The following is a 144179-nucleotide window of genomic DNA, read 5'->3' as shown; positions in this document are numbered from 1 at the left end:
AGAATAGGTCCAGGCAGAGCTGGGTGGGGACAGGAGAATAGGTCCAGGCAGAGCCGGTGGATGGGGAAGAATAGTTCCGGGCAGAGTCGGGGTGGGGGTGGGAGAATAGGTCCGGGCAGAGCCGGGGTGGATGGGGAAGAATAGGTCCGGGCACAGGCAGTGGATGGGGAAGAATAGGTCCGGGCAGAGCCGGCAGGTGGGGAAGAATAAGTCCAGGCAGAGCCGGCGGGTGTGGGAAAGAATAGGTCCAGGCTGAGCAGCTGGGGGAAGAATAGGTCCAGGCAGAGCTGGCGGGGGGAGAATAGGTCCAGGCAGAGCTGGCGGGGGGAGAATAGGTCCAGGCAGAGCTGGCGGGGGGAGAATAGGTCCAGGCAGAGCTGGCGGGGGGGAGAATAGGTCCAGGCAGAGCTGGCGGGGGGAGAATAGGTCCAGGCAGAGCTGGCAGGGGGAGAATAGGTCCAGGCAGAGCTGGCAGGGGGAGAATAGGTCCAGGCAGAGCTGGCAGGGGGAGAATAGGTCCAGGCAGAGCTGGCAGGGGGAGAATAGGTCCAGGCAGAGCTGGCAGGGGGAAGAATAGGTCCAGGCAGAGCTGGCAGGGGGAGAATAGGTCCAGGCAGAGCTGGCAGGGGGAAGAATAGGTCCAGGCAGAGCTGGCAGGGGGAGAATAGGTCCAGGCAGAGCTGGCAGGGGGAGAATAGGTCCAGGCGGGGGGGGGTGGGGGAGAGTAGGGCCAAGCAGAGTGAGGGGGTGGGGAGAATAGGTCCAGGCAGAGCAGGGGTGGGGGGGGGGAGGGGGAGAATAGGTCCAGGCAGAGCAGGGGTGGGGGGGGAGGGGGAGAATAGGTCCAGGCAGAGCAGGGTTGGGGGGGGGGGGGGGGAATAGGTCCAGGCAGAGCAGGGTTGGGGGGGGGGGAGGAGGGGGAGAATAGGTCCAGGCAGAGCAGGGTTGGGGGGGGGAGGGGGAGAATAGGTCCAGGCAGAGCAGGGTTGGGGGGGGGAGGGGGAGAATAGGTCCAGGCAGAGCAGGGTTGGGGGGGGGAGGGGGAGAATAGGTCCAGGCAGAGCGGGGGCAGGGGGTGGGGGGGAGAAAATAGGTCCAGGCAGAGCGGGGGCGGGGGGGAGAGAATAAGTCCAGGCAGAGCGGGGGCGGGGGGAGAGAGAGAATAGGTCCAGGCAGAGCAGGGGCGGGGGGAGAGAATAGGTCCAGGCAGAGTGGGGGCGGGGGGGAGAGACTAGGTCCAGGCAGAGTGGGGGCGGGGGGAGAGACTAGGTCCAGGCAGAGCCAGCAGGTGGGGAGAGACTAGGTCCAGGCAGAGCCAGCAGTTGGGGAGAGAATAGGTCCAGGCAGAGCCAGCAGGTGGGGAGAGAATAGGTCCAGGCAGAGCCAGCAGGTGGGGAGAGAATAGGTCCAGGCAGAGCCAGCAGGTGGGGAGAGAATAGGTCCAGGCAGAGCCAGCAGGTGGGGAGAGAATAGGTCCAGGCAGAGCCAGCAGGTGGGGAGAGAATAGGTCCAGGCAGAGCCAGCAGGTGGGGAGAGAATAGGTCCAGGAAGAGCCAGCAGGTGGGGAGAGAATAGGTCCTGGCAGAATGGGGGCAGGGGAGGGGGAGAATAGGTCCAGGCAGAGCCACGTGGGGGGAGAATAGGTCTAGGTGGGGAAGAATAGGTCCAGGCAGAGCCGGCGGGGGTGAGGGGAGAATAGGTCCAGTCAGAGCTGTCAGTGTGAGGAGAATAGGTCCAGTCAGAGCTGTCAGTGTGAGGAGAATAAGTCCAGGAAGAGCGGGGTGGGGCGGCGTGTGTGTGGGAGAATAGGTCCAGGCAGAGCTGCGGGGGGTGTTTGTGGGGGAGAATAGTTTCAGGCAGAGCGGGGTGTGTATGTGCGGCAAACAGGGGGAGGGAGAGGGAGAGAGTGTGTATGTGAGAGAATAGGCCCAGGCAGAGCGGGTGTGTGTGTGGGGGGGGGGGGGGGCACGGAATAGGTCCACGCAGAGTGGGGTGGAGGTGGGAGCAGGACCCGACGGAGAAGGCGGGGGAGCAGGACCCGACGGAGAAGGCGGGGGAGCAGGACCCGACGGAGAAGGCGGGGGAGCAGGACCCGACGGAGAAGGCGGGGGAGCAGGACCCGACAGAGAAGGGGATCTGTGTGTGGGGTTGGTTCAGGACCAGACAGAAAATGAGTAGCTGGGAAGGATGAGGGTGGTTCTGGAGCGGGTGAGAATTATTTGGGGACAGGGCAAATCCAGCGTTTTTGCTGTCACTCTGATAGTAATGAAAATATTGATTATGCAGAGTAAATTATTAAACCCTGGGAATTGCCTCCTTAGGGAAGGAGGAGGTTGGGGTCCCTGGGGACTCAGCGTAGGAATTAAGTCTAGAACAGATGGCCAAGGAAATAGGCATGGGAGTCAGTGTGAGAGGGGAATCATTGTTGCTGAGCAGATGACAGACGAAGTTAAATTACTTCTCACCGGCTATGATATCGTTGAGGTGGTCCTATTGCTGAGATTTTCCCCAACAGCACTGTATGGAGGGATTAGTCTGATGGTGCTCCTGCAAGTTGAGAAGGAAATGGGTAGAGATGCAGATGATGCAGTTTCTCCAACATAGAGAATTTCCTCCAACACTCCACAAACCAACCTGGTTTTCAATAGGCAGAGAGAATAGCCACAGATAGCCTGGATTCTCCACTCTTCCCTACCCCTGGATCCCCACACTCCCCACACTGGGAAAGGCCTGGGCTTAAAGGACAACAAGTCTCCAGTGCAAAGGCAGACTAAACAAGGGAGTGGTAAGATTAGCAGTACCTCGTACCAAACCCTTCAATGCTTCCTAAAGATGCAGGTTGGAGGCTACAGAGCTCCACAGGAGAACAGGATGGGTGGAGACAGACAGACACACAACTTTATTTTCCCTTCCAACTCACCCATGCACTTAGTCCCACCCAAACAATGATGCATTCACCCACAGAAATTAGGTACATATACTCAGCTTTCACTTGTGTCAGCTGGGACCCTTCAGTAAACTGATGCTGGACCTAGAATATTGAAAAGGAACTGTTACAAGATGGAAGATATGCCTAACAGTCTCAGGGAAGGAGACACCATAATGCGGAGACAAGTGAGGACAAGTGTGCTGTGGTGGTGAGTCAGGGCTACAGGGAACACACTTAATTCCACTGCACTGTACTCTCCCCAAGCACTTAGGTTAGTGCTTCGCATGTAGTAAACATTCCAGTACCATCAACTGATTGCAAGAGTGCAGTGTCTATTAAAACTAACAGCCACAGCAAGAAGCTGAAGAACGGTGAGGCAGCAGGAGTGGCCAGTAAGCCTTCTGATGTGGAGTGCTAGGCCCTTCAACCCTCTACCCACCCCTGACCCCCAATGCAGGCATTAATGAGGTCAGGATAGGTGAGGGATGATATCCCCCATAAACAGCCGTGGGGAAAATTGGGAAAATTTCCTGGCCTAGAACAACTCACTGCTAACAAACCAGAAAGCACTTAGCCAGCTACACTATTAAACACTAGACTCTCCCCCCACTTCCCATTCCCCCACCCCCAATATTCTCCCAACTCCCTCAGAGGTATTCACTGTCATGCACAGAGGAGTTCCAACTCTCGAAGGACTGAGGATGTGGCAGGGTGACCCTGTGGACAGGGCTGTGGGTTCCGGTAGGATTGATTGACCCCATCTAGAGAATTAAGGACACTGGGTCTTCTCAGTTCCACCATTACCTTCCTTTAGAGATGGAAGCTCATCTCATACTTCCTCACCATGGAAATCAGCTCATCTGGGTCCTCACTGAAGGGGGACACTTGGACCACATCCATCCACAATCCACACATCCTCCCCCTTGAAACTCCCACCCCCTACCCACACAGTGGACATATCAGCAGTCTTCCAAATCTTTACAAGCCCTACTGAAATTGTCTCTTCTCCAACAAGCCTTCCCTGACTAAAGCTCTCATCTCTCCACCCCCTAGACACACAAACACACTTTATTTTCCCTTCCAGCTCTCCTATGCACTTACCCACTAAGCCCTGAAGCATTAACCCCTCATTCATTAAGTACATATCCTTTTACTCAAATCCTTCCCTTACCTGTATTGTATCATCTGAAAACAACTCCCACCCCCATTCAACAGACACTGAACTTATACGATTGAAAGGGAACTCTTAGAATCACAGACAAGTGGGGACAGGTGTGTTGAGGAGGGTGAGAGTGGCAGGCAACAGGTGTGCTAGTTCTGTTGCATTGTACTCCCCCAGTTAGTACAGTGCTCTGCATATACTAAGCACTCACATACCATCGATGGATTGCAGGTGCCAAGTGTCCTTTAGAACTTCCCCAGCCACAGTGAGAAGTTGGAGAACAAAGAAAAAGCAAGTTTTAGTGGACAGGAAGCCTTCTGAGAGGGAGCCTTAGGCCTTTCAACCCACTACCCGACCTCCACCCCCAAGTGAGGGAATGAGAAAGATCAACATCCATGAGGATGAAACCCCTACATGATAGTTCTGCAGGGAGGGCCTTGGGGAAGTTTTCCAGCCTAGAAGAGCTCACATCTAGCAAGCCAGAAAACACCTGGTCAGCATCACTGTTAACACTAGGCTCTCCCCCCACGCCCCCATTCCCCCACACCCTCCTAACTCCCTCAGAGGCAGTCACTGTCAAGCACAAAGGGGTTCCACCTCTAGAGGAGCTGAGGTTTTGCAGGGTAACCCTGTGGACAGGACTGGAAGGAATGACCCATGTGCAGAATTCAGGGTCCTGGGTCTTCTCAGTCCCACAGTCAAGTCAGAAAGAACCAGTTCCCTACACAAAGCCTTAGACCCAGAGAGTGTATCAAGGCACAATACTGAGATGGACATGCCCCTCTACAAACCTTGTAGTCCTCCTGCAGTAACTCCTAATCATCCACACATGCCCTAATCACCTTTCCTTAGAAATGGAAGCTCAGCTCCCCATTCTTCCATCAGCTGTTCTGGGTTCTTACTGAAGGGGCAACAGTCCTCATGGCCGGGAAAGGTGCTGTGAAGGTTTTGGGAAGGGAAATCCATTGGTCCATCTCTTCCGATCATCAGGACTCCTTAGACATTCACCTCCAGAAGGCCTTAACCTGGGATTAGGAAGAGCCTGAAAACTCCAGATTTCTCCTTACACCTCATAGGGACCACCACCATCCACCCATCCCACACATCCTTTCCTCTGGACTTCCACCCACCACCGACCCAGTGGATCTACCAGCCATCTCCCACAGCTTTAAAAGCCCTACTGAAATTGTTTCTTCCAACAAGCTTGCCCTGACTAAAGCTCTCATCCTCCCTGGCCCCTGATGCCCCCACCCCTTCCAACACATGCTTTTTCTTGTCCAGCTCTCTCATGCACTTAATCCCACCCCCTGAGCACTGAAGCCTTCACCACACATCATGTACATATCTTTTTACTCATCTCCTTCCCTTACCTGTGTTTGAGCATCTGGTACTCCCCAACAAACAGATGCTGGACCTGTAAGATTGAAAAGTAACTCAGAATTGCAGTCAAGTAGGGACAACTGTTCTGAGGTGATGGGTCAGGGTGGCAGGCAACAGGTGTGCTAGTTCCGTTGCTTTTTTTCCCCCCTCCCAAACACTTAATACAGTGCTCTGCATATACTAAACACTCACATACCATTGATGTATTGCAGGGGCCAAGTGTCCTCTAACTTCCACAGCCACAGTGAGAGGCTGGAGAACAAAGAGGCAGTTTGAGTGGCAGGAAGCCTTTTGAGAGGGAGCCTTAAACCCTTCACCCCAGTATCGACCCCTGACCCTGAACCCAGGTATTAATGAGGTCAACATCCCTGTGGATGATACTCCCACAGTCCTGCAGGGAGGACCCTGGGGGAAATTTCCCGGGCTACATAGCCTCACATCTAGCAAGCCAGAGAACACAGTCAACTTCAATCCTAACACTAAGCTCTTCCCCCCTTCCCTCCCACCCCAACTCTCTCAGAGGCAGTCACTGTCAAGCAGAGGGTTTCCACCTCTAAAGGAGCTGAGGATTTGCAGGGTGACCCTGTGGACAGGACTGTGGGCTCAGGGAGAAATGACACTTCTATAGAATTAAAGGACCCTGGGTCTTCTCAGCCCCAGTCAAGTCAGACAGAACCCGTTCCCTATGTGGAGCCTTAGCCCCAGTTGGTAGAACCAGTCCTGGTACTGAGAATAATGCATCCCTTTGCACACCTTGTCCTGCTCCTGCAGTAGCCCCTAGTCATGCCCCCATCACCTTCCCTTAGGGATGGAAGCTCAGCTCTTGATTCCTCACCTCCATGGGGATCAGCTGCTTTTGGTCCTCCTCATGACCGGAAAAGGTGGTGAGAAGGTGCTGGGAAGGGAAATTCACTGGTCCATCTCTTCCTGTCATCAGGACTCCGACATCCACCTTCTAATGGTACTCACCTGGGATTAGGAAAAGCCTGAAAGCTCCAGCCTGCTCCTTATGCCTCTCTTGGACCACATCCACCCTCAACCTATCCCACACATCCTCCCACCACCCACCTACCCAGTTGATCTGCCAGCCTTCTCCCACATCTTTAAAAGCCCTACTGAATTTGTTTCTTCTCTAACAAGCCTTCCCTGACTTAAGCTTTCATCACTCCCCCCACCCCGGCCCCCAACACCCCCACCTCTCTAAACACACACTTTAATTTCCTTTCCAACACTCCCATGCACTTACTCCCACTCACTAAGCCCTGAATCATTCACACACACACCCCCCATTAATTAAGTACATATCTTTTTACTCTCACCCACTAAGCCCTGGATCATTAATCCCCCCATTAAGTACATATCTTTTTACTCAGATTCTTCCCTTACCTGTATTGTATCATCTGGGTCCCCCTCATTATATTGATGCTGGACCTATAAGATAGGAAGAGAACTCTGTTAGAAATGTAGACAAATGGGGACAGGTGGGTGAGTGAGGGTGGCAGGCAACAGGTGTACTACATCTGTTGCAGTCTACTCCCCCAAGCACTTAGTACAGTGCTCTGCCTATACTAAGCCCTCATGAATAACTGATGGATTGCAGGAGCCAAATGTCTTTTAGAACTTCCGTAGCAAAAAGCTAGAAAACAAAGAGGCAGTTTGAGTGGCCAGGAAGCCTCGTGAGAGTATTAGGCCTTTCACCCCAGTACCCAACCCTGACCCCGAACCTGGCATTAATGAGGTCAACATCCGTGAGGATGATACCTCCACAGAAAAACCCTACTGGAGGGTCTTGGGGAAGTTTCCTGGCCCAGAAGAGCTCACATCTAGGAAGCCACAGAACACTTTAGTCAGATTCACTCTTCATACTAGGTTCTTCCCCTTTCCCCCAACACTCCCCCGCCCCCCCCCGGCACCATCTCCCTCAGAGGCAGTCACTGTCAAGCACAGAGGGGTTCCACTTCTAAAGGAACTGAGGATTTGCAGGGTGACCCTGTGGACAGGACTGTGGGCTTGGAGAAATGACCCATCTATAGAATTAAGGGTCCTGGGTCTTCTCAATCCCACAGTCAAGTCAGACAGAACCAGTTCCCTGTGCAGAGCCTTAGCCCCAGTTGGTAGAACCAGCCACAGTACTGAGAGTGAGAGACCCCTCTACACACCTTGTCCTCCTCCTGCAGTAACCCCTAGTCATCTACACATGACCCCATCACCTTCCTTTAGGGATGGAAGCTGAGCTCCTGATTCTTCCTCTCCATGGGGATCAGCTGATCTGGGTCCTCACTGAAGGGGCAACAGTCCTCATGGCCAGGAAGGGTGGTGAGAAGCTTCTGTGAGGAGAAATGAGTTGGTCCTTCTCTTCTGCTCATCGGGACTTCTTCGACATCCAGCTCCAGACAGCACTCACCTGGGATTAGGAAAAGCCTGAAAGCTCCAGCCTGCTCCTTATGCCTCTCTTGGACCACATCCACCCTCAACCTATCCCACACATCCTCCCACCACCCACCTACCCAGTTGATCTGCCAGCCTTCTCCCGCATCTTTGAAAGCCCTACTGAATTTGTTTCTTCTCTAACAAGCCTTCCCTGACTAGCTTTCATCACTCCCCCCACCCCGGCCCCCAACACCCCCACCTCTCTAAACACACACTTTAATTTCCTTTCCAACTCACCAATGCACTTATTCCCACTCACTAAGCCCTGAATCATTCACACCCCCCCCATTAATTAAGTACATATCTTTTTACTCTCACCCACTAAGCCCTGGATCATTAATCCCCCCATTAAGTACATATCTTTTTACTCAGATTCTTCCCTTACCTGTATTGTATCATCTGGGTCCCCCTCATTATATTGATGCTGGACCTATAAGATAGGAAGAGAACTCTGTTAGAAATGTAGACAAATGGGGACAGGTGGGTGAGTGAGGGTGGCAGGCAACAGGTGTACTACATCTGTTGCAGTCTACTCCCCCAAGCACTTAGTACAGTGCTCTGCCTATACTAAGCCCTCATGAATAACTGATGGATTGCAGGAGCCAAATGTCTTTTAGAACTTCCGTAGCAAAAAGCTAGAAAACAAAGAGGCAGTTTGAGTGGCCAGGAACCCTCGCGAGAGTGTTAGGCCTTTCACCCCAGTACCCAACCCTGACCCCGAACCTGGCATTAATGAGGTCAACGTCCATGAGGATGATACCTCCACAGAAAAACCCTACATGGAGGGTCTTGGGGAAGTTTCCTGGCCCAGAAGAGCTCACATCTAGGAAGCCACAGAACACTTTAGTCAGATTCACTCTTCATACTAGGTTCTTCCCCTCTCCCCCAACACCCCCGCCCCCCCCCCCCACCCCGGCACCATCTCCCTCAGAGGCAGTCACTGTCAAGCACAGAGGGGTTCCACTTCTAAAGGAACTGAGGATTTGCAGGGTGACCCTGTGGACAGGACTGTGGGCTTGGAGAAATGACCCATCTATAGAATTAAGGGTCCTGGGTCTTCTCAATCCCACAGTCAAGTCAGAACCAGTTCCCTGTGCAGAGCCTTAGCCCCAGTTGGTAGAACCAGCCACAGTACTGAGAGTGAGAGACCCCTCTACACACCTTGTCCTCCTCCTGCAGTAATCCCTAGTTATCTACACATGACCCCATCACCTTCCCTTAGGGATGGAAGCTGAGCTCCTGATTCTTCCTCTCCATGGGGATCAGCTGATCTGGGTCCTCACTGAAGGGGCAACAGTCCTCATGGCCAGGAAAGGTGGTGAGAAGCTTCTGTGAGGAGAAATGAGTTGGTCCTTCTCTTCTGCTCATCGGGACTTCTTCGACATCCAGCTCCAGACAGCACTCACCTGGGATTAGGAAAAGCCTGAAAACTCCAGCCTGCTCCTTATGCCTCTCTTGGAGCATATCCACCCTCAACCCATCCCAAACATCCTCCCAGCAGGCACTCTCACACCCCACCTACCCAGTCGACTTACCAGGGGTCTTCCACCTCTTTAAAAGGCCTACTGAAATTGTTTTTTTCTCCAACAGGCCTTCCCCAAAGTTCTCTTCTCCCCACCCACTCCCCAGACACACACTTTATTTTCCCTTCCACCTCACCCATACAATTAACCCCACCCTCTAAGCAATGAAGCACTCACCCTACATCAATTAAGTACCCAGAATCTTCCCTTACCTGTATTTTATCATCTGGATCCAATCCCCCTCGTTGCACCAATGCTGGATTTATAAGATTAAAAGGGAACTATGTCAGCATGCACAAGACAGACCTATTTGAATGCTTAAGGGAAAGCAACACCATAATGAGGGTAGAGAAGTAGGGACAGGTGTGTTAAGGCCTTGAGGCAAGTCTGCAAGAAACAGGTCTGTTTAATCTGTTCTAGTAGATTCTCCCAAGTAGTTAGTACAGTACTCCTCCTGATGGAAAATCTCAAATGCTGTTGATTGATTGCAATAACACAGTGTCCCTTAGAACTTCCACAGCCAAAGAGAGAGAGAAGTGGGAGAACAAAGAGGCAGTTTGAGTGGCCAGAAAGCCTTGTAAGTTGGAGTAGTAGGCTCTTTAGCCCACTACCCACCCCTGCACCCCAGTGCAGGAATCAATGAGGTCAGGGTAAAGATACCCCCTCAGCACAGCTCTATAGGCAGGATCTTGGGGAAATTAAGTGGCCTAAAAGAACTCCCAACTACCAAGCCAGTAAGCAGATTCAAAGCTTCCCACTAATCAAAATCTCCTTCCAAAAACTCCCTTATTCTTCCAAGCTCACCAAACCCAGCCATTACAGTGATTCAAAAAATAGCCACCCTTGAAGTGAGTGGGGCCCTGTAGGCTTATATAGGGCAAGGACAGTGTGGGGGCGGGGGTGTGCATGCGTCACTCACTAATTCCCCTGATTGGAAGCAGCTGGGGTAGAGATCAGGTGTCCCTGAGGGAAGGCCCAGCTGCATCATTGGATGAGGGTATGACTGCAAAAAGATACAGGAGGATAGGTAGGCCTTTCTAGACTGAGACCTTCTTTTCCTCTGCTCCTCCTCCCCTCCCCATCACCCCTACTATCTCTGCTCTACTCATTTTCCGGCCCCACAGCTCTTGTGTATATTTGTATATATTTATTATTCTATTTATTTTACTAATGATGTTTATATATTATCTATAATTCTATTTACCTATTCTTATGCTAGTGATGTCTGTCTACTTGCTTTGTTGTCTGTCTCCCTCTTCTAGACTGTGAGCCCATTATTGGGTAGGGTCTGTCTGTCTATGTTGCTCAATTGTACTTTCCAAGCACTTAGTACAGTGCTCTGTACACATTCAGCACTCAATAAATACAATTGAATGAATGAATGAATTAAAAGGGAGGTAGATGTGTACACACTCACACACACTATTACGACCAAAAATAGCTACCAATCTGACTGGCTTCCCCAAGTTTCCTGAAGATAGTCCCACGTCAGAGGATTTCCAAGGAGTCTGGCCCCCCACAGCATGCCATCCAGGTTCAAGTCTTAGGTGCTTTGGCCTTGGCTCCAATAAAGTGTCTCAGTGCGGGTCTCAGACATTTGTTTTCTTTGTTCCGTGGCCCCAGGTTGACCAGTTCTTTCCCCCTTTTATCAGTTGTGGGTTTTCTTGCCGGGGGGAGGGGGGTAGTTGTGGCGGAAGTTCCCATTTGCTGTTCTGACTCCCTGCTGTCTGCAGCTTTACAGTAAGGGCTTGACAAATACAATCATCATTATTATTATCATTATTATCTTGTATCTACCTCAGCGCTTAATACAGTAGTATAAAGTGCTTAACAAATACCACAATTATTATTACTAGATAGAGCATGGGCCTGGGAGTCAGCAGGAACTGGGTTCTAATCCCAGCTCCAGTACTTGTCTGCTGTGTGACTTTGGGTAAGTCACTTAGCTTCTCTGTGCCACAGTCACCTCATGTAAAATGGGTATTAAGACTGTGAGCCTCATGTGGTACAGGGACTGTGTATATCCCAATTTGCTTGTGTCTACCCCAGTGCTTAGTACAGTACCTGGCACACTGTACTGAGAAGCAGCGTGGCTTAGTGGAAAGAGCATGGCCTTGGGAGTCAGAGGTCATGGGTTCTAATCCTGCCTCTGCCACTCGTCAGATGTGTGACTTCGGGCAAGTCACTTCTCTGTGCCTCAGTTACCTCATCTATAAAATGGGGAGGAAGACTGTGAGCCCCATGTGGGATAACCTGATTACCTTGCATCTACCCCAGTGTTTAGAACAGTGTTTGGCACAGAGTAAGAACTTAACAGATACCATTGTTATTGTTATTATTATTATATTAGGCACTTACAAATATCACTAACAACATTATTATTACCCACAGTGCCTCCCACTCTGGTGCCCCCTGTAGCTCTGTGCTTTCAAAGCAGGTATGTTTGAACCCCAGCCTTTCCCGATCCCATTTTTGGTCTTGCCATGCTTGACCAGTCACCCCTGTTATTTCCCCGGGGCGAGGTTTCTGCTGGTTCCACAATATTCTGTAAGTACCTTGTCCCTCCTGACCACTGTTAAACACCTCTTTAACATTTTGTCAGCAGTAGGGGAACAAGCAAAATGTAAATATAGATTCTTTCCTTCCAGGAAGAAGGGATTCCTTCTTCAATTAATTGCTCCCACATGTGCACAGACATGGAACCCAGTCTTATGAGATGCTGATTGTGGAATTTAAAGTTCTTACCATGCACCAAGCACTGAATGCAGCAACTGGAAACTAGACCTAGCTAAGAACCCTAGCTCAGGCCCGGAGAAGTGAAGTGACTTGCCCAAGGTCACAGAACTGACATGTGGTAGAGGTAGGATTAGAAACCAGGACCTTCTGACTCCCAGGCCCGGCTCTGTCCACTAGGGCCAGGCTGCTTCTATTATTACTATCATCTTTGTTAAGTGCTTACTGTGTGTCAAGCACTGTTCTAAGCACGGGGGAGATACAAGGTAGTCAGGTTGTCCCATGTGGGGCTCATAGTCTTAATCCCCATTTTACAGATGAGGTAACTGAGGCACAGAGAAGTGAAGTGACTTGCCCAAAGTCACACAGCTAAGTGGCGGAGCCAGAATTTGAACCCATGACCTCTGACTCCAAAGCCCATGCTTTTTCCACTGAGCCACGCTGCTTCTCCTACCCCTCCCTCCGCTCCTCAGAATGCCAGGTGCTGGCTATACAGATGGTCACACGTCACCCTAAGTGACTTGCCACCCTCTGGTGGCATGGCTACCCCTGCTGGGATCAATCATTAATCGATGCTATTTATTGGGCACTTACTGTGCGCAGGGCCCTCTAGTAAGTGCTTGCGAGAGGACCACAGAACACTAGAACATGGGCCTGGGAGTTAGCAGGACCTGGACTCTAATTCTGGCTCTGCAACTTACCTGCAGTGTGATTTCCCTTCTCTGGGCCTCAGTTTCCTCATCTGTAAAATGGGGATTCAACACATGGACTGGTGTCCAACCTGATGACCTTATTTATATCTACCCCAGCATAATAGAATAATGCCTGATACAATGCTAATAAATACCATTTATAAACTAATATCATAAAAAAGAGAGAGACATGATGATGATGATATTCGTTAAGAGCTTACTACATGCCAGGCACAGAACTAACCATTGGGATGGATACAAGCCAACCAAATTGGACACAGTCCCTGTTCCATGTGGAGTTCACAGTCTTACTCCCCATTTTACGGATGAGGTAACTGAGGCATAGAAAATTTAAATGACATTTCTGAGGTCAAATACAATTGATTGAATGAATGATTGAATGAATGTGGGGCTCACAGTCTTAATCCCCATTTTACAGATGATGCAAGTGAGGTATAGAGACTTGTCCAGGGTCATACAGAAGACTGGTAGTAGAGCTGGGATAAGAACCCATGACCTTCTGGCTCCTAGGCCTGTGCTCTATCCACTATGTCATGCTGCTTCCCCAGCATGCTGGAGCTCTAATCCCAGTCACTGGCCTGCTCTGTGTGACCTTGGAAAAGTCTTCTCTTTGCCTTAGTTTATTCATCAGTAAAATGGTGATTAAAATACCGTTTCTTCTTCCCTATTGATTAATGAATGTGATTTTAATTATTGCGCTTGTTAAGCATTTACTATGTGCCAAGCACTATACTAAGCACTGGGGTAGATACAAGTTAATCAGGTTGGACACAGTCCCTGTCTCATGTGGAGTTCACAGTATTAATCCCCATTTTACTGATGAGGTAACTGAAGCATAGAAAATTTAAATGACTTTCCGTAGGTCACACAGCAGACAAGTGGCAAAGTCAGTCAGTCCATTATTTTTATTTATTGAGCACTTACTGTGCTTGGTAGAGTACCATATAACAGACACATTCCCTGCTTATAATAGTCTAGAGGGAGATTACCAAGCACCTAGAAAAACGCTTTGCATTCAGTAAGTGCTCAAAAATACGATTGAATGAATTTGAACCCAAGTCCCTTTGATTCCTAGGCCCTTGTTCTATTCACTAGGCAACTCTGCTTCTCTAATTCTGATTCAGTTTGTTTTTCAGAATGTACTATTTCCCATCTTCCTTTGAGGTATGGATTGGGAATTTCAATTCCCCAGAGGTCAGGGTTCATGGAAGTTAAAGTATTTTATTGTTATAAGGAGTTACTGAACTCGATTGATTACCCAGCTTGGAGTAGTTGGATCTGTGTGATTTGCTAACATTTCACTGCTCTAATTAGTCTCTTGCAACATTAGGGGTGTTGTGTGCATGTGTTGGTATACCCAATTTCTTTAGAAATCTAATTTGTGTAGAGTGCCCTACTGCTGTAGGGGTTGCCCACTGCTGAGGTAGGAAAGTGCTCAAAGTGACAATTATGTTAAAAAGCCAATTATTTGTTCTCTGCTAATATTGATCTGACTCCTGAAAAGACCAGTAGCAGTTAGAAAATGTTTACTATATGCAAAGCACTGGGAAAAAATACACTGGAGGAAATCATACACAATCCTTGGCTTTCAAGGGACTCATAATCTTCATCAGACAACTTCTTATAGTCCTAAATAAAATCAATTTCTCTAAAATGCTCCTATCATATTTGTTACAAATCCACAAAGTTGGAGTGAATCTGGCTTTCTCGTTCTCATTCAAACGAAAGTTAAAAGAGGCACGTTTGGAAGACTTGGAAAGCATTCTTACAAACAGCTGTATACACAACATTCTAAATTCACAACATGTTCCAACTATTTTGTGTGGTATCTGTATACTGATAGTGGTATGCATCTTTCATTTAATAATGATTAATTCATTACTTAATATTTTAAGTTTTTAGCATTTTGGCATCTGTGTGTTTGGGTCTTGCTCATTCAGAGTCAAAGCTGTAAATAGAAAAGAAATTGTCAGGTATTCCTGCCTTCTAGTGAAAATTATGCTTTCCCTGAAGTCAACTACATGGAGTGCTCTGAACATTTAACAGAGAATTAAAATTGACACATTAAGTGTGCTGCTAAGTGACTGCAATTAGTAGCTGCTGAAAGGATTGAGAATGAAGAATGTCTTTTGCAGAAACCCACTTTAACTCCATTTTACAATAGACCTTATAGATGTGCTAACATCTTAAAGACCGAACTGTAAAACCCAAAGGCAAAATTGGAAAGCCAATTCAGTATTACACCTCTCACACATTACATCCGGTGTCACACATTTTACACTCAGACACTTTCAGTGTTCCCAAATTAAATTCTGCTGCTTTATAGAGCTGCTTAAAACATGAACATTCTCAACTAGGAATACACCACTTGTATCAACAGTTATAGAACTTCCATAGCTGAAACCCGTACAATTTTAAGATGTCAAATCAATATTGAGTAAAAGCATGTGTTCAGCTGTAAAGACTTTCTCAAAAGGTAATAAGTACATTTCCATGGCTCCCAGATTATGCTTTAACAGTACTAGATCTCTTGCTTCCGTTCTCCCCTACCAAAGAAAATAAACCTGTGCTTTTCCAAGAAAATAATAATAATAATGGCATTTATTAAGAGCTTAGTATGTGCAAAGCACTGTTCTAAGCGCTGGGGAGGTTACAAAGTGATCTGGTTGTCCCACGGGGGGCTCACAGTCTTAATCCCCATTTTACAGATGAGGTAACTGAGGCATAGAGAAGTTAAGTGACTTGCCCAAAGTCACAGCGCTGACAATTGGTGGAGCCGGGATTTGAACCCATGACCTCTGACTCCAAAGCCCGTGCTCTTTCTACTGAGCCACGCTGCTCCTCTAAAAGAAATATGGATTTGCAAAGAAATAAGACATAAAAGACTGAGGGTTCACAACAAATGGAAATGAAAATGAGACTTAAATCCTAGCACCTCCATTCATGCATTCAATCATATTTATTGAGCGCTTACTGTGGGCAGAGCACCGTACTAAGCACTTGGGAAGTACAAGTTGGCAACATATAGAGACGGTCTCTACCCAACAGCGGGCTCACAGTCTAGAAGACTGCCTCCAGTAAGGCAGTGGTTGATCAAACCCTTTATGCTGTATTCACTAAAGTGGGACTGCTCACTCGGAGATTCAGTAGTGCTGAGAAGGAGGTATCTAACAGTTTCTATACTCTTTATGGGCTCTCTGTGTAACTAACTCATTACAGAGTTTTTTCTCCAACTTCATTCATTCATATTTATTGAGTGCTTACTGTGTGCAGAGCATTGTGCTAAGAGTTTGGAAAGTACAATTCAATAGAGATAATCCCTGCCCACAAATGGCTCACAGTCTAGAGAGAGGAAGACAGACCTCAATACAAGTAAACAAGTATCAATATAAATAGAATTATAGATATATACACATCAAAACAAGTAAACAGGGATCAAGGAAAGAGCTCAAGCTTTGGAGTCAGAGGTCATGGGTTCAAAGCCCGGCTCCACCAATTGTCAGGTGTGTGACTTTGGGCAAGTCACTTGGGCCTCAGTTACCTCATCTGTATAATGGGGATTAAGACTGTGAGCCCCCCGTGGGACAACCTGATCATTTTGTAACTTCCCCAGCTCTTAGAACAGTGCTTTGCACATAGTAGGTGCTTAATAAATGTCATTATTATTATTATTATAAATAGAATTATAAATATATATGTATATATCTATATATCTATATGTGTTGTGGGGCATGGGGGTTGCGGGGGAAATGGCCAAGGGAGTGAGTAGAGGTGATGAGGAAGGGAGGGGGAACTGAGGAAAAGGGGGGCTAGTTTGGGAAGGGCTCTTGGAGGAAGTGAGCCTTCAGTAAGGCTTTGAAGGGAGGAAGGAAGAGTGAGTGATTGATTGATTGGCAGATTTGAGGAGGGAGAGGGAGTTTCAGGCCAGAGGTAGGATGTGGGCCAGGGGTTGACAGTGGGACAGGCAAGATCGAGGCACAGTGAGAAGGTTAGCACCAGAGGAGCAGAGTTTGCAGGCTGGGATGGAGAAGGAGAGAAATGCTGGGGAACTTGTCATTTGACTTCACCTCCTTGACCGGATGCCAAGTGGCTCACCAAAAGCCATCCTTTTGGCTGCTCCTCTATGTTCTTGCTTAGCCCCTTTTCCTAGTAAAGTCCAAGTTTTCATTCTCCACAGTGGTTTTCTACTCCCACAAAAAAGAAGATCAGAAATCCTGAGACCTCACAGAGCTCCAAATGATTTATGTAAAAATCAGGAAAATTACATGATCAGAAGTGGTTCTGGAGAATGTGAATGCATGCATGTAAACAGGGTGCTATTACCTGTGCAGTTTTTCTAAAGCCAACTTTCCCTGAATGGGACTATTTAGGAAAATGGTCCAGGGAGATTAATTTACTGCTACCAGAAACATTTTCTATTTAGGCTGTTTTTAAAAAAAATGAAAACTTTTCCATTACAACAGTTCTCCCCACATGCCAATTAGCAGCACTAGGAATGAACTCTGGCAGGCTGCAATTTGAATTGGTTGGAGGCAATCACTTTTAAAACAGGTGAAATGAAAAGAGAAACCCCAAATCCTCCTTATTTCCCCTTCTTCCTCTTCTTGGACTTAGGCCTTGTGGCTTTGATTTTAATATTTGAAAATAGAGGCAGTTTGGCAGGCACACGTGCACACGTTCACCTGAAGCCGAGTTTCATTCATTCATCCTATCATATTTATTAAGCTCTTACTGTGTGCAGAGCATTGTACTAAGTACTTGGAAAAGTACAATATGACAATAAATAGTGACATACCCTGCCCACAATGAGCTCACAGTCTAGAGGTGGGAAGACAGAAATCAATACAAATAAATAAAATTACAGATAGATACAAAAGTGCTGTGGAGCTGGCGGGTGGGGGAAAACAAAGCAAGCAAGTCAGGGTGACCCAGAAGGGAGTGGGAGATGAGGAAAAACGGGGCTTAGTTTGGTAAGGCCTCGGAGGAGATGTGCCTTCAGTAAGGCTTTGAAGTGGGGAGGAGTGATTGTTTTGGTGGATTTGAGGATTCACCTGGTCCATGTGTGACTGGATCCCACCCTGCTCCTTGCCTGCACTAGAGTGCTCAATAATTGATCCAAATCTCCAGAGTGATCCCAGGGCATACATAACCTCCTGGAAGCCCTCTCATCTGGGGCCAAGCCCAGAACCCGAACAGGTCACTGGAAGAGGCATCCTTAAGCTTCTTTGCTTTGGAGTCCTTCACTGGGCATTTGCATTATGTGCCCTCCAATCAGTAGATTAAAATGGATGTTGGCTTGTATCTCATTACCAAACAAGAAAAGGAAATTGAGGAAGTTAACATGCAATTAGCTCATCAGGCAATGGGTGGGCACAAACCTTGTGCCATAAACTGATGAAATTTCTGACAGAAAAGTCAAGTTAATGTGGACAAATCATTTTTCTTCATTTTTTTAATTCTTTTGCATAGCAAGGATGTGGAAAAACAAGTAAGACAGAGTCAATTTTTATAGATTATATAGTGGTCAGTGTACAAGAATGTGAATGAAAGTAAAAATAGAAGAGAGATCCAAGTTTGTCTTGATACTACTTAGAATAGTGTAGCCATAAGTGCTTCAGAATTTAGGTTATGATATAAATTGCTTCAAACCACTAAACTATATAAGGGCAGCAGCTTTATGTATGGATAATAATAATAATAATGATAATAATGGCATTTGTTAAGCACTTACTATGTGCCAAGTGCTATTCTAAGCACTGGGGGGATACAAAGTAATCAGGTTGTCCCACATGGGGCTCACAGTCTTAATCCCCATTTTCCAGATGAGGGAACTGAAGCACAGAGAAGTTAAGTGACTTGCCCAAAGTCACACAGCTGACAAGTGGCAGAGCTGGGATTAGAACCCATGACCTCTAACTCCCAAGCCCATGCTCTTTCCTCTGAGCCACGCTACTTCTCCAAACCCTGAAACACTGAGAATGAGGTGGAGAAAAATATCTGGATAACACAAAGGGTGAAACTGCGTGAAGGTTAATTATTTGGCTCTTAAGAGTTAGCAAGGGGAAAAATTCCAGCCACAAATGCCTATCCTCTGTCCCTCCTGTTTGAAGATGACTTTACTATTAGTGAACCAGTCCATGGGTCAGGGAAAACAGAGGCAGACCTAGCAAAGATGGGACAACTTTGGGAAAGGGTAGGATGGGTTATACCCTTCCAGCCACCCTTTCATGCCTCTTCAGGCAAAGCAAAATATTAATACCTCACAAGCATGGTTTCTTCTCCCAGCAACCCACAGAACAGCCAACCAATCAAGCATAAGCAATGTGGCCTTGTGGATAGAATACGGGCCTGGGAGTCAGAAGGATCTGGGTTCGAATTCTGGCTTCATCACGTGTCTGCTGTGTGATCTTGGGCAAGTCATTTAATTTTCTCTATGCCTCAGTTGCCTCATCTGTAAAATGGGGATGAAGAAACTTTCCAAGCGCTTGGTGCTCTGCACACAATAAGTGCTTAATAAATATGACTGACTGAATGAATGAATGAACCTCATGTGGGACAGGGACTGTGTCCAACCTGATTTGCTGGTACTCACACCAGTACTTAGAACACATACCAAGAGCTTAACAAACACCATTATTATTATTAATGGTACTTACTGATCACTTACTGTGTAGTAGAGCACTATACTAAGCACTTGGGACGGTACAATACAATAAGACAATATCTGTGTCCACAAGGAACTTACCATCTATAAGGGGAGATAGACATTAAAATAAACTGCAGATAGGGGAAAAGGCAGAATACAAATCAATCAATCAAAAGTTATATACTAAGTACTGAGGGGTGGGATGAATTTCAAGGAGCTTAAGGGGTACAGACATAAGGACATAGGAGACCCAGAGAGAGGGCAAATAGGGTGGGGAAATGAGGGGTTGGACAGGGAAGGCATCTTGGAGGAGATGTCATTTTAGTAGAAATTTGAAGATGGGGGTTGAATGGTGGTCTCTTGGATATGAAAGAGGAAGGAACTCTAGGCCACAGGGAGGATCAATTGTATTTATTGAAAGCTTACTGTGTGCAGAGCACTGTACTAAGCTGTTGGGAGACTACAATGTAACAGAATTGGTAGACATGTTCCCTGCCCACAACAAACATACAGTCTAGAGGGATGTAAGCAAGGGGTCAGTGGTGAGATAGATGAGATTGAGGTACAGTGAGTGACAACCAGAGAGAAGGAAAAATGAGAAAAGAAAAGAAACTGGAGAAAAGGAAAAATGTGAAGGGGAGAAAGGAGAGCACAGGAAAGTGGTTGGGTAGAAGGCCAGGGAGAAGGGAAAAGGGGCAAGGAACAATACAGAAATCAATCAGTAGTATGTATTGAGCACCTACCATGTGCAGAGCACTGTACTAAGCACTTGGAAGAGAACAGTGTAATGGAGTTAGTAGACACGTTCCCTGCCCACAGTGAGCTTGCACTCTAGAGGGCAAGTTTACAGAAAGCATCCCCTTCATCCTCTCCTGCCGTGATTTCTACCTCTTTCACATGGTGGTCCCCATACTAGGATGGGCCGGTTCCCTGGGACTCCAGCACCCCCACTTCTGCCTGGGCTTCCAGGCTGGCTATGACCCCTGTGGCTGTCCATCCTGGCCCAGCCTCAGAACCAAGAGCCCAGAGCGGGCAGCCCCTGCAGCCCCTGGCCCTTATTTGCAGCTGCTGCTGTGCTTCCCATCTCCTTCTTTTTCTGCTGCTTCTCAGAATTCTCCTCCTTTATGTAGGAAGGGACTTTTTAAACTGATGAAGCACAGATCTCCTATCTTTCATGACCCCTCCCTCCCATGGGGTACATATATATTCTTGCTTTTAGGTCCTGTGGGACTAAAGTTTTCAGTAGAACCTGCAGAGGGAGGTGTAGTAGGCCATGTGATTTGGGGGGTGTCTCAAGTCAGGATGAATGGTTACCTTGGAGCAGATGGCTACTGTGGAGGGCTCTACCACGGGTGACCGACAGTGCCTTCCACTTTGTACAAGTACAAAAATTTCTGTTGCTTTTTACTGTTAGATTCGGCAGCATCTAGTGAAGCAGTGTGGCTCAGTGTTAAGAGGCCAGGCTTTGGGGTCAGAGATCATGGGTTCAAATCCCGGCTCCGCCAATTGTCAGCTGTGTGACTTTGGGCAAGTCACTTAACTTCTCTGTGCCTCAGTTACCTTATCTGTAAAATGGGGATGAAGACTGTGAGCCCCCCATGGGACAACCTGATCACCTTGTAACCTCCCCAGAACTTAGAACAGTGCTTTGCACATAGTAAGCATTTAATAAATGCCATTATTAAATTAATTATATCTGGTGCTATTTTCGATTTTCCCTCTGAGAATCATGATCTTTCCATCTTGAGGTATTTATGCTATGAGAGAATTGGGATTGTGCTGGTGTGTAATAAAGCAAGGTGGCTCAATAGTCTTGTGTTACTTGATCCAATAAACACCGCTAAGAGTGGAAAGGCTTTTATTAAAAAAAATATAATATCCAACGGCTGCCCACCTTTACTGGTAGGAGAAAAACTAGTGGATGAAAAATATCACTATAATAGGATTTCATTGAAATCATTTCATTGAAAAGAGGGGGTTTTAATCCCAGCTCCACCTCTTGTCTGTTGTGTGATCTTGGGCAACTCACTTAACTTCTCTGAGCCTCAGTTAGCTCATCTGTAAAATGGGAATTAAGATTGTGAGCCCCACGTGGGCTCACACCTGATCATCTTGTATCCCCCAGAGCTTAGAATAGTGCTTTGCACATAGTAAGCGCTTAACAAATGCCATTATTATTATTATTATTATTATTTCATTTTCATTCATTTGATGTATAAAGTACTAGAATATTAGCTAGGATATGAGATGGCACCAATAGTCTGTGGTTATAATTTGCCAAAGTCTTCACAAGGAGCCTAGCACTCTTTAAAATTGATAGTAGCTTGTGTACCATAAGGAGCAGAAGAAACTGGAACCAACAATAATCGTGAACCTTAAATAAAGAAGGCCCTCTGGTGACAGATTTCAAAGCATGATTATGTCAAATTTATGCTATATGAACCTCCTTACTGGGCTCTGGGAGTGGACGTAGTTACCGAGAGCTCTATGCTTGTAGGGATGTGTAAAGGTAAACATTTCCCAGTTTCATCCTAAATCATTCATGTCATTATCAATTAATATTTACAAAATGAACCATTTTAAGCTATGAGTAGATTATTCCATGGACATCCTTGGAACAAAATGATTTTTGGGACATGGAGCAGTGTCCTGCAGAATAATAACCATAGAAATTAATATTTACTGCTCATTTTGCATTCTAGCCAAGGTAAGACTAAGGTCAGATGGCTTTCCTTACAGGGCCAAGGAAAGATGGCACCTTCACCCTAATGATAAGAATAATAATGAGGTATTTGTTAAGTGATCACTCTATGCCAAGCACTGTACTAAGTGCTGGGTTGGATACAAGATAATCAGGTTGGACCCAGTCCCTGTCCTGCATGGGGCTCACAGTTTAAGTAGGAGGGAGGGTGGATACTGAAACCCCATTTTGCAGGAGAAGGAAACTGAGGCATAGAGAAGTGAAGTCACTTGCTCATGGTCACCCAGCAGGCAAGTAGTAGATTAGAGCTGAGCTAAAACCCAGGTCCTCTTGACTCCCAGGCCTGTACCTTTTATTTTAACAGTAAGACTCCCCAGTTGATTTTATCTGGTGCATTTGCCAGTTTGAAGGGAAGTTTAGGAAGTGGCAGAGTACTTGGGTGGACTGCAAAATTCTTTCATCATCCTCATGTATTAGTGTTATCCTTCCTCCACAGGCAACCCATGTACCCAAATGGCTCAGAGAAATTAAAATTGGGATGGTGGATGGGGAAAGCTAAGGAGTGGTGAGAGGCACTGGACAATGGGGTATAGATAGCTGAAGCTGTAGTCTAATATAGAAAGGAGGAAAGGAAGGGGTGACAGGGAGAATCAATCAATCATGTTCACTGAGTGCTTACTGTGTCCAGAGCACTGGACTAAGCAATTGGGGGAATACAATATAACAGAGTCAGTAAGCACTTTCCCTGCCCACAGTGTTTACTCTAAGGGCTGAAATAGGTGAGTGGTGTAGAGAGGGAACCAAAGGTGCCAACTGTGTGGGTTTCCGGCTGAGGGGGTAAAGTCCTTGTTTTCTCCATGATGACTCTCTAGCACTGGAGTACACCCCTTAGGAAAACTCTCCTCTCCCCTCCCTTTCTGCCTTCCCTTCTCCTTGTAGGGTTACAGAAGACAGAGAGGGGACTCCATTTAGATCTCTGGAAACAGAAATTGGGGAACCAGGCTCACTCCTCTCTACCTGGAAGAAGATTCAAAACCGTGACTCCAGTGTGACTCCAGACTCCAGAAAACACTGGTCACCTCTTTGTCCCAGCCCCTCTCTCATCCACTAACCCAGTCCTTCATTCCACAGTGGAGAAGGAAGTGAGGAAGGGAAAAATTTGGCAGGTAATGTGGTGAGCCTGGGTATACTTGGATTTCTGATAGGGCTTGAGGTAACCCTTTCCCCGACCCAACCAAAGAGCCCACGCTCTTAGGGGCAATTCACACTTAAAATGAATTTCCTCTCCCTCCCCCACTTCATGTCTCTCATTTTCCCAAACTTCCTTTCACAAAGCCCATACTCCTCTTCCCCAATATGTGGGGCATCCAGTTTTCTCCTGCTGCATTTTCCAAATGACCAGCTGGTCCAAACATATTGTATCTTGCCCTTCTGTTTTCCCCCTTCTCTGGTGGACTGCAGCCAAGGTGGGCATCCTCTGCTGATGTCCTGTAGCTGGGTCTTCCAGGTTCTCATATAAACCTGTATATCTGATGCACAGATATGTATATATCTGTAATTTATTTATTTATGTACAGTAATGTCTGTCTCCCCTTCTAGACTGTGAGCTCACTGTGGGCATGGAATGTGTCTGTTGTACTCCCCCAAGCTCTTAGTACGGTGCTTTACACAGAGTAAGCATTCAATAAATACGATTGAATTAATTCTCCATCCATAATAATAATAATAATAATAATAATAATAATAATAATAATAATAATAATAAAACTATGGTATTTGTTAAGCACCGGGGTACATACAAGTTAATCAGGTTGGACACAGTTCCTGTCTCACATGGGATTCACACTTGTAATCCTCATTTTACCGATGAGGTAACTGAAGTCCAGAGAAGTTAAGTGACTTGCCCAAGGTCACAACTCAGACATTTGGCGGAGCCAGGATGAGAACCCAGTACCTTCCGACTCCCAAACCTGTCCTCTATCCACTAAGCCACGCCTTAAGGCACCTTCCCTCTGCTCTGCTTACCTGTCAGCTTCAAAAGCCCCTCTCTTCAGACCTTGTTCATCAAATCAGGATGAAAGTCTGCCTCGATGGTGTGTCAGTTTTTGCTGGTTATTAGGCGGGTTTAGAAGGCAGGCCCTGTTATATTTTACTTCATTTCCTGTTTTGGTGTGGGTGCACTGTAATCCGAGTGCACCATTAACATATCTTTTCAAACTGGTTCTCTCAATGGGTGAAATCCTCTTGATTTTATCCTTTTGTCTGGGCTTCTTTTTTCTTCAGTTTTATTTTCTTTTGATGCTAGCAGAAGGTCATGGGTGCTGTTCTCACTAGGGTATTGTAAGGATGCCAGTAGAAGAGCCTTTGTAAGAAAAATGGTTATCAATCTCTAGAGTATTTAACACATGAGAAATTATTAATAACAAGATAATTTCATTTCTTTTGTGGAACGTATTTTTGTGGGGCTTGTTCTTGGAATCCCTTTCATTTCCTTAATTCTTTCATTCTTTCAATAGTATTTATTAAGAGCTTACTATGTGCAGAGCACTGTATTGAGCGCTTGGGAGAGCATAGTATAACAATAAACAGACACATTCCCTGCCCACAACAAGCTTTACAGTCTTAGAGGAATATGCTAATAATTGCTGGGGAAGTATCACTGATCATGAATTAGAATAAGGAGAAAGAGGAGGATTTAAGCTTTAAGGATAGAGCCTTTGGCTTTAAATTAGTGCTCCTGTAAGCACTTCAGTGTGCCCAGAAGGCTAACTAAAAACTGATGCAGTTGCTAGGTTTATGGAACTGACTTAGCAGTTAGTCATTTCAGTTGGCTGGTAGTGTTTCCTGGCAAACATTTTGTCACTGATGTGGAACACTCATCACTCTCTGTAATCCCAATGCATTCACTTCAAACTCCACTTTTTTATGTGAAATCAGATGCATATTTTATTTGTGTGACCTTTATCGGCCTCTATTCATTTCCTTTCCCTTTTTAAACCTCATATATTTGTATATAATGGTAAAAGACTCTGAAAGAGGTCTAGATTTGGTTTGGGATCTGTGAGATTTTATTCTAATAATGCGGTGAGTGTCTACTATAGACATTTAGTTGGGGCAGAGCTTTAGTGTTTAGCAATGAAAGTTGGTGACTTTCTATGACGATTTTGGGTATGGCCACCTTAGACCTCCCCACACCTTCTTTCTGATCATGGTTTGAAAATACATTGTGGGTTATACACTGGGGGTATGTTTTCAAGGGACATCATGGCCTATATATTTGGTTTGAGTGTAAATGTAGGAGTTCACAAATTAATACATTTGAGTTAGTCATGTAGCCTGCAAATTACCTTGCTCCAGATTACCTGAAACAAACCCTTTTACCTTCTCAGACCATAACCCCTCCAATCCCTTCACCCATCCTTAATAATATTAATAGTAATAATAATAATACTGATATTTGTTAACTGCTCACTATATGCTAGGCACTGTACTAAGCACTGGGGTGGATACAAACAAATTAGGTCGGACACAGTCCCTGTCCCAAATGGGGCCCAGTCTCAATCCCCATTTCACAGATGAGGCCCAGATATAAGTGAAGTAACTTGCCCAGGGTCACACAGCAGACAAGAGGCAGAGCCGGGATTAGAACACAGGTCCTTCTGACTAAGGGGCCTGTGCTCTATCCACTAGGCCATGCTACTTCCTTTCATCCATCTTAGCCATCCCTGAAAAGCGAGCTCTCCTGTCTCCTTTCAGAATTTAACCTTTCCATCTGCACCTCCAGCCTATCCCTTCATTCCTTATTAAAACACTTGCACCCACCCTTTTTCCCCTCCCTCACTGCTATCTTTAATCACTCCCTCTGCAATGGCTCCTTCCCCGCCACTTTCACACGTATCATGTATTTCCTATCCTAAAACCCCCCTCCCTTAAGCCCACCACACCTTCAAGTTATTGCCACGTCTCCCTCCTACCATTCCTGTCCAAATCCATGAGTGAGTTGTTTGCCGGCTTCCTTTTCTCCAACTCCCTTCTAGAACCCCTGCAACCTGGCTTCTGTCCCCTCCACTCCATTGAAACCGCTCTTTCCAGAGTCACCGGTGACCTTCTTGTCAAATCCAAAGGGCCTCTACTCCATCGTTATCCTCCTTGACCTTTCAGCTGCTTCTGACACTATCCAGGACCTTTCTCCTGGAAACACTATCAAACCTTGGCATCATTGACACTTCTTCTCCTAGTTCTCCTCCTATCTCTTGTCATTCCTTTTTGGTCTCTGCACATTTTGCTCTTTTAATACCAATCTATTCACTTTCTCTTGGTCTCTCCTCCCCTTTGGCTGACCTGATATTCATGCCCTTCTTCTGCCCCCTACCTATCCTTCAGACTAGCACTCTCTTCATCTTCAAAGCTCTAATGAAATCGCATCTACTCCAGTAATCCCTCCCTGATTAAGTTCTCATCCCCACACCCTATTTTCCCTCCCCACTGCCTTATGAATACACTTAATCCTACCCCCTTTGCACTTGGGTACTTACCTCATCCACCAGCATATCCTTATACTTACCTGCTTCCTTTACTTGTAATTTAATGTCTCCCTGGATAAGGTGCAAGCTACTGAAAGGATCATGTCTATCAACTGTATTGCACCCTTCCAAGGGCTTAGTACAGAGCACACAGAAAGCACTAAATAAATACCATTGATTGATTGACTGAAACCAGTCAGTGAATTCTTTTAACCCATTCTGGGTCCATTACAAATTCCATTTTTATTTCAGTGTGCACCCAAAATAAACAATTATATATTAAACTTAATTTTATTCTGAATTAATGTAGCCATCCTTTGTTCTAGTAGCAGTAGTAGTAGCAGCAGCATGTATTGAGCTTCAAATTGTTTTAGTGCACCATACTAGATTTGTGGAAAGTACAGAATAATGAAGCGAAATGTTCTCTGTCCACAAAGAGATCACAGTCAAGCTGGGGAGACAAGCATAAATATTTAGTCATGACTGCTAAGGAGGATGTTAATATTCATAATGTCTGGAGTTGGCTAAAAGGATGATATGGCTCAAGTGCTGTAATATTAAGTGGGAAAACTGTTGGACAAGGTGGTATTTGCATGTCAGAATGTTCTCAAAAGAACATCTATTTTAAGACATAAGAAAACAGCATTTTCATAATGTCTTTTTAATAAGATAGTTTCTAAGGAGAATTTACAGCTAGTCCTTCTTTTCACAGTGTACTCAAACTGGCCTAAATCAGTTTGCTGGAACATGTGTAGACATGTTTGCTTTTTGCTCACTGTGGACAGGGAATATTTCTGTTAATTGTTATATTGTACTCTCCCAAGCATTTAAGTGAGAGTAAATGCTCAATAAATATGATCAAATGAATAAATCAATGAATGAATTTGTTATTCTCTGATTGTTTCTGCTCAGTGCAGATTTTAGTATGAAACTGTTTTCTCTGGAGAAAAGTCAGTTCAATCCTAGAGTTTCCTTGCCAGAAGAAAAATTGTCATGATGGCAACACTCAAGGAAACAGACTTGGGGTAAAAGAATTCATAGGTTTATTAATATTTACTTTGTGGTGCTGGCTTTTCATTAACTCCAAATCAAATGTGACTATTAAAGAGTTCATTTTATTTATACAACAGAGCAGTGTTCTAAGGGACCAAACCAAATGGCTTATAATTTTAAGAAAGATCGCACTACAGTAACTACAGCAAAAGCCTGAGATCTCACCACTTCCTTAATACTTCCGTTCTTGTAGCTTTTAACTAGTAATGCTCACTACACTTCCCTCTGGCCACAATTTGGCACAGAATGGAGTTGTGTGAGCAAGCTGGCTGAGGGCAAGAGTCAGGATTTGACAGCATTCCAAACCATGGTCCATGTGCATATAAATAATTCTAGGCCCAATTTTTACCTCAAAATCAGCTCACCGACTTTATAATCTGCTTCCTGAGGAGGGAGCACATGATCAAAATTATGAGTCAAAGAATGAATTGGTTTAATTCATTTAAGACTGGCTGTAATCCGGGGGGCTTGAAAGATGAGATCCTAAGGTACAAGGGGTAAGAGTTCAGTTCAGTGACTTGGGTTTCCTCATATCCTCATTCACTTGAAATTGGCAGTCAGCATTTAGGTTCTTGAGTAGAGTGGATTTGAAATGGAAACTATATGTTTCCTCAGGAATATTCAATTGCAAAGTATTAATCAACAGCATCAAAACACCATTCTTTACTTTTTCTTTTCTCCATTCTGAAGTTTGATGGCTATAAAGAACTGGAGAAGAAGGTGAACCTTGAATATTTTGAAGCTAGATTCAGTATTCATTATTAGTCATTTCTGTCCCCCCAGAACAGACTTTGTGACCTCAGGCAAGTCATTTAACCTCTCTGTGCCTCAGTGGCCTTGTTTGTAAAATGGAGATTAAGACTGTGAGCTCCATGTGGGACAGGTACTGTGTCCAACCTGATTATCTTGTATCTGCCCTGGTGCTTAGAACAGTTACGGGGACATGGTAAGGGCTTAATAAATATCATTAAAAAAAAGTTTTGCATTCTCTTCTCCAACTTCTATTTGACTTGAATATGTTTTTTCCCTTAATTTGCTATAAAGTGGTCTTGTTCATAATTCTTGTGTAAATCAAAGCAACCATTTCTCCTTGAGATGGATTACATTGACCTGAGCAGGTGGTAGGACAGAAAGTAATTTAAATTCTTACTACTGGATACCTAAATCAATAACGTATTAGCCTCTCATTAGCTTTTGAAAATCTCCTTCAGTCTTTCTGGTGCTATTTTACCCAGGGTTCAGCTTCGACTTTTAAACTTAATTGTTCTAGGGCAATACTTCAAAGGTAAGCACTAATCCATCAGAATACTATCAGCAAGGAGGATGCATTTTAGGAAACTAAATGACATTTCTCTGGTAAGACAAAAAGTATATTTCATAGAATTAACTTTATGGTGTATACCTCATTTGGTAGGATCATAGAAACAGCTGAAGTGGGGAATCAATGAAATTTTAAGAGGAGAAAAATCATGGGTGGTGATTCGTTTTTAGGTAACCATTCTTTCCCAGTTTCTTTGAAACTGCTTTAGGAAACCACATATGCCTGATACTTGGTTACTAAAGAGGCCCTTCTGCCCTTTTCCTGGGACAGATAATATATTCTGTTGGCTTCTGGGTAGGAGACTTTGCTGAGCGGCAACTTGCAGATGGCAGCGTTGTTGGTCGTCAGTAACAGGAAGGTGAGTGTAGAGAGGCAGAAGGGCCAGGTACAGGCGGGCAATCCAAACTAGAAAAGAAAAGTTTCTTTCAGGTTAAAGAAATACAAATAATCAGTTAATAAAGCCAAGACCTGGGGAAAGGATGTTTTAATGATGTTGGATAGATTTGCTGGCTGTTCCTTGGGTGACCAGTCCATGGAATAAATCCAGCTTCTAACAGATCAGTACCCTTATCGGTGATTTATTTTAATGTCTGTCTCTACCTCTAGATCGTCAGCTCCTTGTTGGCCTGGCTTGTGTCTACCGACTCTGTTGTACTGCACTCTCCCAAGCGCTTAATACAGAGCTCTGCACACAGGGAGCACTCAATTGTGACTTCAGTGCTTGTGGCTGCAATTCTAGAAATGTACATGTGGAATATTCCCTCTATAATGTTAAAGATTATACTCATTTAAAAAAAAAACCCAACTTACCACAGACATCATATTGGTAAGAGCAGCTCCTAGATAAGCTGAAAAGAATGCTGAGAAAAGAAGAAAAAATAAGTTACGTGTTTGTTCTATGTCACTGCTCTAATGATGCCTCTAACTTACTACTTCCATATTTTCTTCTGTTTAATCTTTCAACACAAGAATGATTTTACTGAATTCAGAGCTTGAGACCATCAGGAAGCAATACTGACACAATAATGTCTTTTCCATTTCATTGAGACACTAAAAGAGCTACTGAGAAGCGACTAGTGGAGAGAGCACAGGACTGGGAGTCAGGGGACCTGGGTTGTAATCCCAGCTCCACCACTTGCCTGCTGCGAGAACTAGGGCAAATCACATAACTTCTCTGTGCTTCAGCTTCCTCATCTGCAAAATGGGGGTTAAATCCTATTCTCTTCTACTTAGGCAGTGAGCCACCTAAGGTACAGGAACTGTGTCCAACCTAATTAACTTGCATCTTTCCCAGCACTTAGTACAGTGGTTCATTCATAGAGAAGCAGTGTGGCTCAGTGGAAAGAGCCCAGGCTTTGGAGTCAGAGGTCATGTGTTCAAATCCTGGCTCCGCCAATTGTCAGCTGTGTGACTCTGGGCAAGTTACAACTTGTCTGTGCCTCAGTTACCTCACCTGTAAAATGGGGATTAAGGCTGTGAGCCCCCCGTAGGACAACCTGATCACTTTGTAACCTCCCCAGTGCTTAGAACAGTGCGTTGCACACAGTAAGCGCTTAATAAATGCCATCATTATTATTATAATTATTATTCAATCGTATGAATGAATGAATTACTGCGTGACACTTGCACTCAATCACACAGGTTTAACTTTTTAAAAATAAATGAAGGAAGAGTCTATGTACCACATAGATATCTCCTCAGATATGTAAGCTAGGCACCTCTTCATTTATGTCATGGTGATTCTTTGTGAAGTGTGCATTCTTAATATCTACTTTAAGGCATCAAAAAGTGGGGCTTTAAAGAATTTCAAGCTGGTGTTGTGGAATGGCTCCAAAAGAAAATGGGGTAATTAAGAATTATGGGTTGAAAGGTTAGGTCTTTTATCCTAATGCAGGCCTCCTGGAGGTGATCTAACCCAAGATTCCTTTGAAATCAATTCATTCATTCAGTCAGTCAGTCAGTCATATTTATTGAGCACTTACTGTGTGCAGAGCACTGTACTAAGTTCTTGGGAAATACAAATTGGCAACATATAGAGATGGTCCCTACCCAACAATGGGCTCAAAGTCTAGAAGGGGGGGACAGACAACAAAACAAAACAAGTAGACAGGTGTAAATACCAGTAGAATAAATAGAATTATAGCTATATACACATGATTAATAAAATAAATAGAGTAATAAATAAGTACAAATATACACAAGTGCTGTGGGGAAGGGAAGAGGGTAGGGCAGAGGAAGGGAGTGGAGGTGATAGGGAGGGAAGAAGGAGCAGAGGGAAAGGGAGGGCTCAGTCTGGGAAGGCCTCCTGGAGGAGGTGAGCTCTCAGTAGGGCTTTGAAGGGAGGAAGAGAGCTAGGTTTGGCGGATGTGTGGAGTAAGGGCATTCCAGGCCAGGGGTAAGACGTGGGCCAGGGGTCGACAGCAGGACAGGTGAGAACGAGGCATAGTGAGGAGGTTAGTGACAGAGGAGTGGAGTGTGTGGGCTGGGCTGTAGAAGGAGAGGAGGGAGATGAGATAGGATGTGGCGAGGTGATGGAGAGCATCTTGGAGGGAGGGAAGTAGGAATTGTTAAGTTGTAATGGGATCAGTTCTACATTTAGAATTGGCTAAAGAAAACGAAATGTATGAGCTCGCTCCAGCTAATGTTTGCTGTCCTGATTCTGAAAATGCTTTTTTGGCCTTCATGAACTCTTCCAGAATGGCAGATGTAGATGCCCTCCATTGTTTAGCAGCACCCAGAATTGTGTTAAAGGAATTATATAGAAAATATGAAAGAATAGATATAAAAAATCATAATTAAGGCATGTACAGAGGAACGTCAAGAAAAGTACATGCAAAAGTGCAGTCATAAGTTCTAATCCCAGCTCTGCCCACTTGTCTGCTGTGTGATTTTGAGCAAGTCGCTTCATTTCTCCGTGTCTCATTTACTTCATCTGTAAAATAGGGATTAAGATAGGGAGCCCCATGTCGGACATGGACTGTGTCCAACCTGATTAGCCTGTATCTACCCCAGTGCGTAGTACAATGCCTGGCATATAGTAAATGCTTATTAAATACCATAAAAAATTCCCAACAAAAATATCCCAGCCATTGTGGAATATTTAGAGCCTGAAACAATGGATGCTATATGTTTAAGAAACCACTGAAATGTAGATATGTAAATAGACTGGATGGTCAAGAGCAAGAAAGAGTGATAGATACTTTCTGTATTTTCAGTTCTGAGGTACATACCACAGGCAATTGCCAGAAGATGTGTTTGCCAGGTGATGACATAGAACATTCCTCCTATTGCTACACAAGCCAGAGCACTGTTGAAGCCCCACAAGCCAAAGTAGATTGTGTCAAACGGCGTGGCCAAGGTAAGTCCTGCAAAGGAGGTCAGAGATTTAGTATGAAGCATGTCTTTTATCTCTCTGCTGAGTTTCTTTTAATTTTTTCTGGGGCTAGCCACATGTTTTAGACCAGATTCTCCCTTCTTGCAATGTTAGTTCAATCAATGGTGTTTATTTATTATGTACCGTGTGCACAGTGCTGTACTAAACAACTGGGAGAGTACAGTACAGCAGAATTGGTAGAAAATTTCCCTGCCCACAACAAGTTTACAGTCTAGAGGGGAGACAGATATTAATCTGTATACATTATGCATATGTACATAAGTGCTGTGGGACTGAGGGTGGAGTGAATATCAAGTGCTTGAAAGATACAGATCCAAGTACATAGGCAATAGTTTACTCAAAATAAGGCATATGCAGAGGTCATACTTTGAAACACAACTCATCTGGGGATTGAAAGATAGATCGACAATAAGCTTGGAGATAGTTCAGGGTACCTGCTAACATCCCCACAGTGGAGCCAATGGCAGCATGCAAGCATATGAGCGGGGAGGATATAAACAAAGCCAACAGGAAAATGCCTCCGGTCCAGGCGTTATCACAGCCATAAACCTGACCGACTCCAGCGGGGATGGATCTCAGCAACTGTAATTACCAGAAAAGTTAAAGTTTATTATAGAAGGAAAAGAGGAATAAATAACATGTTTGCTCTGTGGCAAGTCTTCTCTTGCTACTGCAATCTGCAATGAAAGTTCTCTCCAGGTTAATTGCAAAAAAGGAAGGAAAAGCATATTTGCATATCTTGTTTCATTCATTTATTCAATTGTATTTATTGAGTGCTGCTGTGTGCAGAACACTTTACAAAGCACTTGGGAGAGTACAGAGTTGATAGACAGATGCTTACAAAATATTTACAGCCTTTGTTCCCATGTTACCAACATTCAAGAGCGATACATCTTTAGGTCCTTTTATTTATAGTCACAAAAATATGATGAAAATATATTTTCTTCCAGTGACAGAATGTTCTGAAGACAATTACACCTAGAATGTTGAAAAATCTAAAAAAAAAGCACGCTTAGATTATTTAAGGTTTTCTTAGGCTAGGAAATGAAAACATAGAAAGTGAAAAATTTCTCTGTAGTTCAAAGATCACAGTCTGGGGAGGGATACCATTAGTGGGCAGAGAAGTGGTGAAGCCTGAGAAGCAGTGACGCCTAGTGGAAAAAGCATGGGCCTGGGAGTCAGAAGGACAAGGGTTCTATTCCCGGCTTCTCCACTTGTCTGCTGTGGGACCTTAAGCAAGTCACTTAACTTCTCTTTGTCTCAGTTTCCTCATCTGTAAAATGAGGATTAAATCCCACCCTCTCCAACCTAGACTGTGAGTCCCATGCAGGACAAGGACTACGTCCAAACTGATAACCTTGTATCTACTTCAGTGCTTAAAGCAGTGCTTGGCACATAGTAAGTGCTTAACAAACACTGTAATTACTAGTAGTTATTATATGGCTAGAGAAACTAGCCTGGGTTGAAGAGCATGTTTCTGATATCTTTTGTCATGGATATTTTCAAAAAATCTGAATCAATCAAAAGTATTTATAGAGTTCTTACTCTGTGCAGACTCTTAGACTCTTAGGAGAATCCAGTAGAATTAGTAACATGACCCCTGCCCTCAAGGAGATTACAAGGAACTTAACAAGGGAGAAAGATATTGAAATATATTACAAGTAGGAAGAAGCAATAGAATTCACAGAGATGGAGGTGGGGGGGAGGGGTGTGTGTGTATGTGTGTGTGTGTGTACATAAGGACTTCAAAACTCAAAATGCTGAAGGAGCTGTAGGAAGAAAAATAAGTTTGGGAGAAGATAAATTAATCAGGAAAGGCCTCCTGGAGATGTGATTTCAGAAGGGCCTTGATGATGGGGAGAGCAGTGGTCTGCTGGATATGAAGTGGGAGGGAGTGAGCAAGAGGTTGGTGGTGGGAGAGATGAGAATGAATGAAGCATGGTGAGTAGGTTGGCTTGAGAGGAGAGGAGCTTGCAAGTTGGAGTTTAGTGGAAGAGGAGTGAGGACAAAAAGTGGGGAAGAGATCTCATTCCGTGCCTTGAAGCTGAAGTTTAGGAGTTTCATCTTGATGTAGAGAGGAACAGAGAGCCATTGGAGGATTTTGAGGATGGGGGAGATGTGTGCAAAAGGATGTTTTAGAAAAACAGAGAGAAGCAGTGTAACCTAGTGGATATAGCATGGGCCTGTATGGCAGAAGGACCTGGGTTTTAATCCTGTCTCTGCCACTTATCTGTTGTGTGTCCTTGGACAAGTCACTTGACTTTTCTGTGCTTCAGTTACCTCATCTGTAAAATGGTGGGACATGAACTATATCTACCCTAAGTAACTTGTATCTACTGCAGTGCTTGGCACATAATGAACACCAAATACCATTAAACAAAACAAAAACAAACAAAACAAAAATGATCCAAACAGTAGAGTGAAGTATGAACTGGAGAGTGGACAGACTAGAGGCAGGGTGGTCTGAGAGAAGGCAGTTTGGATGGAAAGAAATGGGTGGATTATGGAAATGTGAAGAAAAGGACTGACTTGTTTTGGTGACAGGCTGAATATGAGGGTTAAAAGACAGAGAGGAGTCCTGGTTAATGCCAAGAGTTACAGGTTTGAGAAATGAGGAGTTGTCATCAGGGATGAGAAACTGATTTGGAAGAAAGGATTTAGGAGGGAAGATTAAGCGTTCAGTTTTGGGCATGTTGAGCTTGGGGTGCCAGTGGGACATCTATGTAGAGAAGTTCCAGAGTAAAGGAAGAGATGTGAGATTGCAGAAGAAGAGAGAAGTAAGTGCTACTGAGGTAGATTTGGGAATCATCCATATGGCAGTAGTAGTTGAAGCACGAGAGTAGATGACCTCCCCAAGGGAGTTAATGTACACTGGGAAGAGAAGGGGATTCAGAATTGAGCTTTGAAGGACACCCTCAGGCAGAGGAAGAGTCAGCGAAAGAGTCAAAAGTCATGGATAGTGAGGTAGGAGAAAAACCAGGAGATAACTGTGTCAGAGGAAGTATCAATCAATCAGTAAATTATATTTATTGATAAGAAGCGCTGTACAATATAGCAAAGTAGATAGATATGTTCCCTTCCCACTAAGATCTTACAGTCCTATCTCTCTTCCTCTCAATCAGAAGTTATTAATTATGAATGTATTGCAATTGCCCAGCATGGCCTAGTGGATAGAGCATAGGCCTGGGAGTCAGAAGGACCTGGGTTCTAATCCAGACTCTGCCACTTGTCTGCCCTGTGACTTTGAACAAGGCACTTAACTTCTCTATGCCTCAGTTACCTCATCTGTAAAATAGGGATTAAGACTTTGAGCAGCATGTGGGACAGGAACTGCGTTCAACCTTATTATCTTGTATCTACCCCAGTACTTAAAAAAGTGCCTGACACAAAGTAAGCATTGAACAGATACTATAATTATTATTATTATTATTAAGTAGTAGTGCAAACTTGTGAAATATCCTCAAGTTTCTCATACCTTCAGTGCCACTTACCAGGGGCACCTGGATTTCGGACCAGGTGATGTTGGGCATTGCCGATATTGGCTGCACCAGGGTGGTGGGGAAGAAAAGATTGTAGTGTCCTGTGGCCGCCAGATACAAGGACATGGCGATATTGAAAGGCAATGTGAAGACAGGAAGGTCCCATTTGCTGAAGATGGAGCCTAAAGCGCTCGAAAGAATTGGGCTGAAAGGGAAAGATAAATGGGATCCTTTAGGGGAATTAGGAAGCATTCCTCTGACAGTGTTAGCTTGTTTGGATACAGAAAAAACAGTTATGTGCATATGTGCAGTGTTAGAACATGTGAATGTTATAATGCAAATTTTCCTTAACTGACTTGTACAACAATGCAATCCCTAGCACTTAGTACAGTGCTCAGCACACAGTAAGCGCTCAATAAATATCAATGATGCATAACAGTGTATAACAATGATGTGTATCAATGTCATTGATTGAACTTGGCATATGAGCAAGGCATCTTGGGGAAACCTTTTGGAATAATAGCATGGGGATATGGCCAAGTGGCATTTATTCAAATCAGTCAATTAAGCACTTGCTGTATGCAGAGCACTGCACTCCTGTACTCCTTGGGAGAGTACAATACAATGGAGTTGCTAGACATGTTCGCTGCCCCCAGTGAGCTCACAGGCTAGAGGGGGAAAAAGTGATTAAAATAAATGATAATTTGTAGATAGGTAAATGCCATTTCTCATTCATCATTCAAATATGAAAGGGTTGGAAAATTGGTATGAAGTTAGAAAGTTAAACTACTAAAATAGACTAGCAAGGGAAGTTGGGAATTTTATAGCCTTTGGTGAGCCTTATTTGGGGCAAGGATTGTATGTCTGATTGTACAAAATCTACCCCCTGCATTTAGTACAGGCTTTGACACATAGTAAGCCCTTAGAAAATACCACTACTGACTGCTTATGAAATGTTCTTCCATAATCCTAGCTACAGTCTAACACAACTTCAGGAAACCATGGGGTCCTTCATAGGTTTGCACATTAGGGTTCATGTGGACAGAGGCCCTTCTATTATTATTATCACCATCGTCATCATCATCCTCATCATTATCATTGGAATTTGTCGAGTGATTGCTATATGCAGAGTGCTTGGGAGAATACAATACAACAGAGTTGATATGCAAGTTCCCTAAGCACAAGAAGCTTTCAGTCTAAGGGAGGATTCAATCAGAGGTGTGATCCAATCAATTCCAATCAAAGGACACCAAAAAGTTTCAGTCTTGTTTCTTAGGGTTTGGGTTTCCTCATTGTTCCAGAAGGGCAAATATCCTTGAAACATCAATGTCCTCCTATAATTATCCTAAGTGTACAGCCATGAAGGTTACTTAAGGTGTGGGTAGCAAAGGTAGAATTTGAACAATCTCAGAATCTTGATTCTTAGTTAAGTTGCTGGACCTGGAGCCTCTCAATGCTCAGTGAATGCTTACTGTGTTCAGAGCACTATACAAGTTCTTGGACGTGACTCACTCTACTGGGATGTTACATTTCTACTTGGATGTCCTCCTGCCACCTAAAACTCAACATGTCCAAGACAAAGCTCCTTATCTTCCCTCCCAAACCCTGTCCTCTCCCAAACTTTCCTGTCACTGTGGTCAGCACAACCATCCTTCCCATCTCACAAGCCCACAACTTGGTGTCATCTTTGACTCCGCTCTCTCATTCAACCCACATATCCAGTCTGTCACCAAATCCTGCCGGTCTCACCTTCGCAACATCGCCGAGATCCGCCCTTTCCTCGCCATCCAAACTACTACCATGTAAGTACAATCACTCATCCTGTCCCGAATGGCTTACTGCATCAACCTCATTTCTGACCTCCCAACCTCCTACCGTTCCCCACTTCAGTCTATACTTCACTCTACTGCCCTAATTATCTTTCTATAGGAACTCTTTGGACATGTCACCCCCCTCCTCAAAAATCTCCAGTGGTTGTCTATCAACCTCCGTACCAAACAAAAACTCCTCACTATTGGCTTCAAAGTTCTCCATCCTCATCGCCCTTCTTTCCCTTCTACATCCCAACCTGCAAACTCTGTTTCTCTGTTGCTAAACTTCTCACTGTGCTTTGATCTCACCTGTCCAATCATCGACCCCTGGCCCATGTCCTACCTCTGGCCCAGAGTGCCCTCCATCCTTAAATCCACCAAACAAGCACTCTTCACCACTTCAAAGGTCTACTGAAGGTTCATCTCCTCCAAGAGGCCTTCCCAGACTAAGCCCCCTTTTTCCTCAGCTCCCCCTCCCTTCTGTGTCAAATTCACTCACTCCCTTTGCTCTTCCCCCTCTCTCCCCACCCCACAGTACTTAAGCATATATGTATATATCTATAATTCTATTTATTTATATTGATGCCTGTTTACTTTCATTCATTCATTCATTCATTCAATCATATTTATTCATTCAATTGCATTTATTGAGCGCTTACTGTGTGCAGAACACTGTACTAAGTGCTTGGGAAGTACAATTCAGCAACAGATAGAGACAGTCCCTACCCAACAACAGGCTCACAGTCTAGAAGCAGGAGACAGGAGCAGGAGACAGACAACAAAACAAAACAAATAGACAAGTGTCAATAGCATCAAAATGGATAAATAGAATTATAGATATATACACATCATTAATAGAATAAATAGAGCAATAAATATGTACAAATACATGCAAATGCTGTGGGGAGGGGAAGGGGTTAGGGCAGAGAGAGGGAGTGGGGGCAATGGGGAGGGGAGGAGGAGCAGAGGAAAAGGGGGGGCTCAGTCTGGGAAGGACTCCTGGAGGAGGTGAGCTCTCAGCAGGGCTTTGAAGAGAGGAAGAGAGCTAGTTTGGCAGATGTGAGGAGGGAGGGGATTCCAGGCCAGAGCTCTCCTCTCTCCTCTCAAGTTCTACTCCGGCCACCTGTGCTTCTGACCCCATTCCCTCTCATCTCATGAAATCTCTCGCTCCATCCCTTCTCCCCTCCTTAACTTCCATCTTCAACTGCTCACTCTCCACTGGTTCCTTCCGCTCTGCCTTCAAACATGCCCATGTCTCTCCCATCCTAAAAAAACCCTCTCTTGACCCCACCTCACCTTCTAGTTATCGCCCCATCTCCCTCCTACCATTCCTTTCCAAACTCCTTGAATGAGTTGTCTACACGCGCTGCCTTGAATTCCTCAACACCAACTCTCTCCTCGACCCCCTCCAGTCTGGCTTCTGTCCCCTACATTCCACGGAAACTGCCCTCTCAAAGGTCACCAATGACCTCCTGCTTGCCAAATCCAACGGCTCATATTCTATCCTAATTCTCCTCGACCTCTCAGCTGCCTTCGACACTGTGGACCACCCCCTTCTCCTCAACATGTTATCCAACCTTGGCTTCACAGACTCCGTCCTCTCCTGGTTCTCCTCTTATCTCTCCGGTTGTTCTTTCTCAGTCTCTTTCACAGGCTCCTCCTCCCCCTCCCATCCCCTTACTGTGGGGGTTCCCCAAGGTTCAGTTCTTGGTCCCCTTCTGTTCTCGATCTACACTCACTCCCTTAGTGACCTTATTCGCTCCCACAGCTTCAACTATCATCTCTACGCTGATGACACCCAAATCTACATCTCTGCCCCTGCTCTCTCCGTCTCCCTCCAGGCTCACATCTCCTCCTGCCTTCAGGACATCTCCATCTGGATGTCTGCCCGCCACCTAAAACTCAACATGTCCAAGACTGAACTCCTTGTCTTCCCTCCCAAACCTTCCCCTCTCCCTGACTTTCCCATCACTGTTGATGGCACTACCATCCTTCCCGTCGCACAAGCCTGCAACCTTGGTGTCATCCTCGACTCCGCTCTCTCGTTCACCCCTCACATCCAAGCCGTCACCAAAACCTGCCGGTCTCAGCTCCGCAACATTGCCAAGATCCGCCCTTTCCTCTCAATCCAAACCGCTACCCTGCTCGTTCAAGCTCTCATCCTATCCCGTCTGGACTACTGTATCAGCCTCCTCTCCTATCTCCCATTCTCGTGTCTCTCCCCACTTCAATCCATACTTCACGCTGCTGCCTGGATTGTGTTTGTCCAGAAATGCTCTGGGCATGTTACTCCCCTCCTCAAAAATCTCCAGTGGCTACCAATCAATCTGCGCATCAGGCAGAAACTCCTCACCCTGGGCTTCAAGGCTCTCCATCACCTCGCCCCCTCCTACCTCACCTCCCTTCTCTCCTTCTACAGCCCAGGCCACACCCTCCGCTCCTCTGCCGCTAATCTCCTCACTGTGCCTCGTGCTCGCCTGTCCCGCCATCGACCCCCGGCCCACATCATCTCCCTGACTTAGAATGCCTTCCCTCCCCACATCCGCCAAGCTAGCTCTCTTCCTCCCTTCAAGGCCCTACTGAGAGCTCACCTTCTCCAGGAGGCCTTCCCAGACGGAGCCTCCTGCTTCCTCTCCCCCTCTTCCCCTCTCCATCCCCCCCCTCGCCTCCTTCCCTTCCCCACAGCACCTGTATATATGTATATATGATTGTACATTTTTATTACTGTATTTATTTATTTATTTTACCTGTACATATCTATTCTATTTATTTTATTTTGTTAATATGCTTGGTTTTGTTCTCTGTCTCCCCCTTCTACACTGTGAGCCCACTGTTAGGTAGGGACCGTCTCTGTATGTTACCAACTTGTACTTCCCAAGCACTTAGTACAGTGCTCTGCACACAGTAAGCACTCAATAAATACGATTAATTGATTGATTGATTGATTGATTGACATGGGCCAGTGGTCGACACGGGACAGGCGAAAACGAGGCACAGTGAGGAGGTGAGCGGCAGAGGAGCAGAGTGTGCAGGCTGGGCTGTAGAAGGAGAGAAGGGAGGTGAGGTAGGAGGGGGCAAGGGGATGGAGAGCTTTGTAGCCAATAGTGAGGATTTTTTGCTTCATGTGAAGTTGTATAGGAAACCACTGGAGATTTTTGAGGAGGGGAGTGACATGCCCAGAGTGTTTCTGTAGAAAGATAATCTGGGCAGCAGAGTGAAGTGTAGACTGAAACAGGGAGAGACCAGGAGGATGGGAGATCAGAAAGGAGGATGATGCAGTAATCCAGTCAAGATAGGATGAAAGACTGTACCAACAAGGTAGCGGTTTGGATGGCGAGGAAAGGGCAGATCTTGGCAATGTTGTGAAGGTGAGACCGGCAGGTTTTGGTGACGGATTAGATGTGTGGGGTAAATGAGAGAGCGGAGTGAAGGATGACACCAAGGTTGTGGGCTTGTGAGATGGGAAGGATGGTAGTACCGTCCACAGTGATGGGAAAGTCAGGGGGAGGACAGGGTTTGGGAGGGAAGATAAGGAGCTCTGTCTTAGATATGTTGAGTTTTAGGTGGCAGGCGGACATCCAGTTGGAGATGTCCTGAGGCAGGAGGAGATATGAGCCTGGAGGGAGGGAGAGAGAACAGGGGAGGAGATGTAGATTGCTTATAGATTACTTGCTTTGTTGTATATATACCTATAATTTTATATATTTATAATGATGCCTTTTTACTTGGTTTGACATCTGTCTTCCCCCTTCTAGACTGTAAGCCCAGTGTGGGTAGGGATTGTCTCTATTGCTGAATTGTACTTTCCAAGAGTTTAGTACAGTGCTCTGCACACAGTAAGTGCTCAATAAATACAACTGAATGAATGAATAAAACAGAGTAAGTAGATAGTACTTAAATCATGGGTTTTAATCCCAGCTCTGCCACTTATCAGCTGTGTGACTTTGGGCAAGTCACTTAACTTTTCTGTGCCTCAGTTACTTCATCTGGAAAATTGGAATTAAAACTGTGAGCCCCGTGTTGGTAAACCCGATTACTTTGTATCTACCCTAGTGCTTAGAATAGTGCTTGGCACATAGTAAGCACTTAACAAACACCATCATTATTATTATTATTATTATTATTACATGATCCCAGCCTTCAGTGAGTTTACAATCTAGTAGGGGAGATTGTCATTAAAATAAATTATAGGGTCGGGTAGGAACGGAGTATGAAGATCTGAATATTGGTGCTGTTGTGATGCATGCCATAAATTCTTAGGATACAGTTAGCCTAATGGGCCTGGGAGTCAGTGGACTTGGGTTCTAATCCTGGCTATGCCATTTGCCTCCTGTGTCTCCTTGGACTGTTCTGTGCCTCATTTTCTTCCACTGTAAAATGGGGTTTAAATACTTGTTCTCTTTCCACCTTAGATTCTGAGTTCCATGTGGGGCAGGGACTGCGTCTTACCCAATTATCTTTTATCTACTCCAGTACAGAGAAGCAGCATGGCCTAGTGGAAAGAGCAGAGGATCTGGATTCTAATCCCAGCTCTGCTACTTACATGTTGGTGACCTTGGGCATATCATCTAACTTCTCTGTGTCTCAGTTCCCTCATCTGCAAAATGGGGATTCAATACCCATTCTCCCTTCTATTTAGACCTTGAGTCCCTGATTATCTTGTATCTATCCCAGGGCTTAGTATAGTGCCTGGCCTTTAGTAAGCACTTAAATACCATTATTATTATTATTATTTCTTGGCACTTAGCAATAGCTTAAATACCATTATTAGTATTATATTATTATTATTATTAGTAGTAGTAGTAGTAGTAGTAGGATTATTATTATCACTATATGGTTAGATAATGATGCTGTCCAGAGGGAAATAGGGTGGGAGATGAGTCACTAATCAGGGAAGGTTTACTGGAGGTGTGATTTTTAGTACGGCTTTGAGGAAGGGGAGAGTGGTGGTCTATCAGATGAAAAGGAGAGGGTAGTCTAGGCAGTAGGGAGGGGATGAGCAAGGGGTTAATAGTCGAACTCTCTCTCCTCGACCCCCTCCAGTCTGGCTTCTGTCCCCTACATTCCACAGAAACTGCCCTCTCAAAGGTCACCAATGACCTCCTGCTTGCCAAATCCAACAGCTCATACTCCGTCCTAATCCTCCTCGACCTTTCAGCAGCCTTCGACACTGTGGACCACCCCCTTCTCCTCAACATGCTATCTGACCTTGGCTTCACAGACTCCGTCCTCTTCTGGTTCTCCTCTTATCTCTCCGGTCATTCATTCTCAGTCTCTTTTGCAGGCTCCTCCTCCCCCTCCCATCCCCTTACTGTGGGAGTTCCCCAAGTTTCAGTGCTTGGTCCCCTTCTGTTCTCGATCTACACGCACTCCCTTGGTGACCTCATTCGCTCCCACGGCTTCAACTATCACCTCTACGCCGATGACACCCAGATCTACATCTCTGCCCCTGTTCTCTCCCCCTCCCTCCAGGCTCACATCTCCTCCTGTCTTCAGGACATCTCCATCTGGATGTCTGCCCGCCACCTAAAGCTCAACATGTCCAAGACTGAACTCCTTGTCTTCCCTCCCAAACCCTCCCCCTCCCTGACTTTCCCATCTCTGTTGACGGCACTACCATCCCTCCCGTCTCACAAGCCCGCAATCTTGGTGTCATCCTCGACTCCACTCCCTCATTCACCCCTCACATCCAAGCCGTCACCAAAACCTGCCGGTCTCAGCTCCGCAACATTGCCAAGAACCGCCCTTTCCTCTCCATCCAAACCGCTACCCTGCTCATTCAAGCTCTCATCCTATCCCGTCTGGACTACTGCATCAGCCTTCTCTCTGATATTCCATCCTCGTGTCTCTCCCCACTTCAATCCATACTTCATGCTGCTGCCCAGATTGTCTTTGTCCAGAAACACTCTGGGCATGTTACTCCCCTCCTCAAAAATCTCCGGTGGCTACCAATCAATCTGCGCATCAGGCAGAAACTCCTCACCCTGGGCTTCAAGGCTCTCCATCACCTCACCCCCTCCTACCTCACCTCCCTTCTCTCCTTCTACAGCCCACCCCACACCCTCCGCTCCTCTGCCGCTAATCTCCTCACCGTACCTCCTTCTCACCTGTCCCGCCATCGACCCCCAGCCCACATCATCCCCCGGGCCTGGAATGCCCTCCCTCTGCCCATCCGCCAAGCTAGCTCTCTTCCTCCCTTCAAGGCCCTACTGAGAGCTCATCTCCTCCAGGAGGCCTTCCCAGACTGAGCCCCTTCCTTCCTCTCCCCCTTGTCCCCCTCACTATCCCCCCATCTTACCTCCTTCCCTTCCCCACAGCACCTGTATATATGTATATATGTTTGTACATATTTATTACTCTATTTATTTATGTATTTATTTTACCTGTACATATCTATTCTATTTATTTTCTTTCGTTAGTATGTTTGGTTTTGTTCTCTGTCTCCCCCTTTTAGACTGTGAGCCCACTGTTGGGTAGGGACTGTCTCTATATGTTGCCAACTTGTACTTCCCAAGCGCTTAGTACAGTGCTCTGCACACAGTAAGTGCTCAATAAATATGATTGATTGATTGATTGATTGATAATGAGAATGAGGCACTGTGATTGGGTTGGTATAAGAAGATCAAAATGTGTTGGACTGGAGTGGGAGAGAGCTGAGTGCCTTGAGGTTGATTTTCTATTTGATCCAGAGATAGATGGGTCACTGTTGGAGGTTTGTGAAGTGTGGGAAGATGTGCACAGATTGACGCTGCTCTTTTCACAGTAGCTGGCTGGGTGAACAGGGCCTTGTGGGCTGGTGGCATAACTTCTCTTTCCACACCATTATTCTCCCCCACCCCCGCCCGGCTCCCTGATTTTACTAGTTCCCACTTTGAGAGAGAGGACACCATGGGATTATGGACGGGCTCGTGGAGCTGTGACTGGTAATGTGCTCTTAAGCATACACGTTGTCTCCTTGGAGTCATCACCATATCTCTCAGCTGAGTGGCATGCTGGAAGGGGGGTTTGTGGGGAGACACAGGAGGCCATGATGGTGGATAGGTGTCATGCATGCCCTTCTTTTTTGGACCCATGCACAGGGTCCACCCTCCCAGCGAAGGGTCTGAGGGTATAGTGCCCTGTATGGGGAGGGTGCCCGTGATAATAACGGTAACAACAGTGATATTTGTTCAGTACTGTACTAGCACTGGGGTACACTGTGGCCTTGTGAAAAGAACCCGGGCCTGGGAGGATGTAGGTTCTAATCCCAGCTCTACCACATGTCTGCTGTGTGACCTGGGGCAAATCACTTCACTTCTCTGGTCTCAGATACCACATCTGTAAAATGGGGATTAAGACTGTGAGCCCCATGCGGGCCAGGCACTGTGTCCAACCTGATTACCTTATATCTACACCAGCGTTTAGAACAGTGCTTGGCATGTAGTAAATGCTTAACAAATACCACAATTAGATAATCAGATTGGACACAGTCTCTGTTCCACATGGGGCTCAGAGTCAAAGAAGGAGGGAGAACAGGGGGTGAAATACAGAGAGCTGCTCTTTATGCAATAAGCAGAAACTCCTAAGCTTTTGGCTATTTTTTTAATGCTAGTGCTTGCTAGGTGTCAAGCATTGTTCTAAGTCCTGGGGCAGATTCATGTTAACCAGGTCAGACACAGTCCTTGTCCCACATGGGGCTCATAGTCTAAGGAGGGAGAACGGATATTTCACCCCCAATTTACCGATGAGGAAACTAAGGCAAGAGATGGTAAGTGATTTGCCCAAGGACACCTAGCAGACAAGTGGCAGAGCTGGGAATAGAGCCCAAGTTCTTTGACTCCCAGGCCTGAGCTCTTTCCACTAGGCCGTCCTACTCGACACCTTCAGCATAGCATGGTCACAAGGCTCAACCTCCTTAATTCTAAATCTAGGCAAAATCATATGAGACTCCATTCAAAAGGATCCAGGACTCTCACTACATAATACAGGCAGTCCCAGGAAGAGACCCAAGTCTGATCCCAGCAAGAAGCAGTGTGGCCTAGTGGATAGAGATGACAGAAGGGCAGGGGTTCTAATCCTGGCTCCTCCACTTGTCAGCTGTGTGACCTCAGGCAAGTCACTTCACTTCACTGTGCTTCAGTTACCTCATGTGTACAATGTGTACAATGGAGATGAAGACTGTGAGCCCCATGTGGGACAGGGACTTTGCCCAACCTGATTTGCTTGTATGCAACCCAGCCCTTAGTACAGTGCCTGACACATAGTAAGCACCAAATACCACAGTTATTATTATTATTATCCCATAGAATTCTAGGATAATTGTTTTAACCAAACAGGAATCTTGAGTTATTTGTGGGAATGCTGTAATGGTGGTGGTTTGTGTGGACCTGGGTGAAGGGAAGGATCAGCTCAAATGTAGCAATAATGAAAAGTGATGAGCCAGGATGCTCCTCATCCTTCCTCTTCCCCTTCTTCTCTGGCTACAGTACGACATAGGGGGCTTTTATGAAGGCACGTCAGGACACCTAACACTGCCTGAGAAGGGGAAAGGGTAGAGGAAGAGTCTCCCTCTCTACCTATAAGGCTGCAGGGCTACTCTGTGTCTGGGCTCTGACCCTTGTATCTCTGGGCCAGCTCAGCTGCCACAAAGACTCAGGCAGGACACAAAAGCTGGACAATTGTGCCACTCAGCAATTCTGCAGCTTCTCCTAAGGCAAGGCTCTCCTCACTTTGAAGGAACATAGCCTTACCTGGGTTACAGTATCTGCCTGGCTCCCAATAGTTCAGACATGCTTCAGTCTTTCCAAGGATGGAACTGATTCCCCCATCCAAGTCTCACCGCTGAATCACCCCACCTCACCTGGGAAAGCCAGAACCAAGCCCAGCTCCAACAGCTCTTCTGCACTAACTTGCAATGGGCAAGTTCAAGGGTGTTGGTGGATTTGTGGGAAGTGCAAGGATGCAGGGTTGGAAAAGCTGTCTGACCTTAGTTTAAAAATGGGAATCTGGGATCCCTGGGGGAGGAGGAGTGGAGAGAAAAGGTTTTCCAGAAATGGACATTCACTTGTATTTCGTAACCAACTGGGAGCTAGAACCAGTAATGGAACCAGTGATGAGAGGCTTTGAATGGAAATAATAAAACAGTACACAGAACTCAGACGGTAGACTTACCATGACATGGACATAATCGTGACGGGCAGCAGAAGCCACCAGTAATAATCCCCTTTCTCGGAGAATACAGCCATCAGCAATCCGACCAGGTTCCCATTGTAGCCATGGAGTCCTGATGCGATGCCTCTTCTGCAAGGAAAAAGATAGCAGCATGGGAGAAGCTGCATGGTGTAGTGGATAGAGCATGGTCCTGGAAGTCAGAAGGTTGTGAGTTCTAATCCTGGCTCCATCACTTGTCTGTTGTGTGACCTTGGGCAAGTCACTTCACTTCTCTGTGCCTCAGTTGCTTTATCCATAAAATGGGCATTGAGACTGTGAGCCCCACATGGGACAGGGACTATGTCCATTCCAATTAGTTTGTATACCTCTCCCCCCACAGCACTTAGTGCAGTGCCCATCTTGTAGTAAGCACTCAACAAATACCACAATTATAGCAATTTTCATCATGGTTAGATTCCGGGGTCAGACAGAACTAGTAGAGATGCAATCCCTCATTTTGAAGGGGATTTACAATCTAATGGGGAAGACAAGCTAGTATTAGTTTTTTAAAAAGTTTTTTATGGTATTTGTTAAGTGCTTACTATGTGTTAAACACTATTCTAAGTGCTGAGCTTGGTACAAGTTAATTAAGTTGGACGCAGCCCCTGTCACAACGTTCACAGTGTAAGTAGGAGGGAGAATGGGTATTCCCCATTTTACATTTGAGGAAACTGAGGCACAGAGTAGTGAAGTGACTTATCCAAGGTCACACAGCAAGCAATTGGCTGAGCAATTGGCAGAGCAGGGATTAGAACCCAGGTCCTCTGACTCCCAGACCCATGCTCTTTCCACTAGGCCATGCTGCTTCTCTGATACAACAAAGTTGAGAGTGTGACAGATATAAACTGTAAACAAATCGGCTGAGATGGCTCAGAGGATGACATGACAGGAAAGACAGGGGAATGAATTATACAGTGAATTATTAGTCCCTCCAGACTGTAAGCTCGATATGGGCAGGGAACTTGCCTACCAACTCTGTTATATTATACTCTCCCAAGCACTTAGTACAGTGTTCTGCCTACAATAAGTGCTCAGTAAATACGATTGATTGATTTAATTGCACCAAGGGTAACTCTCAAATCAGACTCAATAATAATCATCATTGGTATTTACTGAGCACTTACTGTGTGTAGCGTACCTCCAGTGGTTGCCAATCCACCTCAGTATCAAACAGAAGCCCTCACTATTGGCTTTAAAGCACGCAATCACGTTGCCCCCTCCTAGCTCACCTCAGTACTCGCCTAATACAACCCAGTCCACACACTTCACTCCTCTAACCTTCTTACTGTATCTCAACCTTATCTATCGAGTCCACGTCATGCTCTGACCTGGATCACCCTCCCTCCTCATATCTGACAGACAATTATTCTCCCCGCTTTGAAGTCTTATTGAAGGCACATCTCCAAGAGGCCTTCCCTGACTAAGCCCTCTTTTCCTTTTCTTGAACTCCCTTCTGCGTCACCCTGACTTGCTCCTTTTATTCTTCCCCCCTCCCAACCCCAGAGCACTTATGTACATATCTGTAATTTATTTATTTATATTAATGTTTGTCTCCCCCTCTAGACTGTCAACTTGTGATGGGCAGGGAATGTGTCTGTTATATTGTTATATTGCACTCTCCCACATGCTCAGTACAGTTCTCTGTACACAGTAAGTGCTAGATAAGTATGATTAACTGACATGTACTAAGCACTTGGGAGAATATACACTACAAACAGAGCTGGTAGACAAGTTCCCTCTGCAAAAAAACAATAATTGTATTTGTTAAGTTCTTATTATGTTCAAAGCACTGTACTAAGTCATACTCATTACTAGAAGGGCTTTGAAGGCGGTACAGGATTTGCATTTGTGAAGCTGAGGCTTACAAAATAAGAATGACTGACTTGAAATGAACCATTTTCTAAGGACCAGTTTAGTCATAGTGTTATAAATGGGCCCTTAATAGCACGGACCACCTTTATTCTCAAGTCACCTATGTTTCCATTCTCAAATGTAGGCTGAATCTTCAGGTGAAACAGCAAACTTAGAAAAGGAAGCACCTTCTGCTTCATATCTAGGCAACTGCCAGCTTTTAAGTTGACGGGAATTTTCCTATCCATCAATCCACGTCTCATTTGTTGAGTCTCTAGACTGTAAGCTCACTGGGAGTAGGAAACACTTCTACCGACTCTGTTGTATTGTACTCTCCCAAGCACTTAGTTCAGTGCTCTACCCACAGTAGCACTCAATAAATACCATTGATTAATTGATTTATTTGCTGTTGTACTGTATGGAAACCCTAGAGCAGCTGTGAATAACAGGTTGGTTACTTCTTACAGAGAAAGGGAGCTTTCCCATTAAATCAGAATATAAGTTAAAATGGGTAATGTTTTTTTTGCTTCTTGTGTTATTTCCAAGTGCTCAGTATGGTGCATTGCACCCAGTGGATGCTCAGTTAATATTACTATTACTACTACAACTGCTACTACTACAATTGCTACTACTATTACTGCTATTGGTACTGCTACTATTTTTACTGCTATTAGTACTACTATTATTACTGCTACTATTACTTCTACTGCTATTAGTACTACTACTATAACTGCTACAACTGCTACTACTATTACTGCTATTAGTACTACTATTATTACTGCTACTACTGCTTTTACTACTATTACTGCTGCCACTGTTGTTCCTGTTATTATTACTATTACTACTGCTGTTACTACTAGTAAAACTACTATTGCTGCTACTTCCATTAGTATTACTACTACTATTACTGTTACTTATAGCGCGACTACTAAGTTCTGACCCATGGACCTACCTGTCTTGGCTCAGCATCAGGGCTGTTAAAGTGGAGACGGCAGTTCCCAGGCAGCCTGACATTGCCCACCAGGGATTCTGGATCAAGAGCCCAAGGATCATGATAAAGCCACTGAGAGGATTGTTGACAAACATGACCTGAGAGGTACCCCGTAGGACCCAATCAAGGAACTGGATCATTGCGGACTTGTCTGAAACAGAAAATAAGAGAAGATGGCCCTTGAAATTCTAAAACCCAGCCTTCCCCTGTCTCTGCCCCTTCCCCCTTCAAACCTTGGTCCCCCCTGCAATTTTGTGTAGGAGTCTGGCTGACAACAACCAGGGTCCATTTTAAGTGAACAGTTCCATGGGCCTAAGGCCCTGTTGGAAAATTATTAAAAGCAGCACTGAAAGGAAAATGTGATTTATCCATCCATCAATTCTATTTAATTGCCCACTACTTTCTAAATAAGGAAGAGGTTCCAGAGCAGATTTTTATTATTATTATTTGTTATTCTGCAAAGACCAGGATGTCTGATTCCCTCCAAGTGTATGGCTGAGTTACCAGGAACTCCTCCCCTTTGCTTTGCATGCCAGGTATAAAACATGGTCTTTGCAACTTTATAATTCCCCCCAACTCTCTTTTGTGTATGGAATTTGTTAAGTGCTTACTATGTTCCAAACACTATCCTCAACACTGGGATAGATACAAGTTAATCAGGTTTGACACAGTCCCTGTCCCACATGGCACTCCCATCTAAGGGAGACAGAGAGCAGGCTTGAATCTCCATTTTACCATTGAGAAAACTGAGACCCAGAGAACCATAGTGACTTGCCTGAGGTCACACAGCAGGCAACTTTCAGAGCCACAAGTAGAGCCCAGGTCCCCTGACTCCCAGGCTCATGTACTTTCTACTAGGCCTCTTAGCAATCCATCAGGCAATTAATCAGTGGTATTTATTGAGTGCTTACTGTGTGTAGAGCACTGTACTATGCCTTTGGGAGATTACAATCAAAGTTGGTAGACACATTCACTGCCCACAACTAGCTGCAGATGATGGATAGACTAAATGCACACCCCTTTGCCCTAGGAAAGCAGAGTACACTGACAAGATTCCTGCCCTCTAGATGCTTGCAGTTTAGAAGGCCAGCTTTCTTGCAGTGCTGCTGCAGCAGCAGCTCTGTAGATTCTGGACACCCAAAGAAGAGTTTATCCTCAGGGAGGAGGAAGGGAGAAGAAGAAGGAGCCACTACCCATCAGAGGTTGGGTGGATGGGAAGACTTCGCAGCATGGTCTAGTGATTAGAGCATGGGCCTGGAAATCAGAAGGACCTGGGTTCTAATCCCAGCTTCCACTTGTGTGCTGTGTGACCTTGGGGAAGTTGTTTCACTTCTCTGTGCCTCAATTACCTTATCTGCATAATGGGTATTAAAACTGTGAGCCCCGTGTGGGACAGGGACTGTGTCCAACCTGATTTGCTTGTATCCACCTCAGCACTTAGTACAGTGCTTAGTACTGTATAGTAAGTACTTAACAAATACTATCATTATTATTATTATTATGTAAGCAGGGGCCTGTGCTTGGCTTATCTGCTGAATCAGAGTCACATGGAAGCACTTCAAGGAACTTTCCTGATCCTGGTGGCAAAATCATGGCATGGGAGGCAGCATGACATGGTGGAAAACGGACAGGATGGGGAGTCAAGACACCTGGGTTCTAACCCCGGTTCCATTCCTTGTCTGCTGTGGGACCTTGGGCAAGTCACTTCCCTTCTCTGTGACTCAGAATTACTCATCTCTAAAATGAGGGTTCAATACTTGTTCTCTCTCCTACTTAAGGAAGACAGGGACCATGTCAAATCTGATTTACTTGTGTATACCCCAATGTTTTGAACAGCACTTAGATAGTAGAGGTTTTGAAAATACCATACACAAAAAAGAGTTTGGGGGAGTTGTAAAATTGTGAAGACAAATACTATTAAAACAAAACAAAAAACATGTTCTATACCTGGCTTGAAGAGCATAGGGAAGGAGTGCCTGGTAACTCAAAGGTACACTGGGAGGGAATAAAAATCCTGGTCTTTGTGCATCTCCTCCAAAATCTACAGAAGGGGAAACAGCTGAATCTTTTGAGCTCATCAGTGAAAGTGATTTGGTTTGGAAAATGAATAGGATGTGATTTAATAATAATAATAATTATGGTATTTGTTAAGTGCTTACTATGTGCCAAGGACTGTTCTGAGCACTGGGACAGATTCAAAGTAAACAGGTTGTCCCATGTGGGGCTCACAGTCTTAATTCCCATTTTTTATTTGAGGTAATTGAGGCACAGAGAAGTTAAGTGGCTTGCCCAAGGTCACACAGCAGACAAGTGGCAGAGCTGGGATTAGAACCCACATCCTCTGACTCCCAAGCCCATGCTCTTTCCACTAAACCACACTGCTTCTCATGGGGGTTAAAACTCCAAGAATGCAAACAACCCAAACATGACTACAGAAAAGACTTCATTATTTAGCATCAGGGACTTAAAGCCACGAGGGTTTCTCAGAATCTCAAACCCATATCTGTTTTTCAGTTATGGAGAAAGAATTGATTGATTGATTAAAAAAAATCCTCTGGACTGTAAACTTGTTGGGGTCAGGGAACCCTGTTGTATTCTCCAGAGTGCTTAATAATAATAATAACAATAACGATAATATTAATGGTATTTGTTGAGCACTTACTATGTTTCAAGCACTGTACTAAGCACTAAAGCAGATATAAGTTTATCAGGTCCCACATGGGGCTCAGGGCTCTGCAGAAAATAAGTGCTCAATAAATACCACTGATGATGAAGAATCACCTGGTATAGATTTTTGTGGTAGGGTGGGGAAGTAAATCTGAAGATTAGGTCAGTGATGCATACAGAGTAGAGGGTTTCTGATGATGTGAAGAATTGCAGCAAGGCTAGTGGATACAGCACGGGCCGGGGAATCAGAAGGACCTGGGTTCTAATCCCCTGGTCTCACACTTGTCTTCTGGGTAACCTTGGGCAAGTGACTTCACTTCTCTGTGTCTGAGTTACCTCATTTGTAAAATGGGGATTAAGACTGTGAGCCTCATATGGGGCATGAACTGTGTCCAACCTACTAGCTCAGGTCTAGCCCAGCACTTAGTACAGCACCTGGAACATTATTATTACCCTTCTAGATTGTGAGCTCATTGTGGGTAGGGAACGTGTCTATCAACTCTAGTATATGGCACTTTCCCAAGCATTTGTATAGTATTTTGCACATAGTAAGAGCTCAAAAAGTAAAACTGATGGATTGATTGACATAAAGGTCAAGGATGGGTCTCAGAGATTCTCCTGGCTTTTATGAGTGGATCATAGAAGACTCTGACTCAGCTCTTTGAACTGAATGGGTTTCTAGACCCGAAGATGCGAAATAATTTCTTCCTGTGAGAGAATTATTGCTGAGAGGAAAGAGAGCTTCCCAAAATGTCGTGTCCCTTGATTCACATCAAGTAGCAAGTACACACCTTGAAGACTTTCATTAGTCCGATAGCCCTTTCTAAAAGTATCCTAAGACCAAATGAAGGTATTTGGTCTTAGGATACTCCTTTGTGAACATTTCACAGAAAGAACAGAATATGCAATCGTTGGTGTAAGGGTCTTTTCTTAAATGTTGATTCAAAATGAACTTTTCCCCCTACCTTTAAGTTCTTCTCTACATGCCGTCATTTCTCCTGTGATGTAACTGAAGGCCTGACTGACTCTCTCTTTTCTTGGGCTCGTGGAGCTTGGGGTTCTGGAACTCTTGGGATTGCCAGTTTCCACCTTAACTGAGGTGCTGTCCTTCACAGTACCTTCAAAGTCCTGTAAAGGGATGGTACTTGTTAAGCACTTACTATATGCCAAGCTCTCTTCTAAGCATTGCGGTAGATATGAGTTAATCAGGTTGGACAGGCCAGGGTGAATAATGTGTAGTGGCTCTTCAAATACTTCAGGAACTTGACAAAGATTCACAGGGAATTAGCTCAGTCAACTGATCGATGCTCAGTTCTGGGTCCCCTTCCATTGTCCATCTATTCCATCTTCTTTGGAGAACTCATTCAGTCAGTTGGTCAGTATTTGAGCGCTTAGTGCCTGTAGAGCAATGTACTAAGCGCTTGGGTGAGTGCAATATTACAATTGTAACAGACACATTCCCTGCCCACAATGAGCTTACAGTCTAGAGGGGGAGACAGACATAAACATAAATTTATAAATTACATTCATTCCCATGGCTTCAACTACGATCTCTATGCAGATGATTCCCACATCCGCATCTCCAGCCCTGACCCCTCTCCTTCTTTGCTTTTCCTCCTGCCTTCAGAACATCTTCTATCTGGATTTCCCTCTGACACCTCTAACTTAAAATGTTCCAAACAGAACTCCTCATCTTCCCACCTAAACCCTGTCCTACTCATTGCTGTTAACAATACCACTATCCTCCTTATCTCACAAGCCCGAAACTTGGGTGTTGTCCTTGACTCATCTCTCTCATTCAACCCACATATTCAATCTGTCACCAAATCCTGTCAGCTCTATCTTCAAAACATTCCTATGATCTACCCTTTGCTCTGCATCCAAACTGCTACTATGCTGATTCAAGCACTTATCCTATCCTGCTTTGACTGCTGCATCTGCCTCCTTACTGACCTTCTGACTTCCTCTCACTCCCCATTCAAGCCCATACTTCAGTCTGTTGCATGGATCGTTTTTCTTAAAAAATCTTTTGGTCCATGTCACCCCACTCCTCAAGAACCTCCAGTGGTTGTCCATCCACCTCTGTATCAAATAGAAACTCCTTATCATAGGCTTTCAAGCACTCAATCAGCTCACCCCATTCTACCTCACCTCACTGATCTCCTACTACAGCCCAGCCTGTACACCGTGCCCTGGTCTCATCTAGCTCTCTGTCAACAACTTTTCCACTTTCTTTTCCTAGCCTGGAAATCTCTCCCACTCCATATACTCCAGACCACCACTTTCTCCATCTTCAAAACATTATTAAGGTCACATCTCCTCCAAGAAGTCTTCCTGATTAAGCCCTCTTTCCCTGCCACTCCTTTTCCTTCTGCATTATCTATGCACTTGCATCTGTGAATTTAGTGCATTTGATATTAACCCCAACTTCATCCCCACAACACTTGGCATTTGTGGCATTTGTTGAGTGCTTTCAGTGACCCCAGTCACTGTACTAAGCGCTGGGGTAGATACAAGCTAATCAGATCGGACACAGTCCCTGTCCCATGTGACGCTCATAGTCTTAATCCCATTTTGTAGATGAAGTAACTGAGGCACAGAGAAGGTCAGTGACTTGCCCAAAGTGTCACAGCAGGCAAGTGGTGGATCCAGTATTAAAACTCAGGTCCTCTGATTCCTGGGGCTGTTCTTTCCACTAGGCCTCGCTGCTTCTCTGTATGTGCATATCTTTAAATTACACATTATAAATTATTTAGATTAATGTCCATCTCCCTCTCTAGACTGTAAGCTTATTTTGGGTAGGGAATGTGTCTTCCAACTCTCCCAAGCACTTGGTACAGTGCTCTGCACTTAGTAAGCATTCAATAAATACAACTGATGATGATTGAACACTTTTTTGTGTGTCAGCACTGTAAAAACACTTGGGATAGTGTGCACTAGAGGTGGTAGTCACAATCCCTGGCCTCAAGGAGTTTATAGTAGTTTATATATATACAGTGCGGGAAAGAGATATAAAAGAAATTACAGGTAAGGAAGCAACAGGATATAGGCTTGGTGGAAATGGGGTGGGTGCCAAAGTTTTCAGGGGACAAGGACTACCATGCTAATCCAAGCATTTATCACATCCCACCTTCACTACTGCTTCTGTCTCCTCGCTGACCTCCCTGCCTCATCTCTTCGTACTCCAGTCCACACTTCACTCTGATGTCTGGATCGTTTTCCTAAACATTGTTCTGTGCATATCTCCCTGCTCCTTAAAGCCTCCATCCATCCATCTCAGCATTAAAAGCGAAACTCCTTACCACTGGATTTAAGTCACTCAATCAGCTGTCCCAATCATTTGTCTTCCCATCGACCCCTCACTCACGTCCTTCCTCTGATTTGGAACTCCCCCTCCCTACATATCTGACAGACCACCACTCTCCCCATCTTCAAAGCCCTAATAAAATTATATCTTCTCCAATGGGCCTTTCCCGACTAAATCCTCACTTCCCCTCTTTTCCTTCTTTTCTGTATCATCTATGCATTTGGGTCTGTACCCATTAAGTGTACGTGTTTGTACTCCTTAACCTTAGCCCCACAGCACTTATGTACATATCCTTAGGCTTTGCCACTTCCTGAATCTATAATTTATTTTAATGCCAGCCTCCCCTCCTAGAGTGTAAGTTCTTTGTGGGCAGGGATTGTGACTAAAAACTCTGATATATGGTACTCTCCCAAGAGCTTTGTACAGTGCTCTGCATACAGTAAGTTCTCAGTAGTACAGTTATATAAATTGATCAATTGATCTTTCTTTAGATGTCAGTCTCACCAGTCCCCTCCTCCTTACTCTTAGATTATGACCCACTTAGGGTAGCTTTATCTCATCTGTGATTTAAGCTTTTTGTGGGCAGGGATCGTTTTTCGACTCTATTGGGATCTTCCAAGTATTTGGTACAGTGCTCAGCACTCAGTAAGAGCTCAATAAATGTTATCATTTGATGGATTGATTACTTCTTTCCTACGCTTAGTACAGTGCTTTCCACATAGTAAGTGTTTAGTGTAAACATTTACTGATACTAGTGTAAATACTGTTACTGATACTAGAACCTTAGTTATGGCAGTGCTGTGGAATAATTTAGACATTCCCCTGTTTGGAGGTAGGAGGCTGGACCCAGTGTCCTTGGGATGGCATTTAATCAATCAATCAATTGTATTTAAATCTTATTTCAACCATCTTTCAATCAATTATATTTCAATCATTCTAATCAATCAATCATTCTTTTTTATTGAATGCTTAATGTGTGCAAAGCAATGTGGTAATCCCTTTCAAGAGTACAATGTAACACTATTACAGACACATTCCCTACCCACAATGAGCTTACAGTCCAGAAGGGGAAAACTTCAAGATTCAAGATTGAGGAATCTTACTATAAAAGTTCAAATCAAAGGAAATGAAAGGCTCCAAATAAATCATATTTGTTTATTTTGAATAAGCCAAATGAATGAATGAATTTCCATGGCCTAGGGGAAAGAGCATGGGCTTAGGAGTCAGAGGACTTTTGTTCTAATCTCAGCTCTGAAATTTGCTTGCTGTGTTACCTCAGGCAAGCCACTTAACTTCTCTGTGCCTCAGGTTCCTCAACTGTAAAATAAAGATTAAATACCCATTCTCCCTCCTACTTAGACTGTGAGTTCCATGCAGGGCAGGGACTGTGTCTTACCTAATTAACTTGTATGTACCCTAATTCTTAGAACAATGTTTGACATACAGTAGACATTTAACAAATACCATAAAAAACAAAAAACAAAGAGTGACCATTTGGTGTTGAAACAGGAGATCTCAAACTTTCATTTTTCTGCTTAGATACCATCACACAGTTAAGATAACATCATATTGCAGAGCTGCTTTATAAATCCACCCCTTGCCTCAGGAAGCTGGAGACTGCTTAAGGTGAAGCTGATAATTTCAATACTTACAAGCAATTCTTGTTTCGATTTTCTGTATGAATAAGGAAATTGGTCTTTCGTCTGCCTCTCTTGGTATTCAGCTTTTCCAAATACTGTGAGAAGGAAGAAAGGAATGTACCAGTTTAGACTTGTTTACCCTCACATTTCATTCAGACATTTCTTTTACAGTTTAAGTGCAACAAGCTTGGGAAAAATTCACCTTTGTCATAACAAACACATGAGCCCCTACAAATTGTGGATTTAAGAGTAAAGGGCTAGGGTGGGACTGGCCTTTAAAATGTAAAATATAGACTTGGGAGAGGTGACTTCATGCTGGTTCACAGCGGGCTCATCATGGATAGATCCGTTCTGCATCACATCCTTCAGCTACACCCAAAATGCTGATTGTATTCATTGAATTGATAAGTGTTCTGACCGGAGCTGGAGATATTCCAAGAAGCACCCATCTGTGCCTATTCTAGGGGAAAGAACACACAGGCCTGGGGGTCAGGAAACCTGGATTCTATTCCCAGCTTTGCCACATTTCTGCTGTGCCACTTCTTTGTGCCTCTGTTTATTCATCTCTAAAATGGGGATTAAAAACCTATTCTCCTTCCTTCTTAGATTGCAAGCCCCAAGTGAGACTGGGACAGTGACAGTTTCACTTAAATTGAATCCACTCCAGTGCTTAATACAGTGCTTGGTACATAGTGAGCACTTGGGAAATGTCATCATCATCCCAGGGAATGGAATCCCATCATCCCAGAAATGGACTCTATTTCTGCCCCCTTCTCATTCCTGAGCCCAGCCATCTGTGTGAGAGGAAGAATCTGGGCATGGGGCAAAACCCAGTAGAGTCACTGTTATGCCATCCGACCCTCACCAGGGCTCCTTTCCTCTCTCACAACTCTGGCTTTGGCCTTAAGGGTTACAGAAGTGGCAATATAGCCTAATGGGTAGAGCACGGGCCTGGAAGTCGTAAAGACCTGGGTTCTAATTCAGTGATCAGCTTGTATCTACCCCAGCACTTAGTACAGTACCTGCCATACATGAAGCACTTTAGAAATATCATTAAAAAAAGGGTTTGGAGCTACAGCAGAAATATGAAATGATTTTTACATCCTAGAAAGAATAAAAATGTCAGAGCTTGGCTCTACCATCCACAAGGTACCCCACAGTTCCTCTTGACCTGCCACACTCCTTTTCCTCTCACTTCCAATGTAGTGTTCAGCAAGTGTGGAGATAACAGACAGGACCCCAGCAGGGATGGATGGGGAAGAAACAAAGCAGATCATATAAAAATTGAGTTCCTGGAAAGAGGAGGGAGCAAGGAGCAGCCCTGGAAATCTGGTCATTAAGTGTGGAGAAAATGAAGAACATGTGCCTATTTTGAAGACACTGTGATTGCCTGCTTACTACAGTCCTAAAGGAAATTGGCTTTCAGTTTGTACCCTTAGAAACTTGCCAGCCAAGAAACTCGATTGCTAAAGGTGCTGCCTCTGGCAACATTCTCACTTCCTCCTGCAACTAAAAGAAAAACGTCCCATGGACATTTTCTCAAAAATCCAGTGGTTTCTAGTTCAGTTCTTTGACCAATTCCTCTTTTCCAGAGAGATCCCCTCTGTGCTTTTTGCTAGATGGAGAATTTTTACATATTTTACTTCAAATGTAGTGGATGGGAGTCTAAGCACGTCTGCCCCTCTTCTCCTTTTTCAACAGCCTTCTGCTTATTTGGAGATACTCAGTCAATGGGAAATATTGGTGATATCCTTAGAGAGTAGATTTACTATTGAGACTGAACTCAGTGAGAGACTATCGAAGGTTGGAGTTGTAAATTAAAATAGAATGCATTTCCAAAATGAGGAGCAGAAATAGTCACCAACATTCAAATGTTTATCACTGTCCTGTTTGTGAAGGTTATTTTCAGTGAGCAAGTGCTTTCCCTGTTGGTTTCTACATTTTGACTGGGCGAGAAAAGGCTAGTGGTTTGAGGCCTGCATTTCTAAAGGCAATGGTTTTATCTTCAGATCCAATGTTTCCAGAGAAGCTGAGGGCTCCCTAACTCAGAAAAGCCTACATTTTCCCGACCTAGAATGCTTTTAGAGTGAGTGCATTTCACTCAGGGGCAGTTAGCCCTCCTGCAGTCAGGTGATGAATAGGATGGACACTGGTGGCCTGGTTGGAAAACTAGACTGGTAGGCATAAAACTGGATAAAGGACCACGTTAGTGATGAACTGGGGCAATCTTTGTCAAAAATGATGGGGCCTGGAACATGTTCAGCCCTGGCCAGACCATTTGTGGCTTCACTGAGCATTGAGAAGGAAAAGGAGCTAGACTCTCCTCCGAGAACTTGCGAAAGAACCCTCCCTGGCAGTATCTAAGGTCGAAAGGGCTCTCTGTGGGGTTGGCAGGCCAGTTGGAATCAGAAGGATTTTTCAATTGTGTTTTGTTCCTGAACATCAGTGAGGGATTGGCGGGATTGCATCGCTGGTGCTCTGGTTCCCTCTAGTGGCGAGGATTGCAAATTGGCTGTTTGGGGCCTTTTCTTTTTATCAGGTAGTGATTTTCAGTTGTTATTATAATATTTTGCATTTTCAGTATTAATTGGTGTCAGCAAATAGAGATTCTCCATAGAATACAACAAGGATTCTGTCCCTGGTATCAAAACGGCCTGGATATCAACACAAACAGGCCCGAAAAATAGAATCACTGGGTATATCTGGAAAAGAAAAAGTCTTAGAGAGTGTATATTTATTCACTTCTTTATTCTTGCTTGTTAAGTTTATCTCCCCTCTGATTATCTCCCATATTCAAATCTAGCCTCAGAGGGATGTCTTTATGCCTGGAATAATTTCTCTTCTGGCCTGCTGGTCTTCCACCAGCTTGTCTTTGTTCCTTTGTGTATCCTAGGGAGGCCAGTCCCATTCAGCTCACCCCACTGGGATAACCTAGAGCCAGAACTGCTGGGCTGCCAGGGGGTAGATGAGATGATCCCTTGATGATCGTCTAAGCCCTGGGGTATGTGTGCAGGGGCTGGTGGGTGAGCGTGGGGCAAGGCTCTCTGATTCTTCTTTGTAGTTCCTTATATGACTTAAGATGAAAATGCCCAAGTAAAAAGAAAGATATAAAAATACTGAAAGGGAAAATAAAGATCTTCCTATCAGGATCTAGGAGTTTCCAGATCTGATCTCAGTCCCATTGAATTTTCTCTCTGTATCCTATTTACCAGTTTCAAGAATCTGATCCTTCACCAGGATGGGACAAAGGCAAACAGGCAACCGTAAGCCTCATTTGCTATGTGCCAAGACCCCATCTTCTAACAAATTTGGGGATACCATGGCAGAGGAAGAGGGGTGGGGGAAACGCGAGGGCAACCCCACCTTTACTTCTCCTCCTAATAGATTGCCATTCGATGTGGAACACGCTCCTGGGCTTGAAGAGAAAACCTTCTTTGTGCTCATCAGCATCAACCCCAGGAGAGGGTAGCTCCTCAGCACCACCTAATGCAAAACCCGGACACAAACAAAACATAAAAGCCAAATAAATTCCCTGCTGCTTCAAAGAGCAAGAAAGAAGGGGCCACGGAGAAGGAAACCAAACTCAAAACCCGCATGGGGGGAGCAGAGAGGGAGAAAACATTAGGCAAACCGATGAAGGGGAAGGAAGACAGTATTCATCTCCCACCAATCATGCTGGTGCCAAGCACTCCGGCCACCAGATATTGCAGAGATAGAGTGAAAGCCCAGCCCAGTCCAGGTGCCGTCAAAGTGATAACCTCTATCACAGCCAAAATGTGGAAGGCTCTCAGGTCTTTCTTCTTGCTGCCAGCATCACCAAAATGCCCGGGAGCTTTTCCTCTTCATGGGTGATTGGTTCCTGGATGAGGAACCTGACTTGAACATCCTTGAGTCACTGAGGACTATGTTCATTCATTCATTCATTCAATCATACTTATTGAGCGCTTAATGTGTGCAGAGCACTGTATTAAGTGCTTGGGAAGTACAAGTTGGCAACATATAGAGATGGTCCCTACAGAATAACGGGCTCACAGTCTAGAAGGAGGAGACAGACAACAAAACAAAACATGTGGACAGGTGTCAAGTCATCAGAATAAATAGAAGTAAAGCTAGATGCACATCATTAACAAAATAAATAGAATAGTAAATATGTACAAGTAAAATAAATACAGTAATAAATCACATGATGTCTTGAAAATTGGCAGACTTCCCACTTGATCAGAGCTGAGTCACCCAAAGGCCTGGCCTCTAAGCCAACTGAGCAGACTAGAATCTTCACATTCATTCATTCATTCATTCATTCAATCATATTTATTGAGCGCTTACTATGGGCAGAGCACTGTACTAAGTGCTTGGAAGGTACAATTCGGCAACAGAGACAATCCCTACCCAACATTGAATGCCTTCCACCATTTCTTTCTTTGCTACCCACTACTAAACTTCATCACTAGCTTCTGAGTCTCAACACTGAACCACAAGATAAATCAGTTGATCAGTCATATTTATTGAGCACTTACTGTGGACAGAGCAATGTACTAAGTGCCTGGAGAGTACAACACAATGTAACAGACACATTCTCTGCTCACACAGACTAAATTGCAGTGTCAAGGGTAATGCATAGTGGCATATGTACCCTCTGGGTACAAGTTCCCCTCATTTCTGAAGGGGCACAGATTTTAGGGCAGGAGGCATTTACATGCGTGATTAAGCCTGAGACAAAAGTTCGTTCATTTCCTGTTGATTTTTCCCTATCCTTATCATCACTTTCTGTTGTGTCTTCACTGAGAAGCAAACGAGTCACTGAAGGTTTTAGGAAACAAATAACTGACTCTACGATTTAACTATTTATAAATAAATCACTGGCACAGTTATTACCGTCAGTGCCACAGAAAGTTGAAATGACCGGGGTCAGGGAGGAAAGGACGGGAGGCCAGAATCATGAGTGTCCAAATAAGCACAGTTTTACCCTAACACCATACTTTCTTCAACAATTGTAGTGGGTGAGGCCAGGTGTGCTTAGGCAATGTGTCATAGATTGTGTGGCTCTGGCTCCTGAAAAGAAACCTCAAAGGATTTTGTCCCCATATAATGTGATGAGGAAACAGTTCTTTTCTGCAGGGTATTTCCTAATCTGATCACTAAAGGGTTCTCCTCTATTACATGAATGTAAGGGATCAGGGATCATTGGGATTTCTGCTCAGACCATCCTAGGGCTCCTGGAGGAATTTTATTAGACCCTCTGACTCACAGGCACCTCTCATTTCCCCAGGCACCAAAGCTTTGACTATGGCTTGAACTATAATAGAATGAGAAGGGAAATTTGCAGAGTCTCTCTTCCCAGAGTTAAAGTGCTCTGATCTACCTCAATTTTCTTGACCTCTTTTATTATGGTAATTAAGTGCTTACTATGTGCCAGACACTGTACTAAGCATTGGAATAGCTAGAAGTTAATCAGATGGGACATAGTCCATGTCCCACATGGGGCTCATAGCCTCAATCCCCATTTTACAGATGAAGGAACTGAGCTGCAGGTAAGTTCATTCATTTATTCAATTGCATTTATTGAGCACCTACTGTGTGCAAAGCACTGTACTAAGTGTTTGGGAAAGTACAATATAACACTAAACAGACACATTCCCTGCCCACAGTGAGCTCACAGTCTGGAGGGGGAATGAATGAATGAGTGAATAAATGACCCATTCATTTTCTTCCCTTGAGCTAGGCTCAGAACCATTTGGAGGACAGAAGTGTTTTCTTCTGCAGGGCAGGCTCAGCCACTGGGGTGGATAGCCTCCCAGACCTGTTAGAAACTGACATAACAATAATAATAATAATAATAATAATAATAATAATAATAATAATAATGATATTTGTTGAGCACTTGCTATGTGTCAAGCACTGTCCTAATCCCTGGGGTAGATACCAGATCATCAGGTTGAACACAGTTCCTCTCCCACATGAAGCTCACAGTCTTAATTCCCATTTTACAGATGAGGTAACTGAGGTGATTTGCCCAAGGCCTCACAGCAGACAAGTGGTGCAACCAGGATTAGAACCCAGGTCCTTCTGACTCTCAGGCTTGTGCTCTATCCACTAGACCACAGTGCTTCTCTTAAGGACTTAAGGAGTGGGCAAGGGAAGAAGCTGAGTGGTGACAGAACTGCCAGTGGCCATGGTATGAGTTGGGGGTTATTCAGGATGAATGACCTCAGTAGATTTCTGAGACACCTAGGGTCTGCTCTACTTACTTGCCATGATTCAGGCTTTGTGGTTTATGATGCATTGCTTAATGGCAAGAGCACGGGCTTAGGAGTCAGAGGTAGTGGGTTCTAATCCCAGCTCCACCACTTGTCAGCTGGGTGACTTTGTGCAAGTCACTTAACTTCTCTGTGCCGCAGTTACCCCATCTGTAAAATGGGGATTAAGACTGTGAGCCCAAAGTGGGACAACCTGATTACCTTGTATCTACCCCAGTGCTTAGAACAGTGCATGGCACATAGTAAGCGCCTAATACCATTATTATTATTATTATTATTTTCTTCAGGTAGCAGCAGAGTCATGATCTTCTCAGTTGCTTCCTCTTGGCTGAGAATTAATAGCTCTGCCACTGATGCTAGGTGGGGGCAGGTAAGGCCATTCTCTCAGAGCCTACAGAGAATTGGTTTTTGGGACCCCTCTCATGCAAGGTGAGAGCCTAGGGGGTCATGGACCTCAAAAGAAACCTGCATCTTAGTCTTGGGGAAGGATGATGCTACAGGTGAGACATGCCAACATATCCCTGAGGGGGATCCCAAAGCAGGATTGGAAGCCTAAAGGGCCAAACAATGATTTTAATTGGATACAGTCATCTTCCACTCTTCACTTCAAGAGCGTCTTAAAGCTGTTGTGGGACTCCTTATGGAGGTACCAAATCTCAAGCAATAGAGACCTGTATATTCTGCAGGACAAGACCCATTCCTGTGACTAGTTCAGACCAAACATTTTGCATCTTGTCTTTGAGCGATTTAGCCATGGCACCACTCTGCCCAACAGAGAAAGGGCTAAAAAGGGGCCTTACACATTGTCTGTCCGATCAAACTCAAAACTGTCTCAGAGGACTCTCCCGTGTAGTGAACTGTCATCTTATCTTGTGGTACAGCACAAACTACACCGAAGGGAGGGTCAGTCATACACTGACCATGGCCCTCAACTACCGTGGCTCAGCTCTTAACATCAGTAGTGCCATCTTTGGAAACTTAGGACTGGCATATATCTGTGTGTCAGTGGGTGTGTGTTTGTGGTATGTATACCCACACACATACCCCTACATAGATGCCTTGAGATATGCTCCTCTTTGCCAATGCTGAGACCTGGTTCACTCCAGATGACATTGTCTCTCCTGCAGCTCTCTCCCAAGGGGTCTTCATCTTCTCCCACTTCCCCTGACTCATGGGGAAAGGGGGAACAATTGGCCTGATCCTTGCCCTGAAATGCACTGAAAGCCCGCCCCCTACACCCTATCTCGCCCTCCCCAACTCCGTCTCTCACCTTCTCTTCCTTTGCAGACCACATCATCTACCATTAATCATCCTTTATGATTACCACCTCCCAGTCCCACCTCCAATGTTCTGAGCAGTTTCGATGTCTTTCTCATCTTCCTTCTCTCCTCTGCCCCCACCTGTACACTGATCCTTGAGGATTTTAGCATCCATGTGGGCATACCAAAGATTCTCCCAGCTGCCTGCTTCCTCTCACTCCTGAACTCAGCCAGCCTCCTGCTCCACCCCTCCTCACCCACTTACCAATGTGGACACACACTCGGTCTCATCATCTCTAATTACTATACAGACTCTAACATTACCAACTCTGAAATCCCTTTTTGACTACAACTGCCTCACCTGTTTTCCCTTCCTAATCCCCTCTGCTAAACTGATCTCTTATCTCACAGAGATGTCTTGATCCCCTTCACTTTGGACTCCCAACCTAATCTCCCCTTTCTTGTGGCCCAGATCCATATCCTCAACTCTGCCCAACTTGCCAAATTCAGGAGCAGTGTGACCTAGCAGAAAGAGCCAGACCCTGGGAGTCGGAGGGCCTGTGTTCTAATCCCAGATCTGCCACTTGCCTGTTTTGTGGGCTTGGACATGTCACCAAACTTTTTTGTGCTTCAGTTTCCTCAAATGTAAAATGGGAATTTAATCCTATTCCCTCCTACTTAGACTGTAAACCTGATATGGGACAGGGACTACTGTGTTTAACCTAATTATCTTGTTTCTACTCCAGTGCTTAGTAGAATGTGCTGCACATAGTAAGCACTTAACAAATTCCATAGTTGTTATTACTATCACTGCTACTAATAATGACTCAGATTCCCAGTCTTCCTGTCCTTTCATTAATCTCACACTACCAATCCTGGATCACCTCCAAATGACACCTCCCCTACTGCCATACTGCTGCCATAGTGCACTGTTGGCAAAAACCCAGGGACCAGGATGACTTCGACTATTTTTTTAAATGGTACTTGTTAATCAAACAGTGATATTTATTAAACACTATGTTCAGAGCACTGTACTAAGCACTTGGGAGAGTTCAATACAACAGAATTAAGATAAAACTCCCTGCCTATAACAAGTTTACAGTCTACAGACAGCTTTCAGTTAAGCATTTACTATGTGCCAGACAATGTATTAAATGCTGGGATAGATACAAGATAATAATAATAATATTTGTTAAGCACTTACTATTTGTCAAGCACTATTCTAAGCACTGGAGTAGGTACAAGCTAATCAGGTTAGACACAGTCCCTGGCCCACAGGGGGCTCACAGTCTTAATCCCCATTTTACAGATGAGGGAACTGAGGTCCAGAGAAGTGAAGTAATTTGCCCAAGGGCATAGAGCAGACAAGTGGTAGAGTTGGGATTACAACCCAAATACTCCTGACTCCCAGGCCTGTGCTCTATAGACATGCTACTTCCCATAATCAGGTTGGGTATAGCTCCTGTCCCACATGGGGCTCACAGTCTTAATCTCCATTTTATGAATGAGGTAACTGAGGCACAGAGAAATTAAGTGACTTGCCCCAGTGACTGGCTATTTTCAGTTCAACCATACCTGCTATATCTATGCCCAACACTACTTCTCCTTCCATAATGACTCCCATGCCCACTGCTCCTACTCACTCTTCCAGACATTTAATTCAATCCTGAAACTCCCACTGCCTCCACCTCCCCAATTCTCACTCCCTGCTGACTACTTTGACAAAATCATAATCATCAGGTGTCACCTTCCCCCAATTTCCCCATCATTTCTCCCAGCTCCATCCTACCCCTTCATCCTGTCCCACCACCTCTCAAGCCATCTTCCACTTGTTTTCAAAACCTACTCTCTCTACTGGCTTTCCCAGCCCCATTCATTCATTCATTCAATCGTATTTATTGAGCACTTACTGTGTGCAGAGCACTGTACTAAGTGCTTGGGAAGTACAAGTCGGCAACATATAGAGATGGTCCCTACCCAACAACGGGCTCACAGTCTAGAAGGGGGAGACAGACCAAAATAAAACCATGTAAACGGGTGTCAAAACTGTCAGAAGAAATAGAATTGTAGCTATATGCACATCATTAACAAAATAGAATAGTAAATATGTACAAGTAAAATAAATAGAGTAATAAATCTGTACAAATATATATATACAAGTGCTGTGGGGAGGGGAAGGGGGTAGGGCAGAGAGGGGCGATGAGGAGGAGGAGAGGAGGAAGGGGCTCAGTCTGGGGAGACCTCCTGGAGGAGGTGGGCTCTCAGTAGGGTTTGAAGGGAGGAAGAGAGCTAGTTTGGAGGATGTGTGGAGGGAGGGCATTCCAGGCCAGGGGAAAGACGTGGGCCAGGGGTCTATGGCAGGACAGGCGAGAATGAGGCACAGTGAGGAGGTTAGTGGCAGAGGAGTGGAGGTGTGGGCTGGGTTGTAGAAGGAGAGAAGGGAGGAGAGGTAGGAGGGGGTGAGGTGATGGAGAGCCTTGAAGATGACAGTGAGGCCTTCTCATGCCTTCTCATCTTATAAAAATACTTATGCTCACTATTCTTCTTTCCCATCAACTTCAACGACTCAAACTCTGAGGGCCCCTTCTCTGATTTCAAACCTGGCAACATTTCCTCTATCCTAAAAAATACCTATTCTTGATCCCACTGTTCTATTTCTATTAAAGCACTATCCCAGCTTGCTTCTTCTCAAATGGGTTTGATATACCCAGCTGCAGCTAGTTCCTCTCTTCCAATTTCCTCCTTGACCCATCTTGACAGATTGAGTGTTTGCTCCCCTTATTCTGTGGGAGCCATTCTCCCAGTGCCATCCTAAGTTCCAAATCAAATGGATTCTATTCAGACTTAATCCTTCTCAATTTCATGGTTGACTTTGACTCCACAAACTACTCTTCTGAAGACACTATCTTAACTTTTCTTTTAAATGGTATTTGTTAAGATCTTAATATGTGTCAAGCACTGCTCTAAGTGCTGGGGTAGATTCAAGTGTATCAGGTTGGACACAGTCCCTGTCCCTTAAGGGGCTCACAGTTTAAAATGGAGGAAGGAGGATTTAATCCCCATTTTCTAGTTGAGGAAACTGAAGCACAGATAAGTCAAATGTCTTGCCCAAGGTCACACAGCAAGCAATTGGCAGAGCCGGCACTAGAACTCAGGTCCCTTTGACTCCCCGGCCCATGTCCTTTCCACTAGGCCATATTGCTTCTCTGACCCACTTCTCTTCTGGTTCTCCTACCACCTCCGGCTGCTCCTTCTCAGTCTCTTTCACAGGTTCCTCCTCCTCTCTCACCTATTCCCAAGCTATGGGTCTCCCTCAAGGCTCAGTTCTGGGTCCCCTTCTCTTCTCCATCTATACTCATTCCCTTGAAGAGCTCATCCATGCTTACTGCTTCACTGCTTCATCTTCTGTGAGGTGACTCCCAAATCTACCTCAGTAGTTCTGACCTCTCTTCTTCTTGGTAATCATGCCTCTAAAACATTTCTGCATGCATGTTCTTCCGGCTCAACTTGTCCAAAACTAAACCCCTTATTTTCCCTCCCATATTGTTTCATTCACTTAGACTGTGAAACCCACGTGGGGCAGGGATTGTGTCAAACTAGTTCTATTGTGGTCTCCCAGGTGCTTAGAACAGTTTTCTGCATCCAGTAGGCAATCTATAAATACTATTTATTGATTGACAATTGATCCATATCACCATAGATAGATAAAAATTCAATAGGACATCTTATCAGTTTCTTTTGGCATCACAGGAGTATTTTATCTTCAGGATAAATACTCTCATTCTCAAAATGGATTCGGGTCTTCCGTGAGCTTGGTTTTAATTTAGGTTTTAAGGTTGCATTGTCAAGGTACTTCATTCATTCAATCATATTTATTGAGTGTTACTAAACGTTCAGGGGAGTACAATATAACAATAAATAGACACATTCCTGCCCACAGCAAGAGCTCGCAGTCCAGAGGAACTTGAATTTCAGGTGGTTAAAGAAGGATTTGTAAGCGGTCAGGCCTGGGCTGGATATATTTTGATGTTTTTCTACTTCTGGAGAGAGGTTAGATTAGAAGCACTTGGAGGGTAGAGAACAGATAATTTCAGTAACCTAGGGCCCAAACAACTAGTGACAGCTCAATTCTTGTAGAATAACAGTAAAAAAACCCCAGAAAAAAAAAGATTCAGAGCCTATATTCTGGATGAATAAGGGATAAACTTTAGTATTATCATTAACAGGTATTCAGTGGGTGTAGAGTTGCCTCGCAACATGATTCATTTGCATATAGGATGCAACCCCAAATCACCGTCATTTTCAGAGTTTATTCAGCAGGTGCCTACAGGCATGAGGTGTTTTTCAGGGAATTGTTCAAGCCAAGGAAAATGATGTGCGACCCCTTCCCTCCAGTATTTTCGCTTTTGGCATTGACTCATTTTTGCACCATCTTTGGAACAAATAAATATTGGCAAAGATTTGTTTAGAAAAACTCTTCTGTTAGAAGTTTTCCAGGCAATTAGACTAAACTTGGCTTATGAAAGAAAGGTGTGCCATGCAGGCTCAGATTTCAGAAATGACACCTGTCCCCCACCCTAAATCATGGGCTCCTTGAGCCGGGAATCATGTCTACCAACTCTATTGCACTGTACTCTCTCAAGCGCTTAATGCAGTCATCTGCACACAGTAAGTGCTCAGTAAATACCATCAATTGATTCAATGAAACGGTTGACCATCGCTCCTGACTAAACATGTCAAAACCTGGTATTTCCGAACACTCATTCGAGAAGCAAAAAACATACTTTTTGGAAGCAAGAAACCTCTGCCACATCTGGGTCTGGGCCTTTGGATGATGCTGGGAGGTGACAGAGCTGGTGGTGCAGGACGGAGAGAGAAGTGGACTGACCATGGCCCGGACTCATGTCCCCGAGCTGTCTCTCCTACTCTGCCTGCCATTTTGCCATGTCATCCATGCGGGCTTTTTGCTGAGGGGATTTCCTGCAGGTAAATGCCTGACTTGCTGACCCTTTCACCCCGAGCCTCAAGGACAACTCGTTCTGCCTCGGCATGCCATCGTTTGTGTGAAAGACCTGGTATGGAGAGTCTTGAACTGCTCTGGCCAATAGATCATGATCCTTCTGGGATCTACTTCTGCTCTCATCTAGTCCCAAGATAAGTCCTCTAGCCTGCCACATTCAAAGCCTTACTGATGGCACATAGCCTCCAAGAGGCCTTCCCCGACGAAGCTCTCCTTTCCTCTTTTTCCATGCTTTTCTTCATCATCCTGATTCACTCCCTTTATTCATCCCCCTTCCCAACCCCACAGCACTTATGTACACATCCCCAAATTTCTCTCTAATCCCTAGCCCCTTCATCCAAGGAGAACCCTAGCCCACATATAGGTGGAGCTGGCGATAAAATGAATCACCAAGACACAGCTTTCTACTGCCTTGCTGGAGGGTCCCAGTATAAGATAGGTGGACCTGGTGCTTCTTCCAGTTATGTTCCTTATACCCAGAACTCCTGGGGTGAGAGGGACCAGAGGCCCATCTGTGTCAGGGCTCCAGGGGACCCCTGCCTCCAGCTCTTGGCCTTCCTGGTGGGCACTTTGCCCTTAGAATTATATCTCCCTACTCCCTTTGCCAACTTTAATCCAACCCCCTACTGACCTGCTCTAAATTCTTGTGACTTTTTGAAGAATTGTACCTGGCAGATTTCCATAGGCTGTTTTTTTGTACCTTGGAGGAGGAGAAACAGAATCTCTTTGGCCTTCAACCATTCTTCTTCTCTCTACCCATTTTTTTTATTTTGGCCAAGTGACTATTGGCCCAAAGTATACTCTCTGGGACTGTCTGGCCTGGTTAGCAGGGTCTCTTCAGGGTCCTGTCTCACTCAGGAGTTGGTCTGGTAGAACAGTGTTTCTTAAAGGGCGAGCATGCTTTAACTACTCACTTGACTTTACTCACTGTCCAGATCACTGCATTTAGATTGCTCACCCATTAGTTAATGATTCAAAGTGATTCTGGCACCAATATTTGCCTTTAAGGCAGTTATCTAGTGTTTCCCACCCTCACAACTTTCTGGACCCAATAGTCTACTTGGGGATTCTTCTAGGTTTAATACGCTCCTTAATTATACTTCTAGAGTGTGGGGTGGTGGTTTCTTTATCCTCTTCAGCAAAGCTTTTTGTTTGGGCTGTCTTGTCTGTCACTCTGTGGGGAATTTCAGTCCTCCCCTTGTTCTGATTAACACACTCTCCTCCTGGGAGACCTGGTCAGTGTGCTGTCAAAGATGAGTCCAAGCAGGGAGGAGATGAGTAGATTTTGGGCTTTAGTGGGGTCAGGGAATCTTGGGCAGAGGGACTTACTTGTGTGTGTCCAGAGACACAATTCTTTTCTCTAGGAAATGCACTCTGGTTCCCTCTAAGCTGCATGCTTCTGTTTTAGTTCCTTTGAATAGGGCCCAGTTCAAAACATACCCTGTTTGCACATTGCTGAGATGGGGATCAAATCTCAGAAACCCACTTTGGGGCCACGTCTGCCTAGGTCCCACTGTGAGACCTGCAGAGGCATGACATGCAGTTGGCCTGGCTGATGCCAAGCACCCAGGCCTCTTCTGTCTCAGCTGGCACAAAACCAAAAGAGGCACACAGGAAGACAACCAGAAAGGGAACACCCAAACTAAACAGAGGCCAAGAGCAGATTCAGTGGGCAAAGACAAGGTGGAGCAGGTCTAAGCATGGTGTCAACCTCCTTAGCCTTCAGGCTTTTTCACCTCTCTTGTCCAGGCCTCTGTGACTCTGTCTTGTCTCCAAGATTTTACCGCTTCCATGACAGCAGCTAAGCTACCTCAACTGAACCTGCTCTTGGATTCTTGCTTCAGTATGGACCACCCCTTCACCTCTAATCATTACATGTAGGGCACTCTCCTGGAAAGGGAACAAACCTAGCTGACCAGTGAAGAAGCTGAGGCTCATCATGCATCAGAATGACCCCAGGCAAAGGAAAGCCTGAAAACATGAGTATGAAATAAAGCATCTCTGATTTGCTAAAAATGACAGTGGTTTCTTGTGTAGAAATCCAGCCCACACAGAGACCTTGGAAAATATTGATAAAAAAGATCCCTGCCCACAAGGAGTTTTCAGTGACAATATTTTCAGCCACAATTACCTGTTTCTATGCAAAACAATAAGAAGAATCAGATAGCTCCAGCTCCTAATTGGCAATCCCTTTTCCTAAAATAAACCACTCTGTTTACTCTGTTGAAAACAAAGATCCGATCAATCTGCATTGCTTTCATATACACTTTTAGTTCTAAAAGTGGCATTCACTGGCATTGCTAGGAAGCATGATGATGAAGGATACAAACACCAGAAATGAAATACCATGAAACACTATCTCCTATCACTGGAAGGCCAAAAAGCACAAAATGCTTGACAGGGCCCGGCCCCTTCCCTCCCCTCCCCTCCCCTCTCCTACCTCCTCCTCCCTTCACCCCAACCTCCTTCCTCCTCCTGCTTTTTCCCTTCTCCTTCCCTCTCTCCCCCTTCCTTCTCCCTCCCTCTCTCCCCCTTCCTTCTCCCTCTTCCTCCCTCCCTTCATTCATTCAGTCATATTTATTGAGCACTTACTGTGTGCAGAGCACTGTACTAAGCACTTGGGAAATACAAGTTGGCAATATACAGAGACGGTCCCTACCCAACAACGGGCTTCCTCTTCTCCCTTTTCACTCTTCCCTGCCTCCCCTCCCTCACTCACCCCTCCTCACATCCTCATTTACACCTCTGCTTACTTGCCTGGTGAGACCAAATAAGAAATCAAGCTAAAATGTATAAGTTCTATTAACATAAGGGTAAATATACCAATTCTAGGTAAATGTCCCAATAGAATCATCTTTTAATCACCTTTACTGAAGACATATAATCTCTTTGCATTGCCAACTATCAAGTATAGCCCATAACTGGGTTTTTGCACTGTAGAACAATGAATAGTTATTGAGAATCAACCTGTAAAAAGATGTTTAAAGGATTCTTTAAATAATCTTTAAAGGAAAATGAAGTCCTAATTTTCTTGGTGGCTATAAAAGATGTTAATACAAAAGAAATGTATTGAATTCATTTAAGTTTTAAATCAAGCTGTGGAGAAACATTTGGGACACCTAAGGTGTGTTTCTTTGATTCTGCAGTGAATAGTCACCAGAGGGGTTTTTCTCTTCTGTTCCTGTCATCATCAGGTAATGCATTCTACTGGCTTCTGGGTAGGAGACTTTGCTGAGAGGTAACTTGTAGATGGCAGCATTGTTGGTCGTCAGTAACAGGAAGGTGAGGGTCGAGAGGCAGAAGGGCCAGGTACAGGTGGGCAATCCAACCTGAAATAACAAGAAATAACAGGGAAAGGGTTTCTGAGTGGAATTAGTGGGTGCTCAAGCCTGGGATTCTTCTTGAAGCCTCTTTGAGACCGTCAAGGTGGGAGATTAGGAAAATTATTTGGGATTGATGAGGAGAGACAGAAAATGTACTCAAAAGGGGTGATCAATTCTTGACACTCCAGGACAGATGCTCAGAATGTTACACTCTAGGAGGGAAAGCCTCACCTAAGTGATGTCTGTTCATGTTTCCAGGATATTACTTGGTGCCCAGAAGAGCGACCATATTTATTTCCAAAATTGCCTCTGTGTCATAATTCCACCCCCCTACCCACCACCTCCGATTTTTGAGGAGAAAAAACAAGCTTATTTTTGAGAGTGGTGTGGGCTAGGGTGGGAAGAGGACAAGGGTCAGAACAAGGTAAAGCTGCAGGTATGGGGTTATACCACTGGGGAACTTCTTCTTGGAAAGGTGAACCTGAGTGCTGGAGTAGGAAGAGAAGAAGGGTCAGAATGGGAGAAAGGCATAGACTCACAGAGGGGGATGAGGAATTCTTGCCTTGAAAATTGTGTGCTCCAGAGAAGGAAAGAAGAAAAAGAGGTTGGGTTGCCCACACCGTAGGTACTCAACAAATACTATCGATTGATTCATTCATTGAGTGCATTTTGGAAGCATGGAAGTAAGAGATGACGTATCAAGTGGCCTCTTACCTTCTTCTCCTTCTTGCTTCCTTTCCTCCTCCTCCCCTTATTGCTAGGCTAAATTAAGTCTAGCAATTACCTGGAATTACTAGGAAATTACCCTCATGCTAGCCCCTGCCTTGTTTTTGAGGGGCAAAAAGTATGTGGGGGCAATTGTGAGAGTAAATACATTTATTAACCTCAGAGTGCTCTAGAACTCTAAGAGAGTTAAATTTATACTTGCTCCTCTCCGACTATGCATTCTCCTTTTCTTCCAGATCCTCCACTGTCATCTCTTTGTAAGATGGAATATCCCACTAACCAAGCTCAAAGAGTGGAGGAGTTGGAGAAGATTCAGCATCACTCCCTCTGTTTGGGATTCACAGATAGAAATGCACAGATTAAGCAACAGTAGAAGGAGGAAAAGTTGCAAGAAGCCTTCTCTGTGATCTGCTCCTATAGCAAAGGATTCTGGGGCCAGGGGGGTACAGGCCAGATCCCGGCCCTCATCACTCTGCTGTGGCACTAGGTGGAGATGCCATAGGCACCCCTAACCCCATAGGCATCCGGTCACCTGGCTGACAACATAAGGCTAAGTGCCCACCTTCTCCTCTGGACCCCCTTCCTTCTGGGGCTGGGGCTGGTTGGACAGGACTCAAAGCCCTACAGATAAATCACCAAGGACACCTCCACCTGCCCAGGGGCCCACTTGCCTACTCCAGGTTAACCATGGCCCAGAGGGGGTCAAGGGAACCTGGTCCACTAAGGTTTTGCCCAGGTAAATCAATACTCACCACTGACATCATGTTAGAGAGGGCCGCTCCCATATAGGCGCAGAACAGCGCTACAAAAAGAACAGTGACATTTCAGGGGGCAGCATGCCACCTAGGGCACAGCCCAAAGGAAACCACCAAGGGACAGCCAGGTTTGGGAGGCAGGGGGCTCCCTTCAGCCCACTCCTTACACCTCCTGGATTGGCAAGAATTTCCTGCCACAGGAACCCTTTCCTCCGGAATATCTCCAAGTACTTGATCTAATGTTCTGCTTGGGAAGCGAGCTGTCCTGGGCCTGCTCTGATGCAGTCATGTGGTAATAATAATAATGATAATGATAATGGTATTTGTTAAGCACTTACTACGCACCAAGCACTTTTCTAAGAACTGGGGTAGATTCAAGGTGAGAGGGTCGAGCACAGTCCTTGTCTGACATGGGGCTCACAGTCTTAATCCCCATTTTACAGATGAGGTAATGGAGGGGCAGAGAAGTTAAGAGACTTGCCTAAGGTCACACAGCAGACATGTGGCAGAGTTGGGATTAGAACCCATGTCCCCTTCTTGGGTTACAGGTCCTGGTCACCAGCCAGGACCACCAGCAAGGCAGGGCTGCAGCTGGAGTGAGGCACCAGGTCCTACAGTCAAAGCCTTCAGTGCCCTAGCAGAATGAGCAGTGGTTTACCCATTCGAAAAATCTCTATTCTCCTCCAAGCTTGGGGAGGAGAGGACATGGGGCATAGAAGGGGATGGTGGAGGGAGAAAGGAATCAACCAGCACAATATAGGTGCTTCCCCTCAGCTCATATTTCTGGGGAAACTAGCCCCCTCCTCCTTCTGCTCTCATGATCAGGGGTGGCCCAAGAATGGTACCACTATTGGCACAATTGATAATTCTCTACCTTGGATGTCAACGGCCCTTCCCTCTTGCCTCATAGAAAGGCAAATTTCCCATGTGGCTGTTGAGGCTGAAGGGCTAGCAGTCCCAGAGGCCTCTACTCCAGGGAAGTGATCCTCCCTTGAAGCTCAGTGTGACCCTGGTCCCGGTGGAAAATCAGTGGGACACGGCAGAGATGGGTGGTGGAAGAAGCGGGGGCAGTATTGGGATGTAAATGTGGGAAGGATGGGAAAGGATAGCCACATCTTCCTGTTGGTCGACCTCCCGGGATACCTACCACAGACAAGGGCCAGCAAATGTGTCTGCCAGGTGAGAGCGTAGAATACTCCTCCAATAGCGATGCAGGCAAGGACACAGTTGTAACTCCAAAGACCTACGTAGATGGTGGTAAAGGGGGCGGCCACAGTCAAGGCTGCAGACAAGAACAGATATTTACAACAGGCTAAGGGACATGTCCAAATCACACAGTGAGCTGGGTGGGAGGGGGTGGTGTGAGCAGGGATACCTGCCTCTACCTGCCTTACTAATTCCCGCCCCAAATCCAGAAGAATATGAAACCCAGGCCAGTGACGTTCACAGTTCAAATACACATTAAAAAAACCCCTCCTCCTCCTAATAATAATAATGATGGCATCTGTTAAGTGCTTGCTATGTGTTATGCACTGTTCTAAGTGATGGGGTAGATACAACCTAATAAGATTGGACACAGTCCCTATCCCACATGGGGGTCACATTTTACAGTGAGGTAACTGAGGCACAGAGAAGTGAAGTGACTTGCCCAAGGTCACACAGCAGACAAGTAATGGAGCCGGGATTAGAACTCATGTCCTTCTGACTCCCAGGCCCAGGCACTATCCACGAGGCCATGCTAGTGTGAGCTCCTCACAAAGGGATGTGGATATGTGGCAACTGTTTATCTAATGTAAGCAGTGAAAATAAGCGAACTGGTTCACTGGGCCCTCAAATTGATTTATTGGCTTGGATTTCCAAGTTTGGCAGCCTAGTGAAAAGAGTTCAGGCCTGGGAAATGTTGTGGGACGGGAACACGCCTTCCAACTCTGCTATAGTGTATGCTCCCAAGTCATTAGCATGGTACTTTTCCTGTGGTTAGTGCTCAGTAAATATGATTGATTGATTGATTGAGTCTCATCCTGGCTCTGCCACCTGCTTGCTATATGACCTTGGTTAAGTAACTTAATTTCTTCTCTGTGCATCACTTTCCCCATCTGTAAAATGAGGATAAATTTATTCATTCAATCATATTTATTGGGCACTGTGTGCAGAACACTATATTTAGCACTTGGGAGAGTACAATATAACAATGAATAGACACATTCCCTGTCCAAAATGAGCTTACATTTTAAAGGATTCAATGCCTGCTACCCCTCCTACTTAGACTGTGAGGTCAATGAAGGACAGGGTCTGTGTCCAACCTGATGATCTTGTATCTGCCCCACAGTTTAAAACAGTTCTTGGTAACTAGGAAGCATTTAACAGATGTCACCATGATTAAGTTTATTACCAAATTATCTGGATAACAGCCCAAACTCCACTTCAAAACATGCTATACTGATACAGCCATTCAATGAAACATGTTTTCAATTACACTGGCTATGCCGTCTTCAAAAATATTACGTGAGGCCACCCCCATCCCTCTTCTTTGAAAACTTTGGAATGAAATGAAATCCTTGGTCATCAACTGAAAATGCTGGGAATTCAATCCTTTAAGTTCAAACAACCTCAAAAATCACTCCTCATCGGTCACAATGGATAAAATTACTGTCTCTCAAGTGAGTTGAGATAATTAGGAGCAGAGACCTAGGAACATACAGGCTTTTCAAGAAAGAAGAGAACCTTGTTATAGGTAAAATAATCTTAATAATAATAATTTTTGTGGTACTTGTTAAGTGCTGGGGTAGATACAAGGTGTTCAGGTTGGACACAGTCACTGTCCCACATGGGGCTCACAGTCTTAATCCCCATTTTACAGATGAGGGAACTGAGGTCTAGAGAAGTGAAGTGACTTGTCCAAGGTCACACAGCAGACATGTGGCAGAGCTGGGATTAGAATCCATATCCTCTGATTCCCAGGCTTGGGATTTTTCCACCAGAGCATGCTGCTTATGAAGCAGCAGCAAGGCCCGGTGTACATTACCTGCTATCATCCCCACCGCTGAGCCGATGGCAGCGTGCAAGCAAATGAGTGGAGAGGATACGAACAAGGCCACTAGAAACACCCCACCAGTCCAGGGATTAGCACAGCCGAACACCTGGCCTACGCCGACTGGGATGGCTTGCAGCAGCTATGGAATCAATAAAATGGAGAGCTCATTACATTCATTCAATCATATTTATTGGGCATTTACTGTGTGCAGAGCACTGTACTAAGCGCTTGGTAAGTACAAGTTGGCAACATATAGGGACGGTCCCTACCCAACAACGGGCTCGTAGTCTAGAAGGGGGAGATAGACAACAAAACAAAACCTGTGGACAGGTGTCAAGTCATTAGAAGAAATAGAAGTAAAGCTACATGCACATCATTAACAAAATAAATAGAATAGTAAATATATATAAGTAAAATAAATAGAGTAATAAATCTGTACAAACATACATACAGGTGCAGTGGGGATGGGAAGGAGGTAGGATGGGGGGATGGGGAGGAGGAGAGGAATTACTTCCGGGAGTGGCTGGGGACTAGCAAAATGGCCCCTGCTGGATTGGACAAAGCTTAATAATAATAATAATAATAATAATAATAATAATAATAATAATAATAATAATAATGGTGTTTGTTAAGTGCTTACCATGTTCCAGGGACTGTACTAAGTTCTGGAATGGATACAAGCAAATTGAATTAGACCCAGTCCCTGTCCCATATGAGGCTCACAGTCTCAATCTCGATTTTACAGATGAGGTAACTGAGGCCCAGAAAAGTGAAGTGACTTGCCCAAGGTCACACAGCAGACAAGTGGGAGAGGAAACATGGCCTTCTGACTCCCAGGCCTGTACTCTATCAACTACACCATGCTGGCTTGAGAGAGGATTGGGGCGGGGTAGAGCAGGATGGCGATGGAGGATAAACTCTAGTGGGAGGGAAACATCAGGCCCAAACCAGTAATAATAGTAATTATTATTATAATAATAGTATTTGTTAACTTACTATGTGCCAAGTACTGTACTAAGTGCTGGGGTGGATGCAAGCAAATCGGGTTGTCCCATGCAGAGCTCACAGTTTCAATCCCCATTTTACAGAGGAGGTAACTGACGCACAGAGAAATGAAGTGACTTGCCCAAGGTCACCCAGGAGACAAGTGGCGGAGTGGGGATTAGAACCCATGATCTTCTGAATCCCAGGCCCATTCTCTAGCCACAACGCCATGCTACTTTCTCTAAGCAGCTGCACGAAGGATACAGACCCTGGACCCTAGGCCAAATCTTTAATGCTGATGATTGAGGAGAAGAAGGCCCCTCTGGGGATTCTCCTGGTCTGAAGTTGGAGGGGTCCTTAGCTTCCACATCTTTGGAGTGAGGAGAACTAAGAACTAGAGGAAAATATTACTGGGCTATCACTAGTGCCCAGAGGTCAGGAGTGGTAGGCAGGGATCACTCAACTAGGTGCTAGGTTATTCTTGTAAGTGCTTTAATGCAGTGCTCTGCACCCAGTATGTTCTCTCCCAAGTCCTTAGTACAGTGCTCTCCACCCAGTAAATGCTCAAGAAATAGAATTGATTCACTGCTAAATAAACATTATTGACTGCTCACTGTAGATTTCTGGAAAAGTTTTCTCTCAGAGTTCTGGGAAGATTTTATGTTCTGTAAGTCAAGCAGATTGTCTGACCTAATGCTAATTTTTGAAGATGGGAAGAGTGGGAGAGGCTGTGTGTGTGAGAGAGGGAATGTGTGTATTGGCAAGCATTTTCTCTACCTCTGAACCACCTTGCCAATGCCACGGGCTAAAATCCTGAAGTACACATAGTGCTTTTTTCTCCCTCTCCCATCCAGCCCCCTTGAAAATCTCTATTTTGCCTCAAATCTGCCAGTGACAAAATTAGCTCCCAGCCCCAAAAGCATCAATAGGAGCTTTTCTGGGCAGACCAGTGTAATCACAGACCGCTGACCTCGGGCCCAGAATCCAATCCTGGGGTGCTTGAGGTTCACATAAATGCCAGTCCCAAGACCTGCTCACCACATCACCACCACCCCAGTGTGCTCAGGGCAGGCTCCACAGTCTAAGCGGGATTGCAGTGAGGTAGGGAGAGCAGTACAGAGCCCCTGAATTCCTCAGACCACAGCAGTAGCAGTATCCATTAGCCCTGCTATTCCTTGCCAGAAGAACTATGTCCAGGCACAACAAGGTGGATTTTAACTGGTACAATACCTCTCCTTCCTCATATCTGACAGATAATGACTCTCCCTGGCCTACAAAGCCTTAGTGAAGGCATATCTGCTCTAAGAGGTCTTCTTTGACTAAGCCCTCCTTTCCTCTTCTCCCACTCCCCTTGCATCACCCTGTCTCACTCCCTTTATTCATCCTCCCTCCCAGCCCCACAATACTTATTTACAAATCTGTCATTTTTTAATTTATACTAATGTCTGTCTCCCCTTTTTGACTGTAAGTTCGCTACAGGCAGGGAATGTGTCTGTTTATTGTTGTATTTTAGTCTCCCAAGCACTTAGTATAGTGCTCAGCACACCAGTCTTGCATCTCCTCCTGCCGTCAAGACAGCTCAACTTGGATGTCCTCCTGTCACATCAAACTTAACATGCCTAAAACAGAGCTCCTTATCTTCCCACCCAAACTCTGTTCTCCTCGTGACTGTAGATGACACTGCCATCCTTCCTGCCTTACAAGCCTGTAACCTTGGCATTATCCTTGACTCCTCTCTGTCATTCAACCCACATATTCAATCCATCACCATATCCTGTTGGTCCCACTTTCACAACATCACTAAAATCCTCCCTTTCTTTTCCATCCACGTTACTGCTACCACATTAAACAAATCACTTATTACTACATCAGCCTCCTCGCTGACCTCCCAGCATTGTTTCTCCCCAGCCCCCCCCCCACCCCAGTCCATACAGTCCATACTTCACTCTGCTGCCTGGATCATTTTTCTACAAAAACGTTCAGGACTTGTCACCCCCTCTTCATAAAACTCCAGTGGTTGCCCATTCACCTCTGTATCAGACTAAAATTCCTCACCATTGACTTTAAAGCACTCCATCTCCTTGCCTCCTCCTATCTCGCCTTGGTTCTCTCCTTCTTTAACCCAGCCTACACACTTCACTCTCCTAATGCTCACCTTCTTACTGTGCCTCAATCTTGCCTGTCTCACTGCTGACCCCTAGCCCACATCCTGCCTCTGGCCTGGAACAGCCTCCATCCTCAAATCTGACAGAAAATTACTCTCCCTCACTTCAAAGCCTTTTTGAAGGGCACATATCCTCCAACGGGCTTCCCCAAACTAAGCACCACTTTTCCTCATCTCCCACTCCCTTTCTGTGTTGCCCTGACTTGCTCCCTTTGCTCTTCCCCTCTCCCAGCCCCATAGCACTTATGTAGATATCTGTAACTTTATTTACTTGTATTGATGCCTATCTCTCCTCTGCTAGACTATAAGCTTGTTGTGGGCAGGTAATGTCACTTTTTATTGTTGTACTGTACTTTCCCAAGCTCTTAGTACAGTGCTCTGCACAAAGTAAGTGCTCAATAAATACCATTGAAAGAATGAATAAACATGACTGAATAAATGATTGGGAGTTTTTAGGTCTGCAAGAGGCCTGGAATGAGCGAGGCAGACAGTCCAACTCACAGAGCTATGGGAGCCATGGGAAAATGGCTTTGGTGCTTAAGTCGAGGGGTATGGCACCAGTAGTTTTCTGTAGTCTGGTTTCAATCTTTGCTTGGGAGAGCATGTCTTTCTTGAAATGTGCCTGGGAACATTTTTTTGTTAAACCCACATCAGTCCCCCAAAACACTGCGTTCCAGATCGCAGAGATCATCTAAGCCGTTAAGTACATTTCTGAAATCTCATGAATAACTTTCCTCCCACCCCTAACATTCCATGTACCAGGAATGCAGGATGCAGAATGAATCCCAAATCCATTTCTTTAGTAGGAAAAGAGGGTTTTCACGAGCTTTTAAGCCCGAGCTGTAAAGAAAGAGAGGAATGAAAACAACAAATTGGCTTGGAATGTGGCTTGCTTTTAGGTCCTTTGGTTCCAAACCGTTTTTCAGGCTGGTAGCCTGGGGCAGGTTGAAGTTCTCACGCAGAGAGGAGACAGCCTGTTAGGACAGCCCTCTGTGTGTATCGTGGAGATTTATAGAACAAGCCAAGTTTGATCTATAAACTGCCCCCTACCTCTCATAACGTTCTCAACTAAAAATACCTGTGAAAATGAAAAACCAGCCAACCAGCATCAACTCCTGCTTTGCCAATCAGCATCAACTCCTGCTTTAAGTTACAAAGAAAATGACTTTCAAAAGTTTAGACAAGAGGATAGGAGGTATAAAAGGAGTTGTAGAGGGTATCCCTGTTCCAAAAAAAGCGTAGATACACTACGCATGTCACCAACAAAAATGATAGGGCTGCAATTTTAGGGTTCCAAAGTGACTTGTGACCTGCTAGTTTTAATTTGTTAATGACTTTTGAGTCGCAATGGTGATGGATATATTGTAGTTTAGAAGTACAAATATGAAATGCACTTGCATGTACAAATAGGAGCCCTCCCCCACGCACTGGTCTACCAACCTAGTAATTGCGGTGGCAGGAGCGGAGGTGGTGGTGGATTAATAGTTCCCTAATATGAAGACTTTCTAATCAGAATCTGTTTTTAGCTATCTGCTCACTTCTGTGTCCACTGTAAAGCTAGCAGAGGGAAACAATTTCCCCACAGTGGCTCATTGAAGTTGGGTTTGAACACAGGCCACCAGTGGTCAGAAGGCCAACCATGGCACCATGCAATCATGGAGGAATCAAAGAGTGATACTTACCAAAGGCACTTCGATTTCGGACCAGGTGATATTGGGCATTGCTGATATAGGTCGCACCAGGGTGGTGGGGAAGAAAAGATTGTAGTGTCCTGTGGCCGCCAGATACAAGGACACGGCAATGTTGAAAGGCAATGTGAAGACAGGAAGGTCCCATTTGCTGAAGATGGAGCCCAAGGCACTTGAAAGAATCGGGCTGAAAGGGAAAAAAAATTACAAGGGATATGGAAAGAATGATTCTGATGAATCTGTAAATAGCTTTCATGTGGCCTAGTGGACAGACACAGGCCTAGGGATCAGAAGGCACTGGGTTCTAATTCTGTCTCTACTACTTGTCTGCTGTGTGACCTTAGGCAAGTCACTTCACTTCTCTCTGCCTCAAGTACCTCATCTGTAACTTCAGTGCTTAGTACAGTGCTCTGCACACAGTAAATAATAAATAATAATGATAATTAATAATAGTTGTGGTATTTGTTCAGCCCTTACTGTGTGCCAGGCACTGTACTAAGCACTGTGGTGCATACAAGCAAATCAGCTTGGACAAAGTCCCTACATGGGGCTCACAGTCTCATTGCCCATTTTACAGATGAGGTAACTGAGGCATACAGAAGTGAAGTGACTTGCTCGAGATCACAAGGCAGACATGTTATGTTCTCTGCCCACAATGAGCTTACAGTCTAGAGGGGGAGGCAGACATTACTACAGATTGTAAGCTTGTTGTGAGCAGGCAATATGTCTGTTGTTATATTTTACTATCACAATCTCTTAGTACAGTACTCTGCACACAATAAGTGCTCAATAAATATGATTGACTGACTGACTACAGGTAATTAATTTTATAGCTATGTCCATAAGTACTGTGGAGCTAATGGTGTGGCAATTAACAAATGTCCAAAGGGCACAGATCCAATTCATCCTAAACTGCCACCTTCTGCCACAGCTCTGATGAACCTCAGCTCGCCCTTCCCTCTGCATCAGTCCGACTTCCTCCCTTTGCTCTACCCACCTCTCCCAACCCGACAGCATTTGTGTATATAACATGTTTCGTTTTGTTTTCTGTCTCCCCCTTCTAGACTGTGAGCCTGTTGTCTGGTAGGGACCGTCTCTATATGTTGCCGACTTGTACTTCCCAAGCGCTTAGTACAGTGCTCTGCACACAGTAAGCACTCAATAAATACGATTGAATGAATGAATGAATGAACATCATCATCATCATCATCATCATCATAATGGTAATAATAACTATGGTACTTGTTAAGTGCTTCTTATGTGCCAAGCACTATTCTAAGCACTGGGGTAGATACAAGTTAATCAGGTTGGACAGAGTTCCTGTCCAGCATGGGGGTCACACTCTTAATCCCCATTTTACAGATGAGGTAACTGAGGCCCAGAGAAATGAAGTGACTTGCCCAAGGTCACACAGCAGACATATGGCAGATTAGAATCCAAGCCCATGCTCTATCCACTAAGCCTCGCTTCTTCTCATCATCATCATCATCAATAAGATCACCTTCCTAGTGAGTTCCACTGCCACAACAGAACAATGAACCAACCGTAGTCCCCCAGCTGAAGGAAATAGCCCCAAGACATTCCCCAGGTGTGGGACAAGGGTTCTCGGAGCCAGAAAGGAAAGGGAGTGGGACTTACCAGGCCATGGATGTCACAATGACTGGAAACAGGAGCCACCAGTAATAATCCAGTTTTTCTGAGAACACGGCCATCAGCAGCCCCACCAGGATCCCGTTGTAGCCATGAAGTCCTGAAGCAATGGCCGATCTAGAGGAGAGAGGATGGGGCCTGGAATTAGGGTATTTATTGAGTACCTACTGACTGCACTACGTTGAAGTAAGCCCTGGGGAGAGTACGATAGGAGCAAGGTACGTATTCCCTGCTCTCAAAGAGCTAACCCCACCCTCAACCCCACAGCACTTATGTACTGTAATTTATTTATGTTAATGTCTGCCTCACCCTCTAGACTGTACGCTCATTGTGGGCAGAGAACACATCTACTAACTCTGTTGTATTGTGCTCTTTCAAGCACTCAATGCAGTGCTCTGCACATAGTAAGTGCTTGATAAATATGATGGATTATTTACTGAGTATATTCTACAGTTCCTATCTGAGTGATAAGGCGAAAAGCAGAGGGAAGAAATGGTGATGGTGACTGGGCAGGGAATGGCCTGAAATGACTTGGGCTATGGAGAGAGAAAGGGTCAGAAAGGATTCATTCATTCCTTAATTCAATCATATTTACTGAGTGCTTACTGCATGCAGGGCACTGTACTAAGCACTTGAGTGAGTACAATGTAACAAAGTTGGTGGAGGTGTTCCCTGCTCACAAGGAGTTTACAGTCCTAGTTCTGGCCTGCTGTATAACCTTGGCGTGTCATTGAATTTCTCTGGACCTCAGGTTCCTCATCTGTAAAATGGGGATAAGATACCTCTTCTTTTTTTAGAAAAACATTTGTTAGGCACTTACTATGTGCCAGACTCTTAGTAAGTTCTGGAATAGATCTGGAATAGATCAAGCTAATCAGGTTGGATGCTGTCTATGTCCCACAGTCTTAATCCCCATTTTAGAGATGAGGTAACCCAGGCACAGAGAAGTAAAGTGCCTTGACCAAGGTTACACAGCAGAACAATGGCGGAGCCAGGATTAGAACCCAGGTCCTTCCGATGCTCAGGCCCTTGCTCTATCCCCTAGGCCATGGTGCTCTCTTATAGATTCTAACCTCATGGGGGAAGAGAAATGTGACTGATCTGATTATTCTGCATCTACTCCAATAATTACTCAATCAACAAATCATATTAATTGAGCGCTTACTGTATGCAGAGCACTGTACTAAGTGCTTTGGAGAGTACAACATAACTGTTAGTAGACACAGTACCTCCCCACAGTGAGCTTATAGTCTAGTGGGGGATACTTAGTACTTAAAATTTAACACAGTATTTAACACTGTGCTCAGCATATAGTAAGTGCTTAATAAATGCTATACCAGAGATTTTAGTTTGGGGGCACTGAACAGCTGCTGTTTGGTGATGGCAGGGTGGTTCCTCTCTCTACTAATCTCTTTCTAGCTGAAGGGATCCTCTGTTGGTTGACTGTTGAAATTTTTAGAACAACCACTGTATGCTCAGCACCTCTTTTATTTTAGTTTACTAGATAGAGCATGGGCCTGGGAGTCAGAGGGACCTGGGTTCTAATTCCAGCTCCTCCACATGTCTACTGTGTGACCTTGGGCAAATCACTTCACATCTCTGTCCCTCATTTACCTTATCTGTAAAATGAGGATAAGCATGTGTGCCTCATGTGGGACAGGGACTGTGTTCAACCTGATTAATTTGTATCTACCCCAGAGCTTAGAACAGTGCTAGGCACATAGTAAGTGCTTAACAAGTACCATAATTATAATTAACAGATATTTTAGAAGGGTCAAAATTCCTAACTAGACGTTTGTGAATAGCGGAAAGAGTCCATGGCTGTATGAATTTAATCAAATTACTTCTGATCATTTATTCAAAGGCACTAAAGCCAAAAGAAAATAAAATATTTGGTAACAAGAACACTTTTGACTGTCTCAATGCCTCCAAACACTCTTTCCCAACCTTTCAGTATCTGTCAGCTCCTAATCCTTTCTGCTTGTCTTGTCTTCTTCTCTCCCTCTAGAAACTTCATTCATTCAGCCATATTTATTGAGGTGCTTACTGTGTGCAGAATACAAAACCAAGTGCCTGGGAGAGTACAGTATGACAATAAACAGACACATCACCTGCCCACAACGAGCTTACAGTCTAGAGGGGAGATAGACATTAGTATTAATAAAGTACCCCTCATTCCCACCTAGAGCAGCAATATTCATCCCCGAGGACGCCTGAATGGAGACCCTCCTCTCCTTCAGAACTTAGGACTCACACACAGAGGGATGGTACGCGAGAGACCATTTCCTGGAGGGAATGGGGATGACTTCATCACAGCTTCATCCCTTCAATTTTGGGAGATTAAGGTACTTGGCCTGAAATCTTCTTCCCATAAAGTACTTCTTCTGAAAAACACTGTGTTCTGGACATGCACCGGGTGCTTTAGTTCAAGAGGCTGAGAAAAGGGTGACTGATCCCCCCAGCTTTCTTCCATCTCAACTCTGTGCCTCAGTTACCTCATCTGTAAAATGGGGATTAAAACTGTGAACCCCCCGTGGGACAACCTGATCACCTTGTAATCTCCCCAGTGCTTAGAATAGTCCTTTGCACATAGTAAGCGCTTAACTAATACCATTATTATTATTATTATTGAGTCTTTACTCTCTAAATACTCCTTTCGGAACTTATGTCCATATTGTTATATTCAATAGCCTCCCATACCTATAATTTTATGTTTGTCTTATCTGTTAGATTGTAAACTCTTTGAGGATAGGGACTATGTGTCTACTTAATCTTTTGTACTTGCCTAAGTGTTAGTCCAGTGCTTTGCAGACAGTGCTCAGTAAATAGCACTGATTGGTTGATGTGGTTGACTTTTTTTTTTTAATAATGCTTGTTAAGTGCTTACTATGTGCCACACATTGTTCTAAGCACTGGGAAAGATTCAAGGTAATCAGGTTGAACACAGTCCAGGTCCCACATGGGGCTCACAGTCTTAATTCCCATTTTACAGATGAAATAACTGAAGAACAGAGAAGTTAAGTGGCTTGCTTCAGATCACACAGCAGACGAGTGACAGAGCGGGGACTAAAAACCAGGTCCTTCTAACTCCCTGACTCATGCTCTATCTATTAGGCCACACTTGACTCTGGCAGTCTAAGTGACCCTGACTCCCCAGCACTTCCATGAGGGTCTGTCAGCAAACACCCAGGCTCTAAATCTTGTGCGCACACTTTACCAAGTTGGAATGGCTCAGGCATCCTCTGAGGAGAGACAGCCCCAGCCAAATGACCAAGTTACCTGTCTTGGTTTAGAGCCAGAGCAGTTAAAGTTGAGACCACTGCCCCTAAGCCCCCAGCCAGGGTCCACCAGGGGTTCTGGACCAAGAGTCCAGCTAGGATGATAAGCCCGCTGAGGGGGTTATTGACGAACATCACTTGGGACGTCCCTCTAAGGATCCAATCAATGAACTGAAGAGCTACAGGCTTATCTGAAAGAGAAGATTAATAGCATCATTAAGAGAGAGGCAGCATGGCCTAGTGGAAAAATCATGGGGCTGGGAAGTTGGAAGACCAGAGTTCTATTCCTATCTCTGCCACTGGCCTGCTATCCAAGCTACGGCTAGTCACTTCATTCATTCATTCATTCAATCGCATTTATTGAGCACTTACTGTGTGCAGAGCACTGTACTAAGCTCTTGGGAAGTACAAGTTGGCAACATATAGAGATGGTCCCTACCCAACAATGGGCTCACAGTCTAGAACAGGAAGACAGACAACAAAACAAAACATATTAACAAAATGAAATAAATAGAATAGTAAATATGACAAGTAAAATTGAGTAATAAATCTGTACAAACATATATACAGGTGCTGTGGGGAGGGGAAGGAAGTAGGGTGGGGGGATGGGGAGGGGAAGGAGGTAGGGTGGGGGGATGGGGAGGGGAAGGAGGTAGGGTGGGGGGATGGGGAGGGGAAGGAGGTAGGGTGGGGGGATGGGGAGAGGGAGAGGAAGGAGGGGGCTCAGTCTGGGAAGGCCTCCTGGAGGAGGTGAGCTCTTAGTAGGGCTTAGAGTAGGAGTAAGAGTCACTTACTCTTTGTGAGCCTTCGTTTCCTAATCTATAAAAATGGGGAGAGCTCCTTGTTCTTAGATTATGAGCCCTGGATGAAACAGGAACTATATCTGGTATTGTACTCTCCCATGGGCTTAGAATAACGCTCTGCTCTCAGTAGGCATTCAATAAATACCATGCATTGATTATCTTGTATCTACCCCCTTGGGGTTTAGGAAGGAGCACTTACTAAATAATATAATTGATTTGATGATGATAATACTTGGAACTCATATGGCACCTATAAGATCTCTAATGTACTTCCACACTGGGGATCACATTTGTATTTCCAAAATCCCTGTTTGGGTCAGGAGGGACAGATATTATCACCCTCATTTCACCCTGGGTGGAAATTAGGCCTACCCAAGAAATTTCTCTGATTAAGGCCTCTTTTCCACAGCTCACTTTCCCTTATCCATCATCTCAGAACTGAGATCTGTGACCTTTGGGCATTTGCTATTCACCCCACCCCCAACCCCACAGCACTCATGTGCATATCTTTAAATTATATTTTATATTTATGTTAAATATATGCTATATTTTATACATTACTTATTAGAGAAGCAGCATGGCTCAGAGAAGCAGTATGGCTCAGTGGAAAGAGCATGGGCTTGGGAGCCAGAGATCATGGGTTCTAATCCTGGCTCTGCCACTTGTCAACTGTGTGACTTTGGGCAAGTCACTTAACTTCTCTGTGCCTCAGTTACCTCATCTGTAAAATGGGGATTAAAAGTGTGAGCCCCACGTGGGACAACCTGATTACCTTGTACCCCCCCCAGCACTTAGAACAGTGCTTAGCACATAGTAAGCACTTAACAAATTCTATTATTATTATTATTATTTATATTTATGTCTGTCTCCCACTCTAGACTTAAGCTCGTTTTAGGTGGTGTTTTAGGTTTACTAATTCTCTTGTATTGTACTTTTCCAAATGTTGAGTTCAATGCTCTGCATATAGTAAGCACTCAGTAAATACCATTGATTAAATAATAATAATAATAATAATAATGATGGCATGTTAAGCACTTACTATATGCAAAGCACTGTTCTAAGTGCTGGGGGGGAAAGAACGTGATCAGGTTGTCCCACATGGGGCTCACAGTCAATCTCCATTTTACAGATGAGGTAACTGAGGCTCAGAGAAGTTAAGTGACTTGCCCAAGGTCACACAGCAGACATGTGGCAGAGCCGGGATTCGAACTCATGACCTCTGACTCCAAAGCCCGTGCTCTTTCCACTGAGCCACGCTGCTTCTCTAATTGATTGATTAATTGATTGATTGATTTCCCACCAAGCTTGGGCAGTCCCAAGGGGCAAGGAATTGGCTTCACTTCAGAAGTCTCTTCTGGAAACTCTCTGTGTGACTCAGTGACTCTACTCTGCTGCTGGGAGCCAAGTTGAAGCTGGGCATCAACAAGCCTGTAAAACCTGCCTCCGATTTATTATGGTCTCTACACGTTCTGCATCTGGCACATGAAAAGCTAATGGCAAAGCATTATGCAATTGGTAAAGCTCAGTACTATTAAGCCCTTGGCTGGATCAATAGAAAGTTGATTTATTTACGATGTTCCAAAAGGCAGCCTGGCTGGCTGCCACACTGCCCGAGAATTCCACTGAAAATTTATTGGAGGGAAAAAAAAATCACATCTATGTGTCACCAGATTGAGAAGTGTTTAGGCAAGAATGAAAGTAGCCTGGAGATAGAAGTTGGGGGAAAAAACAAAGTTCACTGCCACTGGGCCAGAGGCAATCAGGCAGCAGACTCCGTGAAAATCAGGCAGCGGGCCTAAAATAAATCAAATCCACTTTCTTGATCTTCACTTGGTTTCCCAGATAATTTGGCTTTGAAGGAGTATTCTGAGTGTATCCTTTCCTCCATAAGCAAGAGGAATGAAAAACGGTAAACAGCATGGCCTGATGGCAAGGGCACAGGCCTGTGAGTCAGAGGATCTAGATTTTAATCTGGGCTTTGCCAAACTGCCTGCTGCATGACCTTGGGTAAGTCACTTAACTTCTCTGTGCTTTAATTCTGTCAACTGTAAAATGGGGATTCAATTGAAAAGGAGCATTGCCTAGTGGAAAGTACACAAGCCTGGGAGTCAGAAGACCTGAGTTCTAATCTGGGCTCTGCTAATTGCCTGCTGTGTGATCTTGGGCAAGTCACTTAACTTCTCTGTGCCTCAGTTTCCTCAACTGTAAAATGGGGATTAAACTGAAAAGCAGCATGCCCTAACAGAAAGAGCATGGGACTGGGACTCAGAGATCCTGGGTTCTAATCCCAGCTCTGCCACTTGTCTGCTGTGTGACCTTGGACAAGTCGCTTAACTTCTCTGTGCCTCAGTTAAGACATCTGTAAAATGAGGATTAAAACTGTGAGCCCTTTGTGGGACAGTGCCTTGCACAAAGTAAGCACTCAATAAATACGATTGGTTGATTGAGAGGGACTGTGTCCAACCTGATTAACCTGTATCTACCCCAGCACTTAGTACAGTGCCCGGCACTTAGCAAGTGCTTAACAAACACCATAAACCCCCACAAATTCCTGTTCTCCCTCCTACTTAGACTGTGAGCCCATGTAGGACAGGGACTGTGTCCACCTTCATTAATTTGTATCTACCCCATTGCTTAGAACAGTTCTTGATACATATGTAAGTGCTTAACAAATACCTTATTCATCATAATCATCACAGAGGGGCAGGGGTGGGAAGGAAAGGGGAGAACATTGGATAATATGATTGGGGCCAATGTGTATTTTGGAGGCTAAGTTTGAAAATCATTTTCAAGACTAGTTGAGCTAAAATAAATAACTGCAAATTATGGAGGGTGTAAGCTGGGCATAAAGATCCAAGTTAGAAATGTGACTATCTCATTCATATAGGCAAAGAATTAATGGTGATTAAAAAGCTATTGGCTCACCCTCCTCCCCATTTACCAGTCTCTTCTCCCGCTCTGCCCTCCTTTTCTCTGAAAAAGACTGGAAAATGGTACAGGATTCTGTGAAAATTAATAATGATAATAATGATGATAATAATAATATTTGATAAGCGCTAATTATATGCCAAGCACTGCACTAAGTGCTGGGTTAGATAGAACATAATTAAGCCCCACATGGGGCTCACAGTCTAAGTAGAGGGAACAGGTATTGAATGCTCATTATGCAGATGAGGGAACTGTAGCATAGAGAAGTTAAGTGACATGCTTCAGCTAGGTTTGGAAATGCTTTGCTTCTGATAACTGAACCTTTCCTTGAACTCGTGTTAGGAGAGAGGAACTGCCTATTAGGAGGGGTTATTCACTGGTAGCCTAGAACATACTGCTTCTGTATGCTTTACCTTTCAGCCAGTTGCTGCACTCTTTCATCTCTCCGGTAAGGTAGCCCATAGCTCTGAAGATACTGATGCCACTTGGGCTGGTTGTGTTCTGCTTCATCATCACATTTTCTCTCCGTTTGTTTTTTTCTCCGGGCTTTTCGATTTTCACCGTGGGGCTGGTCTCCATGGCAGCTCGAAGAGTCTTAGGAGTGGGAATTTAAGAGCAAACTGTTAAAGACTCTGAGTTCTTTAAAATGTCTCAGATCAAGAATCCAAGCCACAAGACTGCAATTAATGCCTTTGAGGAATTCAGTGAGAGAAAAAGGTAAAAGTGTGATGTTATCAGGAGTTTTCAGCTCTAAGTCTTGGCCAGAAGTGCCCCCAGAATCACTTCAGGAGCTCCCAGACCCTGATCAAGTCTCTGCTAGGTCCTGAAGCCCTTCAGGTCTCCTATTCTTCTAATGCAGGTTTTGGGGGCATTCTACTCATGGATTCCCAAGTTTCTGCTCCCCTACCACTACCACGACTCTATAGCTGAGGCTCAGGAATCTCCCCAAAGGCATAGAGCTCTTCAGAGACTAGCCTACTCTCCTTCCCAGGGGTTGGCTGCAGGAAGCACATTGACAAAGAACCTCTTCCCATGCCTGTGGCCTCTCCAGGGTTACATGTGGCTTCAGTGCCTGGCACTTCTTTCTCCTCCAGCCCCTATTGCAGGCACATACCAACAGATGAATTGTCAACAATATTTAATCAATTCTTAATCAGGTAACAAATAAAAGCAAAGACTCTTCCCCACTTTCTGGATTCTTGAGAGCCTGGCTCAGGTTGGGGTCAGAGCCTTTTTATCCTTACTGACAATTCATTGAACTTCCTTGTCCAGACTGCCACCACAGCCATCCAAGCCTTGGGCATATCCTGACTTGACTACTCCATGAGTCTCCTTGCAGTTCTCCTCGCCTCCAGCCTCTCCCCGCTCTAGTCCATACTTTATTCTGCTGCCATTCTAGGAATTAATTAATTTGCCCCTTCTCAGGTTTGGGGGCTCAACCTCTCTTTCTAATCTCTGCTTTGCTAGCTGGATATATTTCCTTTGGTCTTAACCTTGGCATGGGCAAGGAAAAAAGAGAAAAGATTTAAGAAGTTCCCCAAATAACTAGAAGCCTCAATTTCCTCATCTTTAAAATGGGGATAAAACTGTGAGACTTCTGTGTCCAATCCAATTTTCTTATATCTATCCCAGTGCTTAGAATAGTGCCTGGCACATAGTAAGTGCTTAATAAATACCATCCAAAAAAGAAATCGTAAAGCAGGTGGGAACAGGGAGTAAAGGAGGCTGGTAAGAGACTTTGTACTTCTTCACTGGATGCAGGGTTCTGACTTCAAAAGTAGTGTGGTCTAATGGAAAGAGCTCAAGCCTGAAAGTCAGAAAACCTTGGTTCTAATCTCGGCTCTGCCACTTACCCGCTAAAAGATCTTGGGCAAGTCACTAAACGTTTCTGTGCCTCAGCTTTCTCCTCTGTAATGGGGATTAAGTCTGTGAGCCTTATGTGGGACAAGGACTGTGTCCAAACCAAATATCTTATAACTATCCCAGTACAGTGCCTGGCACATAGTAAGCACTTAACAAATGCCATCGAAAAAAGAAATCTCAAGAGGGTGGGGCAGGGAGCTGGCAAGTGACTTTGTACTTCATCTCTGGGTGCAGGGTTCTGAAAATCAGAACAAAGATTCTCCTGAGAACAATCATTCAGTCAATCTTATTTACTGAGCACTTACTGTGGGCAGAGCACTGAATAAGCACTTTGGAGAGTACAATAGAACAATACAACAGACACATTCCCTAACCCAAGCTGCACATTCCCTAACAAGCTGCAGCCTAGAGAGAGCAGTAGAGCAGATAGCAGCATGGCTCAGTGGAAAGGGCTTTGGAGTCAGAGGTCACATTCAAATCCCAGCTCTGTCAATTGTCAGCTGTGTGACTTTGCGCAAGTCACTTCACTTCTCTGTGCCTCAGTTACCTCATCTGTAAAATGGGGATTAAGACTGTGATCCCCCTGTGGGACAACCTTATCACCTTGTAACCTCCCCAGTGTTTAGAACAGTGCTTGGCACATAGTAAGCACTTAATAAATGCCATTATTATTATTATCCTGTTTGTCCAAGAACCCCATAACCCAGGGTGTGCCCTCACTCCCTTCAGTTCTTGGAATGGGACAAGAAAAACGTCCCAGCCACAGGCATCTGTCCAATTAGAGCCGAGATAGGGACCGGCTGCCTACCTGTTCCTCTGGCATTTCCAAAAGAGGCAGGCCTGGGTGGGGGTCTTGGGACCTGGTGGACCACCTGGGATTCATAAACTCAGACTCAGATGAAGACTCTGCCAAGAGAGGGCTGTTGTGGGCATCAGACATATCGTTCGTGGCACAGCTGCTCATCCTCTCCTTCACTCTATGGTTGGCAAGGGGTAAAAAAATGCCAGTCATGAACTGGATCCAGCAAGTTGCCAGTCAGCAATAAAATTAGTAAAGTGTACAGCCCCTCTATTCATTGCACCATACCAAGGACTTGGGGAAGTTCAAGAGAAAGCAACAGGCTCCTTACCTCGACACCAAGAGCTTACATTCTAATGGAGGAGACAGATGGAAAAATATTTCCAAATAAGGTAATAAGAATGAACAGATTGACCATATAATTGGCCATACATGTGGACACAAGTGCTGAGGGAGGGTATGATTACATAAATAGGAAAATCCTAGAAGTGGCTGATGGATCGATGCCACTTGGGAGTTAATCAGAAGGAGTGTGGCCTAGTGGAAAGAGCACAAGTCTAGGAGTCAGAGGAGCTGGGTTCTAGTCCCAGCTCTACCACTTATCTGCTGTGTGACCTTAGGCAAATCACTTCACTTCTCTGTGCCCCAGTTACCTCATCTGTAAAATGGGGATTGAGACTGTGAGACCATAGCATAGTGGATAGGGATTAAGACTGTGAGCCTCACATGGGATATGGACTGTGTCCAACTTGATTAGCTTGCATCTACTCCAGGACTTACTACGGTGCCTGGCACATAGTAAACACTTAACAAATACCATTAAAAAAAAAATCAGGAAGGGGTTGTGGGATTTTGGGAGAATTTGAGGAGGGAGAGAGTTGTGGTCTGCCAAACTAAGTAGGGGAGGGAGTTCCAGGTGGTGGAACAGGGAGAGCAAGGGAACAGAAGAGGAAGAGTCAAGAGCGATGTACAGCTAGAAGGTTGGTTTGGGAGGGAAGAAGAGAGTGAGCTGGACGGTACCAGGTGAATGAGGCTGAGAAGGAAGATGAGGCGACCTGGGGGAGAGCTTTGAAGCAGATCATGAGGAGATTTCTGGAGGAAAATCTTGACATGGAGGGAAATGGGCAGCCATTGGCGGGTACTGAAGAGAGTGGAAATGTGAGGTGAGTGATATAAGTTAACAGTGGTTACCTGAGCATTCTCCACTAGACTGCACTTTGGGGGATGGGAGAGAGAGGAAATGGGGCAGAAAGATAAAGAGCATTATTATACCCTCTACCCTCTAGACTTGTTGTGGGCAGGAATGTGTCTATTGTTGTATTGTGAAGCAGCATAGCATAGTGGATAGAGCACAGACCTGGAAGTCAGAAGGTCATGGGATTTAATCCTGTCTGTGCTACCTGTCTGCTGTGTGACCTTGGGCAAGTCACTTCATTTCTCTGTGCCTCAGTGACTTCATCTGTAAAATGGGGATTGAGACCATGAGTCCCATGTGGGACAGGGACTGTTTCTGATCCAGTTTGCTTGTATCCACTCCAGAGCTTAGTATGGTGCCTGGCACATAGTAAGTGCTTAACAAACATCACACTAATTATTATTATTATTACTACTCTCCAAAGCCCTTACTATAGTGCTCTGCACACAGTAAGCACTCCATAAATACAACTGACTAACTGACTCTCCACCATGCCTCTCAGAGACATAGCTATCTCACTTTAGTCTCCTGGGGGGAAATGGGGTTACTGACTAAAATCTCAAAGGTTCCATGGGTATGGGGGCACAAATCTGAGGGCTGGTGCAAAATGAATGGGCAACTATCAGTGGCACTTGGAAATCTCCAAGCAGACCTTCTAGCTGGCTACATGCTGGTGCCAGGCCCTGGGACACTGAGTGGGTGGGTGGGGGTGAGGGCAGGGCTACTGAGAGTCTTCAGAATGTCTTTGTTCAGGATGAATTTTTTTATGGTATTTGTTAAGCATTTACTATGTGTCAAACACTGTTCTAAGAGCTGGGCCACATTCAAGTCAATCAGGTGGGACAAAGTCCCTGCCCCACAAGGGTCTCAGAGTTCAAGTAAGAAGGAGAACAGGTATTCAATCTCCACTTTACAGCTAAGGCAACTGAGACAGTGAGAAGGCAAATGACTTGTCCAAGGTCACACGGCAGGCAGCTGACACATCTGGGATTAGAATCGAGGTCCTGTGACTCCCAGGCCCATGTTCTTTTCACTTCTCAGTCTAAGGAGGCTCTTTCATGGGAGCAGAAGAGGATTTCTCCTGGAAGTATTTTGAGGCAGAATCCTCTTTGGGACATTCTTTGGGGCCAGCATTCTTCCTCCCTAAAACGGATTCAGCTCTCCGCATTCATCTGCACCTTCTAGGGACCCTCTGCCAGTGCTGCCAAAATCTCATTATCCATCATCTTTCTAGGACTGGGTTCAGAGTCATCAGTCAGTCAATTATATTTATTGAGTGCTTACTGTGTGCAGAGCACTGTTCTAAGTGCTTGGGAGAATGCAACAATAAAAAGACACATTCCATGCTCACAACGAGCTTACTTACAGTCTAGAGGGGGAGCCATCTACATTCGCATGTGGGTTTACTCTAGGTGGTGCGAGCATAAATCCCCCTTAGAAGGCTGAACCACTCCTCCAACAAAGATGCCCTTTTTGCATGGGAGAATTGAAAGGAGGTGGGCTTTATAGAGATGGAGGATGGTTGGGTTCTGGGGCTGGAAGATGGGCTTTGAAGAATTAACAGGTCAGGAAGATCGACTCTTACATCTTTTCAGCCCTTGCTGGAAGCTTTCCTGATTGGAAGGAGGCCTGGGATGAGTGAAGTGTGAGTCCTGCACACAAAGCTCTGAGGCGAAAGCAAGAGGTTCACATCCTACATCTGGAAATCTGAGGTAGCAATGATCCCCCATTCAATCAATCAATCATATTTATTGAGCACTTACTGTGTGCAGAGCACTGTACTAAGTGCTTGTGAAGTACAAGTTGGCAACATATAGAGATGGTCCCTACCCAACAGTGGGCTCACAGTCTAGAAGGGGGAGACAGAGAACAAAACAAAGCATATTAACAAAATAAAACAGAATAGCTATGTACAAGTAAAATAAATAAATAGAGTAATAAATACGTACAAACATATATACATATATACAGGTGCTGTGGGGAAGGGAAGGAGGTAAGGCAGGGCAGATGGAGAGGGGGAGGAGGGGGAGAGGAAGGAAGGGGCTCAGTCTGGGAAGGCCTCCTGGAGGAGGTGAGCTCTCAGTAGGGCCCTGAAGCGAGGAAGAGAGCTAGTTTGGCGGATGTGGGGAGGGAGGGCACTCCAGGCCAGGGGGATGAGGTGGGCTGGGGATCGATGGCGGGACAGGCGAGAATGAGGCACGGTGAGGAGATTAGTGGCAGAGGAGCAGAGGGTGTGGGCTGGGCTGTAGAAGGAGAGAAGGGAGGTGAGGTAGGAGGGGGCAAGGTGATGGAGAGCCTTGAAGCCGAGGGTGAGGAGTTTCTGCCTGATGAGTAGGTTGATTGGTAGCCACTGGAGATTTTTGAGGAGGGGAGTAACATGCCCAGAGCGTTTCTGGACAAAGACAATCTGGGCAGCGGCGTGAAGTATGGATTGAAGAGGAGAGAGACACGAGGTTGGGAGATCGGAGAGGAAGCTGATACAGTAATCCAGACGGGATAGGATGAGAGCTTGAACGAGCAGGGTAGCAGTTTGGATGGAGAGGAAAGGGCGGTTCTTGGCAATGTTGCGGAGCTGAGACTGGCAGGTTTTGGTGACGGCTTGGATGTGAGGGGTGAATGAGAGAGCGGAGTCGAGGATGACACCAAGATTGCGGGCTTGTGAGACGGGAAGGATGGTAGTGCCGTCAACAGAGATGGGAAAGTCAGGGAGAGGACAAGGTTTGGGAGGGAAGACAATGAGCTCGGTCTTCGACATGTTGAGCTTTAGGTGGCAGGCGGACATCCAGATAGAGATGTCCTGAAGGCAGGAGGAGATGCGAGCCTGGAGGGAGGGGGAGAGAGCAGGGGCAGAGATGTAGATCTGGGTGTCATCAGCGTAGAGATGATAGTTGAAGCCGTAGGAGCGAAAGAGGTCACCAAGGGAGTGAGTATAGATCGAGAACAGAAGGGGACCAAGAACTGAACCTTGAGGAACCCCCACAGTAAAGGGATGAGAGGGGGAGGAGGAGCCTGCAAAAGATACTGAGAATAAACGACTGGAGAGATAAGAGGAGAACCAGGTGAAGATGGAGTCAGTGAAGCCAAGGTTGAATAGCGTGTTGAGGAGAAGGGGGTGGTCCACAGTGTCGAAGGCAGCTGAGAGGTCGAGGAGGATTAGGATAGAGTATGAGCCGTTGGATTTGGCAAGCAGGAGGTCATTGGTGACCTTTGAGAGGGCAGTTTCTGTGGAACGTAGGGGACGGAATCCGGACTGGAGGGGGTCGAGGAGAGAGTTGGTGTTCAGGAATTTGAGGCAGCGCATGTAGATGACTCGTTCAAGGAGTTTGGAAAGGAATGGTAGGAGGGAGATGGGGCGATAACTAGAAGGTGAGGTGGGGTCAAGAGAGGGGTTTTTTAGGATGGGAGAGACATGGGCATGTTTGAAGGCAGAGGGGAAGGAACCAGTGGAGAGTGAGCGGTTGAAGATGGAAGTTAAGGAGGGGAGAAGGGACAGAGCGAGAGATTTCATGAGATGAGAGGGAATGGGGTCAGAAGCACAGGTGGCCGGAGTAGCACTTGAGAGGAGGGAGGAGAGCTCCTCTGAGGATATTGCTGGGAAGGATGGGAGAGTAGCTGAGAGTATTGAGAGCTGGAGGGTTGGAGAAGGGGGGGAGTGACTTTGGGGAGGTCAGACCTGATGGATTTAATTTTATTAATGCAGTAGGAGGCCAGATCGTTGGGGGTGAGGGAAGGAGGAGGGGGAGGAACTGGGGGCTTGAGAAGGGAGTTGAATGTACGGAAGAGTTGACGGGGACGATGGGCATGGGTGTCAATAAGGGTGTCATTCCCTTGGCCACAGTAAGGCAGCTGAATGGATAAGGGCTCAGGATGGCACCTGGAGGGTTTCCAGTACTCTAGCAGTCTCGGCTACAGGTGGAAGAGTCAAGCAGAGGCAAACCCATTCCATTCCTAGCTTGGGCAGTGGCTAGCAAGTGGAAGACAATCTGCTACAAGTCAAAATTCACTTGTGCTGGACAGTAGCTGCATGCAAGAGAATTGAGGGCAGAAACTCAAGTTTACTACGTGGAAGGAGGTAGTGGTAAGCCACTTCCGTATTTTTACCAAGGAAACTCTATGGGTATACTACCAGAATGATTACAGATGGAGAGATGTTCTGGGAGAGATGTGTCCATGGAGGTGCTATGGGTGGGAAACAACTCGACAGCATAAGACAAGGCCTGTTTCAGTCTTTCACAAGGTATGGACACCCCCGTAAGCTTGACCTTTCTTATGGTATTAGTGAAGTGCTTACTATATTGCAGACACTGTACTAAGCACTGGTGGAGATACAAGATAATCAGGTTGTTCACAGCCCATATCCCACTTGGGGTTCACGGTCTTAATCACCATTTTACAGTTTAGGTAACTGAGGCACAGAGAAGTGAAGTGACTTGCCTGAGGTCAAACAGACAATAAGTGGCAGAGCAGGGTTTAGAACTCAGGTTCTTTTGACTCCCAGTCCTATGTTCTATCCATCAAGCACTTAGTACAGTGCTCTGCACACAGTAAGTGCTCAATAAATACGATTGAATGAATTTGGCCACACTACTTCTCTACCTTCCCGCCAATGGAAGCCCCTGATCAATCAGACCAGGACCGAGGTTAGTGAGTGAGCTTTAAAAGGGACCCAGGAAATAATTCCCATAGAGCAGGGATCAGCCAGGAGGGGGCCCTTCATAATGTCTCTGGGGCCTCAATTTCCTCATCTATAAAATGAGGATTTTAGATCTGTTCTCCCTTCTCCTTAGACTATGAGCCCTGGGTGTGTCCATTCTGATTCAGTAGTTATCTGCCCCAAGCAGTCAATCAATCAATGATATTTATTGAGTGCTTACTATGCACAGAGCACTGTGCTAAGCAGTTGGGAAAATACAATAGAATTAGCAGGCACTTTCCCTATCCATAAGGAGCTTACAGTCTAGAGAGGGAGACAGACATTAATATAAATAAATAACATAATATATAGAGATATGTACGTAAGTGTTGTGAGTTTGGGGTGAATATGAAATGTCCAAAGGTCACAGATCCAAGTGCAGTGGTATAGTGCTTGGCATACAGTAAGTGTTAAATAAACAACAAAGTGATCATTCTTAGTAGTAGTATTATTAGTTGTGTAGACTTTGCCGCCTGCCCCAAGCCAAGTGCGGATCTGGGAAGGTGTGCCCATCTAGCAAGACCCAAGTGGTGGCTCATCCAAGTGATTCCAATAATTGCTAAAAAACCCTCCCAAGAGCTGTTGTGGGTGTTACCTGTAGACAAGCTACACACAGAATACTGTAAAGCACTCCCCTCTGCCTGAAAACACAACAGAAAAACATGTTATAGCCACAGAAAAGGAGCAATGGGGTAATTTCACCATCCACCAGAGAACTGTCCACCCCACCATCATCTGTTGAGATGAATATCAGTGGCCTGGTGGATAGAGAACAGGCCTGGGAGCCACTTGGGTTCTAATCTCCACTCTACCACTTGTCTGCTGGGTGACCTAGGGCAAGTCATTTCATTTCTCTGTGTCTCACTCTGAGATTCGGCTTCCACCTCTGTAAAATGGGGATCATTAGTAATAAATCACGATTATTTTACAGTCCCAGGCATTAGTACAGTTACACACATAATCAGCATCAATTAATACTGAGATTATCACTGTCGTTACTCTGCAGGAGTCATTCATTCACTCAATCCTGGCTCCACCACTTGTCTGCTGTGTGAACTAGGGCAAGTCGCTTAACTCCTCTGTGCCTCAGTTTCCTCATCTCTAAAACGGGGATTCAATGTCTGTTTTCCCTCTTATTTAGAGTGTGAGCCCCATGTGAGTCAGGGACTCTGTCTACCCTGATTAACTTGTATCGACTCCAGAATTTAGTTCAGTGTTTGACACATAGTAAGGGCTTAACAAACATAATAATTCAACAGTATTTACGACCACTGGCTTTGTACTGGGCACTACTGGATTAAAGATTGATCATGATAGAATTAAGGCCCTTTTTGATCAGCTCAAACCCTACAAAGGGAATGAAAGCCAAGTGAAAATTACACTGACTGACAGCTATTATTTTTGGGGAAATCCATTTCACCAGGACACCATTCTCAGCTGGTGCCCCTTCTCCTTCCCTCCTTGGCTCTGTGTGATGGTGTTCCAATGTCTGTGAAGTTCAGGGTCCACGCTGCACTACCAAAGTGCTTTGGATTGTGAACTTGAATTCAAGGATCAATATACTAATCATTTTGTTTTCTCTTGAGTGCTTAGTACAGTGCTTTGCACACAGTAGATGTTCAAGAAATACTCTTGATCGGTTGATGGTCTGAGGATGCTCCAGCCTTGATGAGTAGGTCCACACATTTTGCAGATGAGGAAAGTGAGGCACTGAGAAGTTGAGTTGCCTAAGGCCAGGAAGTAGGCAGGTGGCAGAGTGGGGTTTAGAACCCAGTTTCTCTGACTCCCAGGTCTGAGTTCTTTCCTCTAGGCCACACTGTTTCTAAGGAGGCTGTGGAAGTAGTTTTTTTAGTGCTGGGCATGGGCAGAGACAGAACAAAGAGGAGAACAAAAATGTCAGTCTTAACTGAGATTTTTTTCTTTAGAAAGCAACAAGAAAAATTAATAATACTAATTGTGGTATTTATTAAGAGCTTACTATATGCCATGCACTGTACTGAGCACTGGAGTAGATACAAGTCAATCAGGTCCCATATGGGGCTTACAGTCTAAGTAAGAGGCAGAACAGGTATCAAATCCTCATTTTGCAGAAGAGGGAACTGAGGCACAGAGAAATGAAGCTATCTGCCCAAGGTCACACAGCAGACAAGTGGCGGAGCTGGAATTAGAACCCAGGTCCTCTGACGCCCAGGTTCATTTTCTTTCCATTAGGCCATGCTGCTTCTCAATAATTTTCTATGCCCAATAGTACAGTTACCCACAGACCCTGAAATATGGGTGCATTATAACAGTAATAATAATAATGATGGTATTTGTTGAGCATTCACTATGTGTCAGGCACTGCTCTAAGCACTGGGGTGGATTCAGGAAAATCATGGTGGACACATGCAGCTCACAGCCTCAATACCCATTTTACAGATGAGATAACAGAGGCATGGAGAAGTGAAATGACTTGACCAAGGTCACACAACAGACAAGTGGCAGGGCTGGGATTATAATCCATAATCCTCAACTCCGCTCTCTCATTCACCCCTCACATCCAAGCCGTCACCAAAATCTGCCGGTCTCAGCTCCACAACATTGCCAAGATCCGCCCTTTCCTCTCCATCCAAACCGCTACCCTGCTCATTCAAGCTCTCATCCTATCCCGTCTGGACTACTGCATCAGCCTTCTCTCTGATCTCCCATCCACGTGTCTCTCCCCACTTCAATGCATACTTCATGCTGCTGCCCGGATTGTTTTTGTCCAGAAACGCTCTGGGCATGTTACTCCCCTCCTCAAAAATCTCCAGTGGCTACCAATCAATCTGCGCACCAGGCAGAAACTCCTCACCCTCGGCTTCAAGGCTCTCCATCACCTCACCCCCTCCTACCTCACCTCCCTTCTCTCCTTCTACAGCCCAGCCCGCACCCTCCGCTCCTCTGCCGCTAATCTCCTCACTGTGCCTTGTTCTAGCCTGTCCCGCCATCGACCCCTGGCCCACGTCATCCCCCTGGCCTGGAATGCCCTCCCTCCACACATCCGCCAAGCTAGCTCTCTTCCTCGCTTCAAGGCCCTACTGAGAGCTCACCTCCTCCAGGAGGCCTTCCCAGACTGAGCCCCTTCCTTCCTCTCCCCCTCGTCCCCCTCTCCATCTCCCCCATCTTACCTCCTTCCCTTCCCCACAGCACCTGTATATATGTATATGTGTTTGTACATATTTATTACTCTATTTATTTATTTATTTATTTATTTTACTTGTACATATCTATTCTATTTATTTTATTTTGTTAGTATGTTTGGTTTTGTTCTCTGTCTCCCCCTTCTAGACTGTGAGCCCACTGTTGGGTAGGGACTGTCTCTATATGTTGCCAACTTGTACTTCCCAAGCGCTTAGTACAGTGCTCTGCACACAGTAAGCGCTCAATAAATATGATTGATTGATTGATTGATTCGTCTTCTGACTTCCAGGCCTGTGCTTTAGCCACTATTACATGCACTCATGAGAGGTGGCATGTGAATGGCTTGTCCCCTGGTGACTGGGGCAAGGGCTCTTGCTTCCATAGCTTTAGCAATGTTCCAAATCATCCAAAGGCTTCCAACATGTCAACTGCTTTTGGGTTGTACATGCAGCATCCTAAAATCTGGATGAACAGACCCCTGTGTTTTCAATCCTCAAACGTAATATCCATTACGTATTCCACAGCTGAAAGTCAGCCTTCGGGTCTCTGGCTGGGGCCCAATTTTTAGGGCGAAGTTGTGGCGGAAATAAAATGCAAAGAAAATTCATTCTGGCGGCTATCTTTTAATCTCCTCGCTCCCTCTGGTGGCCAGCATCACACACTGCCTCGTTTGAATAATAGCCTGGAGACCTTGGTTCTGGATGCAGTCGTATTATGTTATTGGAAAATGTGATTACAGCGTGAATGGTTATATTATGGGAGATTGTTTCCCCTAGATTTACATGTAATAAATTCGGATATATTCCAGAACCTCTGAAAAAGTAGTATAAAATGTCTTTATATACTCTGTACTCTAACGATAAACATCCCTAAATCACTGTTCAATCTTTGTGAAAATAATTCAAAGCCTAACATCACAATTTTAAATAAATTAGGAACCTGTTTGCTAGCAGAACCAGAACAGTTAGAAGCTTCTGCTGACTGTGGACGTTCTTAGGTAGTTGTCTCAAACACTTGGCTTCTTGCTGAGTAAGCAGTGTGGCTTAGTGGAAAGAGCCTGGGCTTGGGAGTCAGAAGGTTGTGGGTTCTAATCCCAGCTTCACCACTGTCTGCTGTGTGACTTTGGGCAAGTCACTTCACTTCTGTGTGCCTCAGTTACCTCCTCTGTAAAATGAGGATGCAGACTGTGAGCCTCACGTGGGACAACCTGATGACGTCGTATCTACCCCAGTGCTTAGAACAGTGCTTGGCACATAGGAAGTGCTTAACAAATACCATTATTATTATTATTATTATTATTATTCTGTCGAGTCATTTTCGACCCATAGTGACACCACAGACACATCTCTCCCATAATGTCCCCCTCTCCGTCTGCAATCGTTCTGGCAGTGTATTATTCACCCCTATATTCTGTTGCCCTTATCTTTACATTCTATTTTTTCCTCCTAATTGTAACTTATTTTAGGGTCTGTCTTTCCCCTCGATTGAAAGTTTCTGTCTACAAACTCGAAAACTCTCCTGAGCGGTGCTTGTTGTGGGTAGGGAATGCGTCTGTTATATTGTTATACTGTTCTCTCCCAATCACTTAGCACAGTGCTGTGCTCACAGCACTCAATAAATATGATTGGCTGATTGATAAGTACACTCTGCACAGAGTAGGTCCTCAATTAATACTTTTAATTGATTGATTTTCAATTTATCCAACTGACTGAACAGCAGTCTTTTTTTTCTGCTTAAAGCACCTTGTAGGAGGCTAATTCACTATACACCTTTGAACTCCTCTTTCCTTTACAGATTACTCGAGCAAGTTGCTTACACCCACTGTCTCCATATGATCTGTTCCAATTCTCTCCTTGACCTCCTGCAATTTGGCTTCCGCCCCCTCAACTCCATGGAAACTGCCCTCTCAAAGGTCAGCAATGGCCTTCTTGCCAAATCCAGCAACCTCTACTCTATCCTCAACCTCCTTGACTCTCAGCTGCGTTTGGCACTGTGGACCACCCCTTCCTTCTGGAAACATTATCCAACCTCCATTTCACTGACATTGTCCTCTCCTGGCTTTCCTATCTCTCTGACTGCTCCCCCTCAGTCTCTTCTGAAGGCTCCTCTGCTGCCTTCCACCCTCTGAAAGTGGGGATTCCTCAAGGACTAGTTCTGAGTCCCCTTCTAGTCTCCACTTTCATCAACTCCTTCGGAGAACTTATTTGCTCCCATGGCTTCAATTACTATCTCTAAGGGTTTGATTCCCAAATCTACCACTTCAGCCCTTACCTCTCCTTCTCTGCACTCTCACATTTCCTCCTACTTTCAGGACATCTTTACTTGGATAACCTGCTGACACCTCAAACTTAACATGTCCAAAACAAAACTCCTCATCTTCCCTCCCAACCTCTATTCTCCCGGGGAGTTTTCCACATTACAGACAACACCATCATTTTCCCTGTCTCACAAGTTGGTAACCTTGGCATTAACCTCGACTCACTTTTCTCATTCAACCTGCATAGTCAGTCTTTCATCGAATGCTGTCGTTTCTCCAGTCACATCTCTAGAATCCACCCCTTCCTCTCTATCCAAACTGTTACCACACTCATCAATGCACTTTTCACATCCTGCCTTGACTAGTGCATCAAACAGAACCTCCTTACCACTGGTTTTAAAACACTCAATTACCTCACCTCTTCCTACATTCAATTCAATCATATTTATTGAGTGCTTACTGTGTACAAAGCACTGTACTAAGCTACCTCACGTTACTGATTTCCTGCTACAGCCCAGCCAACACACTTTTTAAAATTACATTTATTAAGCGCTTACTATGTGCAAAGCACTGTTCTAAGCGCTGGGGAGGTTACAAGGTGGCCAGGTTGTCCCACGGGGGGCTCACAGTCTTCATCCCCATTTTACAGATTAGGTAACTGAGGCACAGAGAAGTTAAGTGACTTGCCCAAAGTCACACATCTGACAATTGGCGGAGCCGGGGTTTGAATCCATGACCTCTGACTCCAAAGCCCATGCTTTGGAGTCACTTCTCTTCACTTCTCTAGTGCCAGCTTGCCCACTGTACTTCTCTCCCATCTATCTCACCTCTGACCCTTTGCCCATGCCCTACTTCTGACCTGGAATCCTTCCTCTTCTATATACAACAGATCACCTTCAGTCTTATTAGAACCACATCTCCTTCAACAGACCTTCCCCAATTAATTCTAATTTTCCCTTATCCCTTGCCTTTCTGAGACATTGGTAGGCACTTGGTAATCATCCCATCCTCAGCCCCAGTGCATTTATATATATATATTATAAAATTATATTATATAAATATATGTATATTTATATATATTACTACAAACAAATTAGGGAGATATATACGAGAAGCAGTGTGGCTTAGTGGCAAGAGCACGGGCTTGAAAGTCAGAGGTCGTGAGCTCTAATCCCAGCTCCACCACTTGTCAGCTGTGTGACTTTGGGCAAGTCACTAAACTTCTCTGTGTCTCAGTTACCTCATCTGTAAAACACAGTTTAAGACTGTGAGCCCCATGTGGGACAACCTGAGAATCTTGTATTTACCCCAGTGCTTAGAATGGTGCTTGGCACATAGTAGGTGCTTAACAAATATCATCATTACTATTATGTATATCCCTAATTTGTTTGTAGTAATGGTCTTTCTGCCTTTCTAGACTGAGTTCTTTGTGCGCAATGAAGTGTCTACCAACTCTGTTGTATTGTACCCTCCCAAGAGCTTAGTACAATGTTCTGCACACAGTAAGCACTAAATAAATACCTTTGATTAATTGATTGATTTATTGATCAGTCTCCAGGCTGACCTCACTGCCTCCAGGCCCTCCCCACTCCAGCCCATATTTCCCTCTGCTACCCAGGCAATTTTTCTAAAAAATTCTCTGCATCATCTCTCTGCTTCTCAAAAACCTCCTCAATGGTTGTCCATCAAACTCCACATCCAACTAAAACTCTTTACCATTGGATTTCAGGCATTCAGTCAGCTCTCCCCCTCCTACCTACCATTACTCATCTAATGACAACATGATTACCGTTCCTCCATCTCATCTTCGTCACTATCAACCCTTGGCTCATGTCCTCCCTCTGGCCTGGAACTTCCTCCTTCAAACTGACAGACCACCACTCTTCCCACATTCAAATCCCTACTAAAAGCCCATCTCCTCCAAGAAGCCTTCCCTGATTACCCTCTCATTTCTGCACCATATTTGTCTTCTCTTCAATGTTACCTATGTCCTTGAGTCTATACCTCTTAAGCATTTTTTTTTGCTTACCCCATAGCAATAGTATGCATAGCATATATTCACTTGCTTCTTCTATCTGGTAATTTATTTCAATGTCTGTATGCCCCACTAGATAGTAAGATCCTAGAGGTCAGGGAATGAGCACTTTGTACAGTGTCCCACACCCAGAAAAGCTCAATAAATACCACTGATTGAGTACTTCTTTTCCAATGCTTAGTACAGTTTTCTACATAGTAAAAGTCTTATAAATGCTATCACTACTACTACTACTACAGTTTTAGTTATGTCAGTGCTGTGAGATGATTTAGGCATTCATCTGATAGTACAGTGCTCTGCACACAGTAAGTGCTCAATAAATACAACTGAATGAATTAATGATTGAAGGCAGGGTGCTGGACCCAGTGAGTTGGGATGCCATTCCAGCTCTAAGAATCTGGCTATAAAAACTAAAACTGAAAGAGATTAAAGGTTCTAAAACACACTGAAGAGTAGCATTTCTGATATTCCTCTCCAATCATTTTATAAGTTCATCTGCTTCCTTGAAAATTGATGCAAGACTTTTGAATGTCAAAGTTTTAACTGCATGTGGGGAAACCATAAATTCTTCAACTGTTTCAGAACCAGGAACTGTTCTAAGCACTGGCATAGATACAAGGTAATCAGGTTGGATGTAGTCCATGTTCCACATGGGGTTCACAGTCTTAATCCCTATTTTACATATGAGGGAACGGAGGCCCAGAGAAATGAAATAACTTGCCCAAGGTCACACAGTAGACAATAGGCAGCGCTGGGAGTAGAACTCAGGTCCTTGTGACTCTCAGGCCCATGGTCTATCCACTAGGTCACACTACTTGAGTTGGTGGATCTGAGTGTGCTTGCACAGGACCTGGAAAATCTATGTATTTTGAGAAGGAAAAGGGAGGGGAGAAATCATTTCATATATTTTTTCTCTCTCCTACTTAGACTGTCAACCCCGTATGAGACAGGGACTGTATCCAACTGGATTATTTTGTATTTACCCCGATCAATCAATGGTATTTATTGAGTACTGACTGTGTGCAGAGCACTTTACTAAGCATTTGGGAAAGTACAATACAACCTAGTTGGTAGACACGTTCCATTCCCACAAGTAGTTTGCAGGCTAGAGTGAGTTCTAGTTAGTGTTTTTATTACCAAAGCACCTTACATTACTTATTTTAATTTCTCTCTCACAAGCTCCCTGTGAGGTTCAAGTATTATTATCCCCATTTTACAGATGGGGAAACTGAGGCACAGGGTGGTTAAGTGTCTTGCCCAAGGTTACATAGTAGACAAGTGGCAGAGCCTGGACTAGAACATGGGACCTCCAACTCCCAGTTTCCATTATGCCACACAGTCTCCCCAAGTGCTTATTACAGAATTTGGCACATAATAATGCTAATAATAATGCTAATAATAATTTAGGGCACAAATATGTTTTTGGAAGGAAGTTCAAATGATCTAAATCTCCTCGGAATATGGTAAACACAGGTTTGAAATGCTTTAGGATGTCATTCTCCAGATGTGTTATATGGACAATGATACCTTGGGATCCCTCGATAATACAGTTAATTCCAAGAATTTCAGCCTTAAACTTCTACTGTCAGGAGCATGGACATTGGCCTGGTGGTTTCTATGGGCTGTCCGCCTGGTGTCACAATTGTCTTTTCAACTTCATGACCTTTGCCTGATCCTGTAGACAACTCTTTCCCTTCTCTGACCTCTGCATCTACTTCATCCAAGCCTGTGCTTAGTCAGTACTTTCTCATCCTAAATTTGGGCAGATTTTCTTTGCTCTTCCTCTGTCCTATCCAGCCTCACTTCCAATGAACTTAATTATAATTGTTTCTGATCTTTGACCTTACACAAAATCCAAATTCCTTTAACTTTTCTCTGTCCTATTTGATACACAATTACTCTCCCCATTTTCAAAGGCATATTGAAGGCGCAGCTCCTCTTCCTCTTCTCTCATTCCCTTCTGCGTCACCCGTGCAGTTGGATTTGCTCCCTTTATTCACTCTACCCTCAGCCCCACAGCACTCATGTACATATTCATAATTTATTTATATTAATGTCAGTCTCCCCCAGCTTATGGGAGTCAGGGAAGGTGTCTCCAACTCTGTTATATTGTATTCTCCCAAATGCTTAATACAGTGCTTTGCACAGTAAACCCTCAATAAATATGATTGATTGTCCTCCTGCTCCCTTCATGCTGATACTTGTACTTTTTAGACTATCCTCTATGGGCTTTGCCTAAACTGGGGTCTTCCACCCAGTCTCCAAATCTTCCTCCTCTATGCTGGAGCCAAGGTGGAAGCAAAGATGCAGGGAGTTTAAGTGATTGGCCCCAAAACACAGAGTGTTAGCGATAGAGTGGGGATTAGAACTCAGCTCTCTATAATGTCATTTCAACTTTCTTTCGACCAGGCCACACTGTATCAACAGTAGTTCAACTTGTGCTCTCCCCTTTCACAGCTTCACTGGCTTTCCTATTGCCATGGAAACACATACACCTCATACTACGGAATTACAGGCATAGAGAGGATGGATTGGAGGAGGAAGATAAAGATCCAAAATATATTTAAGAAAGGATATTCCTGTTTCTTTGCAAATGCCTATTCTCCAGAGTTGAAAGGGAAGACAGTGAGGAAAAAAGAGAAAAGAAAAGGTTTTAAACAGAACAGTTTTCTAAATTTTCCATGAGGAAAATGCCGCTCAACATTAGACAGAAAAACTGCTTAAAAGCCAGAGTGACACACTGTGCACTGCTTTCCTTGAAGCGGGTTTCTGACTGAGGCCAAATTTCATAAATTCAAACTTATCCAACACCACATTCCTCTCTCCTTGGATTCTCTGTTTCTCTCCTGGCTCCAGGAGTCTTTTCCTTTCCTTTGAGAATTTAAACAGAAAAAGCCTGCTCAGGTCAGACAGGAATTTTCCAAACAGCCAGACCTTGAAAAAAACCAGAAAAGAAAACCTGGTTTCTTAAGCATCTTGGTGGCTGGGACATTTACTCTCTTCTTTCAAGTTGACATCACCAAATTAGGAACCAAAATTGGTCCCCAAATCATCCTGGGCTGCAGAAGAACAAATCTTCTCCCATCCTCAGGCCCATTTCTGTAGGGCATCTCCAACAGAGGGGTGTGTTGTGATATTTTTTAATAATAATAATTGTGGTATTTTTGTGTGCTTACTATGTGCCAGGCACTATTTCAAGTGCTGGATTGGATACAAAGATATTAGGGTTGGACACATTCCCTCTCCCATATAGGGCTCACAGTCTTAATCCCCATTTTACAGATGAGGGAAATGAGGCGCAGAAAAGTTAGATGACTTGTCCAAGGTCATATGTTGCCCATATATGTGGAAGAATGACTCGCCAACCCAGCCCACACACTTCATTCTTCTAATGCCAATCTTCTCACTGTTTCTCAATCTCATCTATCTCACCCCTGACCTCTTGATCACATGCTGCCTCTAGCCTGGAACATCCTCCCTCCTCAAATCCAAAAGACAATTATTCTCCACCCCCTTCAAAGCCTTAATGAAGGCACATCTCTTCCAAGGGGTCTTCCCTGTCTGAGCCCTCTTTCCTTTTCTCCCACTCCCCTCTGTATTGTCCTGTTTTGCTCCCTTTATGCATTACCCCTCCTAGCCCCACAGCACTTATGTGCCTATCTGTAATTTATTTATATCAATTTCTGCCTCCCCCTCTAGATTGTAAGATTACTGTGGGCAGGGAATGTGTCATTGCTCTACCCCCTTCTCCCAGCCCAACAGCATTTGTGTATATAACATGTTTTGTTTTGTTGTCTGTCTCCCCCTTCTAGACTGTAAGCCGGTTGTTGGGTAGGGACCGTCTCTATATGTTGCCAACGTGTACTTCCCAAGTGCTTAGTACAGTGCTCTGCACACAGTAATCACTCAATAAATACGATTGAATGAATGAATGATCATTTTTTGTACTCTTCCAAGAGCTTAATAAAGTGCTCTGTACACAGAAAGCACTTGATAAATGTGATTGATTGATTGACTGATTGACTGACTCACCCATGCTGCCAACTTGCTGGGTCAATCAATTAATCAGTGATATTTATTGAGAAGTAAGTGCAGAGCACTGTACTTAGCACTTGGGAGAGTACAACATAGAAGGTGGGTATGTACCCTGCCCATAAGCAGCTTACAGTCTAGAGGAGGGCTTCAAGAAGAGCATATCCTCAGTTTAATGCTGTCACCACCAGCACCAGAAATACTTCATCCATGATGATGATGATGATGGCATTTATTAAGCGCTTACTATGTGCAAAGCACTGTTCTAAGTGCTGGGGAGGTTACAAGGAGATCAGGTTGTCCCACGGGAGGCTCACAGTCTTCATCACCATTTTACAGATGAAGTAACTGAGGCACAGAGAAGTTAAGTGACATGCCCAAAGTCATACAGCTGACAATTAACAGAGCCGGGATTTGAACCCATGACCCCTGACTCCAAAGCCCATGCTCTTTCCTATGAGCCACGCTGCTTCTCTGATAGTGAATAAGCATTCAATCAATCAATTAATCATATTTGTTTAGCACTTTTGGTGTGCAGAGCACTGTACTAAGTGCTTGGGAGAGTACAATATAACAGTTGCTCACAGTGAGCTTATGGTCTAGAGGGGAAATATTAAATAAATATCATTGGTTGACTGATTGTTGATTGTCTTTGAGAGAGAACCACAGGGACACTTCATCCCCCAAAATGCAGGGGGGGATTGTTTTGACCAGTATAACAACAATAGAGTACAAACTCCAGAACAGACTGTTTCCTTTTTTTTTTTTTTGCACAACAGTGAACATCTTAGACTAACAGAGCCATCTCTGAATGAAACCTATACACAGTCACCAAGAACCCCAAGATCTCGGGAAATTAAAAAAACAGTTTAGAAAAAGCAATAGGAAACAAACTACACAAAACATTTATTAGCTTGTAAGGGAGGATGATGACTAGATTTCTATAGTTCAAAGATGCATGTCATTAACTAGTCTGGGAGGAGTCTGGCTAGAATTTCTGGGAACCTTTCTTTTAACCGATCATCGACTTTCCTAAACTGTGTCTCAGACACTCAGCAGTAAAACCGTATGGTAGTATTTACCCTCTAGGGAGAAATGGTGTGAGAGTTCCTTAATTAGTATTTTTACAATGCCAGAGGTTGCTAGGATGTGAAGAAGTAAATGAAAAGATGACATTGCAATAAAAACAACACTCAGTTTTCAGTGTGTTTCTCATGCTTTCCTTTCAAATTAAGCTTATGGGAATAATCTCAAAAATGTATAAATGATGGCACCTAAGATGAAGGGCCTAAGTTTTTGAGAAACTGTCTTTAGAGGTCCAAAAATGAGAAGAATGAAAAAGAAGAATGAACAAAAACATTCACTAAAGCTCTTTTTGGCTAAGACATTAATTCCCACAGTTCATAAAATGGTTCCAAAGAGGAGTAGAGGAGTTTAAATTTACCCCTAAATCACTGGGTTTTATCCAGCAGGCCAAAGGAGATATTTCAACTTGATGTATGCAGCTTAGAAGAACACAGAGTGACAACATTTAAGGAGCTGCAGAAGCTAATAAATTGATCATCTTTGAAATCTGCCTGGCCTGTTTGAAAGCAAAAATGCTGCTCTTTCTGCTTGCTGTTCAATGCTTCAGAGTTTGGGAAGCATGGGTGACATCAGGGTGAAAAATCGTTGCTTTAATAACACTGTTCTCAAGCCTATCCTGGCCTGAAGACTCTCCCTGAGGTCAATCGATCAATCAATGGTATTGATTGACCACTTAGTGCAGAGGACTGTACTAGGCGCTTGGGACAGTACAATGAAATGGAGTTGGCAGAGACCACCTATACTCTCAAGAAACTGAAGCTGAAGGTTCAACACTGCTCTCCACTCTTTGCTTTGTTGAGGGGTTGGGAAGAAGAAGGAGGAGAAAAGTTTGTGGGAGGGAGGGAAAGGGTAATAACACATCCCTAAATAACTAATTTACCAATCGGGGAATTTTGGAACAAAGCGAGAGCAGGAGGCTACTTCTATTTTCCTTAGGCACTCACCAGCTCCTGCCGAACATATGTACATATCTTTACACCCTACTGCTTCTCTTACATGTAATTTATTTAGTTCTGCTCTTCCCTGCTCTATTGTAAGGTCCTTAAAGGCAGTGATTGTTCCTACTAGTTGTATTGTGCACTCCCACCTGCTTAGTAGAGTGCTCTGCATGGAGCAGGTGCTCAATAGTGACAAACAGTGTGGCATAGTGGGTAGAGCATGGGCCTGAGAGTCAGAAGGACCCCAGGTTCTAATCCCGCTTCTCCCTTACCTGCTGGGTGATATTGAGCAAGTCACTTCACTTCTCTATATAATGGGGATTACGACTGTAAGCCCCATATGGGACCTGAACTGTGTCCAACCTGAGAGGGGTGTCACACCACCCCCAAGACCCTCAATTCAGGGAGCATGAGCCTTCCTAAACACTTCAACTTCTTGTCTGCCAACTCTATTTCATCGTACTCTCCCTAGTGCTTAGTCCAGTCCTCGGCACTCAATAAGTTCCCATTTAATACTGATTGATTGACCTCAGGGAGAATCTTAAGCCCAGGAAAGAGTACAGTTTAGTGTCATTAAAACAATGATTTTTCATTAGTTTTGTATTTACCCCAGAGCTTAGTACAGTGCCTGGCACATAGTAAACACTTACAAGATACCTTGAAAAAAACAAATAGTGGTACTTATTGAGCACTTACTATGTGCAGAGCACTACACTAAGCGCTTGGGTGAGTACAATATAATAATGTAACAGACACAGTCCCTGCCCACAACAAGCTTACAGTCTAGAGAGGGAGACAGACATTAATATAAATAAATTACATACAACAGAATTGGTAGGTAGACACAATGCCCGCCCACAACATTACTGACTATTAATGGCAGACCTTCAGGGGCTTCCTGTGGCAGCACTGGGCTGGACAGAGCACAGAGGTCATTCCTGTCTGCCCCTGCTTTTAGGTAGGCTATGGCCACAGTGCTCTGAATGGCAAAGGCACCTCACAGTGTGGACTGTGTAGTGAGGTCCCCTGCCTTAGCTCAAAGCTCTGGGTGGTTTAAATCCCTCACATTTCACTACCCTCCCAACAACCCCTCCCTTCCTCAGTTTGAGAACCACATTTGATTCCAAAAACAGAGCCTCCGGTTGTAGGCCCTTGTCCTAGACAAATGTCTTGGCAACATGCTGCACTGATGGATATGATGAAGGATTGAGTTTATACTCCTTACCATTGGCTTTAAAGAAATCAATCACCTTTGCCCCCTCCTACCTTACCCCACAGCTTTCCTACTACAACTCAGACAGCACACTTTGTTCTTCTAAGGCCAACCTACTCACAGTATCTCTATCTTGACTATCTTGCTGCTGGCCTCTTGCCCACATCCTGCTGCTGGCCTAGAACTCCCTCCCTCTTCATATCTGACAATCATTCTCCCCACCTTCAAAGGCTTATTAGTATTATTATTAGTAATAATGATAATAATACCAATTGTGGTATTTGTTAAGCACTTACTATGTGCCAGGCACTGCTCTAAGTACTGGGGTAGACAGAAGCTAATTGAGTTGGACACAGTCCCGGTCCCATGTAGGACTCACAGTCAATTCCCATTTTACAGATGAGGGAACTGAGGCAAAGAGAGGTGAAGTGACTTGCCCAGGATCACACAGTAGACAAGTGGTGGACCCAGGACTGCAACCCAGGTCCTTCTGATTCCCAGGCCTATGCTCTATCCACTAGGGCACACTGCTTCTTGAAGGCATATCTTCTCCAAGAGGCCTTCCCTCACTAAACCCTCATTTCCTCTTCTCTCCCTTCCTTCAGTGTCACCGTTGCACTAGGATCTGCTCCCTTTTTTCACCTCTCCCTCAGCCCCACAACATGTAAATGTCTATAATTTTATTGATATTAATGTCTGTTTCTCCCTCTAGATTGTAAGCTCATTGTGGGTAGGGAACATGTCTACCAATTCTGTTATACTGTACTATCTAAAGTGCTTAGTACAGTGCTTTGCACACAGTGAGTGCTCAATAAATACGACTAATTGATTGATTGATCAATATTGAATAAGTTACTGAATAGGTGTTCTCAGCTGGAAAACGGAAGGAATGAAGAGCTTGTCTCTCCTCTCCCCATCTGGAAATGAGTGTTTCCGGGCATGAAGACAAGAGGAGTCGCCTTTCACTGCCTCTCTAATTCCTAGACGCCTATGATGTGAAGAGAACTTGAGAGGTCATTTGGTCTGCCAGTCTCATGCCTCCAGACAGGTGAATGACAGTCACCCAGGATCAGGTGGTTTCTTGGTTGCTATTATATTCTCTGTGGGAAAGGACGACTGCAAATCTGAATCCAAACAGTGGCAAAAAATCATCCAAGGCTGCTCGATTTGGCCAGTGGCCTTGAAGGGTCTCCATGGCAACCACTAGAGTTAACCAGCTCATGTGCCTATGCCATTCTGAGGATACGGAGCTAGGTTCCTCAGGAAAACCCCAAACTTGAGCACATGCTCTTGCCATACCCCCCATGTCTCTCATGCTTCAGCGCTGGCCGAGACTGATTGGAAAGAAACTTTCCTCCCATTCAGTATTCCATTGTCATTTTGTTCTCCATTTCGTCTCGTCTCCCTCCAGGCCATCAAGGAAAGGAGCCAGAGTTGGTGTTTGCACTGGTCCTTTGTGTTTGTTTGAAGAATCCAAAGTAGAGGCCAAACTTCCCATCTCTAACTGACCATTTTGATGCTAGTGATGCCTGTCTATTGTTTTGTTTTGTTGTCTGTCTCTCCCTTCTAGACTGTGAGCCTGTTGTTGGGTAGGGACTGTCTCTATCTGTTGCCAACTTGTACTTTCCAAGCGCTTAGTACAGTGCTCTGCACACAGTAAGCGCTCAATAAATATGACTGAATGAATGAATGAATGAGGCATAGAGAAGTTGAGTGACTTGCCCAAGGTCACACTGCAGACAAGTGGCAGAGCCGGGATTAGAATCCAGGTATGAGCTCTTTCCACTAGGCCATGCGGCTTCCTTATCTTCCCATCCAGGTTACAGGAACACACTGATCTGAACTCATCCTGCCTCATGGACAGAAAAGTCAGAGAAGAAAAAAAACATATCCAGAAAGCAACACTGAAGTATACCTGTGTTGAGGTTAAATGCCAAGAATATAAAGCAGGTTATTAATAATCTAATGGGGACATTGACAAAGTCACATGGCTGTGATCACCTTGGACAAAAATTCTGGGGTACAGCCTGTCTGTCTCTGTCTCTAATCCTCTTTCAGTCCTTGTCTCTGCCTCTGAATCTCTGCTAGCAATGGGGAGTACAATCAGAGTCAGGAGACAAGTGACCAACAAAATTGAAAGAGATGGGGAAAGATCAATGGAAGAGTGAACTCCATTTCTCAACTGGAGTATTGATTTGAGCTGTAACATATCCAGTGCCATCCTGGTTTCCAAGAACTGAGAAACAGCATGGCCTAGAGGAAAGAACATGGTCACAGGAGTTGATGACCTGGGTTCTAATCCCAGCTCTGACACTTGCTTGCTGTGTGACCTTGGGCAAATCACTTAACTTCTCTGTGCCTCAATTTCCTCAAATGTGAAATGGGGATTCAATATCTGTTCTCCTTCCTACTTAGACTGTGAGCCCCATGTTGGAAATGGACTGTGTCTGACCTAATTAACTTGTACTACCCCGATACTTAAAACCAAATTTGAAACATAGTAAGCACTTAAAAAATACCATTAGAAATAATATTTGTTTCTTTCTTTTGAAGTTGACATTGGTGCCAGTGATTTTTGCTCTCAAGGAAAGATGGTCCTTGGCTTTACTCAGCTCAACCATGAATCCTAAATGCATGGTCGTCTACAGCTTCCACTCCATTCCCTGGCTTCCGTGTCTCAGGTAGCATCTGCAGCTGGATTCTCCGGCCACCCACAGCTATTCTTTTATGGTACTTGTTAAGCATTTACGATGTGCCAGGCATTGTACTAAACACTGGGGTAGATACAAGCTAATCCATTTGGACACAGTCCTTGTTCCACACAGGGCTCACAATCTTAATCCCCATTTTTCATCTGAGGAAACAGACACACAGAGAAGTTAAATGACTTGCCCAAGATAACACAGCAGACATATGTCACAGCCGGGATTAGAACCCAGGTCCTTCTGACTCCCAGACCCGTGCTCTATCCTCTTGAGCTGAGAAGCAGCATGGCTCAGTGGAAAGAGTATGGGCTTTGGAGTCAGTGGTCATGGGTTCAAATTCCGACTCTGTCAATTGTCAGCTGTGTGACTTTGGGCAAGTCACTTAACTTCTCTGTGTCTCAGTTACCTCATCTGTAAAATGGGGTTTGACTGTGAGCCCCCCGTGGGACAACCTGATCACCAGCACTTAGAACAGTGCTTTGCACATAGTAAGCACTTAATAAATGCCATTATTATTATTATTATTATCCAACTAAGCCATGGTGCTTCTCACTAGGTTATGCTTCATTCTTCGAGACTGAGGTTAGTTAAATCTTTAGAATGTTTCTTCTGCCCACCAAGCTTGTGTTTGGCATATTTCATTGCATACAGCAGCAGCTGCTTATGTTCCCTGCTTTCAACCATGCTCTTTGAATGCCCCACCCTGGAAAAATTGGTGATTGTAACATTGCTTTGATGCAGGTAGACTATGTTCTAGAACCCCATCATCAATGATCCTCTCTTGTCATCTGATGGTTGCTCAAAATGAGATACCGGGGGCAGGGTCTGTTTGGACAGCTACAGACAAAGTTTTGGACCTAGCTCCCACTCTGTAGATTTGCAGTTGGGTCGGAAGATTAATATTCGAATGACACCGCAGAGAAACTTAAGGAGGTCATGCTGGCTTTCTTAAAACAGTTTTCTGTGTTTTTATCATCAGGATGGTGTTAATCAATCAATCATTCACATAGACTGAGCGCTTACTGTGTACAGAGCACCATACTAAGCACTTGGGAGAGTACAATATAACAGAGTTGATTTACATGTTCCCTGTCCATAACGAACTTAGCCAGCATCCTTTTCAAGAAGCAGGTGTTCGGGTTAGGTTTCAAGTCCAAGGTGCTTGAGAAAATTTTAGATTACATGGAAGATTTCCCTGATACAGACAAGTATTGGGTCCTTGGTCGTCTATAGGTTAATCACCATTTGGTAGTGCCAGACTGACTTTTCTAAGAGATTCACCAGTATGTCTTCTTATTTGAGCACCTCCTGGGCAGATTTATCTCCACTCACCTAGCGAGCCTGGGTGACTGCCTCCCTCAAGGACGTTTGGATTTGCTCACAGCTTTTTGAGCTGAAAGAGTTTCTCTGCAGATCCATAGCCTGTACGGAAACCAGTGTCTCGCTTCATCTTCTTTAGTAAGGCTCTGTGAGATACCTCACTAGGCCTGTACATTTCTCCAGCTGCATCCCTACTGAAACAGGGGTGGGACATCGTAAATGACTGTGAGAAGTGGGAGCTGGTTCTGGGAGCAAGAAAGTGCTGTTTCCACCAATTCTTTTAATTTAAGAATTTTCAAGTCTTTAATCCATATTCTGGGCATTTCTTGGGCTATTTTTTAATAACTAAATGTCTTTCTCTGGCTGGAGGAACGTTTCTGTGCCTATGATCAAGGGATTGGCTTGATTCTAATTTGAGATGCTGCCGCCTTCTTTAGCCATACCTCCTTCGTCATCTGTGTTAGCTGTTGGAGTCTGCCTGGAAAGTTCCAGTTTTAAGAAAACACTTCTCTGGGCCTGAAAAATGGCTTTGATTAACATTTCTTCTATGAAGACTGCAAAAATCTCCAATCCTCATTCTCCGGTCCACCCTTTCTTCTACACTTGGACCCAAATCCACTAGGGGTGGAGCAATGCTACAAGATATTTGACTTCCTCTGACTGAAAAGCAGTGTGACTTAGTGGAAAGAGCACAGGCCCGGGAGTCAGAGGACCAGGGTTCTAACCCCAACTCAGCCACTTTTCCTGCTGTGTGACCTTGAGCAAGTCACTTAACTTTTCTGTGCCTCAGTTTCCTCATCTGTAAAATGGGGATTATATCCTACTCCCTCGTACTTAGTCTGTGAGCCCCATATGGGATAGGAACTGGGTCTGGCCTGATTATCTTGTATCTACCTCAGTGCTTAGTACAGGGCTTGGCACATAGTAAGCGCTTTAAGAAGTAATAATAACAATAACAATAATAATAATAATCACAACAGAGTCTGGGCTGTGGTCTTCCCAGGCCCTCTAGAAGGCCTTTGGTCAAGGTGTCAGACATGCTTTTGGGTTTGGAGCAGAGCTAATTGTAAGATCCAAAGGGCAAGATGGAGCTTCAAAAGTCATCAGGCCCCTTCCCTTAGCTCCAGGCAGGACAAAACCTAGGTGGCCATCAATAAATCAGTCTCTATCTCACTGCCAAAGACCTGGGTGAATGGGTGCTTGCTCCCTCTGGGTTGAATTTCATCATTTCTCACATTCTCTCAGTCTTTATGCCAAACCTAGGCTTGCAATTTTAGTTGCTCTTCCCTTGCTCTGAAACGAATAGGTCTAGTGGATAGAAGACAGGCTTGGGAGTCAGAAGGACCTGGGTTCTCATCCTGTCTCTGCCACTTGTCTGCTGTGTGACCTTGGGCAAGTCACTTCACTTCTCTGGGCCTCAGTTACCTCAGTTACCACACAGGTAAGCCTGTGAGCCTCATATGGAACATACATTGTGTCCAAGCTGATTATCTTGCACTGATGTACTAATTGCCATAGAAATACAAATTGTCAACTCTACAGCATTTCCAGTGACAACATATGGATACGAAAGCTGGACAGTGAAGAAATAGGACAGAAAGAACATTGATTCTTTGGAAACGTGGTGATGAGGAAAACTTTTGTGAATACCATGGACTGACCGAAAAACAAGCAAATAGATTTTGGAGCAAATTAAATCAAAGTGGTCTTTTAAAGGCCAAATAACTCAACTTACATTAACATATTTTGGACACATAATCAGGAGGACTAATTCCCTGGAGAAGACACCATTGCTAGGAGAAGTCCAGGGAAAACATAAAAAAGGCAGAACAGCAGCTAGATGGACAGAGACCCTAACAATGATAGCAAAAGAACTGTTAGAAAAGTTGTGGATTATGGCAGAGGACAGGACGTTCTGGAGAAAGTATATCCATGGAGTCACTATGAATCAGATTTGACTCGATGGCACTTAATAATAGTAATACCCCAGTACAGTGCCTGGCATATAGTAAGAACTTAACAAATACCATAAAGAAACTCACTGGAAATGAAGAACTTGACTAACCCTTCCCATACTTCAAGACAGTTTTTAGTGCACTACTCAGGCACTTCTGTAGTGAAATCACCTCCAACACCTCTGACCTCTTTTGTTGATTGGGCCTGTACTTAACCTTTCCTTTTATAGTAAAAAAAAAAATGCATTAATCTCCTTCCCTCCACATCCCTAGAAGAACCTTTCAGAGTTCAAGGCAAAAGAGCATCACCTTCCTATATCTTTGTAGTGCTTTGTACTTAAATAACCATAGCCCTTTAATGCCATGGTGATGGCTACAGTACAAATGGAGACAAGTGCATTTATTTGTATACAGTCAGTCTCAATAATTTGAGAGCTTTAACCTTACTCAGAGAACAAGGTAGGAGTTTAACAAGGAATGTAATTGCACACTAATAGAATAAAATGATGATGACACTATAATGCTTCTTTTCATTTGTGTAATTATTTGGCACTTAATAAGACTAATGATGACAATAAGATTTATTTCTATGGCTCTTGTCTGTTATTAGTACTCTTAGGGACTCACAAAGGAAGGGTATTCTTAAAAACTTCAATTAAAGCTAACCCAAATCAAACAGCCATCAGATAATAAATCTGAATCTCAGCTTAGAGCTCCAAGTCAACTGCTTAAGAATTGAAAGAAGAGTGCTTGTCCTACTGAAGAACAAATGAGCACAATCAATCAATCAATCATATTTATTAAAAACTGTGTGCAGAGCACTGTACTAAACACTTGGGAAAGTACAATATAAAAGATCATTGCCTTTTTCAAACCCAAAGGCCCTGGGCACGAACAAAGATTAGATTGAGAAGCTCAGAAGTTTGACTTTTCTTTTTCTTTTGGACAGTTCCATTTTGAGATGGGAAGTTCACTCATTCATACATTCAATCATATTTATTGAGCACTTACAGTGAGGAGAACAATTTACTAAGTGCTTGGGAGAGTACAATATAACAATAAACAGATAAATTCCCTGCCCAAAACACACTTATAGTCTAGACAAACATTAATACAAAAGAAATTACAGTTATGTACATAATTTCTGTGGGGTTTGGAGGGGGGAAGGATAGAGTGAGCTAGTAAGGGTGATGCAGAAGGGAGTGGGACAAGAGGAAGAAGAGGAAAGGGGGGAGGTGTTGGTTGTAGGTGTATCTGTTATATTGTAGTATTGTACTCTTCCAAATGCATAGTAGAGTGCTCTGCACACTAAGTGCTCAATAAATACGATAGATTGACTGGTTGACTGATTGTTTTGGGGAAGTGTTGGAACTGGCTGGTTCTTCCCCAAAATTGCCTAAATTGCATTTATGTATCCACCAGATTATGAGCACATATTCCCCAACACCGAAATTCTTCTTAGCTCCTTGATGGCAGCAAGGCTTGCCTCCCTGGCCTGACTCAGGAACCCTTCAGTTTTCCTCTGGACCTCTTTGGTTTGAAATTCACTTTTTGATTCTAAAATGAACACCAACACATGTTCTGTTCCCATATTGCCAGGAGAGGGGGCTCAGCAACATAGCTGCAGAGAACAGCTCATCCTTTAAAATTCTCATTCTTTAAAATCCCCTTACAGCAGGAGAGTTGTGCTCCTAGAAGAGTCAGTTTTATGACAATGTTTTCTCTGAAATACTGAGTATGTGGGAAATGAGGTGTTTGTGTCTCAAGGACTTAGTTCATAAATCCTTTTTTGGGCAAGCATTTGAGTGTAGTCTGTAAAATGCATATAGAAGAGGAGATAGTGGAATCAACTTACTATCTTCTATACCTCAATTTCTCTCCTACTCCTGACCTCACGATCATTATTATCATTATTATTACTATTATTATATTTATTAAACCCCTTCTATGTGCCAATCACTAGAGGTACACAGAGACTAATCAGATCAGACAGAGTCCCTATCCCACATGGAGCTCACAGTCTAAGGAGGGAGTAGGATTTAATTCCCATTTTACAGATGAGAAAAATGAGGCACAGAAGTTAAGTGACTTGCCCAAGGTCACACAAAAGACAAATAGTAGAGCTGGGATTAGAACACAAGTTTAATGACTCCCAGGCCTTTGCTCTTTCTACTAGGCTACCCTGCTTCCAGTTCTACAACAACCCCCATCCTACTCTTCTTCTTCTGGCTGCTCATTCTCAGTCTCTTTTGTGGGCTACTCCTCTGACTCCCATCTTCTAACTGTGAGAGTCCCCCAAGGCTCATTTCTGGGTCCCCTTCTATTCTCCACCTATTCCCATCCCTTGGAGAATTTATTTACTCCCATGGCTTCAACTAGCACCTCTATGCAGATTACTCCCAAATCTACATCTCAAGCCCTTCTCTCTCTCCCTCTCTGCAGTCTCCCATTTGGTCTTGCCTTCAAGATATCTCCACTTGTGCAGATACCTCAAACTTAGTATGTCCAAAACAGAACTCCGTATTTTACTACCCAAACCCTGTCCTCCCCATGACCTTCCCATCATTGTAGGCAGCACCACCAACCTTCCTTTCTCTCAAGCCCGTAACAGTGCTGTTATCCTTGATTTTTCTCTCTCATTCATGCCACATACTCAATCACTAAATCCTTTTGGTTGCACCTTCACAACATCGCTAAAATCTGCCCTTTCCTGTTCATCCAAACTGCTACTGCATCAATCCAAGCACTTAATCCTATCTGGCCTTGATTACTGTATCAGCCTCCTTGCTGACCTTCCTTCCTCCTGTCTCTCCCCACACCAGTCCATGCTCCACTCGCTCACTCACTGCCAGGATAATTTTTCAACAAAAATGTTTAGCCTTGTTTCCCCACTCCACAAGAACCTCCAGTGCTTGCCCATTTACCTTTGCATCAAACAGAAACTCCTTATCAGCAACTTTAAAGCATTCACCTTGTGAAAACATCACCTTGTTCCCTCCTACCTTATCTCACTCCTACCTTATCTCACTCTTCTACTACAATCCATACCCCAAACTTTACTGTTCTAATACCAACCTACTCACTGTACCTCGATCTTGTCTATCTCCCTGCCTACTCTCACCCACATCCTGACTCTGGTCTAAAATGCCCTCCTTTTTCATATCCAACAGACAACTGCTCTCTCTACTCTCAGAGCCTCATTGAGCCACATTTTCTGCAAGAGACCTTCCCTGACTAAGCCCTCATTTCCTCTTTTCCCATTCCCTTCTGTATCACTCCAATTTGCTTCCTTTATTCATCTCTCCCTCAACCCCACAGCACTTATGTACATATCCATAATTTATTCATTTATTGTATGTCTGTCATCCCCCCAGACTGTGAGCTCATGTGGACAGAGGAATGAGTCTACCAACTCTGTTATATCATATGCTGTATGCCACATTCCTGGACCAATATGGTGGTAAATTGGATTGAAAGAAAGGGGTAGATTGTAGCAATATGGGGGTGAGTGAGAACAAGAATAATGAGTGGCAACAGTAGAATGAAGAGAGTGAAGAAAAATTAACAAAAAGTCTTATGTGAGTGGCAGACTATTTTTTTAATGACATTTATTAAAGTCTTAGTATGTGCCAAATAGTGAACTAAGCACTGAGGTAGAGACATGATTATCAAGTTGGACACAGTCCCTGTCCCACATGGAGATCACAGCATTAATCACCGTTTTACAAATGAGATAACTGATGCACAGAGAGGTTAAGTGACTTGCCCAAGGTCATACAGCAGACATGTGGCAGAGCTGGGATTAGAACCCAGGTCCTTCTGACTCACAAGTCAATGCTCTATACAGTAGGCCAAGCTGCTTCTCTAACAAAGAGATCACTATTCAGAATTATTTCCAGCTTGCGCCAACAGGAAATAAAAGATCCTGGACTGTCATGGACTCATGGCCCAGTAACTGGGGTAACCACTGATGGCATTCAGAGGTCCTGGATGCCCTCTTGCCATCCCATAAGTAACAGATGTGCTTCACTGTACATGGGCTACTTAGATTATGTAGTGGAATAGCATGGCATCAAAAGGACATGCCAAGGTTCTTTGCAGAAATCTCCAGAACCATTGAGTATGTCCCCAGGGGACTATGATCCTCTCCCTGACTGCAAAGCCATTTCACTCCCTTCCCAGATCCACATAAACACAGGCACCATCTCCGAGCATGGAACTTGGGGCAGGAGCTATGGCAGAGGGAGAAGCTTAAAATAATAACAGCAGACTTAAAGCCATCTAGTGCCATTTTAGTACCGGGCAGAGGATGGACTTCTTGAAAAACAGAATGTCTGATACAAGATTGGATGAATGGTCCCCCTACCCCCCAGGAACCTCCCATCTGGACCACTTCCACATTAATCTACACTAATTTCCAGTTCAACTTGGACCTGAACTGGACTTGAATGGCAGGAGCTGGGCTAGGGCTGCAGGGCTCTATGTCAATCAGTCAATCATTCAATCAATCAGTGGTGTTTACTGAGCACTTACTCATGCAGGGTCTAAGCACTTGGGAAAGTACAGTGCAAAAGAGTTGGTGGATGTGATCCCTGCTCACAAGGAGCTTATTGTTTACAAAGGGGGACAGACATTAAAATGGATTAGGGATAGGGATGACAGTAGAGTGTAAGACTATTTATAAAAGTACTGTGGGGCTGGGGTGAGTATCAAGGAGCTTAAGGGGTACACAGCCAAGTCTATAGTGGATGTGGCTAAATAATAACTATGCATAAATACTTGGAAGGGCTGGCCAACCCTCTAGAATGTAAGCTTTTTATGGTCAGGTAATGTGTCTGCCCACTGTTATATTGTACTTTTCCAAACACTTAGTGCAGTACTCCACACACAATGACCACTCAATAAATAAAACTGACTGACTAAGCATATGGAATGGCCGTAAGCTCACTGTGTGCAGGGAATGTGTCTGTTTATCGTTATATTCTACTCTTCCAAGCACTTAGTTCAGTGTTGTGCATATAGTAAGTGCTCAGTAAATATGATTGAAGAAATGAATGAATGAATGGCCTGAGACCAGATCCAGAGAGGGGGACACTTCCAGAGAAGACTTTGCCAGTTGCTAGATTGTTGGCTCGTTGCTAGACTGTAAACTGCTTGAGGCCAGGGACTGCGCCTGCTTACTGTACTGTCCTCTCCCAAAGGCAGTGCTTTGCCTACCGTAAGCACTCGATAATGGATTGTGAAGAGCAGCTGACCAGCCCAGGTGGCTGGTATTCCCAAGGGGTCACAAAATAAAACTCCCAGAGGAGGATGGCTCTGACCAACACTCCCTGTATTATGGATGAACCCAGGCAATCCAGTTGTCTCGCCTTGCAATGAATTGCAAGGACTCTCTGTGGTCAGTTCCCCTAACCAAGGCTCAGTTGGAAAGCAGGGAAATCTTGATATTCATCCTCAGCCCCACAGTGCTTATATCCTTAACCATTATTATTTTAATGCTTATCTCCCCATCTAGACTGTAAGTTCCTTGTGGGCAGGGAATGTATATACCAATGCTGTTGTGTTGAGGTCTCCCAAATGCTTAGTTCAGGGCTCAGCACGCAGCAAACGCTTCTTAAATACCATTGATTAATTGATCAGCTACGTCTAGCACTTACATATTCATACATACCTTTTCTCAGCACTTGGAGATGGATGTATAATCAATGATATAGTCAATTCATCTTTATTGATGACCATGTTGGTAAATATTTTTATATTTAGCATTCCTCTTAAGAGTATAAACTCCGTGTAGGTGGGGAAACAGTCTCCTGCTTCTGTGGTAATTTTTCAAATGTTTATTACAGCGCTCTGCCCCCAGTTAGGGCTCAATAAATACCATTGATTGATTTCTTTTAATGGTATTGGTTAAGCACTTACTATGCATCAAACACTGTTCTAAACGATGGGGTAGGGACATGTTCATTAGGTCAGACATAATCCCTATCTTGCATGGGGCTCACAGTCTAAGTAGGAAGCAGAACAGGTATTGTATCCCTATTTTACAGTTGAGGTAACTGAGGCACAGAGGCATTAAATGACTTTCCCAAGGTCACACGGCAAATGATTGGCAGATCCAGGTTTAGAACCCAGTCTTCTGATTCCCATGCCTGGGGTCTTTACACTAGGCCAGGCTGCTTCCTTAGTTAATTGATTGATTGATTGAGGACCTGCGAGGAACTGGAAAGGCAAGCTTCCCTCAAGGAAGAAGGCCTCAAAGGTGTGGGGATGAATGCCAGAACAGGACTGTTAGTGTTTGCCTTAATGGTTCGACACTGTGAGGAAAGAAGGCTGAGAGTTTCCAGCACCAGAGCCTTTTAAAAGTTCCTCAGGGGATATTGATCTCAAAAACTAATTGAGATCAAAAGCTTGTGTGGAATGTATTTGTTTAGGGGACAGGTTTGCCCATGAATTTTTCTTGAGAATGCCAAAGCCTTTCTAAACCAGCCTAACAGCAGGCACGTGCTCTGATAGTCTTTCCACACAAACAAATCCAAGCCGGGTTATTAGGCAGCATCTGCGTGGTTAAAATTATTCAACTCACTCGCTTCCCACCACTCTGCTGGAGAGCTCAGGTGGGAGCCAAGCAAGATATTCAAATTAAGTGGAAAGTAGAGCCAGGCTACAGGGGACCAGTAAACAGCTCTCCTTCCCTCTTGACAGTTGGCTTAGCAATCATTCAGTGGTATCTATTGAGTGTTTACTATGAACAGAGCACTATTTTGAGTGTTTGGAAGAGTAGATAGTCACATTTTCTGTCTTCAAGGAGATAACAATCTAGCAATGGACAGCCCCTCTCCCTTCTCCTCCCATTAAACCCTCCCCTCTAACCTAAGCACCAGCCTCTCCTTCCCCAGATTTAGGCTGAAAGAAACAGAGGTTGTCAGAACTAGGGAAGTGAACCGTGAGACTCTGATCTGTTTCTCCCCTGTCTTGATAATAATTATGGAACTTCATAAGTGTTTACTATGTGCCAAGCACTGTTCTAAGTTCTGGGGTAGATACACATTTAAACAGGTTGGACATAGTTCCCATCCCACATGGCCCTCAAACTCTTATCCCCATTTTACAGATGAGGCAACTGAGGCATGGAGAAGTGAAGTGACTTGCCCAAGGTCACACAGTAGACATGTGGCAGAGCCAGGATTAGAACCTAAGGCCTTCTGACTCCTAGGCCCATACTCTATCCACTAAGCCATGCTGCTTCTCTTCAAATCAGTTTTGTAAATTGAGTTTTGCAGATCAGAAAACAAGTCACTGGAGGTTGCATCAGTTGCATATTAAGTCATCTGTGTATTTTGGAAGCACAAAGCAGAGCCGTTGAGATATTTGCAGTCAATTTGCCAAAGTGCTCTTCGACTGACATCTCCACAGCTTGATTGAGGTAATGGAAGAGATGTCGGCTGGGTTTAAGACAGTGGGAATTTGGAAGATGGAATTTGTTTTGAATTGCTGAAATATGGGTCCTTTGTGATATCAGTTTGAGATTGTTTTTATCAGGAGCTACCAAGTGGAGGGTTTTTGACCACATACCAAACCCAATTGAATAAAATCAATTTCAGTCATTTTTACTAACTGTTCTTAAAGAGGGCTGTTCATAAACTGCAGTGACCCAAATTGCCAAAGCCAGAGAGGAAAATAACACTGGTAGATCACACTGAATGACCAGAAAATTGTTTGCATTCTACTCAATGACTGGCGACTTGATCACAACACTTCTTTTTTTAAAAAAGTTTTCTCAATCCCTTCTTCCCTATTTCATCCACCTTTTCATCCTGCTTCAGTATTATGTCCAATCACTGCAGGTAAATCAATGTCCTCCCCTTCTCCCCTCAGCCTCCCCCTGTTCCCAATGACTTTTCTGACCAGCCCCTTTTTGCACCCTGAATTTGGCTCCTCTGCCTCTCCTTTCATCCTCACACCCACATTCCAGCATTTTGTTCTTTGTTTGAACTTTAATCATAACAGCTGTTGCTCCCATCCCTCCCCTTCCCAGAATTAAGGCCTGACTCCTTGCAAAAGCCAAGGGAACGGGGGAAGGGAAGGACTAGAGAGGGATGGGGTGACGACCCACTTCCTCTCCCAAACTACTGATGTCACCACTTGTTGCCATGATTAAAGTTCAAACCAAGGGAAAAAAAAAAATTGCAATGGGGAGTGTATGAAAAACCGGGGACACAGGTAGGAGGACAGAATCAGTTAGTAGTATTTATTGAGTGCTTACTGTGCGCAGGGCACTGTACTAAGAAGAGAGTTGGGGCATGGGGAGGAGGAATAAAAGCAAGCCACTGGGGTCAGTGAAGGGGATGAGGTGGGTCAGGGAAGGGGCAATTAGGTGGGATCTGCATTTCAGTTTTACTGGCCTACAGGCTCACCCCTCACCTTGAGGCTGGTTTGGAAAGGGCTCCTAAGTGCATGTACTTTTCTGGAGAAATGTACCCCATAATACAACCATTTACAATGCAACACAATTTTAAGGAAAAAGACCTGGTTGTATCATGGGTCATAGCAATCAGTCAGTGGTATTTACTGAGCACTTACTGTGTGCAGAACACTGAATTAAGCACTTGGGAGAGTACAAAAAAGTTGGTAGACACATTCCTTGTTATCTAAAGGGATAGACTAACATTAATACAAACAAATAAAATACTTTATTGATACATATATATTAATTCTCTCTCTACAAATATATATATGTATACATATATATTATGGAAATACCTGTCTATTCTAGGTAATGCATTTTTTTATTTGCACTAAATTCTGGTCTACCTTTTTAACAAAATAAAAAAAATGATGTACAGAATTATTGGTCTGAAAAGCATTACAAACAGTATTTAGGAAGTTGCAGAATTGCTTCATTAACAGAGAAAGAGCTGTCTGTCAGCATCTGTTCATTTTATAGCTTTGATGATCTCTATAGTATTCTCATTTACACTTCAGCTCCTCTTATCGCTTGCAGTATTACCAGAAGTTCAGAATTTTCTGAATAGGGATTTACTGACGTACAGAACTATGGTATGTCAAAGTCTGGATCTGCTCTACATTAATTCTTTCAATCATAGTTATTGAGCTCTTACTGTTTGCAAATCACTGTACGAAGCACAGATATCAAAAAATGATTGGCTAGGTGATATGTCCCGCAACACTGACACTCAATAAATAGCGTTGTCTGACCAGCTTTAAATGACTCTTGATCATATTCCACTACATTCAATCAGTCAAGCAATTAGTGGTATTTATTAAGCACTTATTGTGCCCAGAGAACTGTACTAAGTTCTTGGGAGAGTACAATACAATAGAGTTCATAGACACAAACCCTGCCCTCAAGAAATTTACAATCTAGTTTGGGAGGGCAGAAATTAAATTATGGAAAAGGGAAGCAGCAGAGTTTGGTTAAGTACACAAGTGCTTGTGAGACTGAAGGCAGAGTATCAAAATGCTTAAAGGTTACAGAACCAAGGGCATAAGTGATGCCTAAGAGAGGATGAAATGGGGGTGGGTGGTGGGAGGAAATGAGAGGTTAATTAGGGAGGGCCACTTGGGGGAGATATTATGTTAGTAGGGCTTGAGGGTGGGAAGAGTGGTGATGCCTCAAACTGAGATCCAGGTCGGGGTAAAAGGATCCTGGATAATTTGAAGACCAAGTTGGTCCCAACCTCTGGTGTCATCTACCAGTCTGAGAGGCATCCTGACATAGTGGGTCAGTCCTGGTAAAGTGATTCCCATGAAAGAACCATTTCTGTGATTATATATTTGTCGGTGGACTACCCCTCTCTTGTCTCAACTGACAGTCCAATTACTTGCTCAGGATGGAGGAGCTTCCTCTACTGAAAAGGTTTTTGTCATGAGGAAACAACAGATAGAGCTTCCTTTTGGAACCCTTGGAGAGTAGAGGTGATGGTGGCCATGGTGGTGATAGCAGTGGGTCCATTTTGGAGCAAGGGATGACAGTGTGGCTTAGTCGATACAGCACTGGTCTGGGAGTCATAAGGACCTGGGACCTAATCCTGGCTCCGCCACATGTCTGCTGTATGACCTTGGGGAATTTACTTCACTTCTCTGTGCCTCAGTTACATCACCTTTAAAATGGGGATCAGTGTAAGCCCTATGTGAGACAGGAACTGTTTCACCTGATTTACTGTTATCTATGCCAGAGCTTAGAACATAATTACCATACCATAATTATTATTAACAACAATTTAGCCACAGCCCCACCATCCAAGTTACCATAGCAGGAAAATATATTTTGTGGGGTGGGGAAGTGGGAAGGCAAAATATTCGGGCAACTGAGACCAAAGTGTGTGAATTATCTGGATCATTATTAGTGTGAACTTGGCCAAAACAGGTTTTTTTTGTTCTTTCTCTGCTTTCACATCATCTCCAAATGGGAGCAATTTACTTCCCAGGAGGGAAACCACTTGAAGCATGACGGATAAGACGTCATTGTTTCTCCAACTTCCAGAAAAAAAGTTGTTCCCATTTCTTAGGAGAGTCTAGGGAGCAGGAGGGTGAATGCCACTGATGAGATCCAGATTAACCATCCCGGGAAGAGTGTCGGGTGCCAGAAAGGATGTGTGGCTCCTTAAGGGATTCCGACAGGCAACTCCACTGCTGTTCTGAAGAATCATTCTGCAGTCTCATCATTTTTCCAGAGTAAAGCGGTTGTCTGGAGACCTCAGAGCTCTGACTTTGGTTTCTGTTCTTTTACTTTTCAGATAATTAGCTCATAGCTGGTCAGCCTGGCTGGCATCTAAAAAAAACGTGTGACTCTCAGCATGAGAAAAAGAAACAGGGGCCAGGGGTGGACAGGCAACTAGGAGAACCAGACAGGGCTCCTGTTTGCCAGAAGGAAAGTGGGCCTTTTCTATGTGTTTTTATTTTGTTTCTTCTGAAGATTTCATGATGAGCTGCTTCCCTTTTCCAAAGCTGCCAAGTTCATCACTTGCCCTCTCTTGACTGTGTATAAAAAACATCCCAATTAGTGGGAAATGGAATATCCCCTATGGCCAAAGACCCACTGGAGATGCATCCATCTCTCCAGAGGCTTGTCTAATATCCCAGTCTGAGGTCCACGGGGTTGGCCCGGTCTCGCTTGGGTGAGAAGATCCTAAGGGAAACCAGACTGGAAAATGAATTCAGATGGAGGACAATGATTGGCCCCACATTTCTGCACCTGAAGTCTTTATTCTGAGAGGAGAGGATGCAGGATCCCCTGAAGGGCAGGGAATAAAGAAGCTCCCACTGCCTTTTTCTCAGGTCTGCACAACTCTATGAAGTTTTAATTAGACCTCCATGTAATTAAAGTGAGTGGTTGCTCCTGGTTACCATTCACTATAACTGGAAAATGTTTTATTTCATTCAAGTGAGTATCCTGAGACTCGCTCACTGGAGCTCTCGAATACATCGACGTGATGAATGCATCTTGAAATTCCAGTTTCCTCTCAACGTTTTCTGCATTCCTTAATCACCAAAGGAGTTTTTCAATTCAGGAGTCTGCATCTCAGAGACAGACATGCCTCTCTCTGTTTCTACAGCCATTCCATCAAGTGACCCTCATGATTTGGGGGCAGGCTCTGACCCCTTCTTAGATATATAAAATCTTTCCAAATCAATCCTAACTTTTCTGCATGTGCCCCTAGGAAGGATTTTTTTTTAAATGGTATTTGTTAAGAGTTTACTATGTGCCAGGCACTGTATATACAGAATAATCAGATAGATACAGAATAAACGGATTGGACATGGTTCCTGTCCCACATAGTGCTTACAGTCTTACTCCTCATTTTACAGATGAGGTAACTGAGGCACAGAGAAGTTAAGTGACTTTCCTGAGGTCATAAAGCAGACAAGTGGTGAAGCCTGGAATAGAACCCAGATTGTCTGATTCCCAAGCCTGTGCTATTCCCACTAGACCACACTGCTTCTCAAGAATGTAATCTGCATCAGGACATAACACCCGGGACAGGAAGTCCTCCCTTGCACCTTGTCTAAATCCCTCCTATTGCGATTGAAGACTGTTTTCACTTGTCCCGATATTAGCAGACATGAGGAACAATTTGACATCATCCTCAACATCCTCAACCTCAACCTCATCCTCGATCCTCCTCTTCTCCAAGACAGTTAAATCATTCCTCAGTCTTCTCTCCTCTGAACTAAACAAACTCATTCACTTTAGTCTTTCCTCATAGGGAAAATGTTTTAGTTTTCTGTTCCTTGCTCTCCTTGTGCTTTCTAGAAACCCTCCATGTTTCTCACGGTGGGGAAACTGTAATCCCTCCAAATCCCTTTAGTGCCTCAACCTCCCTGGTGGTCCTGGGACAGAGTAGTATGAAATGTTTGAGGTGATCCCTCTCTCCACTACTGCATAGTAGAGTGAGACCCTCCTCCCATGGAAATGCCACTGGAATGGATGGTTGATGGAGAAGAAGGGAAATCTTTGGGTAAGAAACAGCTGTTGCCCAAATTTTGCATCTGCTTAACATCATCATTACAGATGAGGTCCTTGAGGTACAGAGAAGTGAGGTGACTTGCCTTGCCTTAGGAGGCCTTCCCAGACTGAGCCCCCTCCTTCCCCTCGCCCTCCTCCCCCTCCCCATCCCCCCCGCCCTACCTCCTTCCCCTCCCCACAGCACCTGTATATATATATATATATATATATGTTTGTATGGATTTATTATTCTTTATTTATTTATTCTATTTGTGCATATTTAGTCTATTTTATTTTGTTAATATGTTTTGTTTTGTTCTCTGTCTCCCCCTTCTAGACTGTGAGCCCACTGTTGGGTAGGGACCGTCTCTAGATGTTGCCAGCTTGTACTTCCCAAGCACTTAGTACAGTGCTCTGCACACAGTAAGCGCTCAATAAACACGAATGAATGAATGAATGAATTACTCTATTTATTTATTTATTTTACTTGTACATATTTATTCTACTTATTTTATTTTGTTAATATGTTTTGTTTTGTTCTCTGTCTCCCCCTTCTAGACTGTGAGCTCACTGTTGGGTAGGGACCGTCTCTATATGTTGCCAGCTTGTACTTCCCAAGTGCTTAGTACAGTGCTCTGCACACAGTAAGCGCTCAATAAATACGATTGAATGAATGAATGAATCATTGTTGTTCCAATTTGTATAAGGTGGATTGGACAGGGAAATTAACTTTAACATCTCTGTGCTTCAATTACTCCATCTGTAAAATGGGGATTAAAACTGTGAGTCCCATGTGGGACAGGGACTGTGTCCATTCTAACTGCTTTGTTTCCAACCCAGTGCTTAGAACAGTGCTTGGAACAGTAAGTGTTTAACAAATACCACAATAATAATAATGATGATCTCTAATAACTAATTAGCCCCCACTAAAGCTAGCCCCACGCTACTGAGGAGCATGTTGTGGCCTTGAGTACTCCTCTGGCCCACAAACAGCATAGAGAAGTGACAAAGCCAAGTGGTTAGAACACAGGCCTAGGAGTCAGAAGGACCTGGGTTCTAATCCCGGATCTGCCAGTTGTCTGCTGGGTGACCTTGGGCAAGTCACTTCATTTCTCTGTGCCTCATTTACCTCATCTGTAAAATGGGGATTAGGGCTGTGAGCCTCATGCAGGACAGGGTCTGTATCCAACCTGACAAACTTGTGTCTACCCCAGCACAGAGCAAGCGTTCTCGGCCAGTACAGTACAACAGATTTGGTAGGCATTTTCTCTGCCCACAAAGGAGCTCACAGTCTAGAAGGGGAGCCAGACATTAATGTAAATAATTTATGGATATGTACATAAGTATTGTGGGGCTGGGGTGAAGGGTGAAAAGTGAAGTGTAAGGGTGACTGAAAGGCCTGGGAGAAGAGGACATGAGGGCTTAGTCAAGGAAGGTCTCTTGGAGGAGAAGTGTTTTTAATAAGCCTTTGAAGGCTCTGCATCTACGAGGCTGAAGCTGGGGTTGCGGGGGGAGAGAGGGTGGTGGGATAAGGGGGAGTGGGATAAGGGGGAGCCCCTGTGCATCTCAAAATATGTCCTGAACTGCCTCCTCAACTCCAACTGCTGCCCTCTAGTGCTGCCTGTTGGAGCGTGTTTCCCATCAGGCAATGTCCCTGCTGCCAGGGATGGAGTAAGGATGATGATGATGATGGTGTTTGTTAAACACTTACTATGTGTCAAGCACAGTTCTAAGCTCCAGGAGAGACGCAAGGTAATTCATTCATTCAATCATATTTATTGAGCACCTACTGTGTGCAGACCACTGTACTAAGCTCTTGAAAAGTACAATTCAGCAATAAAGACAGACAATCCCCGCCCACACCTAGGCTTAATCAGGTTGGACACAGTCCCTGTCCCACACAGGGCTCACAGGGAAGTGAAATGACTTCTCCTAGGTCACAAAGCAGACAAGCGGTGGAGTCAGGATTAGACCCCAGGTCTTTCTGACTCTTAGGCCTGTTCTCTATCCACTAGGCCATGCTGTTTCAGGAGGCACAAAGGAAGCTACAGGGGAAGCTGCAGCCCCCAACAGGCAACAGTCATGTGGGGTCTGCAGTTCCTAGCTGCAGGAGTCACCCAGGAGTCACAGACCTCAGACTGCAGGAGTTGCATGGGAGCTGAGACTCACTCCCCCCAGCTCTGGGGAAACAAGGACCCAGTCAACCTGGATCAGAGGATTCCAGGACAACTTCAGGATGCTGGGAAAGGGTGAATGTTCCAGGTTGTCCCCAGACCTTCAGGATGAGAAGGTGATGGGAGAGAATCATCTTTTCCTCTGTTCTCTTTTTTTCCCCCTGCTCCAAATATCCTTTACTGAGAGAACATGAACTGACCAGGGTGGAGATCTACCAGAGAAAGCACCTATCCCGGGGCTAAAACCTATTTGCAATAGCTAATAGCCCTATTAATTAGGCTAACTGAAGGGGGAGTAGCAATTGATAATGACAGCAGCATCCAGAGCTTACCTATGAACAATCCACCCCACTGGGTTAGTAGAGCTTGAGTGGGGACCCTGGAAGAAGATGAAAGAGACTTTTTGCAGAGCTCCATTCATTCAGGATTGAATCCGGGAGGTCCCTCCAGTGTCACTGTAAGTGACATGGTGAAATGACATCATGCGTCACATGGAGGGCCCTGAAATATCCATTAGATCCAGGTCAGTGTTGAGGTTAATCCAATGCTGGCCCTAATCGATCAATCATGTCTATTTAGTGCTTACTGTGTACAGAGCACTGAACTAAGTGCTCGTGAGAGTACAGTATATAACAGAGATGGTAGACATGTTCCCTGCCCTTAACAAGCTTACTGATCTAGAGGGAGATACAGACATTAATGAATTATGAATATTCACATAAGTGCTGTGGGGCTGAGGGAGGGGTGAATAAAGAGTGCAAATCCAAATATAAGGGTGATTCAGAAGGGAGTGGGAGAAGAGGAAATGAAGGCCTAGTCAGAGAAGGCCTCTTGGAGGAGATGCGCTTTCAGTAAGGCTTTGAAGGTGGGGAGAGTGATCATCTGTTGGATATGGTGAGGGAGCAAATTCCAGGCCAGAAGCATTCATTCATTCATTCATTCAATCGCATTTATTGAGCACATACTGTGTGCAGAGCACTGTGCTAAGCGCTTGGGAAGTACACGTTGGCAACATATAGAGATGGTCCCTACCCAACAGCGGGCTCACAGTCTAGAAGAGGTAGACAGACAACAAAACAAAACATATTAACAAAATAAAATAGAATAAATATGTACAGGTAAAATAAAGTAATAAATATGTACAAACATATATACATATATACAGGTGCTGTGGGGAGGGGAAGGAGGTAAGGTGGGGGGGATGGGGAGGGGGAGAACGGGGAGAGGAAGGAGGGGGCATTGGGTGAGAGACCAGGGGTGAGATAGATGAGATCAACGTACAGGGAGTAGACTGGCATTAGAGGAATGAGATGTTTGGACTGGGTTGCAATACGAAATCAAGGAGGTAACATAGGAGGGGGCAAGGCGATTGATTGCCTTAAAGCCTACAGTGAGGAGTTTCTGTTTGAGGCTCCTGAGGAGTCAGGAAACATGGACTAGTCAACACTGTCCTAGTGAACAAAGGCAATGAGGATTCTGACAGAATCTGAGTGTCACTCACCAGAGTCAGGCAGATAAACTGGAATCGGGGTGGGGTGTGAGCACCCCTATTGCTTTCTAGGAGGTAATAGTTGCAACCCCCTGAGACCTGAACAAAAATACTGGGCTTCACCAGCTCCCAAATCTAGCTTTGGAGTTCAGATTTAGTGGTGGGGCTTAATTGGATTTGTTTTTAAGGGAAAAAAATGAGGAATAATTCTAGACTCAAGAAATTTCTCCAATAAGCCAGGAAAGAGGTTTTGGGTTTTGGTGGTTTTTAAAATGGGTTATTGCAGCTTTTCAAATAGCTTTCCAAACTCCACTGGACTACAAAAATCCTGTTTAGCCAGAGGACCTATATTGTCTTCACCCACAATCATCCAACCTGAACTTCTTCTATGGAGCTCAATTTCCCACTCAATTGTAAGCTCCTCTATTTTGACTGTAAGATCCTTGAGCAGGGATTGAGGCTACCAACTCTATTATATCTCCCAAGCTCTCACTACAGTGCTCTGCACATAGGGAGCACTTAGTAAATACCATCAGTTGACTGATTGCTTTTCCCATTGTTTGATGGCCAGGTAAAATCAACTCTGTGGGATTTCATGGGAAAAAGGAGTAAACCTAACAATTAAGCCTTGGCCTTTTTGACTACAGCTTTGCCCAAACAAACCCTGTGGCTGTTGCAATTGGAGAGTGATTTCAGTTGCTCCTGATATCACCATATGACAACTTTCCCATGATTCCCACTTGGATAATTACTGCACTAGATATGGAGAATCCAAGAGAAGCAGCATGGCATAGTGGATAGAGCATGGGCCTGGGAGTCAGATGGTCATGGGTTCTAATCCTGACTGCCACTTGTCTGCTGTGTGACTTTGGGTAAGTCACCGCACTTCTCTGGGCCTCCGTTACCTCATCTGAAAAATGGGGATTGAGACTGTGATCCCCATGTGGGACAGGGACTGTGTCCAACCCTATTTGCTTATATCCACCTCAGTGCTTAATACAGTGCCTGGCACATAGTAAGCGCTTAACAAATGCTGTCATCATCATCCAACATCTAACATAAGCAACCAGATCTCCCACAGGATTATTTAAATCCCACAAATACAGCTTGGCCTGAATTATCTGGATATTTTGGTTATGGTACAAAATCTCCAGGTATCAATCAGTGATTGCCTGTATGCTCATCCTTTAGACTGTAATCTTGTTATGGGCAGGGAATGTGTCATATAATATAATATACAATATAATACTCTTATATTGTACTCCCCCAAGTTCTTAATACAGTGCTCTGCAAACAGTAAGCACTCAATGAATGTAAACTGACCAACTGACTGGTATTTACTGAGCACTTACTGTTCGCAGAGCACTGTACTAAGCATATGAGAGATATTCAAGGCCAGTGTGAATTTGAAATCTCCGATATCTGGGTAATCTGCTTGAGTAGGTTCATGCTTAGTTTCCCATGAAAACAAAGCAACGATAAAAACGGAGAAAGAAAATTAATTGATCAATCAAGTAATCATATTTATTGAGTGCTCACTGTGTGCAGAGCACTGTAATAATAATGACATTTGTTAAGTGCTTACTACGTGTGAAGCACTGTTCTAAGCACTGGGGAGGATACAAGGTGATCAGGTTGTCCCATGTGGGGCTCACAGTCTTAATTCCCATTTTACAGATGAGGTAACTGAGGCCCAGAGAAGTTAAGTAACTTGCCTAAGGTCACACAGCTGACAAGCGCCAGAGCCGGGTTAGAACCCATGACCTCTGACTCCCAAGCCCGTGCTCTTTCCACTGAGCCTCGCTGCTTCTCTGCACTGTACTGTACTGTACTGTATGCTGCCTCTCTGCACTGTACTCTGCACTGTACTATCAATCAATCAATCAATCGTATTTATTGAGCGCTTACTGTGTGCAGAGCACTGTACTAAGCTCTTGGGAAGTACAAGTTGGCAACACGCAGAGACAGTCCCTACCCAACAGTTGGCTCACAGTCTAGAAGGGGGAGACAGAGAACAAAACCAAACATATTAACAAAATAAAATAAATAGAATAGATATGTACAAGTAAAATAGAGTAATAAATATGTACAAACATATATACATATATACAGGTGCTGTGGGGAAGGAGGTAAGATGGGAGGATGGAGAGGGGGACGAGGGGGAGAGGAAGGAGGGGGCTCAGTCTGGGAAGGCCTCCAGGAGGAGGTGAGCTCTCAGTAGGGCCTTGAAGGGAGGAAGAGAGCTAGCTTGGCGGGTGTTGGGAGGGAGGGCATTCCAGGCCAGGGGGATGATGTGGGCCGGGGCTAGACAGTGGGACAGGTGAGAACGAGACATGGTGAGGAGATTAGCGGCAGAGAAGCGGAGGGTGAGAGCTGGGCTGTAGAAGGAGAGAAGGGAGGTGAGGTAGAAGGGGGTGAGGTAATGGAGAGCCTTGAAGCCAAGGGTGAGGAGTTTCTGCCTGGTACTATGCACCGCAATCTTCTCTGTACTAAATGTTTGGGAGAGTACAATATAACAGAATTGGTAGATAGATTCCATGCCTACAAGAATCTAATACTGGCTCCACCACTTCTCTACTGGGTGACTGTGGGTAAGTCACATAACTTCTCTGCCTCAGTTACTTCATCTGAAAATGGTGATTAAGACTGTGAGCCCCATGTGGGAAATGGATTGGGTCCAATATTATTTTCTTATATTGTGTATTTACGCTAGGACTTAGTACGGTGCCTGGCACATAGTAAGTGCTTAATAAGCAACATGAAAAAAATTTACCTGTCTCCAGGAACACTGCCTAATTTTCAATAGTCTGATTTTCCATGGGCTTGGAGATTTGAAAGATCAGTCATTGGGCCTGGGCAAGGTCCAATTCGGTCCAATTCTGCAGCGTGGTTCTAGAGTGGTGGGTGGCCATTTGTCAAACTATGGATCAAATCATCAAGCTGTCATCATGGCTCACCTAATATCATGAACAATGAGTGCCTAAATAATGGCACGATCTCACCCCTCTGGTTGCACAAATCAATATCACTGTGGAACACTGTGGTCTAGTGGGTAGAGCTTGGCTTGGGAGTCAGATGGACCTGGGTTCTAATCCCAGCTCTGCCACTTGTTTGCTGGGTGACCTTGGACAAGCCACTTAGCGTCTCTGTGCCTTAGTTACCTCAGATATAAAATGGGGACTAAGATTGTGAGCCCTATGTGGGACAGGGACTGTGTCCAATCTGACTGTCTGATATCTACCCCAGAGCTTACTACAGTGCCTGGCACATAGAGGCCCTTAACAAACACAATTATTATTATTATGATTATTATATTATTCCTGCTCCTGGACAGGGGAAAGTATGCAGAAGGCTGTTGGCTCTCCTGTGGTTCTCCCCTCTGCCTTAGGTCCAGCAGAGCAAACCCCTACATTGAGCATCTGAGAGGAGAATTGTTAAATATGGATTGTATTTCATCTGGGGTGAGGAAAAATGGGGTAACGGATCAGGAAACCTTTTCATCACTGACCACCTTGGAACAATTTGCAATTTCTTTAGGAAGGAAAAGCTAACTGTCTTTATTTCCTGCTTCTCCCTCCTCCTCTCCCATCCCCACACCACTCTCAAATATTTAGGCTCCTTAAATGAACCAAAGGAATGGAGTCAGAAGACAAAAGATTTCCTGATTAACGGATGAGGTTTGAGAGCGAAAGAGAACTCCTGAAGAACAAAGGGCCAGCAAATGAGTTCCTGTTATAGAAGAAACTCAAACCTCCTCCAGACCCAGAATGTACAGACCCCCTCTCCAGCCTGTCTCTCCCTGGAATACTAGAGTGTACTGTTAAGCTCTTTGGACAACAGCAACTGCTGCAGACCATCTTAATTCAAGTAGAAATTGCCCGAGCGGTGAGGAAGAACTCTTTATAATTCTAAAGGGAAAGGCTAGAAGAACTGTACGCAATTAAATTCAGCCCTGTTCAGGTCTGAAATCAGAAACTTCTCTGTGAACAAGCAACCCGAAGAGCCAAACGGAGACCATTTAAAATCTTTCAAATCAAACGTGGACCCCTTTTTGTCTACTGACTTTGACTTGTGAGAGGGTAGGCTTGGTTTTTTTGAATCTAAACTGCTCAGTTAATCAATCAGCCAATCAGCCCACTGACCAATGATATTTACTGAGTGCATACAGTAGAATTAGCAGTCACGCTCCCTGCCCATAACGAGCTTACAGTCTGGAGGTATAGTGCTACATTGGTGATGGATACCGGCAAAAAGACAGAGCAAAATCTGGAAATCCCTGGCAGATTCACACTTTTCAGGGGATTGTACATGACCCATGTTTCACACCAAGTGGAAGAAGAAAAAGCAGCATGGCCTAGTGGGATAGAACATGGACTGGGAGTTAGAAGACCTGAGTTCTAATGTCAGCTCTGCCACTTGTCTGCTGTGTGACTTTGGGCAAGTCACTTCACTCTACTGTGCCTTAGTTATCTCATCTGGAAAATGGGGATTAAGACTGTGAACCCCATGTGGGACAGGGACAGTGTTCAACCTGATTATCTTGTGTCTACCCTAACACTAAGTTCAGTGCCTGGCACAAAGTAAGTGCTTAACAAATATCATTAAAAAATAAAAAAAGCCTAAGCAGAATACGGTTCTGTTTAGGAATATTCTTCTTGTTCTCAGTTTTCTGTTCTTCCCAGGACATCATTCTCAAAGGTGGAAGGTGTTTAGAGAAGACCACTGAGCAATCGTTTTCATCTGTGCTATATTCCCTCTGTTTCTGTGAAGAGAATGGAGTCATCTCCATTCTTCAGTGGTTCAGCTAAGACTCTTCATGGCTGTAGAGAAGTCTTGGTCAGGTGTGAGGGGAAGCGTAGAATACAGCCTTGTATTTTGTAAATCCTGACCTTCCACCTCTTATTGTATATTTTCCTTAATTTTATCTGTGTGTCTCAATCTAGGCTTCAGTAAGTTTCTCCCTTTCAGGATTCATTCATTCAGTCGTATTCATCAGTGCTTACTGTGTACACAGCACTGTACTAAGTGCTTGGGAGAGCACAAAACAGCATTAAAGAGAAATAATCCCTGCCCATAACAAGCTCACAATCTAGAGGTGGGAAGACTAGACTAAATAGAAGGGAGGAGGACTTAACCCCATTTTACAGATGAGGAACCAAAGCACAGAGAAGTTATACAGACATTAGTATAAATAAATGAATTACAGATATTTCCTTAAGAGCTGAGATATGACATAAGTGAGTGGGCAACCACTGCAGCCTTTTGAGGAGTGGGGAGACATGGACTGAACTTTTTTTAGAAAAGCGACCTGGGCAACAGAGTGAAGTTTGGACTGGAGAAGGGAGAGAGAGGGGAGAGAGAAAAACTAACTGTACTACACAGGATTGGATGGCTAAAGGGCATTGGTTTTGACGATTGGCAGTTTGAATAAATGCCACATACAGGGTGTCTTAAAAAGGCACCCATTCCCAGTTCACATCGGTAATAGCAAATAGGAATTTCAGCCTGACAGGACAGGTTGCAGAAGTAAAGGTGATGATGGTGGAGCCTCCCATCAGGAACGATGGGCGAACCTTGACCCAAAGCCTCCAGGACTGGGAACCCGCACAGAGGAACTGATTCCAGTACTAGTACTAGTTCTAGTACTAGTGTTCACCCCACTGACTCTCTCACCTCTGCCAGACACGTTTCTGTTAGGGCACAGACCGCAACGAACAAGAAGACAGGCAGGGGTGGAGCACATTGTAAAGTGCATGTGATCTTTTTGACTGATATGACAGGCATGGGAAGCAGCAGGACCTAGTGGAAACAGCACAGGCCTGGGAATCAGAAAGACCTAGGTTCTAATTCTGGCTCTCTGCCACTTGTCTGCTATGGGATCTTGGACAAGTCACTTAACTTCTCTGGGCCTCAGTTACCTCATCTGTAAAATGGGGATTAAGACTGTAAATCCCATGTGGGACATGGACTGTGTCCACCCTTTTTATAGCTTGTATCTACCCCAGAACTTAGTATTCAAATTTAAAGGGGCAAAGCTACCTTCATTAGGAAGTTATGGGACCTGAAGAAAAATTTCATCATGATCGAGTATTTATGGAACACCCAGAGTCCCCATAATACTGGACTAAGCACGAGGGGAGATACACATGGTCTTTGTCTGCAAGGGACTTTAGACTATAATTGGGAAAAAAAGAGCAGTCAAGGAGTTTCTGGTCTAGTGTTCCAGAAAAAACTTGGAACGGAGCATGGGACTAGCACATGGCAGGTGCCCCTTCATAGTCAACAGGCAGCACCAAATGGAGGAGAAGGAGAGCACCTTTTCCTTGAACAGGCAAGCGCTCAGTAGCTACTATTGATTACTGATTGATGTGTTAAAGAAGAGATGTGTTAAAAATCTGCTTGCTTTGGCCACCAATCAGCTATTTCAGACATCTGTAGCTCTGGTCTCTAGGACTAACATTATTGAGGAAGTTCAATCCCTGCTTGGAAGTCAACATTTGGGGCTCTTTCATTGGTAGCTTTGTCTTCTATATTGCTTTGGTATTTACATTACTTCATCTTTTTTATTGCGTCCACCTGAGAAATGTGAACCCCATATAGGACAGGGGTTGTATCCCATCTGCACCTGAGAGCTCACCTCTTCCAAGAGGCCTTCCCAGACTGAGACCCCTTTTTCCTCTCCTCCTCCCCATCCCCCCCACCCTACCTCATTCCCCTCCCCACAGCACCTGTATATATGTTTGTACAGATTTATTACTCTATTTTACTTGTACATATTTACTATTCTATTTATTTTCTTAATGATGTGCATCTAGCTTTAATTGTATTTGTTCTGACGACTTGACACCTGTCCAAATGTTTTGTTTTGTTGTCTGTCTCCCCCTTCTAGACTGTGAGCCTGTTGTTGGGTAGGGACTGTCTCTATATGTTGGCAGCCTGTGCTTCCCAAGTGTTTAGTACAGTGCTCTGCACACAGTAAGTGCTCAATAAACATGATTGAATGAATGAATGAAATGCAAATGTTGAATCTACTTAGCACAGTACTTGGAATATAGTAAGTGCTTAACGAATATCACAATTATCATTATTATTACTTCTACTACCACCACTATGACTACCAGAGAAAAAAATAATCAAGAATGAAAGCTTTTTTTTTTCCTTTTTTGTTAAGCACTTTCTATGTTCCTGGTATTATAGAAAGCTTTGGGGCAGAAACAAGATAATCAGGTTGGACACAGTCCATATCCCATATGGGGCTCACAGTCTTAATCCCCATTTTACAGATGAGGTAACTGAAACAAAGAGAAGTTAAGCGATTTGCCCAAGGTCACACAGTAGAGAAGTGGTGGAGCTGTGATCAGAACACAGGTCCTCTGACTCCCAAGCCCGTGCTCTTTCCCCTAGGTTGGAATCAATCAGGAAAAGCTTCTTATAAGAGGAGAAGAGGGAGGATGTGTGGGTAAAGTCTCACAATGATTCTCTGGC

At 44.6% G+C, this 144179-nt stretch overlaps 1 protein-coding gene across 1 annotated transcript; it reads right to left on the bottom strand.

Moving 5' to 3' along the window:
• Positions 1-29318: 29318 nt before the first annotated feature.
• Positions 29319-94145, bottom strand: SLC14A2 (solute carrier family 14 member 2). Its single transcript, XM_038743652.1, has 19 exons — positions 93984-94145; positions 91726-91906; positions 87583-87772; positions 84292-84420; positions 82648-82840; positions 77809-77956; positions 75931-76065; positions 74781-74830; positions 73140-73308; positions 60807-60941; positions 57456-57538; positions 53462-53624; positions 49791-49980; positions 46949-47077; positions 36000-36192; positions 32943-33090; positions 32345-32479; positions 29925-29974; positions 29319-29519 (listed from the first exon to the last, which is right to left on the bottom strand). The coding sequence occupies exons 1-19, from the start codon at positions 94137-94139 to the stop codon at positions 29319-29321; spliced, it is 2778 nt and encodes a 925-aa protein (XP_038599580.1). The 5' UTR covers positions 94140-94145.
• Positions 94146-144179: the final 50034 nt, after the last annotated feature.

This window comes from Tachyglossus aculeatus, chromosome 3 (genome assembly GCF_015852505.1).
Source record: "Tachyglossus aculeatus isolate mTacAcu1 chromosome 3, mTacAcu1.pri, whole genome shotgun sequence".
NCBI classification, from domain to species: Eukaryota; Metazoa; Chordata; class Mammalia; order Monotremata; family Tachyglossidae; genus Tachyglossus; species Tachyglossus aculeatus.
Note: the sequence above shows the minus strand (reverse complement) of the source record. Positions and strands in the feature narration are given on the sequence as shown.

Coding starts and splice junctions, on each gene's coding strand:
- SLC14A2 (XM_038743652.1), bottom strand. CDS start 94,139: ATGAGCAGCTGTGCCACGAACGATATGTCTGATGCCCACAACAGCCCT. Junction 76,066..77,808: donor AGCGGTGGGGATGATAGCAG/GTAATGTACACC, acceptor TCTTGTCTGCAG/CCTTGACTGTGGCCGCCCCC. Junction 53,625..57,455: donor AATCGAAACAAGAATTGCTT/GTAAGTATTGAA, acceptor ATCCCTTTACAG/GACTTTGAAGGTACTGTGAA.